General features: G+C 42.4%; 1 protein-coding gene across 2 annotated transcripts; it reads left to right on the top strand.

Annotated features, from left to right (window-relative positions):
* Window positions 1–28,894: 28,894 nt before the first annotated feature.
* Window positions 28,895–141,246, top strand: FLNB (filamin B). 2 transcript variants are annotated; one of them, XM_074957689.1, is made up of 46 exons: window positions 28,895–29,338; window positions 72,469–72,717; window positions 73,887–73,984; window positions 75,508–75,655; window positions 78,966–79,084; window positions 80,441–80,518; window positions 82,746–82,908; window positions 85,017–85,214; window positions 87,178–87,315; window positions 88,742–88,868; window positions 89,372–89,508; window positions 89,863–90,056; window positions 90,534–90,647; window positions 91,188–91,331; window positions 91,695–91,818; window positions 92,126–92,286; window positions 93,147–93,237; window positions 93,547–93,716; window positions 97,486–97,603; window positions 99,530–99,792; window positions 100,478–101,075; window positions 101,323–101,496; window positions 101,883–102,045; window positions 102,520–102,680; window positions 105,664–105,831; window positions 107,320–107,412; window positions 108,261–108,384; window positions 108,924–109,080; window positions 111,231–111,420; window positions 113,445–113,692; window positions 116,319–116,421; window positions 117,443–117,583; window positions 118,514–118,642; window positions 119,292–119,465; window positions 120,301–120,459; window positions 120,915–121,118; window positions 121,929–122,081; window positions 123,134–123,256; window positions 125,364–125,630; window positions 126,658–126,795; window positions 126,892–127,007; window positions 129,095–129,227; window positions 130,642–130,818; window positions 135,053–135,271; window positions 136,757–136,960; window positions 139,500–141,246. In XM_074957689.1, the coding sequence occupies exons 1-46, from the start codon at window positions 29,047–29,049 to the stop codon at window positions 139,685–139,687; spliced, it is 7,830 nt and encodes a 2,609-aa protein (XP_074813790.1). In that variant the 5' UTR covers window positions 28,895–29,046; the 3' UTR covers window positions 139,688–141,246. The 2 variants fall into 2 exon arrangements, with proteins under 2 accessions (XP_074813790.1, XP_074813789.1); XM_074957688.1 differs by lacking the exon at window positions 107,320–107,412 and having other exon boundaries at window positions 139,500–141,245.
* Window positions 141,247–144,179: the final 2,933 nt, after the last annotated feature.

Genomic DNA, 144,179 nt, shown 5'->3' with positions numbered 1-144,179 from the left:
AATTTCGTATTTATTTATTTTTTTTTTACTACAGCTCTCATCTGCTATTTTGTTACAAAATCAAACAAACAAACAAAAACCAACCAACCAAACAAAAATAATCCAATTTTTTTTCTATTCTCCAGATTTTGACTGCCCTGCTGCAGCCACAACTTAAAAACATTTTAAATTTTGTAAAGCATTGAGTTACCTTTTAAGGGTTAAATGCCAAATCCCAAAGCCAAACAGCACTAATTACCTGTGTCTAGCAAAAAGGTCTGTCAGTTTTGCAACTTTGAATTAAAGAGTCAAATGGATTTTTAGTGGCATTATTTAAAACAAAAACAAAACCAACTGGTCCTTAGAACTTTACATATTTACACACACACAGATAGATACATACACATTTTCTTTTCTTTAACATCCCTTCCACGTTGCTCTGTTTTTTTACATCTTACATTCCCTTTATACATTTGAGGCAGTTAAGTTCCAATAGAACCCCCTTATGTTCTTTTAGCAAATTTGACTAAATTGTCCAGTCAAATGATTTTAATCAGTTTCTTTTGCCTGGCTAATTTACAGACATTCCTTTGGAAAAGGGCCCATTTTTCCCTCAGAATGGCTGCAAAGAAACCAAGAATGCTCTTTCTCTAACACTTTTTTTTTCCTTTTTAACATTTTCACAAAGTTTAGCTGCTTAATTCCCTCCAGCCTCTGCAGAGTTAACTTTTTTTTTTTACTCTTTCTCTTTGTAATTATGCCTGGGGGTGCCATACATAGGACCTTCTCCCCCTTTACCTGCCTCCCTCCAGCCTCTGCAGAGTTAACTTTTTCACTCTTTTTGTATTCCTGGAGTGCCTCTTTCACTATTTTCAGCTGGCTTTGGGTATTTGTAGCCAGCACCTTCCAATTGTCTGCTCCCTTTTCCGTTTGTGCCTTTTCCTCTTTACATGAAGACAAGCGGAGGGAAGAATCCTTACATGCCTCCCACAACAACCAAATTGCTGCTGCATCTCTTTTGGCAGCACTAGAAGGTTTGTATATGAGGATATACTGAGCCAATCTATCCTCTAGGTCCAAAATAGTGCAGAGATCAGCTAGGGCTTGTTTAGTCCAAGGACTGTGCCCAAATTTTTGAAGGTTTTGTTTAAAAGGTGTAATTTCTTTAACAAAAGGTGAGGTTGGAGTTCCTTCTGACTCCATTCCTCCCTCTGGTACTGGCTTACCCTGTTTTCTTTTAAACATCTTAACATGGATATTTCAATCTCTTTGTCACTGCTGGTATTACTTAGCAAGTGACACAGCCTAGATTCTGAAATCATAGCTTAATCTATGCGTTTTTCCCCTGCTACCTTCCCGGAGGCCAGCAGGTCCCCTGCTACCTTCCCGGAGGCCAGCAGGTCTGGTTAACCTATTTCTCCCTGCTACCTTCTCGGAGGCCAGCCGGTCCGGTTAACCTGTTCTTCCCTGCTACCTTCTCGGAGGCCAGCAGGTCCCCTGCTACCTTCTCGGAGGCCAGCAGGTCTGGTTTAATCTGTTTTCCCTGCTACCTTCTCGGAGGCCAGCAGGTCTAGTTTAATCTGTTCTTCCCTGCTACCTTCTCGGAGGCCAGCAGGTCCCCTGCTACCTTCTCGGAGGCCAGCAGGTCTGGTTTAATCTGTTTTTCCTGCTACCTTCTCGGAGGCCAGCAGGTCCCCTGCTACCTTCTCGGAGGCCAGCAGGTCTGGTTTAATCTGTTTTTCCTGCTACCTTCTCGGAGGCCAGCAGGTCCCCTGCTACCTTCTCGGAGGCCAGCAGGTCTGGTTTAATCTGTTTTTCCTGCTACCTTCTCGGAGGCCAGCAGGTCCCCTGCTACCTTCTCGGAGGCCAGCAGGTCTGGTTTAATCTGTTTTTCCTGCTACCTTCTCGGAGGCCAGCAGGTCCCCTGCTACCTTCTCGGAGGCCAGCAGGTCTGGTTAACCTAATAGAAATGCCTAGCTCACTAGAGCTGGCGGTGTGCACACCAATATTTACAATAACTGAGGTTTTTTACCAATATTCCCCCTTTCGCAATTCTCCACCAAAATGTTGTACCAATAAATTAAAAACCAGCAGGATCTTATTAAAGGGAAAAAGGCAAAATACCACATTTATTGTGAATACAGAAAGAATCATAGTAAGCAGTTAGTTATAGCTATAACATTCCATTCAATCTCATCTTTATTCACTCATTCATTCATACAAACACACACACACACACACACAGGTTCTGCAAGGTTGTTATCATAGTAAGCAGTTAGTTATAGCTATAACATTCCATTCAATCTCATATTTATTCACACATTCACACACACACACACACACACACACACACACACACAGAGGTTCTGCAAGGTTGTCATCATAGTTACCAGCCTTAGAGTTGCTCATGCCAAGCCACTGGCCAGGTGGCCTGGACATGAGGAGGGAGCAGGGCCTTGTCAGATGCTCATCTGATGCTCCTGGAAGTTGGTTTGCAGAATCAGACCCCAAAGTTCTCACTTTTTAGAGTCTCTTTTTATAGGAATTTCTTCCTAGGCCAGTCTGTGGGAATTGCTTCATCATGCTGTTGCTGAATCAATCAGCAGATGGCACATTCCTGACGGCTCCGTGCTGCTAGATGTTATCTTGTTCTTTGGTTCTCCCATTCTTGAGGCTGTTGGGTGGATTCCAGTCTGCCCTCCGGGGGTCCTCTGGTTATTTCCACTTGACGCCTTCTTCAGCCGATGGACACTGGATTCTTAGGCTGGCACCTCCCTGATCATTCAGTTATTATCCACACCAAGCATCCATCCACATACATCCTCTATCTCTATTTTAATCACAATTGTTAATACAACAAAAGGGCGGGGAGTCTCTGGGTGCTGTTTCTGTTGTTAGAGTATTGCTTTGAGTCTCTGTGAATTGCTTTGAGAACAGACTCTGTCTTAGAATGTCCTAACGCAATTAGCAGCTTGCAAGTTTCACAGATAGAGGGAGAGAAACAGCACCAAAAACCAAGAGACCTCTTAATTAGTAATACCCTGGAATTTAAACTATGGGGAATCAAACTCATTTGTGATTTTAATACAGAACTTCTTTAATATGATCCAACAAAGAGACCCAACTGCCCTAAGCAAACATGTTCTGGGTGTTTGAATCTGGCAACAAACAGATCAATAAAGGGTGATTTAAACTTTCACAATTAAATTCTGAAACATGTTAAACTAGGGAATCCACTTTGTATGTGAAACTTCAGGAAAAATGTGTGTTATACGGCATGATATTTTGTTTCTTTAACAGAAGAAATTTGATGTTTTTCATTAAATGTGGTGTTTTGGGATGATTAAAAATAATTACATATTGGAAAATGTAGTGCTTCATTTGATTTGGAGAGAATAAGACAGAAAGACCATTATAAGGAAACTAATACAGCCCTTCTACAGGTTTTTAACTCTGTACTTTTGCAGAGCTTTTATCCACTAGGTTTCGGACTTTTGTTAACAAGTCAAGGTGGTTTATTGGTGTTAAATTAGAATGGATTCTGCTATGGTTTCCTGGAGGCAACTGATACACAGGACCTGAGCTGGCAAAGCTGTCAGAGCAAACGCAGAGTTATAAGCAGAGCAGTACCATGCTGAGTTACATCAAAAGTGGCAATATGTCTGGACTGGTGCTCCCCTGTTTCAAATAGATAAGGGTTTAAAGAACAGTTTGTTCCCTAGTGCAAACTATGACATGTGTGAGGAATTCCCACAGATGCTGAGGGCTGCACAATATCTTCCACACCAGTTGTGACTGTGCCCAGTGAGGGAAGCAGGCCCATAGCTAGGCGAACAAAAGTAGAAAGGCTGTCAGGAGGCTTGAAAATTGAAGTGGGGTCTAGGAGGCATCCTGCGCTTTCTGGCATTTTAAAATAATTTAGACAAAAACAAAAAAAAATTGAGGGGTGAGGGTGGACGCAAACTGCTGTTATCTGGGATTCAAAAACAAATGGCAAATTAAATACTGACAAATGTGCACCAAAACCCTGGGCTCCAAAGCACCAGCTGCCCGCCTCGTTAGACACAAAAGCAATGTTTTCAAAATAGGGTTGATGTTGGGTCGATAGGGCTGGGATTTTTTTTCACACAGAGCAGGTGATCCCCTTCTACTGTACTCAAGGGACCGATTCTGGGCTGCTGCTCCTTGAAGCAACATCCCCACTTATCCCAGCTCCCTGGATGGCTCCTGTCCCCTCATTGCTTGGGTGTCTATGTAATTGAGAGGGGAGCCCTTCTGACCCGGGGTGTCCCCTTCTGGAGGCTCAGCTAATCTATAGACTAGCCTATCATGTTCCCTGAGGCTCTCTCTGCCCTATGGGAGCAGGATGGGCAATCCAGTAATCTGCCTCAGTGAGCCTAGGTTGCTCAGCCAGGGCTCCCCTCCCCCTCACAGAGCTAGATGTGGAGGAGGCAGTGCCTCCTCTTGGTGCTGGGCTTACACGAAGGCAGGTGGAGTGGCTCATTATATAGAAGTGTCTCTATCCAGCAGTTCTCAAATGGTGGGTCGGGACCCCAAAGTGGGTCGTGACCCCGTTTTAATGGGGTCGCGAGGGCTGGTGTTAGACTTGCTGGGGTTCAGGGCCAACGACTGAACCCCACTGCCCGGGACCAAAGCCCCAGGGCTTCAGCCCTGTGTGGCGGGGATCGGGCTTCGGCTTCAGCCCTGGGTGGTGGGGCTCAGATTACAGCCCCCCACGCCCTGGGCTGAAACTGTTGAGGTTTGGTTTTGGTCTCCCCACCGGGGCGCCGGCAGGGCTCAGGCAGACTCAGGCTTCGGTCCCCCCTCCTGGGGTCTTGTAGTAATGTTTGTTGTCAGAAGGGCGTCACAGTGCTATGAAGTTTGAGAACCCCCTGCTCTATACCTACCCATGCCTACGGCCCCAGCTTCTGGAGTCATGGAATTACAGCAGAACCTCAACTTTCATGTTAACAACAGTAACTCTCTTGTCTCATGACTGTGAAGAAAATCCTGAAAATGTGACCTGAGAGTAACTGATGGGTGAATGTCTTCCTGAGTCTGCAGGGATCCTGAAACAATAGTTAAGAGCAGTGAACTGCCCCAGGCATTTCAATGGGTGTTAATTCCAAGACCCACTGCTTTGGAGGGCCCTGCCATTGCCACCTCAGCAAAGACCTCTGTGTGTGGCAAAAGAAGAGTGCAGCAGGTCTAGTCCACACCTAGGAGGAGAAGGTGACGTCATTATGTTACCCTGCCTTTCTGGAAGAGAAGTGGGAGGTCCCCTGCTACTACCACTGTACATGGCAGGGAGGGGTATTGAATGGAGCCATGGATACCCCTTATGTTGTATGCACAGGGTCCCAGATTGCCTTAATCCAGCCCTGCCTATGCATGCTGCTGTAGGAGTCTCCATGTGCACTACAAATGGTACCAAGGAGGCTAAGTGGATGGACAAGGAGAGAGGCCATATGATCCATGCTTATGTGACTTTAGTTATGTAGAACTGCATAGGGACATAGAGGTACTATAGCGGCTCTGGAGGGGGCCGCACTATAACCCCACAGCCTGCCTGCCCCGAGTTTGGGAGAATGGGGTTTGGTCCCCCAATCCCAGTGAGTTCTCTGCAGTCAGATTTCTCAGTCAGGCAGGGTGTGAATTCATTCTGGTAAATGCAAGTTTTCTGGCAACTCTGGCTTTTGTATGTGTGTGTTTTGATTCTTCTTCCTTTTACTGAAAGTAATTTTTCTACATTTAATATATAAACATCCCCATAAGGAGGATACTGATATCTGCCAACATTTTGCTAGGACAGTCCCAAGGGATCTGGCATTCTGGGACTGCTGGCTGGTCTGGAAACTTCCTGTTCCCTGAGAAATGATGCCGCTCGATCTCCTTCTCTTTCAGTTCAAAAGCTCAGCGACCTGGCTCACTTAGGGGAGCCGGTAATTGTTTCAATGGCAGTGAGGAGGAGCATAGCTTGGGTTGCTAGTTGTTACACTGAAGAACAGAGGGTTGCTGCTACAGACCAGAATCAGCGATTCTCACCCCACCTCAAACGAATCCCGCCAACCCCATTTAGCCCTCCAAACCTAAAAGAGCCCTTCCCCCAACTTCCCCAGACCATTTCCATCCACAGCAGGTGCCTGAGCTATGGCTATTTCACAAAATAGTCCCAGGAACGTATTTTCAAGTGCTGGCAAATAGGGATGCCTGTATGACTATAATCTTCTGTGCAATGCTAGGACATTTAAATTAGTACAACCCTTCCTAAGGACTAATATATGAGTTGGGGTAAAGGTTGTACAGCATTTGAACATGTAAAGCACCATGAATTGGAAACAATAGTCGCAGCAGCAAGTTAAAAAAAAAATCAATCTGCCACTTCCTCCTCCCCAGGACATGAATCCATTCCTGGTGAAGTGTATCCTGTTTTTGCCTGTATAAAAGAATCCACTTCCTCTGATGGTCTAAAGATAAATGTCTAGCCTGCATAATTAACCAATAAATAGGCAGGATAAGAGGCCGCTGGGGGAATTCCCATTTCCTAAAGATTTTTACAAGTGGCAAAATATTTTTCTTCTTCAGAAGCAGGTTGGTTTTAGCTGAGTAAATCCTCTTGGAAACCTGACTTCCTAGCTTCTTTAAATACAGTGGGCTTGAAACACTCATGTGAACAAAGGTACATCTACATGTACAGGAGGAGGGACTTGTACCCGAGGGGGTCTGACAGTGGTACTATTAATGCTACCTTGTGCCAGAGGACAAGAGCTTTAAACTTTCAGAAAGGGCTCCCAAGGAACCTCACTGGCCACTCCCTTGCCCTGTCCAACATGACATGAGGTCCTATTGACTTGCATAGAGTATCCATGGAATTTGTCATAATGAGTTTGCAAAATGCTGCCTTTCGTGTATTTCTTTCTCACCAATCAGGTATATTTCAGAATCATAAGCTGATATTGGGTGTGAACCTACAAGGTGCTGAGTAGCTTTAACTCCCATTGACTTTATAGTCAAGAGTAGTGATGTTGATGGTGATTAATGCCTTCTACAACTCATTGCTGTCAAGATTTTTTGATGATAGTACTATTTGAAATTGTTATTAAAATACTTTGCAACACCGATCCTGGATACTTGTAATAGTAATTATATGAGCTACCAAACCCCCAAATGCTTTTGTAAGTACTGCTGGAGAGTAAAGGAATGACACTCCCAAAATGCTGCTTATCTGGGTACTCTAACTGCTTATTAACATTAAAGACTGCAGTTAACTTTGAGACCCAATAACAGGCTATGAGAGCAAATGATACCCCTGTAACATTGTCAACAGCTGGAGATACTAGTCTGTAGTAGGAAGACAAGAGATGAGAACTGCTTCCAAGTGGCTGTCTCAGAAAAGGGGACCAGTAGACGAATTATACTAATTGAAGAGGTTGTGGGGTTAGGATAATATTTTGGTAATTACAAATAGACATCTGCAGTGGTTTCTCATGTGTGACCATTAGCCCCACCCAGTGTTATAAGAAACCTCAGTAGAATTGCAATCCAAAATTCATTAGCTAAAGGCTGAATGGTGATGGTATCACATTCGCTTTTCATTTTTGTGTGAGTGCATTGCCCTTGTTCTTAAACATGGTTGGCCACAGCTGATTCTGATTTTCCAATTTTAATATATTTTATTGTTTACTTATGGTTTACTGTAAAGTTTAGTTCTTCTTATTTATGAGTGACCATGAAGATATGGGATTTCATCCACTGGGTGATGACTCATTCATTGGGTTGGAATCTAACTCTTAATGCATGACATATTTTAGACTATCAGATGAAAAATGTGTATTTTAAAGCTCTAAATGAAACGCATGGAAATGGTTAGTTATTTGTTTTTCAAATCAGGTTTATAGCTGGGTTTTTCTGGCTTTGTGCTGGTTCCCTTCTATTCTATAGATGTGCCCATGTACAGTATGCGCCGTTATACACAAGATATGGGGTGTTAAAGAGAAATGTTTACCCAGCCCTGTCAAGAGTAACTTGGCCTCATTTCTCTCTTTTGAAGAGTACATATGGATCTCAGTGACATGTAATACTTTCTGTGAACTATAATGAAAGAAGCATTCTTCTGCTCTGAGCCAGGGAAGCAATGTTTTTTAAAAATCCGTAAGAAAAGAAGTAGCACTAATAAAAGATACTTCATCTTCTTTCTGCTGATAACAAAACTCCCCTGTTGGTAAGAGAAATTAAAATGGCGGGAAGCAGCAGTTTATAACAGTCTCCATAAATGCTATGGAGTCAGGGCAGTTTTTACCTTTGAATACAGGTGCACGACTGCCAGCGAAGTCAGTGGCAACTGTGCATGTAGACCTGACGATATTTGGCCTGTGTTCCTGACAGAGCTTAAGTACTAAACCCAGACTTGTTAAAACGTTACCTTAAACTTGACAACAGCTCCTGCCAGTGAAGCAGGTTCCCACGCCCTTCATTGTCATGTGAAAGGTCTCAATAGCCTATTGTTATGGTTTGCAGGTTTTCCGGTAATGAGTCCTATCAGCAGTATTTTGTGCCTTAACTTCAGCTGTAACAATACTTCCCACTATTTATTGAGAACAGTGTTGTGCTTTCTCATGTCAGAATGGCAATGAGGCAATTACAGGGTGTGTGGGTTACTTACTGTGACACAACTGCATTCCTATAGCATTAGACAATATTCCCCAATCTGGAACAGCACCACATTCCCTTTCCTGCCTTCGTACCTCAGATTAAAGCAGATTATGTTGGTCAGCACTAAGAGAGGATGTAAGCTCTTTCTTGCAGCAGGTTTAAGAGATGTTTTATTTTTCTGAAATTGTTGTTGGTTTGTGAGAGCTTGCGCCTAGTTACACTTCAGCGGATTTTACATTATGGTAATTCCATTATCTTCAGTGGAGTGACTCCTAGTGACGCAAAGGTAAGCATGATCAGAATCAGGTGTTGAGTTTGCCAGGGGCTGAGTATTTTTAAACTAGCATGAAGACACCCCAAATCACAATTTTTGCACTCTGTATTGCTAAACCCTCCCCTGTATATGCAGAATTTTAATCAGAATAAGTGGGTAGAGAAATAGGCACCAATTCGCCATTGCAAACCTCTGCAAACTGAGTAAGAGCAAATGAATAGCAGGCACACTCTGTACAGGTGCAAATAAGTACATAGGCACAAAGCACTGGAGAAGCAGATCAGGAGTTTAATCTCAGCATTTTACAATTTAACGGTGCCCTTGTTGGTCTTATTTGTTGGCAGTAGGTGGCAGCATTGTAAAATACTTGTGCCTCTGCTTTTAGCTTCTTATCTTGGATTAATACAGATATTTGTTAGCATAAATTCAATACGGTTCTTGTATACAGTTTAAGAGCCTGCTCCTTTTTCCATTGAAGTCAGTGGCAGAATAGTGGAAATAGAATCAGGGCCTGTCTGCACAGTCAGGTTTCTTGTTTGTTTACGCAAGTATGAGTGGGTAGGTTTTTTCTCCTCTTGAAGTTTGGTGGGAGAGGCTTGGTGCTTCCTGATAACCATCAGCCCTGCTAGTACAGTTACTAATAGCAAAGAAACCCCATTATTTTGTCCCTACAGATATTTTGTTATTGCTTTTAGCCATTCTGATTGGCAGTGTATGCCCTATATGAACTGTAAAGAAGCAAACTGTGCACTCAATCAAGCTGTTATTGGACGTGCTTAATTTGAATATCCCTTTATTCGCTAAGCTAGTAACTAACATATTTGTGTGCAAACTGTTGTTTCTAGGAGTTGGCAGATGGCAAGGAATGTGCCTCTGGGGCAGGTGGGAGCTACCTCAAACACTGCTCCACCTGCCGTGAAATCTTTAATTTAGAGCACCAATGATGGAATTTGATGCATTTCACAGTTGCATTTCAGCAGTTTGTAGACACCTATACACCACATTCTGCTGCTGGAAACTTGCCACTGCCATTCGGTCCCTAGTCTGTAGCGGTGCATGGGATAATAATGGCTGGAGTAATTAGCTTGAGGATTCTGCCAGAGGAGGACAGCTTTAAGCTGCTGCCTGGGGTGTCCCAATAGTAGAGATCGCCCAGGAAATGCACTGGGTCAGTACATTCCCGCCCAGGGCACACTCTTTTCCCGGCCAGCATCCCACTCTTTTGGAGCTGAGTTGGCCAGCCACAGACTCCTAGAAGAGGCTACAATCACCTCTGGGTAGTTCTCTTGTAGCCAGGCTCTCTGTGCCTTGGTGTCATGTCAGTAGTGGGCCAACTAGCCAGAGTTGAAGCCACAAAGGACCCATACCCAAGTGACGTTGGGAAAACACTCTTACTTAAAAGTAAAAAGCAAGAGACTCAACAGAAACATTGCCTCAGCTGGGTATGGGCTCTCTGAAAATGGGAGTAAGAGAAGGAGAATTATCTAGTCCTCCCCATCCTTCAGGGAGGCCTGGACAGAGACTCACATTCACAGAGTGAGGCTTCCCTTTTTCTATAGAAGTCCATTGTCCCACCAGCCAGCTGTAGTCTTAACCCTGTTTGCCCAGCTTCCTCCAGGGATATATACTGTATATCCCTGTGGTTAGGGCAGCTGTTCCTGAGGCCTGCCCTGTTTTTCTTCTGTTCACTTCTGATGATTAACTACAGCTGGAGGGCCTTGTCTTTAGACTTGACACTTCTGGTTGGGGCTGGTTTTTGTTCCTGTTCCAAAAGGCTGACCATTTCCCCCTTTCTTGTACACAGGACATACCTGGTGTAATTTCGGGTTAAACGTAGTCCTTTGTCTATGTCCCTGGCGCTCACTAGTGCTTAACAAATTGTAACTGATATCCTGATGTGTCCTGTGCAACTGCACATGACATAATGTGGCCTAAACTCACTTGGCAATCTTGTGGATGTCAGACCACACTTATCCTGGCAGTCTGGGAGATGTGCGCTCTATCAGCATGTCTTCTGTGGTACCACATGAGTAAGGGTAAGGAGGATATGGATGGGAAGGAAATTAGCATGTTATTCTGGAGGGAGCCCTTGAGCTGCTTCTACAAGTGGAGCCACAGAGTATTATTTTGCTGCATGGGAACTGTGTCTGTAACTTGGGTGTGACAGAGTCCGTGGCACTTCCTCAAGTGGCTTCCAGACATCCCCAACTACAGGTGCCTGCAGCCCTGAATCTCAGCACACCCTTCCGCCTAGATCTCAGCAGAGCACAGTGCTGATTCCTTACTTCACCATACTAATTTTAAAAAATTCTGGTGCAGCTGCCTGTGTGTGAATAAAAGCAGAATTTGTCACTTTATCAAATGTTTTGTCTACTCAATGCTGTTTTAAGAGTGGGTCCCAAACTTCTAGGGCAGTTTACTAGGTTAAGGGCCAGGCAGACCCAGCTTGTGTTCACCACTTCCATTCAGTGGTGTGCAAGGCTCCAGCCAGCAAAGGAGCTTGGGCTGCTCCAAACTCCTGTCCTTACTGCACAACTGAACAGGAGGTGGAGAGCTGTGGGGAGGGGACCCATCATTAAGACAGGGAGGGGAAACACAGTGAAATGCACCCTATGGACCACTGCTGACACATGAACCAGAGGTTGAGCGAACCACTGGTCTAATGAGATCAAAAACTTCCCTACTTGTGAATAGAGAAGATAATATAAATTATTATCTGCATTATCGCCACGCAGACAGGCCTCACTTGAGATCAGAGCTGACAAATACATAGTAAGAGACAGTCCTTACCCTGAAGAGTTTACAATCTAACTAGACAAGAGATAAAAAGAAAGTATGACTAGTCGCCCCGTTTTACAGATTGAGAACGGAGACTGAGCAGTTGAGAGCCAGGTTTTTGAAAGCTCTGCACTCAGCAGCTCCCATTGTTTGAGTTGAGGGGGGTGTCATCCTTACCAGGCTAGCTGTGCTACTATCTCTTCTTGGGGTCTCAGAATGCACTTCTCAAGGTGTCAGGCCTCAGGCCTTTACCGCTCCTGGGGTGGAATTCTGCAATTCACCCGTGCTCAGACCAGACCTGGTTAAATGCCGGGCACCAGCCATGACTACTTCAGCAGGTCCAATTGTGGTTTGGACTCTCCAGGAGTTTCCCTTTGGGAGCCGGTGACAGTATATGTTTGTAATGCAACAGAGCCAGGTTCTTCAAAACAAAGCATAATTTATTCATTCCTCACATGTACAAAGCATAACAGTAAAAGGCCTACTAGGGTTGCCAACTTTCTAATCACACAAAACCGAACACCCTTGTCCCGCCTCTTCTGTAAGACCCCACTTCTGCCCTACCACTTCTCCAAGTCCCTGCCCTCGCTCACTCCATCCCTCTCTCTCTGTTGCTTGGTCTTCCCCACCCTCACTCACTTTCACTGGGCTTGGACAGGGGGTTAGGGTGCGGGAGGGGGTAAGAGCTCTAGCTGGGGGTGAGGGCTCTAGGGTGGGGCCAGAGATGAAGGGTTTGGGGTGCACAAGGGGACTCTGGGCTGGGGCTGAGGGGTTGGGGTGTGGGACAGGGTGCGGGCTTCAGCTGGGTGTGTGAGCTCTAGGGTTGGGCTGGGAATGAGGGGTTTGGGGTTCAGGAGGGAGCTCAGGGCAGGGACGGGGGTTGGGGTGTGGGAGTGGGTGAGGTGTGTGGGCTCTGGGAGGCAGTTAGGCCGTGGGAGGGGGTTCCAGCCTGCGGTGGGGGGTGAGGGCATGGGCTCAGGCTGGGCAGTACTTACTTCAGGTGGCTCCTGGAAGGGGCTGGCCTGTCTGGCTCCTAGGAGGAGGGCCCAGGGGGTTCTGCATGTTGCCCACATCGGCAGGCACTGCCCCCGTACAGTCATCTAGTCCAACCCCCTGCTCAAAGCAGGACCAATCCCCAACTAAATCATCCTAGCCAGGGCTTTGTCAAGCCTGACCTTAAAATCCTCAAAGGAAGGAGATTCCACCACCTCCCTAGGTAACTCATTCCAGTGCTTCACCACCCTCCGGGTGAAAAAGTTTTTCCTAATATCCAACCTAAACCTCCCCCACTGCAACTTGAGACCATTACTCCTTGTTCTGTCATCTGCTTCTACTGAGAACAGTCTAGATCCAGCCTCTTTGGAACCCCCTTTCAGGTAGTTGAAAGCAGCTATCAAATCCCCCCCATTCTTCTCTTCTGCGGACTAAACAATGCCAGTTCTCTCAGCCTCTCCTCATAAATCATGTGTTCCAGTCCCCTAATCATTATTGTTGCCCTCTGCTGGACGCTTTCCAATTTTTCCACATCTTTTTTGTGGTGTGGGGCCCAAAACTGGACACAGCACTCTGGATGAGGCCTCACCAATATCGAATAGAGGGGAACGATCAGGTCCCTCGATCTGCTGGCAATGCTCCTACTTATACAGCCCAAAATGCTGTTAGCCTTCTTGGCAACAAGGGCACACTGTTGACTCATATCCAGCTTCTTGTCCACTGTAACCCCTACTTCCTTTTCTGCAGAACTGCTGCCTAGCCATTCGGTCCCTAGTCTGTAGTGGTGCATGGGATAACAACGACTGGAGTAATTTTAAGACAACAGCCAAGGATCACTCATGAGAAAGCCAGAGGGTTTTCCCAGGTTGGATTAATTTGAACTTCAGTCCCAGTATATCTTCTATATTTTCCAAGATATTTAGTCTTTTTGGACTCTTGCTGAGAAAAGAATATAATGAAGACATTAAATTTATAGCTTTTAAAATGTCTTTTGAAGAATCTGCAGCTTGTACTAGCACTAGTTGGAGTAGATGGCCTCTGCAGTGTGTATAGGAGAGATTAGGGTTACACTTTTCTCTGAGCAAAGCTTGTACTCCACCATGTCTTCCAAAGAAGTTTGCAGCTCCATCAAATGCACAAGCAGCCATCTGTTTGGGGTCCAACTGACAAGCATTTAACTCTTCTAAGATGTGGGTTGTCACAGATGCAGCCGATGTGTCTTCTATAACTTGAACATCTAGAAATGCATCTACTGGCCTATGATTGACATCAAGATAACATACACAATGACTTAATACTTGATGCCCATTTGCATCGGTGCATTCATCAGCCATGTATGAAAATTTTTGAATGTGGTAAGAGAGTTCTTCACTTTTTCAACTGTTGAGTCTTTCACTGTTACAGCCAGTCAGTTGAGTTTCTTGCAGAAAGATAGTGAGCATTTTCTGGTCTTGTTCAGAACCAGTGTTCAACTTCAGGATGAACAAGTAATGCACTTAACATTGGCCTCCAGTTTATAGTGTGTGGTATCTCTTGCTTAAATAGAAAGTATGATGCCACAGCCATGTTTGTTCGCATGAACTGTGTTGTGTCTCCAACATTCTTAACAACTTCATTAACACTCACTGGTGTTGTCCTTGGTCAGTGGAGACTCAGAGTTCAGAGCTGCTTTCACATGATTTCATCTCCCAGGTGGGGGGCAAGAAGGCACCTTGCTCATTCCTCCAGCTGCTCACTGTTCGCTCTGGCCACTGTTGTTCATTGTGCCACCGTTTACTCCATCGCTCTGTTGCCAATGGCCCTGCGCCACCTTCTGCTGCCACCTGCCACTGTGACCTCCGCAAGTTGGTCTCTTGAGGTTCCCCCCAGCTCTCAGTGATTTCAGCTGAGCTCTCAGTGGGGGAACCTCACTGCCGGTGCAGACTGGGTCGTCTCTTCCACAGATACACTGTCCCACAGCAGGCCTAAGCACTAAGACCTGATTATCAGTGACTTCAGCTGTAGTGGTCACTTAACAAAACAAAAGACTCTCTATGGAGCCTAATCAGCTCTGTCTTTAAACAGTGGAGAGGGGCAGGTCAAATAGTACTTGTGATTCAGGCAGACCATCAAGCAAAACACCTGTCCCCACCCTCTCTCTTGATGCCCTCAATCAGCACAGGCTAAGTACAGTTCTACTGCCCTTTACTCAGAAAATAAGAATAACAACATTTCATTACCTCCCTGCATTCAAGTGATTTCTAACCCAACCCCAGCCAAAATCTATCATTTGGGCAACACACCTCTGTTTGCTGGATACCTAGGTAGATTAGGTGTGAATGTAAATACGATCTGGTTCTGAAGCCTTTCCCCCCAGTCCCCAGCTCATCAGTAGCTGTCAGGGAGAGCTCATTTAGACTTCGCTTACAAATCATAATTTGAAATTATTAGGTTGGCCAACGTCACCAAAATGAATGCACTGACATTGTCATAAAAAACAACAGCTGTATAAGGAAGCTAGTCTATGTTCATACTTTTCAAATCTATTATACTTTTTCAGATACACATATTTTATCATACACTTTATATGCTTTTAAAGTGTGTACTAATGTTTCGGTTTCAATTCAAATTTCCAAACAATGACTAAATTGGCAACACTGCATGTAACTAGTTCACAAAACTGGGGGGGAGGGGTGTTGGGGAAATTCAGGGGGGGTGTAGGGAAATCCCTGGTCCCCCTTACATTCATCACAATAATACAGATAGCTCCCAGTTCATCAATGGGGAATTCTCTATTGTTCTGAATGGCAGCTGCTGGGTGCTGAGCTCTTTTGAAAATCTGGCCACAGCAAGAGAGATCAGAATCAAGCCCAATCAGTCTAGTCAGGTGTGCCAAGTCACACACTAGTCCTGACCTGTTTGTGGAAGGCGAGGCATAGGGAGGGGATAACCCCGAGTGCACTCCTCTAAGGCTCTCCAAGGCTGACCACGTGATTGCCATCCATCAGCTTTAAAGGTATATACACATTATGAGGATTCTTTGTATTTCTGGTTTGTATTTCTGGCTGTGCATTCAGAGTGAACTTAATTCACCCCTGTACAAAGGGCCAGTCCAAGACTTAAGTCTTACTGAAGCCCTCAAAATAGGGTATTAAGTGATGCACAGACTTTGTGCTGGAGTTGAATTTTGCTCTTAATGACTCTAAATTATAAGAGTTGGGCATTTTTCTTCTCTTCACAGCATGACTCCGCATGTTTTTACCCGCAGGAAATATATAGTACATATTATTTATGAAGACAGTGTTCCTAATGGGGAGCAAGGTACCAGATGGTGAATGTGAAACTCTCTGCCAATCAATCCACACTGCTGAGCTGAATTCACTTTGGATCCAATTGAAATGGGACTATTTTTTATTTTTTGCCTGTGTAAATCAGACGAAATGTGACATGGGTTATTCTCTGGATTATCCTACGTTGTTTCAGCTGTATGGGAGGCACACATTGAAATGGACAAATCTAGCATCTGCTTCCCATCTCACCTTGCCAATAACACCTGTATTCGCTTCTTCATTGCCTGATAGTATAGCTTATATAGATCCATAGAACCTCACAATGGTAGGTAAGCATTATTATCCCCATTTCATAGATTGGTAAACAGAGGCACAAGGAGATTGAGTCACTTTCCCAGTGTCACATTGTAAGACAATGGCTGAGCCAAGAACAGAACCAAGATCTCCTGATTCCCAATCTGGTGCCTAATTCACTAGCCCAGCGAAACTCCTCTCTTATTATGTGTGCCCTCTCTCTGGGAAACACACAGAGACGAAAATGAATCCCTTTAGGGCCTTGTGACAGGGTAGCCTGCCCCTAATGGGCAGTACTGCCTACTGGTCAGTCCATCCCACCACCTGATATAGCTCTGTCAGAGTGGAAAAGTTTGATTATAGATTCAAGGACCTGGATCATATTGGGAGAGAGGAAGCAGTCCCGGGAGTAGAAACTGGTAGAAACTAATAGAGGTAAGGAGAGGGATAATGACTGCTTGAACTACCCAGCTCCAGGAGGAGGGCTAGGGCTCCTACCATCAGGACAGACAAAGACAGAGACCTAACCCTTAGGGGACCAGAAACTGAGCTTAGCAGGCAGGCTTCAGAGGAACCTTGAAAGCCTGAAACAATGTTTGTTTGGGACTTTCTATCATGGATGAGGTTTTGTCATAAACAAGCCCCAAGGAGGGTATTACTAAGTCAAGCATCAAGAGTGCCTGAAGTAGAGTTACTGGCTTCTTGAGAAGGAAAAGTGAGGCAGGGAGTACATACTGAGCCACACTAACTACCTACCCTACAGGGCAGGAACACCCTACGACAGGCCTACCCAGCAGTCCATGTGCAACCAAATCTCATTGACTTCACACAGACTGTAGCACTGGGGATGACCATTGATCCTCCATCATTTGAGGAAGTACAAAAGGTCATCCAAAAGTTATGGAATGGACAAGCTGCTGGACCTGACGGCATTCCACCTGAGCTGCTCAAGGGTGCTTTGAAACCAGTGAGCATCAGCCTGCATCAACTGTTCTTAAAAGTGTGGCAAAGTACCAGCAGAACGGAAAGATGGTATCACGTTGTCCCTGAACAAGGGCAAGGGACCTCGCACTGACTGTGGCAACTATTGACCAATCTTATTGTTATCAGTCCCTGGAAGGTCTACATTCACATTCTGCTTGGTAGGATGCAGCCACTCCTTAACAGCCATTGTCATCCAGAGCAATGACACCAACTTGCTTGTAGAGAAGTCAGAGAATTCCAGCCCTGCCCTCCAAGGTATCCAAGATGCGGCCAGCACTATGGGCTGACTATCTCATGGCAGAAGTCCAAGGTCCAGAACTGCGGAGCTGGGTCACCAGAACCCCGCGCAGGTGGAATCGAGTACCGTGGAGAGCTTTGACAAGTTTATCTACCTAGGCTGCAGACAGAGTTCAAATGATCGTGCCAAAATGGATGTTCTTCAGCAAATAGGTTTTGCTGCCTCCTGTGTGAAGTCCACATCTCACTTATGGATGCAAAAATGTTGTTGTGCTGAGACTAAGTTCAGGATCTAGCAAACCTGTGTACTACCTGTATTGCTATATGGGTCAGAAACCTGGACCCTCCCACAGGCAGACCAGGAGCAGCTAGAGGTATTCCACATACACTGTCAGGACCAAATCCTGAGGATAAAGTGATTTGATTTTGTGCAAAATGTCACAGTCTCACAAAGATCTGGCTTCCCTTCAGTCACGCATCATATCCGAAAGCACCGTTAATGCTGTTAATGCTCTTTGCCAACGTCATCAGGATGGACAGAACGACTCAGCATGCCACGCTCTCAAACTTTCCATCAGCTTGCAAAGTTGTTCATGCCCTGACCCTACCTGGTGCCATGCACAGGGTCACCCCAGAAACTCATGGACTCATAGGACTGAGACAGACCTGGGAACTTTGCTAAGTGATGCCATCACCTGCGTTCATCCTGTTGGGCAAAACTGCCCTTAGCAGACTATGCGTATGTGTGTATTGGACCCTGAGTGTTTGATACTACACGGTGCTGAGCGCTCTGGACCCAGTCCAGCAAAGCATTTAAGCATGTGCTTAACTGTAAGCATTGAGTAGTCCCATTGACTTCAGTGGGACTGGAGAGCCACTGCACATGCCATTGTTTCTGTAGGCCAAACATGTTCCAGATACCAGGGACTCCTTGCATTCTTCAGTGCCCCCACCCCCGGCTCCATGTATGCCACTCTTCCATGTCCCTCTATTTCAGGGACTCCCTCCAACTCCCCCCCCAAGCCAGGGACTTTGCGTCCCTCACCCCATTATCCCCTTTTCCCCTGTGTCAAATACTCCATGTGTCCCCCTATTATCCCCTTCTCCCCCATGCCAGCAGCTTTGGGTATTCCCTCTTTCCCCTTTTGTCCCATCCCACGGTCATCTATTCTCACCACCTCATTCCAGGGGCTGTATGCAACCCCAAGATCACCTTCCCCATTTCCCTGTTCCATTCTAGACTAGGGTCCCCTCTTTTCCCCCCTTTCCCCACACATGATCATGCCCTGTTCTCTCCCCTTCCGCCAGGGGCTCTGTGTGTGAATCCCTATTCTCCCATCTCCCAGTTTTCTTTCTCGTGATGTCAGCATTTTTAAGCTGTGTGGGGAGGAAGAGTGGGGCTGGGATGAGGGGCAGTGTTATGCTGGAATGTGTTAATGGCTATCATCAACCAACAATACCAAACAGAGAAATGCCACCAAATTGACTGTAAGACCTCCCAAGCTGGGCCAACTACTTGTGTACCTAAAGGTGCATATTTTTAAGTGGCTGGTGGAGTCAAGAGCAGAGGGCTCAACACATTTCAGGACTGAGCCCTAGAACCGTATTTTAGAATTGTGTTTTTGATGCTACAGCCAAGGTTTATCAGCCGTCCTGGAGGTCCATATAATGTCTTTAAAAATGAGCTATAAGACTTTGACTTCTCGTGCAAGTTTTCCATCTGGGAAAAATTTGTTTTGTGAGAAAGCTAAAAAATAAAAGATTTGGCTCCTTTTGAGTTACAAGATTGCAAATGCATTTCAAATGATCGTTTTTATTTATTCAAGCACCATGAGAGCAATACAATGGAAGTGATAGTTATGAACAGTCAGCTGTGTCATGCCTTTCTTACTAAATAGCATGAATATGCTTACATGCAATCATTCCATCCATCTGCATTCTCCTCAAAACAGAAATCTGCATTCTAAAGCATGAGCTGCTAAGATAGCCTAATATTCTTTCCCTGTTGTTGCAGACTATTTATTTCATATAGAAGTCCTCTGGTTTTTGTTTTAAAAATGTATGATCTGTTCCACTGGAAGACATTCTCTTGTAAGGTTCATCCAGCTGTCCAGAGGAGGGGCTTGGCCAGCCCTCTGTACTCTAACACTATTCATTTCTGTCTCAGAGATCCACATGGCCCAGCAGAAGTAATATATTTTGTTCTGAAAATATCACTTAAACACAGACAGACACCTCTCAGGGACTGAATTTCAAAACCTAGAAAAGCCCAAGGTCACAGGCAAAAATGGGTGAGCAATTGTATTCCTAAACTACCAGCAGTTATTGTGACCGCACATGCAAGCTGGTGGTGCGTGTGCAACTAGCCACTGCGATGTCGAATGAAAACGGCACACACAAATAACTGATTTGAATATGCAGTCACGAGTAGGTGTACAATGTGCTGCTTTCCTGCATGGCCCTGGCTTCTCAAAGCTTGATGTCTGACCCTGAATTAAGTTCTTCAAATCAATGTATTTATTTTAATTATATTTAAATTAATATTTTAAAGTTTTTATTTTATGAAATTAAATTTCATTTAAACCCCCATGGCCATACCCACAGTGGCAGTTGTTGCAGTCAGTTCTCAATGGGATTTTTTCCTGAGAACCGACTGCAGGCTCAGGGCCTATATGTCTGAACTACCAGATACCCTCTATTCATGGAAAAGAGCATTTATTTATTTATTTTGATTTCTGAAACAAAAAGGTGTCTACTTTAAGTTATGAGTCCTCTGCCATCCCTTAAAAGCACATATAAAATTATGCAATGTAACGGAGCACCCCAATGAGCCGTACCCCAGTAAACCCCATTCCTCTTGAGATCCTCCCCAATTCCCCCTATACTGCTGCGCGCCCCAAAAAGCCCAGGAAAACAGATGGGTCTTGCAGCACGTTCTGAACAGCAACAAATTCATGCTATTTTGGATCAAGAAGTGGAGTGAATTCTGAAATTGAGAGGATCTCATGGTGAATGCCCTGCCAGCAGCTCCTCTCACAATGCTAGTGCCTCCACTGATCCCAACTATGGTCAGATGGCAGAGGGAGGGAGTTGTCTCAGAAGTAGGCAGGTCCCTCCCATGACATTTACAGCTTTTCAGGTAAACAAACCCCTTAAATTCCACCTGAAAGACTATCTGGAACCAGGGCAGATACCAGAGCAATAACAGCAACACAGGTTCACAGCAAAACATTCTGCTCTGCAAATGGGCAGCTACATTCTTTGCTACTTTCAGCTCCTGGATACATGTAAGGTGTAGATCCACATTGCAGTAGGCTAATCTTGAAGTGACAAAGGCAAGGATGGAGAGAGCAAGACCTCTGCATATGAAAGAAAAGGCTGTACTCTTCTGACCAAGAATAGATGAAAAAAACCACACTGGCCACAGCTGCTACTTGATCATCTGAAAACAGATGTTGGTCTAATTGCTCCCAGATTATGAATGTAAGTACCAAGGGCCACCACAATCTCCACAATAGCTTCTGGTTGTTTCTTCCAAACTACAGACACCACCTCCATCTTATCTGGATTGCCTGTCTCAACCACATCACTCCCACCCATGCTGCTGTCTCAGCCTGACACTGGGTAAAGGTCACAGAAGGCAAAGAAGTTGGATTAACCAGACTGGCCGCAACTCAGAACAAATCTGCTCAAAGTTTTGCAGCTGCTATTGCAGAGGCTAGAGGCAAAGAACTCCTTTGCCTCCTGTCTAGCTACTGCATAAAATATCTCAAAAATTCTTTATGATGCAATCAATCAGATTCAATGCCAATTAGCTGTCTTTCCTTTTGCTTCAGTTGGTGCAGGGCACAGGTGAATCATAGTGACCTGTGAGTACAAAGTTGTGGTAGTGAATGCTTAAGGGCCACTTCATCACAGTTTGTGTAGTGCTTTGACTGTGTTAAATACTAAATTTTATTTTGTGGCATTTGTTGTACATGTATTTTGGTTGTATCATACAACACAGTACTGTGTTTGTATAAGCCTAGTACGTGCTGAAGTCTTATAAATATTTTAAATCCACTGCTAATTTTCCAAAGAGAGCTGGGTCCCACAATCCTTGTCCCTTTTCGCTTTGTTTCAGAGTCATTGTCCTGACAATTCCCAAGCCTCTACAATAGTGGTTCTCAACCAGGTGTACGTGTACCCCGGGGGTACGCAGAGGTCTTCCAGGGGGGTACATCAACTCATCAAGATATTGGCCTCGTTTTATAACAGGTTACACGAAAAGCACTAGTGAAGTCAGTACAAACTAAAATTTCATACAGACAAAATGAGAATGTAAGCAATTTCTCAGTAACTGTGCTGCGGGACGTTTGTATTGTTATGTCTGATTTTATAAGCAAATAATTTTTAAGTGAGGTGAGACCTGGGGTACGCAAGACAAATCAGACTCCTGAAAGGGGTACACTAGTCTGGAAAGGTTGAGATCCACAGCTCTACAACACGGAGGTATGAAACCCTCATGGTATGTTGTGTTTGAAAGAGGGTTTTCTATAGAATATTGTTGGCTTTTCACAGCATATTGCTACTGAGAGGAGATACACCCTAGTTAAAGAATGTATGTACCTAGCCATATCACATGTACTCCTATTGAGACTAGTTAATCACTCCCTATATGAGTTAATACTAGAGAGATCTTTTACATTTACATTTTCTGCCTGTGATGTGATATACAAAGAATAGCGGGCAAGTGGTATTGCAACCATGTCAAAAAACAGAGAGCAATCTTTCCACCAACTGAAACAAAGTCCACTATATTTAGCTATAGTGACACCCACTTTCCCAAAACTCTGCATATAATCAATTAACATTTGATATTTTCATTCTTTCCTCTCCTAAAATCAAGGCAATCAGTTACTATTGAATGCAAAAAAGTTTTGTAATGAAAGTATGCACTGTATCCAAGATGTCTGGGATCTATTTCATAAGCAATATATGATTCTGAGTGATCCAAGAACACAATCACATGAAACTATGATAAAGTTGGTTATTATGAAGCAAAACTTAGACTGCATTAGTCATCCACAATCATGTGCTCTCAGTTTAATAATATCAATGAATGCTAGCAACAGTGTCTTTTCCACACCCTCCCTCTGATGGAAATGAAGTTTAAAAAGACCACACCTTAAAGAAACAAGGAGAGTTGAGAGCTGCTTTCCCTATCCCTAACACGAGTCTTCAGAAAAAACAAGCACAAGTATGTAACATAAAGTCCTTTTGCGGAGCTCTAGCTGGACAATTCTTTCTAGAAGGCATATGCCTTGTAATTTGGCGGTAATTTAAGGGATTCTGTGGGGAACGGAAGACTATATACAGCAATCTTTGCATGATGCACCCCAATCCCTAATTTGACCCCAATATTAATCAACACATATCTCCAAGATGTAATTTTCAGCTAGAACTCTTAAGTAGCACTTCATTTTAGTAGCTTAATGCTTTTGTCATGAGTGAGAACTCGGGATTCAGAAGCAAGTTGTACTCCTGTAGTTTGGGGTGTGAGGCATTATTTCCATTTTGTCAGATTTGGATTTGAAAGAGGATTTTCTAAAGGATAAAGTAGAATATCATTGGCTTTTCACAGCATATTGCTACTGAGAGGAGATACATTCTTACACTAGAGATATCTTTTACATTTACATTTTCTTTCTGTGATGAGATATACAAAGAATAGCAGGCAAGTGTTACTTTCCTCTACATATACACAGAGCTCAAGCGGTAGAGACAGAACTCAGATCCTCCTGCTCCAAGAATCCATCCTCTTCCAAAGGAGCTAAGAGAAAATTTCAGCTAATGAACAGCAGTATAGGTTCTCTGAATCTCTGCATTTCAGCACTTCTGATTCCATCAACCAGATGGCAGTGGCATAGGTATTAGCCAGTTCAGTACAGTATCAACATTTAAGGACACTTTGTTTTTGTGACATGTTTAGCACCATGCTATGTATATCATACATAATTTGTGATGAGGTTATTTTCTATCAATGGAACTTTAGGCAAAACTCCCACAAAGGTCACGGGGGTCAGACCCATTGTCAAGGCTGGCAGACCCAAAGTTTCTTGTACCTTTTTGGTTTTGTAATTCCTAGTTGCAAAGTAATTCCGTGTCAATCTGAATACTGGTATGTCACATTTTATTTCAAAACATAATTCAGTGTTGGTTTTTGTACACATAAATTAAATGTCAGTAGCCCAGAATTATAATACATTGCATTTCATGTGTTGTTATAGCACCTTTGATCCAAAATACTCTGAGCAGTCCCATAATAACAAACCAATGTGTGTACTGCAACGGAAGAACACTGTTTTTTAAATAAAGGAGCACATTTCATTTTCAGGCTTTCATTGAACTATTATAAACAAACAGTGATAAAAAATTATGGAAAAAAACTACTGAAGGAGAAAATAATAGTGATGAAGTTCTCCCCTCTACATAGATGTCTAATTGTGCAATAGAAGGGCTGGTGAGGAAACATCGTAACTCAATAATTGCCAAGTAGAACAAATAAAAGAAACAGGATCTACTCTTGACTATTGTGTTGCAATATCTATGTGTATATGTATATAGTCACATAAACACACATTTACTAGTACAAATATATAGGTAAGGTATTTCTTCAATGCAAACATTAATATACTTGCAATAATATAGAGGATAGAGAAGTAAGGGGAAGATGTATAAAATGCAAAACAGTTTTAATTAAAATCCCCTGTTTGCACATGCTCAAAATGTTATGAAACACTCATCTTTTGGGTTGACATTTTCTGTGCTAAAGGTGAACTTTTTTGGAAAGTTTGAGCAAAATCCCTTTCACAATTTTTAAGTTACAGAAGAATGAAAAATATAACATTTTTTTCCATTGTAACTTTTGACACCATACTTTTTTGAGCAGGACTACAGCAAAAATTGCTGAAGTTAAAATGTTATAAACAATTGATAAATCCTGCTGTTGAAAGGGTTGCTATATGGCAAAGGGAAAACCTCCCCCAACCTGTGCTAAGGTCGATACACAATTAGGAATACAAATTATACGATGAAGTGCAGAGTAGCCTTTATTGTTCTGTGCTATACAAGCTTGTGCCCATGGCACATGGGTAACTATGGGCATGCAAACTACCGTTTGGCATAGTTCTCCCACTGTTTAGTTTTTCACTTAAAACACGAAGGCCCAGAGCCTCAAAGGCATTTAGGTGTTTAACTCCCATTGATTTCAGTGGGAATTAGGCACCTGAATAGCTCAGAGGAGCTGGGCCTAAGTAAATATTAGGCTAGATCTGAACATTCTTACTCAGTGCTTAGTCAGTGTTTGAGCCAATCATATTTTTTTAAAAAAGGAAATAGGTGGTATACCATAAAATATGACTCACTGAGCTCAGTTCATTTTAATTTGTGTTACATATTGATTACCTGTTATCTAGATCTGTTTTAAACTGTTTGCTACTCTCTTACCAAAAAGAATTGGGTTCAAATATTAGTTAATATCACTTTTATCTTTGCTTTGGGTGGTCTAATTCTATTTCCTAGCAGATATGTTTATATCAGAGAAATGATATTGTTTGAAAAAAACCTTTAGATTTCTCTATAGATAATCCAGAATACCCTTGCACTTCATTATAATAAAGGTCTTGTCATTAAAAAACTTTTAAAGAAATAATTGAGAATTGGTAAATAATTTAATAATTGGTATTTAACTGGTATTTAATTTTATGTCCGGAAGGCAGGACAGTTTTATAAAATTATATTTATGATGTTTTAATAGATTTGTTTCCTATGACACATTCTAGCATCTTCAAAGTCAGAGTCATGTAACAGGTATGAGTTTGTGTTTTAAAGAAAATAGTGTGTTGATATACTTATAAAAACATATTAACAATGGGCCCGATGCTGCAAACACGTACAGATGTACTCAATTTGAAATCCGTGGAACTACTACTGTTAGTAAAGTTGAGTACATGTGTATATATTTGCAGGATCAGGGCTGTTGTTATCAAACTACTATACTTGGTAGATAAAGGTTTTTAATTAGGGGAGAAGGCTTATATAGAAAGCTGACTATACCCTTCAATGTCACATATTTGCAGTGAAAAATACCACTAAACTGGGGGAAATTATGATGTGACAACTCCAAATAAGGTAGTCCTATTGATTTTTTTATTGTCATCAAATGAGTCAGAAACAAATCACAAGTTGTGCTTTTGTGGAAGGGAGTGGTACGCCAATACATTAGTCAGAATAAATGGGTGAGAGCTCAAGCCCTGTTTGGTGTTTCTAAAAACACAGTCTTATCGTAGATGTCCTTTTAACAATTATTAATATTAGTAGTTGTCTGGTAGCACCTAGAAGTAACAAATGAAGATCAGGCCTCCATTGTGCTAAACACTGTATAATCACATAGTAGGACACAGTCCCTCTTGTAAAGAGTTTACAGTCCAAATAGATAAGATAGACCAAGAGGCTAGGGAGGAAGAAAGTACCATCAATTATCATCATATCCATTTTACATATGGAGAAACTGAGATACAAGGAAAGGAGTACTTGTGGCACCTTAGAGACTAACAAATTTATTTGAGCATAAGCTTTCGTGAGCTACAGCTCACTTCATCAGATGCATCCACTGAATGCATTTTGTGAGCTACAGCTCACTTCATCAGATGCATCCACTGAATGCATCTGATGAAGTGAGCTGTAGCTCACGAAAGCTTATGCTCAAATAAATTTGTTAGTCTCTAAGGTGCCACAAGTACTCCTTTTCTTTTTGCGAATACAGACTAACACGGCTGCTACTCTGAAACCTGAGATATAAGGATATGTCTACCCTGCAGTTGAACACCTGTGACTGGCCCATGTCAGCTAACTCAGGCTTGGGCTGTGGGACTATAAAACTGCAGTGTAGACATCCAGGGTCAACAGACTCAGACGTCTACACTGCAGGTTTATAGCCCCATAGCCCGAGCCCCATGAGTCTGAGTCAGCTGACACAAGGCAGCCATGTGTGTTTAAGTGCTGTGTAGACATACCCCTTGTGACATTGAGGCCCTGAGCCTGCTTAGCTTTAACTGAACTACATGAACAGTCTCACTGACGTAAACACCAGTGCGTGTTTGCGAGATTAGGGCCTACATGACTCGTCCATGATCACACAGGAAGTCTGTGGCAGATGCAGGAATTGAAAGTTGGTCTTTTGAGTCCCACCCTTGTGTATTAACCACAAAACCATCTGCCCTGTCTGCCAGGCTTTTAATATGCCACTTAAAAATCTATGGTATTTACACATTTTTTTCTTTATGGGGATTAGATTTGGTTTTATCCAATTTGAATATTTATATTAAGGTTCAGAGTTTATTAGGGTTTGAAATTTGCCTATTGGGGAAGGAATTCATGATCTGATTCAGGATTAGTTATAGGGATTTCACAAATTAAGGTTTCAATCATTATTTCTGAATGTACTGAGTATTACTGACACTGGAGGTGTAAAGTTATTTATTAATGATTATTTTTATTACAGTAGCTCTGGGAGGCCCCAGCTGAGATCGGGACCCCACTATGCTACACAGTGTAAAAACATAATAAAGGAGCCAGTCCCTGCCCCAAGTTAGAACTCCTATTCTTTAAATAGCACCATTGGGGTACATAGCGTTTTACAGACATATAAGAAAACAAATCTCAGCTCCAAAGAGTTTAAAGTTGGAGGCCTTGTCTGCATTGGGGATTTGCCTAGATGACCACCAGTGGCGGCCAGCCCTAGTATGGCTGCAATGCTACAAAACACTACTGTGGACAGCTAAAGCCTCTATTTTGACCTGCGGAGCTTACCCATGCTTGAAACTGGAGTAAACCGCATTATTGCAAATGATGGTTTGCAACACTTAAACCTGTCTACACTAAGGGTTTTGCAAAGGCACAGCTATATGAGGGATGGCCGCCAAAGGCTGAAATTGTGGCAAATCCTCAGTGTGCATGATTTGGAATCCTCATCCTGCATCTTGTTCTGCGCAGCTGGACATGTGCACCCACATGCACGGAGCTCATTGCAGAATCAATTCTATAAGCTATTGTCGCTGTTATGAGCACTGACACTCCCTTAAAAATAATGAAACAGCAATTGGGATGTACACAAAGGTATTGTACTCCTTACATCTACTGGATTTTAATGGCGAGGTTATTTTACCAAGGTTTATAACAAAGAATGTCACTGTTTTTAAGAATATAAGACAAGTAATCAAAACTTGCACCTATATGCTACTTTGTTTTTATTTACTGCTTCTCATGCAAAGATCACCAAGCACTTTAGAAACATCAAAGGCTCATCTACACACTGTGCTTGTACCAATTTAAGTCTTTATTTGGTTTACACCAGTATAAGTGCATCCACACTATTAGACGGTTACACTGAAAAAATCTGGTACAAAAACCACATGTAGGCCAGCCCTAACAAATGAAGGCCAACAACACTCCCGTGATGTACAGCACTGTTATCCTCATTTAATGCATGGGGAAACTGAGGAATAGAATGGGTAAGTCCCCAGGGGTCTTAACCACATGGGCTTTCACACCAATCTTGGCCCTGTATAACCGTATATCAAAGTTTCAGAGTAGCAGCCGTGTTAGTCTGTATTCGCAAAAATAAAAGGAGTACTTGTGGCACCTTAGAGACTAACCAATTTATTTGAGCATGAGCTTTGGTGAGCTACAGCTCACTTCATCGGCTTTGTCTCTAAGGTGCCACAAGTACTCCTTTTCTTTTTGGGTATATCAAAGTGTTTGCAAGCTATCCCCACTAGTTTAGCTACACACCCAACCTTTTCCCACGCCTCTTTAGATCACAAAATCCTGCACCACCCCTGGAGGGGCTGAGTTTATAGAACAATGCAGTAAAGTAATAATGCAAAGTGAGGGCGTTTCCCTCCTCGCTAGTTAGGAGATTTGGCACGAGCAGGTCTCTCATCTCAGTGCTAGATGGTAACGAAGCAGCAGACGTTCTTCACGCAGCTGAAGGGGACAAAGATCCTGCTCCGGCTAGGGCGAGGTAGGAGGCGTTGACGACCCCCGATTCCTAATGATATGATAAGGGGCTGCAATCACAGCCTGGGTGCTCTGACCTCGGCACAGCTGTGCTCACCCCTGGCCGCCTGCTGCTCCTCCCTCCGGGGCCCAAGCCCCGGACAGTATTTAAAGCCCGGGGAGCAGACAGGAGCCTTATCCAGCTCGGAGTACGTACAGGTGGAGCCCGGACCCTTCCTAGGGGGGGGATTGCTAACGCCGCTGCCCCTTTGCCCGCAGGTTTGTTGGCGTGCACTTGGCACTGAGCTCGCCGCCGCCGCCTAGGAGGAGGGAGCGCGCCCGGGCGGAGCCTGCTCGCTCATCCCCCGGAGAGGGCGGGGCGGCCGCCCCAGCATGAGCAGTACGCAGGCGCGGGGCCAGGGGGCTCGCGGCAGAGGCTGGAGCAGCAGCGGCAGCCCGCGGAGCCAGACCCTGCAGTTTCGGCGGCTAGAGCAGCAGCAGCAGCAGCCGCCCGCGGGCCGCAGCGAGGCGGAGCAGCAGGCAGACATGCCGGTGACCGAGAAGGACCTGGCGGAGGACGCGCCCTGGAAGCGCATCCAGCAGAACACGTTCACCCGCTGGTGCAACGAGCACCTCCGCTGCGTGAACAAGCGCATCGGCAACCTGCAGAGCGACCTGAGCGACGGGCTGCGGCTCATCGCGCTGCTGGAGGTGCTGAGCCAGAAGCGCATGTACCGCAAGTACCACCAGCGCCCCACCTTCCGCCAGATGCAGCTGGAGAACGTCTCGGTGGCGCTCGAGTTCCTGGAGCGGGAGAGCATCAAGCTGGTCTCCATCGGTGAGTCCGGCCGGCCGGGGCAGGGAGCCCGCCCCCGGCGTGGCGAGGGAAGAAGCCGGGCGACCGCGGGCTGGGTCGGCCGGGGGCTCGCCCACCCCGGGCGTGGGGTGTGTCGCTCGCCCTAGCCGGGCGGCCCGCACCTCTGCGGCGGCTGGCGCGGCTCTCGGGCCGCTCGCTAAGCCCTGCTGCGGGCTAGGGCCGTGGCGCTCACGGCCAGCAGAGGCCAGGGCGGTCGTGTGACCGCCGGGCTGTGGCCGGCCCCGGCCCCTGACCCTCGACCAGGCTCCCGCTGCCCGCAGGAGCCTGCACTGCTCCCCGGCGGGGGTGGGGAAGGGCGCTGGACGCGCCCTCCTTCCTGGGCTGCCCGGTGTTGGAGGTGACCCTGGGCAGGGGAAGGGCTCCCTCTGGGTCGGGAGCCCGTGCTGGGGTGTGGTGGAGCCTGTCCCCGGTGGCTGGGCGGGCCCCCCAAGGAGGAGCCGAGCTGACACTCCCAAGGCAGGTGTGTGGGGCTCGGCTGGTGGTTGCCAAACCAGCTCATCTGGCTGCTTTTTCCTAGTGCTGACTAGAGGCAGCTACCAAGGCAGGGGGCCTTTACCAGGGTCTCTAACAAATCTGTGCTGTGGCTCTTGGTGTGGGGGAGTTCTGGCTAAATCCCAGGGTGCTCTGGCCCAGTTGAGCTGCCTTGTGTGACTCCATGAGACCTAAACCCCAACTTTGCCTACCCTCAGGGCTCTGGCCTGGCTAGAGGTTGGCTAGGCCTATTCCTACCCATAGGGAGAGTGAAGACTGTCTGCCTTGTTCAGGAAGACAGGATTTGCTGTGCTGCCTCTGTCCCTGCAGGTAGAGGCACTCTCTCAGCTGCTGTGATTTGAGTGCTTTGTAGGGGTTATGCTGTTAATGAAGGTCCCACTGCTGATTCTGCTGAAAACAAGCTAAGGCCGTCACTGATATTTCATTTGCTTGCTATAGACAGTATTAACTGGCGAAACTACAGAGCAGAGCTTTGGCCCTTTTGAAGTGAAGGCAAATGGTAGCAAAGGAACAGCTAGCTGTTCTTGGGTTGGGACTACAGTTTGGATGGTATGCTCACCTCTATAACAAAGGGTGCCTGGATAGGCAGTGTTGCTCAAGACTTGGGGTTGTGTGGCCTTAACACTAAGATGTTATATTGAACAGCCTCGGAAGTACTCCCCCCTCCTCTCAAGGGCTTGATGGATGCTCCAGATGCCAAAGTTGATTAGGCCTTAGCCAGTGGTTACTCTACAGATGACACGGTTGTGGGCATGGAGTGCCTAATGGTTTTCCTTGCAGTTCAACACAAGAGTGGCCATATGGGGTCAGACCAGTGGTCCATCTAGCCCAGTGTGCGGTCTTTGATCGGTGGCCAATATCAGGTGCTTCAGAGGGAATGGAGGGGGGGCGGGAAGCAATCAAGTGATCTATCCCCTGTCATCCACTATCTGCTTCTGGCAATCTGAGGCTAGGGACTTCCAGAGCATGGGGTTGCATCCCGGACTGTCTTGGCTAATAGCCACTGATGGACCTATCCTTCCTGAAATTATCTGATTTGTTTTGAATGGTTATAGTTTTGGTCTTCACAACTTCCCCTGGCAAGGAGTTCCAAAAGTTGACTATGTGGAGAAGTACTTCCTTTTGTGTTAAACTTTCTGCCTATTTATTTAATTGGGTGACTCCTGGTTCTTGTTATGTGAAGGCATAAATAACACTGCCTTATTCATGTTCTCCACACCGTTCATGGTTTAATAGACCTCTTCATATCCCCTCTTTCCAAACTGAAGTCCAATTTTTTAAATTTTTCATGATATGGAATCTGTTCCATACCCTAAAGCACTTTTATTGTCCTTCTCTGTACCTCTTCCAGTTCTAATCTTTTTTGAGGTGGGGTGACCAGAACATGGGATATGTAGTATTAGGTTTATGTGGTGGCACTATTTTTCTCTGTCCCTTTCCTAACATTGTTAGCTTTTTTGACTACACATTGAGCATACATTTTCAGAGACCTATCCACAGTGACGCCAAGATGTTTTCCGGGTGGTAACAGGTAACTTGGATCCAAATCATTTTGTATGTTGATATTTTCCAATATGCATTACTTTGCATTTATCAACATTGAATTTTATCTGCCATTTTATTGTCCAGACACCCAGTTTTGAGATCCATTGTAACTTTGCAGCCTGCTTTGGACTTACAAAGTTACTCACCTCATTGTTTATACCTTTTTTGCAAATTGCTTGTATATTCAACAGTACTGGTCCCAGTACAGATATCTGGGGAAACCTTGCTATTTACATCTTCCCAGTCTGAAAAATGATCATTTATTCCTATCCTTTGTTTTGTGACTTTCAACCAGTTACTGATCCATGAGAGGACCTTCCCTCTTATCCTATGTCTGCTTACCTGGCTTAAGAGCCTCTGAGGGACCTTGATCATAGACTTTCTGGAAAGCCTTTGACACTAGATCTACTGGATCACCCTTGTCTGTGTATTGACTCTCAAAGAATTCTGATAGGCAAGGCATGATTTCGCTTTACAAAAACTGTGGTGCTTCCCTGACAAATGGTGCTCAGCTGTGTCTGATTCTGTTCTTTATAGTTTCAATCAGTTTGCCTGGTTCTGAAATTAAGCTTACTGGCCTGTAACTGCCAGGATGACCTCTGGAGACTAGAGGGGTGGGAGTTGACGGACCAGTGATCAGAAGGCTAAGTTTTATCAACTGCTCAGCTCTTGAAAGATAGAGGTCTCTTACCCTTGTGCACTATGGGTAGAGGACCTCTGTCTGGTGGTGGTCTGCCTGAATGGGGGCAGGGAAGAGTTCGGAAAGAGGGAAGGGCTGGAGGGGCAGGGTGAGGGAAGGAACCTTATTTGTCTCCACTGAGCCTATCCTAAAGAGAAGGAAACTCCTCTCAGTGAAGCTTATTATGAAGGAGGAATAGGTGAAAGTTGCTGTGGTTGACCACTCCCCCTCATTATAGACCTTAATCTTTTGAAATACTCAGTAGTTCTTTCTGGGGGCATAGCTGGAATCTTTCAAATGTGGCATAAAGCACATTTTTCTTAAACATCTTATGAGCTATACTTGGTGTCTAACTGCTGTAGAGTTAATCAGCAATGCTTGGGCAGGGTGATCCTTCACGAGGAACAAAGGTGACTTAAATGCGAATTCTAATGAATTAAGATCCTAAAGAAAACCACCATTTGCTTTCAGATGAGTTAGTGGTTGTTAATGGCTTTGTCACATGAAAGCAACTGCCTTGTCTTCTCTAGGATTTTAACTCTGCTTTTTTCCCTAGTGAAGACAAGGTCTTGAGTCTGACAGGTCTCAAGCTCACTAAATTGACAATGTTGCTTCAAAAGTAATCAAACCAGATAATCTAAAATATCAGGCTGACACTTTATGACCAACATAAATTCCTCAACTGAATGAACTTTGAAGTCTTAATTCACTGTTGTCTGGTAGTGATACTTCACTATCTTAAGTTGCAAATGAACAATGGAAAATTTCATGTTGCTAGCTATGGCATGGTAGATTAGACTTGACTTTTTTGGAACAATGTGCTTTTTTATTTAAAAGGCTTCGTAGTTGTGCATGACTTTTTTTATAGGAAATATTCTTCTCAAGACTCATGAGAGTAATGAACTCCATAACAAGGAACACAATGATAAGACAAAGGAAAGAAAGATTAATTACATGGGAGCTAGCATACACATTTGGTGACTCTGTAAAAATTATACAGCTTGCTTTAATTAGCATCATACTTGAGTGACTACATTATGAAGTGCCAGTTCATGGTCTAATATGTAGATTATACTGATGAAATCTGCATAGGATCTCAATTTGTTGGCATGCAACTAAAACATAACCCTTCAAGCAAGAGTGTAATACTCTTATGAAATGGGTAACTTCCAAATGGATAACAGTTCAGGCTTAGTCACAATACACTCACATCTGGAAACCAGTAGTTCATATGCCTATGATACTGCTGAAGATAGATGAATCTAAAAATCCCCCACCATGTTCCAGCTTCAATGAACTGTGGGTGAAGTAGGATGAATAAGGCATTTTGCACGAGGTAAAAAATGCTTCTATACCTTCTGTCTCTTAAAGGAGCAAGAAAATCTAACGACTTCTAAATATCAAACTCTCCTTGCACTTATGTAGTGTTTGGACTCAGTGCTGTTGCTCACTGTTCTAACAGGAAAGTCCATAGAACTAAAATTGAGCGTTAAAACTGGGTTGTATAGTGCCCTTATTATAAACTACTAGACAGTATAGAAAAATACTCAAGTCTAATGCCTGGTTGCATTTTTAATTGGAAACATAAGTGTTTTTATTTGGCACCATAGCTTACTAGGTAGGGGAAACAATTAAAGAAGCCATTAATTATTCACTCATGACTTTCTGGTAATTGTGCAAACCTAGCTGATGCTTGAACTTCACTTGTTGACAGATCATCTTTCCATCCTACTTTCCAGTGACGGAGGGTTAAGAAACCTTACTGCAAACGGAGTTTATTTTGGCTACTGGCCTCCTCTAAAACTAGGCAAGCTACTTCCCTTCCGTTTTGTAAATGTCATCCCTGTCCTATCAGTATTATACCTATATTGTTTTTGCCCATAGGCGCTCCCTTGAACTATGCTAGCTTGGAGCAGCAATGTTCCAGTGAACTGGCTAGTTTGCGCAGGCTCAGTTTTCATGTCTCCTTACTGATGGAGCACTGTGCTGCAGCAACACAATCCATACTGCAAGGTTCTACCATGTAGAGCATCCTGTGCAGCTTACGTAAAGACCTTAAGTCCCCAGAGCTGTCAAACTGTTCTACAGCTTAATGTTCTTAACAGATGAGACAAGGCAGTATATGCGTAAGTTCAGAAAATGAACTTGGGCTATGGACCCTCAATCCCTTTACCTGAACTTCATGGTCCATCCCCTTAAAGTAGTCTTCAGGCCAGACCTCACTTGTATAGAAGTGCTGCTGAACATTCTACCCTAGCTGAAGTGAGCAGCTTTGACTATACCCTCTCCTAAAGAGAAGAAAAGGCCTACTTGTGGCACCTTAGACTAACCAATTTGAGCATAAGCTTTTGTGAGCTACAGCTCGCTTCATCAGATGCATGCTGTAGCTCACAAAAGCTTATGCTCAAATTGGTTAGTCTTAGGTGCCACAAATACACCTTTTTGCAGATACAGACTAACACGGCTGCTGCTCTGAAACCTGAAGAGAAGGACACTCCAAGCAGACATTGTGAGGTCTAAAGCAACTGAGCTGACAAGCATAATGTTGTCTATTCTACAAAATTGGTAGCCAACAAACTAATACCTACTAACTGAAGTCACTTTACCTCTGATAAGTGTCAAACCTCAGACAACCTACTAGTTGCACTGAAGTGAAAACTGCACTCGGGCAAATATTGGCCTTAAATTGCAAGCACAGATCTATGTAAATAGACTTCCTAAAGAACTCCAGTGCTAAGATCTAAAGCACTGAGCTTGCAGAAATCAGATCAAGCTACTCAGGAAAACTACTGTGATATCTGCTACAAGCTGATCTCTGCCTGAGGATACTTTACCTAAGCTTTCTGACTAAACATTATCAGGAGGGTATCTGACATTTGTTTTCCAGACAACTCCTAAAACATGTCAGCAATTGTGTTGCTGAATATTCATTGTACCTCAGTAACACTAAGGCTGTGTTGCCTTGTTTTGCTTAGAGTGCAATTTTGAAGTTTGGGGTGCATTCTGGTATGTATTGGAGGTAGAAATGAAAGCCTGTTGGAGTAGTTGAGGGTGTATTGACTGGTATGGATAATTTTATGATTTTATCCTAAAGTTGCAGGAGGGTACAATCTGCCCAAAATATTAACCGCTACTAAATGTAGTGATGTGTACTATGCAGATGTAAGCAATTGTGCTGGGTGCCAATTACAAAATGCTGCATAGCAGGGACAAGGAGTGAGGGATTTCATTCGAGGCTTGATGAGAGATTAAATCTAATCAGCCTATGGGACCCAGAACTGCATTCAAACAAAAGCTTGAGCAAAAGTTTCTTGTGGGCCAGTCTGCTGGGACTGGGTTTGTCAGTAATGACTGTAGGAAGCCTTGGCAGCACAGCAATAGATGCTGACAGATCAAGTTTAGGAGAGGAAGACTCCATAAGTGAATTCCATTTAACAGGTTACATTAAAACTGATCAACTTGGTGTCAAGTTGCCAGGATTAGTGATGGTAACCGCACTAAACTGTCCAACAGACTGGAGTTTATGTACTAAAACTTAGGCTTTGTCTCACTGCTTAAAAAGGAGCCTCTATCACAGGATAAGGAACATGTATTCCCCAACCCAGTACATAATCTTACTGGAGACTTAGCTGAGAGGCATAGTTGCCTCAAAGTGTAAACTACAAGGAGGTGGCCTCCAAGATCTTACAGTGACTCCTTTACTTAAGAGGTTTTTACAGTGAAGACACAGGCTTGGTGAAACAAAGCCAATACAATTTGGTTTTTAACACTGAAGTACTCTACAGCTACTGATATATGCACTTTGTAGCAAAAGCTTCCCATATTGCCTTGTCACCAGTCTTCAACCCTAACCTGAAAGGTCCTCTAAAGTTTAAGGTGGCTTACTCTAGTGATTGTCAACTTTTTAGGGCTCAAGCCATTCCCCCCAACATAGAATATACACACTAAACAAGCACCCTGTGTGCCATAGTGGTGGTTCCTGTCCCACAAAACTGGCTGGGATCAGCTCCCTGCTTCCCATGTTGAGCTGCATGGAGTCACAGTACCACTCCAACTGGGCTTGGCTGGCTCCCCATCATGACAAAGGGCAGCTGGACCGAACACAAGCAGCACTGTGCACCAGTGTGCAGCACCTGGAGCAGGCAGCTGAGCCCAACCAGCCCCATGGGACCAGAACTGCAGGGGCTACGACTGCAGGATTAGTGAGGGGCAGGACACTTTGAAACACTTCAGTGACCCAATTTTAGGTCACACCCCATGGGTTGAGAAACCCTGGCTTAGTCTGTCCATGTAATCCCCTCCCTTGGGTAACACGTTTCCTTCTGAAAGACAGGCTACTGTGCAATCCTTTTCCTTGTAGAAAACTTTCTTTCCTCACCGTTAACTGACGGTCAATGGCAACCTCCATTTGCTCAATCTTGTATGTCCACCTGGTCTGGATGCTCCTCCTCAGTTCTTCATTTCAAACTTTTATGTTTTAGGGTCTATTGCTTGTCTCTGAATTATTTTCCCATCCCAAATAGACTTCACAAAGGTATACCATAGCTGGTTCCACACCCTATGGAAACTACTCTGAAGTGCACTGCTAGCCTGGGATCGAAGGAACTCACAGTGGGAGGGAGAATCTCTGCTACTTGGCCCACAAATAAACTAAGCAGACACAGTGAACACTCAAATTTGATTATTAGCTTGTGTATTTGTAGCATTATGGAGTCTTTGTTAGCCATGACTAAGTGGCCATGCACTTGTGTTGGAGGACATGTTTGTCCCATGCATGGAATGCTTCCCACTGTATGGTTACCTGTGACTTCTCAGTTTGTGAGATGGTGGGTTTACAGAAGTGCCATCTATGCACTGACAACAGGGCCCTCAAATCTGAGTTGCTTTTAAGGTACTTGAACAGAACAATCAGTGGACTTGTACAATTGAACTCCAGACTGACACCAGATATGGGTCAGCTAGAGTTCAGTGCCAGTAGACATAGAAAAAATCTGTTTCATTTTCTGGTTACCTTACCAGGAGTCATGGGTACAGCAAGTTTAACCCTGTAGATGCAACAGTCACTGACATTTAAAGACCCCTCTTGGGCACAAGGAGAAGAGTAATACTTCTCGGCTTGTTGCCTGAGTGGTGTCAATCCCATTTCCTAGGGATGGGCTACAGCAAGGGTGGGAGGGGGGTGGAACTGGGACTGCAGACAAAACTGCTTATGTTCCTTTTATGGCTTCAAGCATTCCCATAGCTAGCCATGCAGTAGGTAAAAGTGGGGATGAGTCCTTGCTACTTCATATCCTCTTCCTATAAACACAACTGGTTAGATTTCTTCAGGACAGAATATCTGATGGTACAAAGCCAAATGTGGGATCTTGTTACATTACACTAAAATGTTTCAAATCTTTTATGGGGGGGGAAAGCTGTCTAGATGAGCTTTGCTTACTGGATTGGAGGACTACTGTCTTCCAGTATAGAAGGAGCTGAGCTTCTTTCCCTCTACTTGTGACCATGGGGTTCTGGAGTGCTTTCCTGGGAGCAGTGTCCTCAGGCTGAAAGCTGTGACAAGACCTTCTCTTAAAGGAGAGTTCACATTTAGGGCACCATTACTTTGTTAAGCCTGCAAATCTGAAGTGAATCAAGACACTGAAAAGTTTTCATGTACATAAAGTTTAAAGGAAACATCTTGCACCAATAGAAAATCTAGTAGCATTGAGTTGCTAGTTAAGCACCTGTTTCTTGTCACAGTGAACAAGGCTGTCAATTACAACACAGTGGCTATTTAGTCATAGAAATGCTGGACTGGAAGGGACCTTGATAGATCTAGTCCAGTTCACTGCTGTGAAGCAGGACTGAATATTACCTAGATAGCCTCTGACAAGCTTGCCTAACCTGTTCTTAAACATCCAGTGACATTGCCCAGCTTCCCTAGGTAATGTGTTCTCCTTAACTACTGAAGACCAGATACATAGTAATGGACTTAAATTGCAGCAAGGGAGACTTAGGTTAGATGTTAGGAAAAATTTCCTAGCTGAAAGGGTAGCTAAACATAGGAACAACTTGTCACCCTTCTTGTAACAACCTTTTAATGTACTTGAAGACTTATGTCCCACCTCAGTCTTCTCTTCAGACTAAACAAATCCCATTCTTTTGATCTTTTCTCATAGGTCACATTTTCTAGACCTTGAATTTTTTGTTGCTCCAATATGTCCATCTTTACCAAAGTGTGGTGCCCAGAGCAGGACACAGTACTCCAGTTTTGAGGCCTGATAAATACAGTGGAATTATTTGCATCTTGCTTACAATACTGCTGCTAATACATCCCAGAACGTTTGCTTTTTTGCAGCACTATTACACTCACACATTTAGTGTGATCCACTCTATTCCCCAGAGCCTTTTCTGCTTTACCTTTTCTTCCTAGTTAGGCAGTCATTTCCCACTTTGAATTTGTGCAATTGATTATTCCAAAAATATAGTGCTTTGTATGTGATCTCAGTGAATTGTCACTTCAATCATCTTGTAACACAGTGCTTAGACTAGGTCAGCAGGCAAGTCTTGCTTCAGGTGAAATCTAATGGTTGCCATCAACTAAGAACTTGTCTCATTTAAAACTGCAACTCTAGGATTAGTATTATGAATCAAGACTAACAGCTATGCTAGAGTAAGTCTCTCAAGCCTTGCTTGTATTGCTAGGATTTAATATGGGGACTTTTATAATGTCTACACTTGGTTCCTTCACAAGCAAAAAATAGAGGACACTTCTCCACTCTTCCTGGCTTCTTACAAGCAAGAGCAGTTCCTGAAATCTACATACAAACCTCTTGGCATTACCCCTAGGGCTTAGGATACTTGAATGGGATTTTTGCATCTGCCACATTGTCCAGAAGGATTCCTAGTGGCTGGCTGGGCAATGCTGTCATAGCCTAATGGCACTCTAAGTTTTGACACCAAGGTCAACTATTTAGACCTGGAGAATTGTTGCAGTTTCTCAACATCTACCAAACATGTAGGAATCTCCTCTCTTATAGTGCAGGAACTCTTATACAGAGAATTGCTCTTCTGACCACTATTTCTGATTCTACCTCTATTAGAGTAAGTGTACATATACAGTATATAATGAAGACTAACATGCTAGTTACTTAAATGCATGAATTGTTCATCTTGGCCAACTTATACATGCCAATATTGACTTCCAGTAGTCTCACATGCACAAGCACTGTCTCTAAATCTCCTAACTTGCTTTGGGAATGCAGATGTCTGCTTACTAGCAGACAAATTTTACTTGGTAAAATGTATTGTACTAAACATTGCTGAGGAGCCCTGACCCCTTTTGAACAGCCCAGCAGGTATAGAGACTAGTACAAAGCTGATGCAGAGACTTTCTCACCATAACACTACCTTTGGGGATCAAATGCTAACAATCCTATTGCAGGGCTCTCAGGTCTCCATGTAAATGTAGCAGTTGAGGAAAGATTTAAGGTACGATGCAGTCCCACTTCAGTATTGTATCAAATCCTTTTGAAGACACCAGGGGATTAAAGAATATTCCTCCTCAGTCTTCTAGGGGTGGTAGAGGAAGCAAGATAATTTTCCTGTACATGCAGAATCTGAATTTGCTATGGGCAGGCCTCCTCTACAAACTTGGAGCTGCACTGCTGTAGTGCATCTGGTGAAGGCTCTTTAAGCTGATAGTTCTTCCATTGGCTTCTTTCCAGCTCCACTAGAGATTAGCTATGTCACTAGCAGAAGCTGTCCCACTGATGTAGTGCTGCCTACACAGGGGGTTAAGGTTGGTATAACTGTCACTCAGGGGTATGAAAAATCACACCCAAGTGACCTAGTATGTAGTCTAGACCAGGGGTGGCCAACCTGAGCCCGAGAAGGAGGCAGAATTTACCCATGTACATTGCCAAAGAGCCACAGTAATGTTCTCAGCCTCCCACCCACCAGCAGCCCTACTGATCAGCACCTCCTAATCAGCTGTTTTGTGGTGTGCAGGAGGCTCAGGTGGGGGGAGGGAGGAGCAAGTGCATGGCAGGCTCAGGGAAAGGGGTGAAGTGGGGGCAGGGCCTGGGGCAGAGCCAGGGTTTGAGCAGCAAGCACCCCAGCACACAAAGTTGGCACTTGTAGCTCCAGCTGTGGAGTTAACTTCTGAAGAGCCACATGTGGCTCTGGAGCCACAGGTTGGCCACACTGGTCTAGACCAGTGGCGCTCAAACATTTTTTACTGGTGACCCCTTTCACATAGCAAGCCACTGAGCACCCCCCCATATAAATTAAACACCTTTTTATATATTAGCACCATTATAAATGCTGGAGGCAAAGCAGGGTTTGGGGTGGAGGCTGACAGCTCACACACCCCATGTAATAAACTTGCAACCCGCTAAGGGGTCCTGACCCCCAGTTTGAGAACCCCTGGTCTAGACCAAGCATAAGTATCCAACAGCTCCTAATGAGAAGGAATTGATCTCTGTATAGAGCACTAGATTAAAATTCAAACCGGGCTAGTGATGAACAGTAAATTTCATTACCTGAAGTAATTGAAGAACCATTTCTTATCCAAGGAACTGCAAAGCTAAAACAACTTTTGCTGCATAACTTTATGGCTCAGTGGAGGTGGTAACAGGTTGGAGTGATTAAAGCAGGAAACTGACTTATACTCAATCTCTTTAAGAAGATTTAACTTGGTTCTACTTTTTGCTAACTGGGGGTATACACTGGAGTTTTAAGTTCACCTTGCTACATTGCTCCAGGGTATAAAATTTACATCCCTGAGAGCTAGTGAAGCTGGCCTAATGCCTGGTATAAACATGGCTAGGTTGATGGAAGAATTCTTCTTCTTAACTTACACTATGGCTGCTATTAAGGTGCCTGGGTTGGTGACTGGCATTGTTACATTGCACAAACAGGGCTTAGTTATTTTAGCTTAAATATGCTGGCTTCTAAACTTGTGTAATGTCTTGCATTTAATGCTTTAAGTCTAAACTATACTTAGTGACCAGAACTGTTTCTGGTCAGTGTCCTTCAAGATTTGAGAACCAGTAGTTCTCATTCTGACATCTAGTTTCTAATCCAAATTGGCAGTGGAAAATTGGTTTCTCTACTTTGAATGAAGAAGCTATTAAACTTGAATAATCAGAAATGAGAAATATCTATGCTAGGGCTGTCAAAGGCTGGCTTCGTGCTAACACTTCAGACTGGTTCCACATGCTTAGCCAGTGACTGACACCAGCTCAGTTGGACTTTACTGCTGGGATTTTGTATATCCTGCTTGAGTGTTTTAATTTAAACAACTTTAATAGATCAGGCCTTAATGCAGGTTGTCAATTCATAATTTACATTGTTATGGTATTTAAAATTATGTAAAATAAATGTTTAACCACCCAGAATGGCAGTCCTTAAGGAACTCTTGACAACTGAGATCCTGGTGCACATATGGGCTACAAAGGTCTCACTATAGTTATGGCACTCTCAGTGAACCATGGAGCTTCTAAGGGAAGCAGTGTAAATCCAGTTCTGTACTGAGAGCCTGTGTGACCTGGAGGTAGGGGGCAAGCTGGCTATCCCAGGTAATTAGCTCTACCTATTTCTTCACTTTCCTTTAGAAGTAGAACTAGGAAGCAAAAGCAGCTGGCTCTTAGCCCTCAGCTTCTGGGGACCATGGCTTGTTCACTTATAGCAGTCAGCTCTGATGTCTAATAGTGGTTTTTGTTGCTCCAAGGATGTTCCCAACTGCCTTTCAGCTGCATGCTGATTAGATGAGTGCCATTTAGACTGTCTGTAGGAGCTAACAACTCTAGCTGTTTCTAGACCTCTACTGCCTTGTCTGTTTTTCCAGTATACAGCAGACAAGTAGAGCTCCTGTTGCCATGGGTGGATTACTTCTAAAAACCACTTCCTGTCATGTCCTTTGTCATTGAATAAACTGACTCAGTTGTGCCAAGAATGCACTGATAAGCTGCATTCCAGCATACACCTCCTGTGAACAAATAGAACAAATTCATCTAGGGCTGTAACTTTTGAGCTATATTTGGAAGCCGCTTCTAACATGTAACAGTTACACCCGATCAGTGGCATACTATTGCGGACTGCATGTGTGTGGGGTGGGGTGTTTGTGGTTTACCACAGACTGTCAGAACAGCTTCCAGCTCTCTCATTGCAGTAAAAAAACCTCAAACTGTTCTGTTGAACCTGGGTGGAGTGGGAACACTTACTATTTAACTTTCGGGCTTTTTATATGCTATTTCTATAGCTGACAATGAAGCCACCCTCTTTGCTAATTTGTGACAAACATGTTTACACCCCATTTTATATATACTGAGTTAGGTAGATAAGGGTTAAATTAATTACCATCTACTCAGTGATTTGAGGTTCAAATATCAATCCATCTTAAGACCTTTTGTGCCATGCATACATGGCACAAGCACTGACATTAGCAACTTAAATATGAAATTAACTTGACCAATTGGAAGCCTCAAAGTTAAGCTAAGGTAGAAGATAACCTACTGCCAGTGAAGCTGGGACAGGATACACTGAGGGGTGTGTCTAGACTGCAGACAGAACCCTGCGGTGGTCTCTGCCAGCTCAGGCTAAGGGGCTATTTAATTGAGATGTAGACACTTGGGCTCAGGCTAGACCCTGTATTATGGGACCCTCCCACCTCACAGGGTCCTAGAGCTCAGGCCAAACATTTTGGCCTGAGCTCAAACATTTTCCATGCAATTAAACATCTGTTTTAGCCTAAGCCCAAGTGGGCTAGCACTGATTTTTAATTGCAATGTAGATATACCTTGAGTGGCACAGGGTGTAGTATCTTGCTGTTTGTACTCTAGCACCCATGTTAAGAGCCCTAGTCAGACAACTTCAGATTAACCAGAACACTCCATCAGCTGCTCTTGCTTTGTAGCCTACTCCTAAAGGGACACCTAATGCTAGTGTTTCTAAGGCTATTTTTAAAGGGCACTGTCATGCTGTAAACCAGGCTCAAGCTAATCTGATAGTGATGGAAACGGGTACAAAATCAAACCAACCACTTATCTTCAGGATAAAAATCAGTAACCTGAGTTATTTCAAGTAACTTTTCTGGGAGAATAGGCTTGTGGGAAAGTAGCACCTAGCACACAGAACTTGGTTTTGTATGGCTGGCTATCCCATAGAAAGTAGTAGAAGCCAGGGAGCTCATGGAGTTGTGCTGCCATTTGAGAAGTAGTTGACATGATCAAAACTCCCATCACCACAGCACTTCTGGACTTAGTCCTTCTCTCCCTTCTGTGCCTGATCCTAAGCCAAACTCCTCATAAATTGCAAACTCTGCTAGCTATAGACTAAACCTCTTCTAGGGAGAGGCAGTGGCAATTGCCAGTCTTCATAAATATCACTTCTTGCCCTTTGACCAAACCTAGAGAGATCTAAAATGGAATGCCATATGGCTGGTACTAGTAGTCTTAAGGTGGGCACAAGGATAAGCTATTACCAACAGGAGAGTGGGTTTGTGGGGGGGTGGGGAGAAGGCCCAACTTGATTATCATACACATTGTAAGGAGAGTGATCACTTTAGATAAGCTATTACCAGCAGGAGAGTGGGATGTGGGGGGAAAGAGAACCTTTTGTAGTAGTAAACACCAATTTTTTCATGGTTTGTGTGTATAAAATCTTCTGTACTTTCCACAGTATGCATCCGATGAAGTGAGCTGTAGCTCACGAAAGCTTATGCTCAAATAAATTGGTTAGTCTAAGGTGCCACAAGGACTCCTTGTCTTTTTGGGAAGACTCTGGAGCCCTACATTATCCGATGATTGATGGTCTAGCCAGCTCCTCTTCTGTAACTCTGCATCATAACTGGGTGCAGAGGAAACTCCATCAAACCTGTTAAGTTGATGAAATGGGGAAATCACAGCTATAGTTGCTCTGTGCTGATGAAATCTTAATGAACAGTAACTTAAAACATCATAACATGATGGCTTGAAAGTAAGCAAGGGAGTGCCAGCACAAGCCATTACTTTATGGCCTGCAGACACTTATCTCTAGAACTGGAATAGCTTGTACACATTACTTTACAGCAAAGCTTCAGGGCATCTGTTGCAATATACAAATCTGGGTATGGACCATGTCCACTTTAGCTTATAAAGATATTGACTCCTTGCTTCTTGAAGGCAGGCAGCTGCAATAAACCTACCCTCTAAATGCTTTTATGGTCTAGCCTATTCTGCTATTTGCACAGGGGAAGATACTAACTTAAATCCCTGTTTCTGTTCACTCCCCCAACCTTTAGTGTATAGTAGTGGACAAACCTGACCTTGGTGCTGTCTTAACTAGATTAGTGTTACACAGGCATTACTAAAGCTAATGACCTGCAGACATCTGCCATTCCACAGACAGGAGCACATGTGCCTCCTGAACTAGGATAGTCTCTGCTACCGCTTCTTATTCACTTAGTGTGCCGAACACACAATATGCAAGCTGAGGGAGATCCTGTTAAGACCACTGAGCAGGGTCCAGAGTTGCTTAGAAGCTACTGGCACAGTGGCTTAGCACAGCAAATGAATGCCTAGGCTTTCAAGGCATTTTGGGAAGCTCATACATAAGTTTCCCTTTCATATGCCTCGTCAGAGGGTGGTGTGGTTTTTTTAAGCACACTTCCCTCTCTGGCCCCACTTCCTTTTGAACTAATAATCAGTGGAATAAACTTCTCAGTTGCTACAGATTAGGTTAGACAAAGCACTTAATGCTTCAAGAGGCTGGACACATGGGTCCTTCAGAGCTTTTAGCAGAGTGTGAATACAAACCATCCACCTTATCCAGTTTAAATTGTCTGGACTGTACCTTAGCTAAGCTCTTAAGTACAATAAATGCAGACCAACAAACCCTTCAGGTTTGTTATTCCTGAATAAGGGATCAACAGATGCTGCTAGTGAGCAGCCAGCCCTGCTGCCATCACACTATACCAAATATGGAATAAAATGGAGGACTTTTAAAAGGGGAGACTCCAACCTGGGTAATTAGGTGCTCCTAAAATGGAATGATGGCCCATGATATTGGATGGGATGTCTCCAGACTACTGCTATGGCTTTTACCTCTAGAGAAGATGGCTCAGGCACTGATCAAATCCATGCACTGACTCTGGGATCTGTCTTCTGTGATACACCTGTTGCTTGCTTCCTAGTCATGGTCTGTAGATGAGGAGCAAACTGTAGCTGCTAGTAAGTAATCTATGCTGAAGGTGGCTTTAGAAATTATCTGCATTGCATGTGCTCTGACAAGAAATGTGGTAAATTCAGTTCAGCAGGTCCCACAGATGGAAGGGTAAGTTGGCAGCTGGTATATTCTAGCACTTGTAAGCACCTGATAGCATCTGTACAACAGAACCAACTAATGAATGATTTAACTTGCACTGGACTTTAATGCTAGTCAACTTATTATGCAGTTCTGGACTCATTAAATTTTTCCTAAGAACTTGGAGAACAGGAGTTGCTCTTCAGAAACATTATGGGGGTTCAATGTTTCAAATGTGCTCAGTTAATAGAGCAGAAAAAATTGTCTGTCAGCCCTGCAAACTAAACATTTACTCAGTTGCAGGTCACATTCTCTTCTTGTATGCCTCAGATTCTTGGAGGATAGGATAAACTATCCCCTTGGTGATACCTGGCAACCCTACTATCTACCATAATAGAGGCTGAACAGGGTAATTAGCCCTGGAACATAAAGATTTTGGTATATAAGAGGGAATAAGAACCAGCTTGCTTTTAGAAAAGGCGTACTTGTGGCACCTTAGACTAACCAATTTGAGCATAAGCTTTCGTGAGCTACAGCCACTGTAGCTCACAAAAGCTTATGCTCAAATTGGTTAGCCTCTAAGGTGCCACAAGTAAGTCTGTATTTGCAAAAAGAAAAGGCAAACACGGCTGCTACTCTAAAACCAGCTTGCTTTTGTCATTATAGGTCCCACAGTGAGTTTAAACTTGAAGTTGGCAGACATGAATCAAGCAGCAGAACTGAGTTGGAAGCAGTGGTTTTTATTGTAATCTTAGCATTGCTTTCAGTCTTCATTGAGATGCTCATACATGCACCTGTATGCTATTTATAGCAGTCTCACTAAATAGTGTGGCATGAAATGTTAATTAGGCGAAGATTGTAATGGCTTTGCATAACATTGCACTACCATAGTATTGGCAAGCTGGGAGCTCAACATCTTAAAATAAAAGGAACACTTTCTGAGTTGTGGTGCAGAAAGTTATAACTGAGCCTGAATTACACTATCAAAAGATGTTTTAAATGTGTGGGGTGTAGGGAAACTATTTAATTTAAACTTCCACAGTATTTGCTGAAAATACATTACCTGGAGTGGGGAGAAGCTTAAATTTAATTTTAATTAACCAGTTTATTACACAAATATAGGCTTTAACAAGCTATGGTACTTTTCATACTGGAGCTGTAGAGAAATCACAAGCTTCTGAAGCTTACAATTAGACAAAGAAAGTATTCAGACTGAAACATATACCTAAGGCTAAAACAGACCACCCTGTTCATCAGCTAAAGAATATTTGCACCATATGTGGATAGTGTCTCCACCTAGCTAAATCTGCATGGCATGTGCAGGCAACAGTGGTGTTTTGTCTGAATGCTTTCAAAAGTGTAGTCTCTTAAATTCTTTGTCAAAGTGGAGTAATTAATCTTCACTTAACTGAGATGAACTTTTAAAGTCTTTTCCAGCATGAGAGATGTACAGTCAAAGCTGGAACTTGTGGACTCCAAGGAAGTAGATTTGCCTGTGCAGACCAACACTACTTTGTTCGTTCTTATGGGATTATGTAAAATTGCTTCTCCTGGGAGAAGCATTCAAACCCTTAAACCAAATCTGCATTGATACAGTGGTTAAATAACATGGATCCTTAGACAAATGCAAATTCCAGGGGCTAGATTTGAGTAAAACTCAGCTGAATTAAATGCATTATAAATGTGCATGACCATCCTTGAAATTCAGACTTAGTCTAGGAACACTCCTCATATGTACACTCAATCTTTGAAGTTCTGAACCACCTTCCTTCCCTTTCATGATGAAACTTGCTGATGCAGAGCTGGATCACAAGTCATGTTAGGACCTTCATTCCTGTAAGAGAACATTTTAAAACTTGAAATAGTATCCTACATCTATGCAACAAAGCATTGTACCAACTTAGCTAGCTTCCAAACTAAACAATGGCTCCTTGAGTTACTGTACTGTTGAGTTCTCATCCTTACTTGAATACAACAGCAAACAAAATCTATGAAACTGGCATACAGGCCAGTGGTTTTCAACCAGGGGTCCTGGGCCCCTTGGGGGCCTATGAGCAAGTTTCAGGGGGTCCTCCAAGCATGGTGAGCATTCAGCTTGCTGGGGCCCAGGGCATAAAGCTGAAGCCTCACCACCTGGGGCCCTGAGCCCAGTCACCCAGGGCTAAAGCCTGAGCAGTGTAACTTCATGGGGGGGCCCCCAGGCAGTTTCCCTGCTTGTTACCCCCAATGCTGGCCCTGGCTTTTATATGCCAAAAACCAGTTATTGTGGCACATGTGGGCTATGGAGCTTTTATAGCATGTTGGGGGGAGGGGCCCTCAAAAGTTGAGAACCCAATATAGGCTACCTGCTCGTTATTTTAAGGTGCCAAAATGAGCAGAGGAATACATAACTATAAAATACATGCTTTGTGTAAAAGTAAACAGTCTGCTTGTCTGCAGCTGAGATCTAGTCTGACTGCAATGTCTAGTGAATTGTTGGCTGTAATGAATTGCATCCTAATCTTCTTTTAATAAATGCTGTAATACTAGATCTTAGATTGGAGAAAGCAACTTGCTCAAATTCTAAGTACCGCACAAATGCAATAGTCCAGCCTCTAGTGCTGGAAGAATAGAGTCTTTGATCCTGTCATGTGCTGGAGGGTGAAGGTGGCATTGCCTCTGGATTAATTCTAAATGTTTAGCTGTTGAATCCCCGTTCCACACTGGAGCAGGGCAACTCCCTGATCTCACTGTCCCTGAACAGTCACCATTAAGAGGCTCTTCAGCTGATTACTTAATTTGTGGTAATGAGGCAGAAGACAGACTGGCAGAGGAATGGCTTCTGAACACTAGACAGAATGCTCTGAAGGAAGAGTGAAAGTTTGGCAAGACTAACAAATGCAGAAAAACTTCTGATCAAAATAAAATGGGCTACCTACTGTATGGGCAAAAACAAACCTAATGTAGCTGTCTAAAAATATTAACAAATGGAGTTGCTCACTGGCAGCTAGAGCTGGATGAGACTAATTTTATCAAGTTTTTGCAAAAGTCACCTTTGAACCAGTTCTCCCCAGCTTTTTTTAGAACTAGCTTAAGTTCACCATGTGCTTGATAAGAGATTTTTCTCTAGCAATGTAAAATCCTATATGTAATAGAAACTCATGTCTAAACTAAAATATATTCTGTGGCCATTTATCCTGCACATAAGCATTAAACAGCAGTGGCTCATGTGCCCAGAGTTATAATAATCCCATATGGCCCTCCTTAAGGTGCTGGGAGACCACCCATGCAGAATGTATTCTGTACAGATTCATCACTGCTATCCTTGTTTTTGGAAGCTTCTCAAAAGGGGATTCTGACAGTGGCCACCATGATCAGACAAGTTATCTGGGCTTCAAGCCAACATTCTTATTCCTTATGTTAGCAACTTCTAGTTGAAATTACGTAAACATAAGTGTCATATGCAGTATGCTAAATATACAGATCTTAAATCTCAACTGTGCAATGGAGAATACCTGTATTTAACTTGGTGGGCTGATGGAAGTACTGCTGCTTCCTCTGGTCTGCTTGCCCCAGTTATAGTGTCAAGTGTACAGAACTATGCTTAAAATGACTTCAAGTCTAGTGGTGGAGGGGGAAATTTCTTTATACCTAAAGAGCTGGAGAACACTTGTGGTTGAGCCTTAATGAGGCAGAACACCTTAAAGGATGTGATACTAGAAGCTATTTTCTCAGTGACAGTTAGGATTATCAGTGTTCTGGGGGAAACTCTCTCTAAACTGAATACTAGTTGGCTCAAACACAGGAAGTACCAAAGTCATAGGAGAAATAAACAACTGTCTAAGATTTGCAAAGAAGTTTGCACTCTGTTTAAAGTGAGAAATAGAAAGGAAGACCGGACAAAGACTTTGTGGGCTTGGTTCACCAGCCATGGAGTCAGCAGTATGACTTTGATCTGTTAGACATATGAGGTGTGCATTTTGCCTGCATCCAACTCACTTGGATGCTGTGCAGCTGGTCTGAATATTTATTTGGAGGAGGGAGGGTTTATGCAAATTGGGCATATCTCAATGACTGGAGTGGATGCAGCTATGGTGTGACTGACTAGCTTCTACTTAAACTCTACTGCAGTACTATCTTCTAGACCATGCGTTGCCTACCCAGATCAGAAACCCAGCATTATAGTAGATTACACTAGAATAGGGAGTTCAACTGCTGTTACAGGATCAACTAAACCAACACCACTATTAGCATTTGTCGGCTTTGCCTGACAAGAGCAACTCTAGTTGCAGTATGCATGCCCAAAGTTGACTAGGATCCTGCCATATCAAAAGGTTAGGGGGAATTCTCTACTCCGTTGCTCAAATGAGTAGCACTACAGACATGAACTTCACAAAGCAACTAAAATGTTTACTTGCAGTATAAAACCTACTGTCTGCTTGCCTCCTATCCCTCTGCCCAAGGAAATCAGGGATAGCTGAATTTCCATTAAATTGTTTTAAAACTGTAGGCTATTGATGTGACAACTTCACATTACATGAAACTTAAGTGTGTGTGTAGGATGTCTGTCTCCATTAAATATTGCCACTTGGCATCATACTAACTATACAAATTGCAGTATAAATCTATGAAGACCACAGTAGAAATTTGCTTAGGAATTCATGCATATATCTTAAGATAAAACATCAAGATCTTGGGTCTTTTCAGAATCCCTCAGATCGTTCACATGCACTTGAAGTCTTTAAAATAGCTAACTGGTAACATGAAGATTTGATCATGCCAGATTACAAACACCAAAAGCTTTTTATCTCAAACTCATCTTGCTTCAAAACCTACTTCAGTATATAGAGCTTGGTTGAACTGTGTACTGCTGCATGAATGGGGATTTCTTCCTGCCCATCCTGTTAGTACAGTGACTCCAAATGGAAAAACTGAATCAAAGTGAACATTGTAGCCAAGGATTTCCCCAAACAGTAATCACTGATTATTTCCAATGTGTTGGTTTTGGCTTCAAAAATTCCATCCACTCTGGCTTTAGTATTTGGCATCTGCTGCAGAGAAGACATCAGACAGAACCATATCTGAATAGGCTCATTTATCTCAGCAGTCGACTACTTGCTGCCTCAGAACTATCTTGACCTACACGTAGTGTGAGTAAACACTCCTTATTAAGCAATGTAGAGGTCACTCTGGCATCTGGGAACCTTTTAGCTTATTTGTTGCCATTTGGCATTCCTAATTCTTAGCTGAGGCATCATGCTGCAAGAGTGACGTTCTCAGGGGAAACAACCAGTCACTAAGTTACCCTTGAACTTTAAAGTGGGAAAACTGTAAAATGGGGATGTAACTTACTCTGTTCAAACTTTTCCAAGGAAGCCATGAAACAGCTGTTTCCTGTGCTGGTCTATTGTAGCTCTATAGGGAAGAGGCTACCCTGAAGTGCTGGGGACTGCTTCAGTTAATAGTCCACTCAACTGAGGCCTCTTGTGTTCCCTAGGGGTACTTTAAAGCCTCTTTGGCCCAAGGTATCTAGCTGCCCCTTCTGGGAGGGGGAGAACACTTGCAGTCAGGCATACTTCTAGTTAAGGGATTCTAACTTTACTATCTCTACTTCAATTTTAGGGGGTCCTGTCTCTTTTGAAACTTAAGGCAAAGTTGTTAAAACTAACATACTACATCACACGACTGACTTATTCAACATCAGGTTATATATTTAGAAATTGGATTACCATTGCCTACCTAGTTGGAGGGCTCCCCAGTCAGCAAGCCAGAATCTTTAATCCTTTTACAGCATCAAAAAGGGTGGGGGAGGACAAGCAGCAAATTGAGATTCCACTCTGAGCTAATATGGGAATAGACTCCTCTCCCCACTCAGACCCTTCAGTTAAACATTATACCTTATCTAGAACTAGGGGAAGAAACACACATTGAGTTTCTCATCACACAGTGCTTCTAACATTCCACTGGAAATGGTGCCCTGCAATAAGAATCCTAATACCTGACAACTAGCACTAATCCTATGGTTGCCAACCCTTCAGGATTGTCCTGGAGTCGCCAGGAATTAAAGCACATCTTTTAATTAAAATTATGCCCTGTGATGAAGCCTCCAGAAATACATCAAGCCAAAATTGACAACCCTAACTAATCTTGAAGTCTCCAGTTTTCTGGATCTGTACTATCTTCCTGTAAAGAGATTCTTAAACTCCTGTTGGCACATTAAGCATGCTCCATTCACAAACTTGCATCTTTTGTAATCTTTAAACCTACACAAAGCAAAACCTGAGCATTGTTGAATATCTTGCTAATGAGGTTCTTATCAGTAACTACCTCTAAATATAAACAAGGCATAAATTGCAAAGCAGCATACTCTTTAATTTAAACTAGAATCACTTTTGCCTCAGTTTCATCTGAGTTTCAGGCTTCTAGGACCACTAGTATCTCACTAAACTTTGTCCAATATACAGCTGTCTTTAAGCTAAGGTTTTATTGTCTATTCTTAAAGTTGCTACAGGTAGGCGAACTAGATCGAAAAGTTGCTGACTCAGAATATTCCCAGCCCAATCTGCCAGCATCAAAATCTATAAGATTTTTTTCCACTACAAACATTCTGCCCTGCTACAGCAGGTCAGGGAGAGGGTGTGCATTACCTCATGTACATATGCCAGAATTCCAGTGTTAGGGGACCCAGAGAAGTGGAACTCTGTCATAAATGCTTTCTGGGAGGCTTTCTTGCCACCCACTTTCCAGTCATATTCACCACTGTTGCTCCAAGTTTGACTCTAAGATCGCCTGGGCAGGAGGCTTTGAGTGGAAGCAAAGTGGGGGGGGGGGGGGGGGGTTGTCAATGACCAGTGGATGTTCCAATTTTTCTTTAGCTGAGCGTCCTTTTGGACTCATTGCATAGCATCTCTATTGGAGAAATACTCCAGTGTAAACTTGAGTTACAAGGGTGAACTGATTCAACCAATAAGCAACTCAAGCAGAGCGTTTAGAGGGACATGGTGGGTGCAGTAATACCGTTTTATTGGACCAACTTCTATTGAGAGATAGCTTTCAAGGTGTCAGACCTTGAGGTTCTTAAGGGACCTTTTAAAGTTACTTTATACTTAAAACACAAACCTGGTTTTGTGCCCTCTTGATAAAAGCTTGTTGTACTGACTTTAAAAAAAAAAAAGTGGAGCGCTACTGGAATTCTGATGTGAACTCCTGCACCTTTAACAAGAAGTCTGTCTCAAATGATCACTGGTCAATGAGGCCTTGTCACAAATCTGAAGTTTTAGTCATCATCCCTTCTCCCATAATCCAGTTTACAGCTTTTCACATCATGCTTATCTCAATATCACTAGTGTTCCAGGTTAGATAGGACCTCAATTTTAAATCTAGAAAAGCTTTTTTGGCAAAAGCTTTGTCTAGTAAACCCAAAGGACACAAGCCCAGTCCTGCCTCTGCCTATCGCCTTATATTCAGACTCCAAGTAGGACTTAATGTCACATGCAAGAAGCATTTTTACCAAGTAGTACAGAAATTAGTCAATGTGAAAAGGCATTGGAGTAATATGCCATTACTCTTCAAGCATCATGAGGAAATTGGATACAGAATGAATGGATGTTATGAAAGCTACCTTGTGTATTAGTGCATAGTGGTAAAGTTACCAAGAAAATTTTGCAGGAATAAAGCTTGCAGTGTCCATGTAGGAAGTGTATCCAAAGCACTGTTTCAGTCAGGGCCTGTCCCATGCAGGAAAAAATTGTGATCTCATCTTCCACTTCTGGGGGCTCTTAACACAGGAGCAAAGGTGACTTCACTAAACAGGAATGTACTTTAAGTATGAGGGGCCTGTGCTCATGGGGCCTATTGTCAGAATAAGCAGTTTGTCAATGATGTCATTTACCAAAGCATGCTGCAGCAGGCCTCAAAGACACAAGAAGGGGTCTGAAAGCTAGTTTCTTGATTAGTAATAAACAAATGTAGAGTTTCACAGGTGGGGTGTGGAGGAATTTATTGAACAGGAAGCATTACTGTGTGCCTCCTGTTTCAGGCACAACTGCCAGACTAGCTTACAGTTTAACAACTAGAAGTTTCTAGTTCAAAATGTAGTGGTGGCGAACTTACTCGTATTGGCAGACTGCCCTGCAAAACTGGCAAGGGACAAAGTATCACTAACAAAGCAGCACTTATGAAAGCTTACTGGCATATAAAGATTGAACATTCAAACTTCCTTTAAAGAAGGATCATGGATATACATGTGACTAAACTAATTGGGGGCTGGATATCTGCCTCCTAGCAGTACAGCTGCAAGAAGACTTGTTTGCTGCCAGATGGATGATTCTTAAATGGTTAACTTGTATGGAGGCCATCAATTCAGGTTCAGTACAACATTGCTGCTTTCTGTGACTGGTGAAACTGGATAAGCAGTATTAAACTATCTGGCCTTCTGAAAGATTCTTGATGCCCTCCTTGTACTTCTAGCACACTTCAATACCAAGGAGCATCTACATGGTACATGGCTTTTCTAATCTAATCTTCAGGTGCTCTACCAAATGATGGTGGGATATTATGCCATCATTTAAAGGTAGTTTTTTTTTTTTAATTCTAGTACTCTTCCCTACCAGGTTGTATAGCCTTGTCTGTCAACTACCTAATTTTGCATTTATCTGGACCCCTGCTCTTGTTCACCCAGCCACCCTTATGGAAGCAATTTGTGGTTCAATGGGTTAGTTTTAACCCACTTCTGTAGAAAGTGTGGTACTCTAGCATCTCCCCACATGTTGAGGGGAGGAAGTTTCTTCCTGCTGCCTGTCTTGCTCAGGTGAGTGTAGGGATTCCTGTCTTTGAGGTCCATGCCCTGTATCACAAGAACTTGGTGTATGGGTGTGGTGGTGTCATTAAAAGCACTACTAAGTCTGAATGGATTCAGATTTCATCTTTCAGTTTTTTTTGCTGAAACTACTCAGGGCCTCAAATCCCTTTAAGACCCAGGGCAAAATCTGAAACTGAGGGCCCACCCAGCCACCCCAAAAAATTACCACAGAGGGGGACCTGGGAGCAGTGGTGTTATACCAATAAAGTAAAAACTAGCAGGATCTTATTAAAAGGGGAAAAGGCAAAATGCCACATTTATTGTGAATACAGAGAATCCTAGTAAGCAGTTATAGCTATAACATTCCATTCAATTTCATATTTACACACACATTCTGCAAGGTTGTTACCATAGTTACCAGCCTTAGAGTTGCTCATGCCAAGCCACTGGACATGTGGAGGGAGCAGGGCCTTGTCTGATGCTCCTGGAAGTTAATTTGCAGAATCAGACCCCAAAGTTCTCACTTTCTAGAGTCCATTTTTATAGGAATTTCTTCCTATGCCAGTCTGAGAATTGCTTCATCATGCTGTTGCTGAATCAATCAGCAGATAGCACATTCCTGACAGCTCCACGCTGCCAGATGTTATCTTGTTCTTTGGTTCTCCCATTCTTGAGGCTGTTGGGTGGATTCCAGTCTGCCCTCTGGGGGTCCTCTGGTTATTTCCACTTGACGCCTTCTTCAGCCAATGGACACTGGATTCTTAGGCTGGCACCTCCCTGATCATTCAGTTATTATCCACACCAAGCATCCATCCACATACATCCCCTCTCTATCTTAATCACAATTTATAACAAAGCGAGATGAATACAACAAAAGGGCGGAGAGTCTCTGGGTGCTGTTTCTGTGGCTTTGAGTCTCTGAGTAGTTTACAAAGAATTGCTTTGAGAACACTGTCTTAGAATGTACTAACAATTAGCAGCTTGCAAGTTTCACAGAGGGAGAGAAACAGTACCAAAAGCCAAGAGACCTCTTAATTAGTAATACCATGGAATTTAAACTATGGGGAATCGAACACATTTGTCATTTTAATACAGAACTTCTTTAATATGATCCAACAGTTGGAGAGCAAACCTATCCTGTAGTAGTGGCTTCTGTCACATGGGGACTGGACCCTGCTCCAGGTGTCACAACATGGCACACTAGGTTGCAGCCCTACTCAGGTTTGGCCTCCATGATGGGGCTGCCAGGCCAAACCTGACTAGGGCTGCAACCTAGTGTGCCAGATTGCAACTTCACTTGATTGGGGGGCCAGGGTGGTGGTCCCTCTTGCTCCTCCTGGGTGGCCCCAAATCTAAACAGCAGGTTCTTACCAGACAGAAAACTATCACGAAAGCTGCAAAATGCATTTGACTCCTCACACAGTAGAAATCTCATCCTAAAGGTACCCTTCCCAGTGTGCACTGTATGTACAGCTGTGTGAAATCTTTTTGGCCAAAACTTCTTGCCAAAAAAGCCACTTGAGAATGACTGAACCATTTAGTGAATTCAGGTTGAATTTGCTGAATTAATTTTTTTTGGAATTTGAAACCATTTCATTTTAATATCTTTGAGACCATGTCAATTTTTGACTCAACATGCTGTTTTTGTTACAGTCTTAAAGGTTAAACCTAGAAAAGTCACTTGACCTGGATGTTTTGTTCAGCCACTGAACAAAAAAGTAATGGGCACAGATAATGCCAAATGCACATCAGCACTCCAATAAAACTGCTTCTGTAGATTGGCAGGCCAAAAAAGCAAGCACAACTCCATCATTCCTGGCAGTACTCACTTGAATGCTCTCCCAAGTTTCTAGTCTGACAGCTTAGCCAGCCTCTCTTCAAATCAGCCACTTTTTCAAAAATCCACACCTTTGCAGTGAACAGCATACATCAGAATACCTCAATTACCCCTCAAAATATAGGTGAACCCCCTGCGTTCACTTGTTTAAGCTACTAGCTATCTGTGTAATGGTCACTCTTTTTTGTGTAACATTTTTTGACCCATAAAGAAATTAAGCTTAGACCTTGGGACCCATTGGTCACAAGACTTCAGTTTCTGAACAAACTGTAAATAGCACTGAAGCTGGGGACAGACTAGTCTGTCACAGACCTGTGGAGCTTGTTGGCATCATATGCTTATGAATCTAAAACTTTTGGGATCACTGTAGAAGCAGACAACAGGCTGTTTCTTCCAGGCCCAGAAAAGTTGCTAGGTAGGTCTAGACTGAAGAGCTATTGGAGGAAATAGTGGAAGTATGTTCTCAAGGCACACAGGAACCTGTCTAATTGATTTAGACACATTATCCCCATAGAGGATGTTGCTAATGGCTCTACCAGGCACAATAAGCTTATGGAATGAATGTACACAGTGCACTTCAGCAAAATTTCCTTTCCCAATTCACTCAACTTAGTGAGTCTCATCTGCATGCTCACATGTGCAAAATCCTCATTTTAGAGGACTTAAATCGGAGATTGAGCTGCTGGGGACAGTTGAAGTCTTGCTGCCTTCTCATAGTATTGTACTTCAGTGGGCAAAATATCCATATCCAGTGTTATGGCTATGGATGGAAAGAACCTTTTTCCTGAACGCATGAGCCCTTCAGACACCACTCTCCTATCTAAATGCCTGGGATGTTACAGTGGGGCTGGCAAATGCCTTTGTAGTTGGACTGACAAGTATAATGAAGCAACCTCTATCTGAGCCCTGCCAGCGTAGGTTAAATACACAACATCCTGCGTTAGTGAATAATGGGCAATACAAGTGTGGCTGGGAGACAAGCATGAATGTAGGTTTTAGAGTGGTAGCCATGTTAGTCTGTATCAGCAAAAAATAAAAAATGAGTCCTTGTGGCACCTTAGACTAATCTATTTGGGCATAAGCTTTTGTGGGTTAGAACCCACTTCATCAGATGCATGGAGTGAAAATACAGGAGTAGGTATAAATGAAAGGATGGGGGTTGCTTTACCAAGTGTGAGGGCAGTCTAACAAGATAAATAACAGCAGGATACCAAGGGAGGGAATAAATCTCTTTTGAAGTGGTAAGGGTGGCCCATTACAGACAGTTGACAAGGTGTGACTAACAGTAGGGAGAAATTAGTATTGGGGATATTAAGTTTGTTTTGTAATGACCCAACTATAAATGTAGCTGCTTTCTTTTTTCCTTCAGATTGTGGTTTAGTGGCTGTTCTGACCAGAGGTGGAAATATTTCAGTAGAGCTTTATAACACCTTCATACAGTGCTTTGGGAGGGAAAGTGGTCTTGTAAACAAGATTACTTTTAATACAGCAGAGCAAAATACTTAACTATGTTAATGTACAGGTTGGATTGACGTGCAGCTTGGCTGCTATTAACTTGGCTGTTTGATGGCCTAGTCCAGTCTTCAACAAATGGAGGCCTTAGCATGTTAGTTGGAATTAACAGGCAAATGGCTTTTGCCCATCTGCAGCACAAGATCTCTATGGTAGTAAGAGTGTCAACTGATATCAGGAGATACATTAGCTACATCTTTGATTATTCTGTGGATGGAGTTAAACTTGCTCTCATCACACTTAAATGGATAACTAAAAGCTAATGTAGTATACAAAATGCCTGAGTACCCATGGGTGTGCTTCCTGAGTGTTAAACTAGTGGTGGTCAGTAAGTTATACTGGATCCTAAACATGAAAGATGCTATTAATGACTTGAGAACAGCCAGGCACAAAGTCAACATCCCTGTATATATTAAGGAAATACAAAGGAACATGGGGCAGTGTTGAAGGAATGGGGTGGGTGGGGGAAAGAGGGGACTCCTCTGCTTGGTGTGGTCACAATGCAAAGCAGTGCTCTTTTTGCTATATATTACTTGATTTACTTATGATGAATCAAACTGCAAAGAACTTGCAGTACGGAATTTGAGATTTTTTGCAAATTTAGGGTGACACTATTTAAGATATGTTCATCCTTCAAGATCTTCTTTCCTATAAGTGGAAGAACTGAAAATCCAGCCATTGGTCTTAAAGGGTTGGATGCCCAAAGTAAATCTTGTCTGGTTTACAGCAGCACCTCTACCTTTGGAGAGGGGGTGCTGAACAAACAAAGGGTAACTCTTAATGATCTCTTTAGAGGGCAGACTAAATCTTCATGGCAAGTTTCAGTTAGTTGACAGACTGAAAAAAGCAGATACTTCAATGTTTTTTCCAAAAGTGAATAATTAGCATTATTGGCCTCCCTACAACTCAAAGGTATAGACCACAGCTGGTCTTCACAGGTTAGCTGGCATAATAAAATGGAGTTAGTCAAAGCAGTATTACATCAAGAACTCTCTGTGGGCAAAGTGAAGCAATGCAAGCAACTGATTGCTATAAATGAACAATACAGTTTGTACTGGGAAGCAAACTTAGGAGGAAAAAAAAAGCTGAACACTGCAGTACAAGAGGAACTTGTGGGCTCCTTAATTGGAAGGAATGCTAGGCTCTTGTACATTGAGTTAGTGTAGTAACACTGTTCTTTAACTATTTAGTAAAACCAAATTGAAAGAGGGGGCTGAAGTAGAGTCTAAATCTGATCTTGATTGTCTGAGGTGCTCCTAAGAACCTAGGTTGGAAACTCAGTTTGTACAAACCTTCTGGAGCCTCTAATGTGCATATGCTTCAAAAATCTTCTGTACTCATGATCTTGTCCCCTTCAGTTGTTTCACAGGGCCAAACAGTAAAATGTAAAGTTGCTGTGTTTAACAATGAAGCTGACTCAAGGTCTGCTGCAATATCTCATCTTGCTTCCACAAATGGTCCAATACTGCAGAGCAAAATTCAAGAAGTATATTTGATGCACTTTGTCTAACACTAGTTCTTTCAGTGTTTCTTCTCTATCTGAAGAATAACTTTAAACCATCATGAACAAAAGATGCTATAACTTAGTTTCTGTGAATTACATCCTTGGGTTGCTGTGGGATTCATGTTCCACACCCAGCTAATCTTACTGAAACTTCTTATTCTCTAGAGTCTTTATCTTTTTTTAAAGAAAAGCTGTAGCCACAACTACTATGCATGGAAACCAAAAGCCAAGTGAATACAAGTTTAGCTGTCGCTATCTGGGTAGTACATACTTCCTGTAAAATAAATCCATTAGGAATGCCTTGAAGCTCCAGCTTGGAGTCCTGTGACTATGAATTGGCTTTAACTGAAAGCTAGAAACTTTTTTGTGGCAGCAGGAAAGCCTGAAAACATGGCCTAAGTCAGGGGTTCTCAAACTCAGGGTTGTGACCCCTGAGGGGGCTGCAAGGTTACTACTAGTGGGAGGTTGCAAGCCATCTGCCTCCACCCCCCCAGCCCCACTTTTCCCCAACATTGAAATGGTTTTTAAATTTATAAGGGGGTTTGCACTCAAAGGCTTGCTGTGTGAAAAGGGTCAGTGCAAAAGTTTGAGAACCCAAAAGGCTCAAAGGCAGAATTTGATCTTGTGACTCTTATTTGAGCCTAGCATGGTCCTTTGACCCTGAGATATCTAGCCAAGAGGGGCCAGACTGGCAATTGCACAAACCAATCCTCCAATATGACCTAAACTGATGGAGAGGTTAAGGCTCCAGGCTCAAAATCCATGGCCAGCTTTCAAAATTCTGGCATGCATCCCCTACCTTGACAGGCACAAATCTGAAATGCAGAGCCCTGCATGACCATGTGAACTTAACTCACCACCTACCTTGCTGCAGGTTGGTGACAGACCTGTTACAGCATGCAATAAAAATACTTGTTTCCCCATCTTACTCTAAGGGCTTGTCTACACTTACTGTATGATCAATGCATTGGCAGATTTAGCAGGTCTAGTGAAGACCTGCTAAATCAATGCCAATCCATCTTCCATTGACTCCTGTACTCGACCTGATCAAGAAGAGTAAGGGGAGTCAACAGAAGAGCATCTCTCGTTGACCTCATGTAGTGTGGACCCCACACTAAGTAGATCTAAGCTAAGTCTATTTGAGTTATGCTATTAACTCAAATGGAGTTGCTTAGATCAACTTTCCCTTTAGCATAGACTAGGCCTAGGTCAAGCTAAAGACTCCAATGGGAGCCAAAACACTCTGCCTATAACTAGAATAGCACTACTAAGTTCCTGTAGACTCTGCAGTGTCCCCCCAATAGGGTAACCATCTTCAACAGGCAATCAAATAAAGCAAAAATTATCAATTGGCTTAGTTCAAACATGGTTCCTGTTTGAGACTTTAAAATGGTGTATATTGCATGCTTTGACACTCCATAATCCATTGTTTTGGCGATTGTTTTACTTCTGTGCTGCTGCTGGCAGTGGTGCTGCCTTCAGAGCTGTGCCTGGCCAGCAGCTGCCACTCTCCAGGCCCCCTACTCTGAAGGCAGCAGAGAAGTAAGGGTGGCAATACCATGCCATCCTTACTTCTGCACTGCTGCTGGTGGCAGTGCTGCCTGAAGAGCTGGGCACCTGGCCGGCAGCCAACATTTGTCCACCCAGCTTGAAGTAAGGGTGGCAATATCACGAATCCCATATAACTTTGCAACCGCCCTGAAGCCACCTTTGGGTTAAGACCCCCACAGTTACAATACAATGAAATTTCAGATTTAAAGATATGAAATCATGACACAATTTTTCAAATCCTAGAACTGAAATTGACCAAAAATGGACTGAATTTGGTAGGGCACTAAAGGTGGTGCCACTAGGTAACCTACCACTACTTATATTGAAGCTGACTTGCATGTCCTAGTCTGTATGTAACTGAGGTACAGACTAAACAATTATAGTTCAGGAGCAAAGGTTGCTAATAGAAATCCTAAACTGCATGACTTATGCTTGCTTAAATTCCACTCCTTGCTTGTGTTGTGTGTTCTCCCTATCTGTGACTCCTACCACATTGGGCTATTGGTCAGTTTGTGTATTAGACCAGGGGTTCAGAGGTCTTCTGGGGGTACATCAACTCATAAAACTAAACAAATATATAACAGGTTAAATAAAAAGTACTATTGGAAGTCCATATGGTCTAAAAATTCATACAGGCAAAATGAGAATAAGCAGTTTTTCAGTAATCGTGTTGTGGCACTTCTGTATTTTTCTGATTTTGTAAGCAAGTAATTTGTCAGGTGAAACTTGGAGTATACAAGACAAATCAGACTCCTGAAAGGGGTTCAGTAGTCTGGAAAGATGGAGAACCACTGTATTAAACTGAGGTCCCCAAGGGGCCACAGGTACCTGACTAGTTGCATACAAATCCCACTGAAGTCCATTGGATATGCAACTGACAGGATGAGTAAGACCAGAAAAATTATTCTTGGAAATGCAAAATGGCAAATTCTAGTTATAGTTAGAACCTAGTCTGCTAGGGGCGTGTCTACATGGTCCTGCAGTTCAGGCTACAGGAATGTGACTCTGCAATCACAGACTAAAAGGTACCTAATCAAGATTAAGTAGTCCACTAGGTAACTTCTAGTTCATGCTCATAAGGTCTAAATATAGCAGTTGCAGTGCAGCATGTGGATCGCAGTTCTTGGCTCCTTGTCGGGACATCCTGCTTTCCGCTCTGGCAGCTTACCTCAGTAACTGGCTAAGAGGCTGGCAGTAGAGCACTGATGCTCTACTGAGTGCCACATAGCACATTGCCCAAGAGCTCGTGGGTCACTAATCCACTCCAATAAAATGCCCCTCCTGGAAGAATCAGTCATGTGGCAATTTCCCAGTATCTGCTTACCTACAAAGCTGACACTTCCTGAGTAAGTGTTCACAATGGGTACAATTCTTGAGGGGATGGTATAGTGACAGATATTGCATTTTCCTGCAATATCCACAAGGAACCTTATTGCATTAAAGTATCTTAAGAGTCTGTATTAAAAATGGGTTTCAGAGTAACAGCCATGTTAGTCTCTATTCACAAAAAGAGTACTGTAGAGACTAACCAATTTATTTGAGCATAAGCTACAGCTCACGAAAGCTTATGCTCAAATAAAATTGGTTAGTCTCTAAGGTGCCACAAGTACTCCTTTTCTTTTTGTATTAAAAATGCAAATGTTTGTACTGTGGGATTGTATGTAGTCAGATCCCCCCAATGTTAATCTAAATCTAGTGAAGTGTCATGGATTTCAAAGGACTATTTGAACCAATATGCTAGACAAGAAGGAACTTCTGGGACAAACTAAGTTGTGGGTTTCTCAAACTCTAGAGGGAGGTATGTGCAAGTATGTCTTTGTAGCTGTAAATCTGTCTGATCACCTGTTACATGTAGACAAGATCGGAGGCCAAAACAGTATAAAGTAGCAACTTGTTGATGCATGTGCTTGTTTTGAGCTAACAACTATTGTGACCACAGGAAAAAACCATTTGGGAAAGGACTGATCTGCCAGAGCCCTTGTTTCAGTTTGAGGTGATCCCTGGTAAACTGCTTAGCATCGTTGGAGGTTCTTTTTGTGGTCCTCTTAGCTGTAGTAGTTTCAGTTTAATGGGCTTGCTGAGAGTACACTGTGGTGACTAAAACTGTGGGCAATTACAATGCTTTCTCTCCAGAGGACTATAAACAAAGTAGGCTGGCTAGGGAACAAAACTTGTGGGGAACTCAAGATAGGCAGGGAACTCTGCAGCCTGGAAATAATACCTTGATCAGGAGCAGGGGAGAGATGCTGGCTTCTCTCAAGCAGAAATGGCTGCTTTGGAGCTGGGAGCCTAGACATAGTGCCCTTGCTGGACTATTGGAGAGCAGATAAACATGCAGTTGTCCCGAACTGTGAAAAGTAGATTTCTGAGCTGTGATTTGATAAATGAGTGTCTCTTGGCACACCAGTGACACTTGAAGCTGTTAACTTGTGCAGTGATTTAAATGTAAGAGGGCACATGCTGACTTTAAAAGTGAACAATACACAACTCCTGAGTTTCAATTATATGGAAAGTCACATTCAAGCTGCCTGGGCTAATAGAGCCAAAACAACCTTCAGTCACTTATCTCCTGACAAATCTTCTCTCAGCTTGCAAACATAAGGACAAATGTGTTAGCTGTTGACCTGGGACTATGGAGCTTGCAAGTTGTCATGCAAGAGATGAATATACAGGGGTGGGGAAACAGCTAATGGGATACAAACATCAGGCTTACTGCTAGAGTGCTGCTCCTCTAGGGGCTTCTCTCTGTCTGTGGTCTGGGTTTGTAGAATGAACACCACTCATTCCCTTCTGGCTTCTGTATGTTTTATTCAAAGCCATCTTGTTTAGCGTTTCCTGTGGCTTCCCTGCAACATTTCCTTCAGGCTCTTGCAATAGGAGCAACATAGATACAGCAAGAGCCAAAAGTAAAGCTGACAATTCCTCTTGCTTTTACTTCAGGGCCCATTCTGCCCATGGTAACTTACTCATTTCCCACTGACAGTTATTTGAATAAGGATGCTGAAAGCTTGAAAAGTACTTTTAACTAGGCTTCCATGTCTTGTACTTGGCCAGCTGGCTGAGTATGATGAACTTTCAATGTGTCTGTTGCTAACGATGGATTAGACAGTCTGGGTCTCCAGCATTGAAACATAAAGGAAACATATAAAGTCTCATTAGGCATATTCATAATTACCAACAAGCAGTTTAATCCTTTCCAAAACTTGTCTTGAACTTTTGTGCAGAACTAAAAGTGCGCCACTTGTGTTGGCATATCCCAGAATAAGCTGTCAACAGGTTGAACTCAAAGCATCATGTTGATTGCTAATAGAAATGCAAGTTAAGCATTACAGTACAATTGCATGCCCAACTTGAAATAACATCTAAAGCAGGGGTGGGCGAACTTTCACCCGAGGGCCACGTCTGGGAATATAAATTGTATGGCAGGCCATGAATGCACCCAAAATTGGGGTGCAGGAGGGGGTGAGGGCTCTGGTTGGTGATGTGGGCTCCAGGGTGGGGCCTGAAATGCAGAGTTGAGTATGCAGGAGGGGACTCGGGGATGAGGGCTCCAGCTGGGGTGCAGGCTCTGGGGTGGGATGGGGATGAGTTTGGGGTGTAGGAAGGTGCTCCAAGCTGAGACTGAGGGGTTCAGAGGGAAAGGGGGGCTTTGGAGAAGAGGGGGGATCAGGGCTGGGGCAGGGGGTTACAGTGTGGGGAGAGGCAATGGGATGCAGGCTCTGGGCAGAGTTTACCACAAGCAGTTCCCAGAAGCAGCATGTCCCTTCTCTGGTTCATATGCAGAGGCACAGCCAGGTGGTTCTGCATGCTGCCCTGTCTGCAGGCATCACCCCAGCAGCTCCCATTGGCTGCAGTTCCTGGCCAATGGGAGCTGTGGGGGCAGCACTTGGGGCAGGTGCAGTGTACAGAGCAGACCCCCCTGGCTGCCCCTACATGTAGGAACCAGAGGGGGACCATGCAGTTACTTATGGTAGCTGTGTGGAGCACTGCCCCCGCCAAGCCTGCTCCCTGGCTGTAGTGCCAGACTGGGGCAAGCCCTAGACCCTGCTCCCCAGTGGGAGCTCAATGGCTGGCAGGCCAGATGCAGGCTGTAGTTTGCTCACCCCAATCTCGAGCAACAACTGTATACAAATCTAAACTGACTCTAAGATCTAGAAAGACTTAGCTTGGAAGGCTTCATCAACACAATTCTGCATATCCCCAAATATCAGACCACATGTCCTGGATAGTAGGTAAGGCAAAAGGAACATGCCTATTCTTCCTAGATGGGAACTCTAATTGTGTCAGGCTCTGGTGCTTGTTTGGCCCTAGCTGTGGTAACACACTTAAGCATTTCCTCCCAAGCAAGAGGTTATATAGCTAACAAGCATTTTGTCATCTCAGTTTTTGAAGTGACTTGGGTTTTTGGGACATCTTGGCCTGGGAATAGCCTTAGGGGGCCTAGACACTCAAGTTTTGCTATTTGGATTAATTATCATGGAGTGATACATAATCAGCATCTGGTCATTATGCAGTGATTACAAGAAGATACCAGCTCATCTTGCTGGTATTTGTATTAAAGCAATTGAGACTGGAGAACTGGTCAAGGCAGCAAAATAGACTGCTAAACTGTCATGTTAAAAAGGAACAGTAGTATAGTAAGTTTTAACTTGTGCTGGACACTTTCATTAGAGCTGGATGGAGAGTTTAAAAACTAATTTGCATGTTTTCTGGAACTTTTGATCAGTTCTATTAAACTTTTTTCCTCATTCACCAACAAGACTGAGCTAATCAGTGTAGCAATATGGCTTGATGTAAGCTGGATAAGTCTGTATATTTAAAGACCAATCAACCATGTTGAAACCAAAATGGAGATTGCAGAGATTGGTGAATGTTCTTAAAGGGATAGAAACTAGCACAAGAGGCTGTTTATGGAACAAAACCTCTCACTGATGCCCTGTCAAGCTTTAACAGCCTTGTTTTCCTATTTTATTTCTCACAACTTCCTGTAAAAGACCCACAAATGGGGCCAACTTTCAAATGCACAAGTAAAATTGGAAATTGTAATCTCCAAAGTTACCTTGGTGCAACAACAGTTAAGGCTACAATTCTTTCATGGAGGTTGCAGAAGTCACGGAATCCATGACTTCAGCCCACATGGCAGGCCCCCTGTTGCCCCCAAGCTGCATAGCTGCTGGGGGCAGTATGGGGACCTGTAGCTGAGCTCCCTATTTTGTCCCAAATTTTCAGTAAAAGTCAGGTCATGGGCTTCTGAGGTTTTTTCTTGCCAGTGACCAGTCTGACTTTTCCTAAAAATATTCATGACACAAATTGTAGCCTTAACCATAGTTTAAAAGTAGATGTGACTGTCGAATTGACAGTTTCTAGTATTTGTGCCAAATATACCCCCACCTGATAACTTGATTCAGTTTTAATGCTGGTCATAGTATCTGAATGTCCTGTGGCTTTGCTTGGGTTAGGGGGGGCTCTATTATAGACAGCTTTGGCTATGACCAGATAAGTTACCGCTGCCTAGTAGTGCTCAAGTGAGCAAATTGAGTTGATAGAGGATATCTCTTTAATCTGGCCCAAATTGCAAAGAGGGAGATTGGTCCTGTTCATACCAGACTTTCTTCCAGATCAGTGTCTATTGAAGTCTCCTCAGTTGTCTTGTCTGTCTATATATCAGTCAGTTTGCATTCTTTTAAATTGCCTTTTGTTTTTGTCAGGGACTGTTGCTGAGCCCCACCCAAGGAAATGGTGGGGATCAAGCACTACAGGAAGATGATTCAGGCCACTAAACTCTGTTGCTGCTTGCTGCAGTCAATGATCAGTCTTAAAATCTCTGTAGATTTGCAGTTATGGCACAACTGCAAAATAGATGTTTTTAGTGATGTGCTTCAACTTGGGGAAGCCACACCTTGTCATAGCTGAGCAGTATTTCACATACAACAACTTGATTAGTGTGAATTGATCTGACTGGTTAATCTGCCTGGTAATGTTGCATGGGTATTTCTGACTCAAACTTAAATCATTGCTATTTTTAAAAAAAAAATTAAACTAGTCCTAACTAGAACATAAGTCATTGCTTTGCCTGTTTACCAAATCAAGGGTAATACTAAAATGCCAATGGCCAGTACGAATTCTGAAACCAAAACACTGAGAAACTTCTGGCTTAAGGCATGGCTACACTGGAAACTTCAAAGCGCTGTTGCAGGAGCACTCCCACAGCAGTGCTTTGAAGTGCGAGGTGTGGTCACACACGAGTGCTGGGGGAGAGCTCTCCCAGTGCTCCTCATAATCCACCTCCACGAGGGGATTAGCTCACAATGCTAGGAGCCATGCTCCCAGCACTCAGCCCGTGTACACTGGTGCTTTAAAGCATGCTGACTTGCTGTGCTCAGGGTGGTGACTTTTCACACCCCCTGAACCAGCAAGTTAGAGCGCTATAAAAAAAAGTGTAGCCAAGCCCTGAGTGATGTTATAGCTGGGTTCCCAGTTATTACAACATAATTCACACCATGAAATGGTAGGATCTTGGTCTGATACATGAATGCTCGCTCACTCATAAAGCAGCAGTGCAAAATACAAAATGAGGAAGCATGATAGAATAGCTTCCAAAATAGGAAGCAGATAGTTAAATTGAAGATAATCTGCCATTTCCTAAACTCAGTACATTCTAGTTTCCAGTCTTTGATATAAGCTTCCTAGTTGGTGTTTCCTTGAAGCCATAAGTAAGACTCTGGTGATCATACAAATCCTACTTCAGGGCAGGGGTGCTCTGATAGGCTCCAAGTTCTCCCTCTCATGAATATTCCCTACTTAAGTGAAACTAGGGTAAAGAACCTGGTTGAATACATGATCAGTATAAAGGACTGGCTGTTCAATTGGTGCTAGAATACAAAACAACTTGCATTGTGTGAACTTTCTCTTGAAGCTCCCACAGAAGAAGTGCCAACAGCCGGCAGTCTGGTTTTATTAACAGTACTTCACGCCAAAGCAGACATATCTTCTATATGTATTTAAACAGTCTCAACTCAGCTAGGTATTGCTGAACCTGGCTTCCAAGAACAATCTGACCAAACTAGCTTCCTAGAATGAGTGATAGACAAATTGGGATGATATTCAGTTCTGTACAGAACATACGGTTGTCAAAATGTGTATTTACATACCTCTGCTGTACATTAACTTGCAGCTAACATTCTTATATTGTAATTGCATACAGTGAGCTATAATCTTAAACTTGGCTGTTTTTTAACTCTATTTTGGTAATAGGCCAAAAGGAGCCAAAATGAAAGCTCTTGACACTGGTGTCAGGTTACTGCAGTGTAGAAATGTGTGTAAGGGGACTGTTGCCCCCTTACTAACATTCGGTGGGTGTTTTGGTTGGCTAGCTCCCAGTACTAAAAGGGGAAGGATCTATTGGAAACCAGGACCCTGAGACTGATAGTCCCCAGGAACAATAGGGAGAGGCCAATGCTCCAGGTCAGCCTGAATGACAGGGCGGGCAGGCTAATTAGGGAGTCAGGAGGCCAGGGAGGTCCTGTCCTCTGTGAGCTGGATTTGCCTGGGTCAGACAGAGTGGGGCCAAGCTAAGGAGAAAGCAGGGGCTTGAGCTGAGCTGGGGAGCAGAGCTGTGCCAGATGCAGAGGGGCCAGAAAAGCAGCCCAGAGAGCAGACTTGCCCTGAGAGGAGAGCTGCAGCAACCAGAGCCAGAGGGGCCAGAAAGGCAGCCCAGGAAGCAGGTCCATGCTGGGAGCAGTCACAGAAGCAGCCTGCAGAGCAGACCTGCCCTGGGAGTAGAGCTGCAGCAACCAGAGCCAGAGGGGCCAAAGAAGCAGCCCAGGGAGCTGGAGGCAGAGCAGCAGCAGTGCAGAGACAGTGGTGGAGCTGGGGCTGGTGCAGTGAGCAGCTGGGAAGACCGAGGGGGATCCTGGGCAGCAGGCCCAGCACAGGGAGACATCTCAGCCAAGGGGCTCTGCAGGCCAGGCTTGGATCATAACCCCAACAGGGCAGGGGTGACACTGGGAAGAAGGGTTCTACCACTTAGAGCCTGAGAGCATGTGGCCACCACCAGAGCAAGTGTCCAACCTGCAGCAAAGCCAGGGCCTGAGAAGGCCTGGGACTTACAAGGAACAGACTGTGAACTGCCCAGACATTCCAGAGACACTGTGATGTTCCCTGCCACAGAACAGGGTGATGTTTCCTTTAACCTTTCCCATTTTCCCTTATTCTTTTTAGAATTAATTGTTGATTAAATAACTTTAACTTGTATGTAATGGTCAGTGCCCAGTGCAGAGTACCCTGGAGTGGGGACACCCTAGCCTGTCCTAGGTGACCACAGCAGGGTTGGGGGTCAAGCCCCCCAGGAATCCTGGGCCCAGCCTTGCTGGGGTTACAAGGACTCTGCCAGACAGAGTGGAAGAGTCCTCCTCAAGGGCAGGGAGGCCACTGGGTAAAGGAAGTGGGAGCAAGGACTCAGATCCTTTCTCTAGCCCACTTCACCAGGGTAGTGCAGAAGCCAGGAAAGTTTCCTGCAATAGCAGGACTATTCCCCCTGTTTACATGTGCCTAGCAGTAACTGGGCATCAAGAGGTGGGACTTGGAGGACTTTCAGTCCTCCATGTCCTGGTCTCCAAGCCAGCACTCACTTTAGAGGGCAGAACCACATGGGTTATGTTTTTTTGAGCTGTCAACCTGCCAGCTAAGAGTTGCTAAGACCATTGTGTACAAAGCTGCCATAGTAGCAAAATGACTGTCAAGCAGGCTTTCAAAGATAGTGCAAGAGTCTCCAAGACCCTTACCTTCTCTCTTCTAGGCTTCTATATTTTACTTGAGACCAAGATAAATGAGAACCAGAAATGTCTGCAGTATAAGTCTTAGTAGACTTGAAGCATCTGGGTATGTTAAAAGGATAGTTGTCAAATACACTGTATTATAGGGATCCCTCATGCATGTCTGAGCTTCAGCAAAAGAAATTAGAATACTGGTTGGCGAAACAATCCGCATAGCAATTGCAGACAGTTAAAAGGCAGGTACCAAGTCATCTTCTGGTGACTCTTTAAAACCAAAGCGCATTGCAAGGGTTGTCAACGTATTGAAATCTAAGATGTCAGTAGTAGCCTTATTTCTCAGTGGTAGTTTGGCCTAACGGGAATGTGCCTGAAAGAGGGTAATCTTAATGCACTGGTGATGGTCACAAATTAAGTTTGTAATCTGATACAGGTATTTCAACTTCTGTGACTGAATGGAGTAATGGTTGAGAGCTGGGCAAAACTTTTGGCAGTTTTTGTTGACCCAAAACTATTCATTCACAAAATAGCTTTGATCAAAATGTCAAAACCCTTCATCTTGATATTTGGGTTTTGGCAAAAACCAAGGACTAGATCAGTGGTTCTAAACTGGAGTACACGTACCCCTGGGCAGATACACAGAGGTCTTCAGGGGGTAGGTGCATCAAGTTATCTAGATATATAGCCTGTTGTACAACCAGGCTATATAAGAAGCACTAGCAAAGTCAATACAAACTCTAAAATCATACAATTTACTTGTTTATAGTGCAATTTGTACTATACACTGAAATAGAAATACAGTATTTATATTCTAATCAATTTGTTATGGTAAAAATGAGAAAGTAAGCAATTTGTCAGTGTGCTTTGACACTGTCTGTGTTAAACTTGCTTACAGAAATCATCCTTAAGTGAGATGCAACTTGGGGTATGCAAGACAAATTCAGACTCTTGAAAGCCATAGAGTAGCCTGGAAAGGCTGAGAACCTTTGGACTAATTAACAAAACAGCAGTGGCCTCCATCTTCCTTTGCCCTCCTTTAACCCAGTGGATAGGTAACTAACCTAAAGTGTGGGGACCCAGGTTCAGTTCCCCTCCAGCAGGTTGTGGAGAAGAGATTTGAATTCAGCTCTTGTACATGGCAGAGTGCCCTTGCTGCTGGCCTATGGAACATTCTGGTATGGTGTTTATCTCTCCTGTCAAAGCTGTTCCACTTAAGATCAATATTTAACAGTTATTGGAGCAGGGAATTGAACTGATGGTCTGCTAACCACCATTGCTTGTTCTGGATCATAACAGCCATTGGGCCAGGGAAAGAGTGAGGGTCCTGATTTGTCAGTTTGGTTCAACTAGAAATAGTCTCACCTTCCCTCCCCAGGATTCCCAATAAACAAAAATCCATTATTAGACCAGCTGTAGTCTTACTCTCTGGGCTACCACATGAGGCCAACTCATTTGGCAAAAAGTCATTCACAGTATCACATGTCAGGATTTTAACATGCTGGCCTGAGACCTAGAGGAAAGGGGAGGATGAACTGTTTTAAAGAACTTTAAAACATCTTATCAAGAAGTGGCCTCTGTTACCTAGCACTCCATTTTCTCTACCAGTTTTAGTTAAGGCTAGCTTTGAGCATTTAACATCTGCAGAACTGGGTTCAAATTCTTAAATCAGTTGATGTTGGTGACAAAGTGACTTAGGTTCAAGACCACTAGACTGGGGTTTGGAAAACCTGCCTCCTATTTCTGGTTCTGACAGTCTTCCTGTATTATCTTGCACAGTCACTTAAACTGTTACTGGTGAGACAGAACTTCATGCTGTGGGGATCAACCCCATGTTGGGAATGCTTGCCCACTACAGCTGTGGGAGTCCCTAACCTGTATAGAATTGGTCCTTGCAGGGAGTAGCTGCCCCTTCCCTACTTCTGATAAAGACAGAGCTCCAAGCCTTGGGTTCAGCAACCTGGTAACTTTGCCAGACTGACCAGATTGCTCCAAGGAGCTGTTGGCCATTTGGCATCAGATGCCAGCTCTGCCATAGGCTCCTGTAGAAGTATTTCATGGCTGGGCCATGCAGAGTACAGAGGATCCACTGAGACTCTGCTTTGCTTGTTTCCTGGATTTAAAATTGGTCCTACATGTAATTAGTAATCCACTTCCTACACTCTTCAGTTTCACTATTCTACTTGGTCAAGTGGCATATCCAGCCATCAGGCATGCAGTGTCTGAGCTTGGGAGACGATGCAGGGTGGGCAGGCATGGTTTCATACTGCATATCAAACTGTTGCTTTGGTGTGCACTGGAATGTCCTACATTTGCTTCTCCTATACTTGCCTTCTGAAACCTGGTTTTGGGTGTGCATTCTCAAAAGACAAATGTCTCTCAACATGGCTTCCACAGCAGTTCTCCTCTAAACTGAACCTAAATGAGTCTTTAAACTGAGTTGCAGAGCTTGGGCTCTAGCATGAGCCCAGGCATCTATGTTGATATTTTATAGCCTCATGGCCTGAACCCTCATGAGCCTAAGCTGGGCAACACAGCCCCAGCAAGGGTGTCTTACTGCAATACAGACCCACCCTAAGGCTTTCAAATGCTGTCTTAGAAACAGGGGGAGTCTTCCCTATTGGAACTCTAGTCAACAGACTTGTTCTGCAGGGAATTTCTTACCTTGCAGGACAAGTGGCATTCTAAAATGGCAGGGCCCCAAATCAGCAGCTCCTTAAACATCTGTAAAAGGGGACCTTAAACAACTTAGAGACAGCACACCTTAAATTAAGGAAAAGGAATACTCTGAAGCAATAAATATTGTGTGAGACTTGCTGCCCAAAGAGAATTGAGGCCAAGAGCTTAGCCTGAGTCAAAAGGTTATCCACTCTCAGGGATCATGAAACATCTGTTTTCTAGAAAATGTGCTCCAGGTCATAAACCCTTTTACTTATGGGGCTTGAATGTTCACCACCCTTCTGAGCAGACTGTTCCAAAACTGCTTTCAGGAGTGCTGCTTGCTTCTCTGAACCAGTAGGTACTGGGCAGAGGATCAGATGGGGACACTGGACCACTGGAATCAGTCCGGTAATTCCTGTGCTTGCTTGATTAAAAGTGTGTGGTGAGCTCTTTCATTTACCAATTTAATAAGACTTAACCAGATTTCTCTTGTCTTGCAGATAGCAAAGCAATTGTTGATGGGAACTTAAAACTGATCCTTGGCTTAGTATGGACCCTTATCCTCCATTATTCTATCTCAATGCCAGTATGGGAGGATGAAGGAGATGACGATGCCAAGAAACAGACCCCTAAGCAGAGACTGCTGGGTTGGATTCAGAACAAAATTCCTTACTTGCCAATCACAAACTTCAATCAAAACTGGCAGGATGGCAAAGCACTGGGTGCCCTGGTTGATAGCTGTGCTCCAGGTAAGCGTTCTCTTTGCAGATCAATGTCTTTCCTCCCTCTTTTGTTCCTTGTGGCAGTGTTGAGCTAATGGTCTAAATTTAGCAATAAGATTAGACATCTAATGCCCCTCTAGATGAGACTACAGGTTGTTTTATAAAACAGCCTACAAAACAGTTGTGGAAGCAAGCTTTAAATGACTTGGCTAAAGGTCCAGGCCTTGCTGGAAATATCAGCATAAAGATGAAAATCTAGTTTGGTTTACTACAGCCCCCACTACAGTTGTCTGTCCTAACCTGCTGGATCAACACAAGGTATGAAGGAGCAAACATTGGCTCCTAAACTGAAAAGAACTTGTTGTTTGGGCCAAACATGACCATCTTTCATTTTAAGATCATAGCAGGAGGTTCTGCATGAAGGCTTTTAAAACACTTACACTGGGCACAGAATGCAGGAGTTACAGGAAGCTGTACACCTCCAAAACTCTAAATCTTCACCTTTATTTGTGTATTTCTCTACTAGAGCAAGAATAACATGAAGGGGAGAGCAGCACAAGTACCTTTTCTTGCCATGAAATGATGGTGTGGTAAACATAATTACTTGAGCTAATCTAGTGCAATTCTGGCTGTGCAGCATTAGGAGAAACTGTCAGCTCTGCACAAGATTCCACAGAGCATCAGGACTCTGTCATTTAAATCTTTTGGACTTAAAGCACAATAAAAGACCTCATTCCTCAGGCTAAATCTAAAACCTCCCAATCAAATGACTGAGTGGGAGTCTTTCCTGACTGGCATATTGGTTCATAGGCTAGCTTGGAAGTACTTGGTGTCACTGAAGACTGCTCTGTATCCTGCAGCGTGCACACCCTTGGCAGTCATAAGTGACACACATCCTACTTCATGCCACCTTCCTTGGAAGTATGGTGGCTGCACCCAATAAGTGCAGTTCTAGAACTGTGGGGAAGCTAGCCTTCTACCATAGTGTTTTGCTTTCAGATTAGAACTTCCTATTTAGATATCCTTCCCTGAGAGCCAGTTGCTTTTTGGACGCTAAAAGCAGTCGTATGCACAGATTTGGAAAGTCATTACCCAGAATAAGCACTGTTGCATGCGATGGTCTCAGTTTAAAAAAAAACCACCTCTAGCAAATAGTCAATGTGAAAGTTCTGAATGCCTAACTTGCTTATTCTTAGGTCTGTGCCCTGACTGGGAGACCTGGGACCCTAAGAAACCAGTTGACAATGCTCGTGAAGCCATGCAGCAAGCTGATGACTGGCTGGGTGTGCCTCAGGTAAGGCAGACAAAGCAAAAATGCCTGGAGCAGAGAGGACACTGAGTCAATGCTATTATCACTAACTTAATTCTGACAGCCAAGTCCTGTTAAATTTATGTGAGCTTCTCTTCAATAGTAGCCCTTCAGACATCTTTAGGGTGTGGAGCTAGATATCTGCAGTCTGTCTTCAGTAACTTGAATCCCTGCTTTGACTCTAAGGGCCTGTCTACACTTAAAGCAGCTGTAGCGCTTAGTGCAGAAGCTACCTTTGCTGACCAGATTGCTTCTCTCATTGGCATATCTACTCCACTTTCCAGAAGCCCTCCTGTCAACATCATGCAGTGTACAATGGAGGTGTGGTTGATGTAACTGCAGCAGGTGTAGGGGTGTGTTAAATGGGCATGAGTTTGTAGTGTAGACCAGGGCTTACATGCTAGCTCTATGGCGGAGAGCACAGCTCTTATGCAAGAGGAAGCTAGTGTGCACCAACTAATGGTTTAAAAGGGGAAATGCTTCAAGGCCAGGATGACTTTCCTGTTCTAACCTTGAGACTCTTTTTATTTCTGGTTATTTGCCCACTTGCAGCTTCTTTCTGTTGGATGAGAGAATAGTTGAAGTGACTCAGGCCCTTAAAATTGCTCTGTCTTAATCAGAAGCAGTTTTATCAAGTCTTTAAGTAGATTTGACTTCAACAGCAGTGCACACCCAGAGCTCTGCTATACAATCTTCTCCTTTCAAAATAAAACTAACCTTTGTTATAAAGATATGGCTGGGTATTGGAACACATCATTCTCTTTTGAGTGGGGGTGGACAGGGGAGAACTCTCCATTCTTCATTACTAAATGTACTTGCTTGAACAGGGCCCTTGGGGTTAACCTGTTCATTTAGTTTGCCACCTGAAGTCTTAAGTACTTCTGTAAGAAAGTAGCTTTCTTTTGCATTAATGATCTCACTTGAACAGGAGCCCATGGATCTTCAAACCAGATTTTCATGCTCATAGTATAACAAGCAATATGTTAAATCTGTAAAGCTCTGAGCAGTAACTATGCTCATGGCATTGAACAGAGATGGACATGACAGCATCACAGCTGCCAGTGTGTATTTCTGTTTCACTTTTGCTGCTGTTCATCTACCATCCTTCACTGAAGGAATATCCCCAAGTTGCTTTCCCAGAAGGGTAACTCGAATGGTCTCTGGTTCGAAAATAATGCACTTCTGTTGAATTCTTTAGTTATTGAAGCAAACAGGCAGTGGTGGTCTCCATCTTTGTTTCCTAAAACTGCATAAGTAGACTATAGCTTTACAAACTTCCTAATGCAGACTTCTTTACTACTAACTCAACCCATGATACGGCATTAAATACTTTCAAACTGAATTGCATATTGTAAATCCTTCCAGTTAACCCTAGGAAACTACGTAAGGGGAGCTAATGGAATGTATAGAATTCCCATGTACCTGAATTGTACTGCTCTTGAAGTCTAATGTTGGTTGATGGTAGGCTAAATACATGTATCAAACACTGTAACCTGTGTATGTTCCAGGTGATTACTCCCGAAGAAATTATTCACCCTAGTGTGGATGAACACTCGGTAATGACTTACCTGTCGCAGTTTCCCAAAGCCAAGCTTAAACCAGGAGCTCCTCTAAAACCCAAACTGAATCCAAAGAAGGCAAGGGCCTATGGCAGAGGTAAGGAAGAACACTTAGGTTGACTCTTCAGAAAAACAAGTTGCTGTTTGATTGTGTTGTCCACAGTAGGCCTGGAGTCCAAGCTGGATTTGTGTACTTCTCTTGTGGTGCTTTGGCTCAAATATGTGGAGACAGTCCAAAAACCATTCCTATTTCTAAAATGCAACCCCCCCCACAAAAAAACCACCCCTTCTGAGCACGTTTGGGAAGCCTGCTGCCTTGCACATGTGTAACAACCCACCACTGGGAAAAGTGGGATGGCAGACAAGGAAACCTTCTAACAAAATGTACAGGATCAATGCCTCAAAGAATACTCAGTGTGCACCACCCCATTTGCATATTACCATATAGCATGCACTCTTTTAAAAAAGCCCAGAAACCAAAGTGCAGCTAAGAAGTAAGTGAAAGATGGATTGCATGTAGGCAGATATTCCTGCCCTAGAAGACTAGCTGCCTCTGCAGGGGGTGGGTGGGTCAATACATGACACTAGAACAGTCATAGTGAAACTTACTGAGATTCCAAGTTATTCATCTACAATAACATGAGGCTCACAGTTGCTGCCCAGAATAGCCAAACTATTAATCAGGAATCAACAATGCAGGGTTTTCATTGCAGCCCATACACTGTCTTGTTAGTTCAGTTTAGTGCAAACATGGACAGTGCTTAGTGGTGAGAAGCCATGTGGGCTTTCTGGCAGAGGAGACCCTCTATTGGATGAGGGTAACTAGCTGGTAACCATCTTGGTCCAAATCTTAAACTTTCTGGGAGTTGTGGCTTTGAAAAAAGTCCAACAGGAGGTTTACCAGCAACCTAAAGTTGAATACTAGGAAAATCTCTTGTTACCATGTCCATTCATGGTGTGTGCATGTAAGTAAAACAAGATGGTATCTTATTGTATTCCAAGCTAACACAACCTTTCTTTACTGGAAGGACAGCTGTTCTCAATTGAGAGGATGCAGTTACAGTTTGTGTATAGAACTGCACTAATGACTCCCTGAAGAGTGTTTGCAGTAACCTTTATCATAGGCAAAATAAGGCCCTTTAGGGGCAGCATGATCTGGAGGGCAACAGGATTGAGAAGTGGTAAGTTCTGACTTCAGCTCTGCCTTCAAGAAAGTAGCTTTATCTCATTGTCTTGCTTTCCCTGCCCAAGGGAAGGGGAAACAACCTTCTGAGGTGCTGCCTCAATGCTGGTACAGTGCCTGAACATTAACAGCTTATGTGCAAAACATGCATTTCACTCTTGATGACTTTGATGCATTTAACACCTAATGTGTGACTAGGAATATGTCCTCATGTTACTGTTGCATTTCTCTAGAGATAAATTGGTTCAGAAATTCTGCTGTTCACAGCCACTTTTTGGATAAGCAATCAGACACTGCATTTTCTACTAACTGTACAAATGGCTGTGGAGAAGCCAAGATTTAATAAAACTAGAGGCACTGGCTCATGAGAAGCAGTTTCTTGGACATATGATATATAATATATATGCTTGGACTAGCATAGAACAAGAAACTTTGGGAAACTCCTCCACCCACTCAGTTAACAGCATGACAGGTGTATAGCTCAAGGCTAAGTGTAAAAAAGATCAAGTAACTAAGTTGCAGTAAATGCATGCTGTGACAAGTCTTGTGAAAAGGCTCTGTACTTATCTTAGCACTTCAGGGGGGCGGGAACTTAGTTAGGCTAAAAGTCCAGAGTCTTGCAGGGCACAGACCTTCACTTAAGCTATGGCTGGTGTATATTAGCTGTGTAAGCTTAGTTTTTGGCAAGATGTTTTGAATGACTTGCATGGGAGAAATTAGAGAGGGATGTGGATGTTCACCAGCAGATAAACCACAATAGTGTCAGTTTCATGTAGTGAAAGTAGAATGCCTATGAAAACTACAAAAAAATACTGACTGGCTAATCTTTTTACAAATATCTTATCGAATTGCTGTTCAGAACTTCTCTACCACTTTAACATTGTCGCTTCTCTGTAATACTTTCAACATTCCCAATTTTATGAACTAACTACTAAGTAAGTAACACCAACATAGTTCTTGTAACTAGAATGAAACAATCCTTGCTACCCTATGGAAGCTGGGTCATGGGACACTGCTTCTAACTTTTTTGGTGGCTCTTCTGAACAGTCCTAACTCCGTTTCGGAGAATCTGGCAGCCTATCCTGAGACTTAAAGCCAAGTGGCATTCAGAATTCCTGACTTCATTCTGGGATCAGCCTGCTGTGACCTTGTGTTAACCATTAAAACGCTTAAAGGTGCCTGTATTGTAGGAAGTGCAGGTTGTGACACTATATCCTGAACAAAACTTATTGAATAAGTATCTTAATTCCATAAAGTTCAACATTAGTAACTCGCATACACTGCCACAACTGCATTTATAGTACAATGTACCCAATAGGGATTGAATGTGCCTTTTCTAGTGGGGAGGGGGATGCTAATGGACTTCTGTCGTCAACCTTTGAAGCCACCCCCAGGGGAGAAACTCATAGACTAGTTCAAATTGGATTTTTTCCAGAGACCAAGAGAAGACTTCTGGGTAAAAGCCTGAGTTTTTTAAACTGACTCAGGGCCTTCTTCCTGATCCAGCAAATGGACAAGACCATTGGTACATGGAGGGCCCAAATCCCTATAGCAGGATCAGAGGGATTTGGTCTACTGAGGTCCCATAAGATGGAGTGCTTGTTCTGAGATGAAATTGTGGTAATTGGGTAACCACAAGGAATCCCCCCTTGGGTGGGGGCATTCAATGACTTATCCTGCTAGAATCCATGTTCAGATTGGGCTTCCTGATAAGCTTATTGGCATGTGTGAGATGTAGATTTTCATTGGGTTTTGCTAATGCTTTGTGCCTTTAAGAATAAGGTAGGCTTGCCTCAACCTGTGGTAATTACCTGACAATCACTATTAACAGTCTCTGAAGAGACCCCAAGCAGGTCCTTTGGGCACCCTGTCTGAGCTGGCATAAAGGCTGGGAACTGTGCCGTTGGGAATACCCCAGTTAGAAGGGAGAGAGATGCAGGTCTTCATCCCAGAGGCAACAGCTGAAGAGCTGGAAGCCTCAGTGGGTGCCCTTGCTGGAGCAATAAGGGGAAAGACAGGTGTAGCTACCCTGAGTTGTGATGCCAGTTGTCTAACACCACTGGTCTTTTGGTAAGCAAGCAGGCCTGAGAAACTGTTAGAACTTAGTCTCACTACTGGGGCCATATCAGAACTAGTATTAGGTGGCTTGTGTGATTGTCATAAACAACCTTAGTTTTGAAACAACCACCTAAATGTGCCATTTTGTGTCCTATCCCCTTAACAGGAGTTGAGCCTCATGGAAACATGGTGAAGCAACCTGCCATCTTTACAGTAGATACTATCAGTGCTGGGCAGGGAGATGTAATGGTCTTCATAGAAGATCCAGAGGGCAACAGAGAAGAGGTCTGTATGCTAAACATATTTTGCATGAAAATTGGTAGGGAAAAATAGCTTAAATGATTACTAACTACTGTACCTCAGTGTAATAAACTGTATTTAATGCACAATACTTAAGTAGTTTCTCTGATCTTAAATAGAATATATGAATATTTTAAAATTCCAAAAATAACTGACAACAGTTTGCTAAGAATTAGTGTACATGGTTCTTAAGTAATAGAAAACTTTCAATTACAACTGATCAGGTGGGACATGAGCATGTTTTATTTGTCAAGTTGTCCTATTAAGCAGTTTTGCTTTCTAGCATGAACATTGAAAACTATCGTCACACTCTGGACTTGAATCTGAAGTGGTATTCAGCACCTTGACATTGCCATGGAGAGAGTGTTCCTGAGACTCTTTTCTAGGCTCTTACACAAATCATAAACAAGCCAGCTAGAAAAAGGTGTTCCTTAGCTAGGATCCAGTGGCACAATTACCATGCGCAATGTGACTGCGGAAGCAACTCTGAAATCTTTCCCTAGCTGGTTTTCCCTAAGCAATGTTCTAGTAGTGAAGAAAACACTTTAAAATAGTCTCCTGATCATTGTACCTACCAGACTCAAAGCCCTACTGTCTTCAAGCCCTCCTGATTGTTCACCACTTGAAAGAGTGTGATTTATCAATTAACTTGACCAATTAAAACCAACACAGTTCAAATGTTGAATCACTAGAAGTAAATTCTTGCAGTGAACTGTACTTGACCAATCGAAGGAAAAAATCAAATGACAGTACATTGTTACCAGATAGAACTAAATCATGATAGCCCTGCTCACTCTGCAAGAGCAATGACTAAAGTTGTAGAATATCTGCTGCTAATTACTTAGTACTTGGTACATTAGAACAACCTTGGGAGTATAACAAATGCTGGTTTGGTTAGAGGAATTCCATTAATGTGTTAAAGGTTGGTTACTTTAATCAAGTGAGAATTTGAATTAAGACAGTCCAGACAAGTCCAATTATACACTGTAGTTGATACTGATTAACCATGTTGGTCAGCCTCCAGTTTAGTTGTTGTTGTTAGTAAAGGAACAGAATGGTCACCCAGTTTATACTAAGTGGGTTCATGTGTTCCTGGAAATGTCAGTGGCTTTTGCACAAATATTGGGGAACAGATAGCTAGCAAGTATACTTGCTGCCATGGCAACTATATCTAAAGCATTGCTGTGGGTCCTAAAGAGATGATTGTTCTCCTCTTTTGACTAGTTTCAGCATCAAAGTCTACCAACTAAAGATTTAATGTCACTTGTGAAAAATCCTAATTTAGCAGATAGTCAAGTGTAGACTCAGTTTCTGGGACAAATGCTTTGCCTTCCTTTCTAGGCAAAAGTGACACCTGACAACGACAAGAACAAAACCTACTCTGTGCAGTATGTGCCAAAAGTTACTGGACCTCACAAGGTGAGATTTTTTTGGTGTTCAGGATGCTCAACGTGCTTAAGTTAGTATTGCACTATTCATGGGCATGTTAACCTTGCATGTTTACTGGTGATATAACTACCCAGAAACCCTGGTGTAAATAACCTGTTTCCATTTTCTGTTCAAGTCTCCACAGTTTGGGGCCAATGGACTATTCTTTCCCTTCCCCTAAGAGATGGGTGTGTTCATCCCTTTCTCCAGGTTGAGAGAATATGGTCCTGTGGTCTGTACTTCTATTTGATGTGATGTGCAAGGATAACACGACCTGCTGATCAAAAGGATGTCTGTCCTCTCCAAAAGGGGTTGGGGGAAGTATTCACTCTGTGCCACTGGGCTCATCCTCTGCTGTTTTCTTCACACTGGTGTCAAAGACTCAGAGCATGAGCAGAGCCTTTTGGTCTCCATGAGCTTTTAGTACCAGGAGTAAGGCCTGTGACTCAGCCTGATTTGGGGGCCCACCAGGAGGGTAACTACAGTGGATCACCTACCACACTCAAGAAGAGGCTGGCAAGAATGAATTGGGGGATGGGCTCCATTCAGCTCCTCCTGCCTCAGTGCTGCAGTTTATCTCAAGTTTTATTCCCCTCTAAGCCACAGGGTTGAAAGGGCTTCGCTACAATACATCATTCTCCAGTACCCTCTACTTCCCAAGCTCAAGCATTAGGAAAAACTAGCAGCCTTCTAGGGTGGTTCTAAAATGCTGGTCCTGGACTCCTAGAATCTTTCTTTACGCAGACAACTTTGCGGTGGGGAGGGCCCAAAGTAAATGCACTAGAGTGGTCAGGCCAGTCCTTTGCACTGCCCCAGTTAGATCTAGTGGGGAAACTATGACTAAGCCAAACCCCTGGATCATTCTGTTAGTCTTCACACCTGCCCCATACCTGGAGAACTTCCTTTCCAAACTCTCCCCTAGCTGTACAGCTGGGTACACTTTAGCCCCCTATATTCTAGATTGCTAGCTTAGTGGTTCCACCAGGCAAGGTATGAAAGCTGACCCTTGCAGAGAGTCTCTACATTTCTCTTCAGTTGTTCCAGCTCTGCAGTCTGTCCCCTTGGCTAGCTCTCCTTTCAATCTCCAGCAGGTCCTCATCCTATGCCTGCAAGTTCTGCTGGAGGAACTAGACCTAGAATCTATCTCCAATAGCTCTAAACTTTGTTCCAATCTTGTTCTCCTTGCCACCACTGTGACTGGCAACCAACTAGGGCCTGTTCCAGAGCCAATGACAATGAGTTCAGTCCTCAAAGTGTCATTTTTCTCTGGATATACTGGGAGTGAAGCATGTAGGAGGGACAGTGAGAAGCAAACATCTCTACCTTAGCTGCCTTGAGTCACATTGCTTCATTGTAACGGAGTATCCATGGCCAAAGCAGTCAGGGACTTTATGTAACTAGTGTGCCATATCTGCTTGCTTGATCTGTGTATTTTTCAGGCACACTAGGTGAAGTGGCCCTTGGATTTTGTCTTTAGAGCTGTATTCAGCTCCATAGTCCAAGATGTGTACTTAATCCTCATAACTAGCTATTGTCCTTGGTGGACAAACTGATTGCTAGTTTGAGTCCATTAATTCTGATCCAGGGAAGACAAAGATGCATTTCTGTAGGGCAAAAAATAAGCAGAAACTAGTAAAATGGTGGTACAGGCTCACTGCCCAAGTAAATGTGTTCTCCAAAGGGTGCCACATCCTGGCCTAATGAGTCTAAATGCCAAAAGCATGATGGAGCACAACTTCACAATGGACAGGCTTTCAGTTTAGCTGATCAAACCCCCTTCCCTCCAAATCTTGAAAATTAATGAGCTTGTTCACTTATACTCTTCCCTCCCCACACCCTCAGTCTTGTCTGCCTACAACTGTCTGTACAGTGCAAAGTACAATGGGGCCCCATCCTCTGTCCCTGTGCACTGGTATAATTGTTGCAAGTAGCAGTTATCTTCTGGAAACATTAAGACTTAAATCTAATTGAGGGCCAGTGTTTCCCATGTCTTTCTAAGTGTGGTAAGCAGCTATGGTACCTCCAGTTGCCTCAAAGTGAGGGAGTTAACATTAGTTTGTCCACAGGACCTCTTAACTTAGCATGAACCTTAAGAGTTCAAGCACTTAATCTTGTGATTTCAAAGAGTAAGTTCTGCCAGGCCTGAACATAATTGCAAGGTGGCCTCTAAATTCTAAACTTACTTCCACAGTGCTAATGTCTGATTTGATTTTTTTAGGTTACAGTTTTATTTGCTGGACAGCATATTTCTAAGAGTCCATTTGATGTAAATGTTGACAAAGCCCAGGGTGATGCCAGCAAAGTAACAGCAAAAGGACCAGGCTTGGAGGCAATCGGAAACATTGCCAATAAACCTACCTACTTTGAAATTTACACAGCAGGTAAGCATGCTTAAATGAATGTTATAGATCCCTAGTAAAGCAGTTACACAACTATATACCCTACAGTAGCTCTTGCAGCTTGACTTGTTTTTGGTCAGTACTAACCTGTCTTCCCTCCACTACTTGCTAAAATGGGGCATGATATATCTGCCTCCTAGAGAAACTGAAGATTAACTGTAAACATAAACACTCCAAATGCTTAACATATTCTGTATCTAACTTCAGCAAAAGAATCCATCCAGTTACTATTTGAGTTCTGTCTTAAGTGATGAACCAGAGTCAGTCTAATAAAATGACTAGTGAGCTTGTAAGTTACCATTTCTTCATAGACCATTTACTTCACAGCATTTTGTGGCCATAATACTATATTACACAACAATGTGTGTGTTTAAGGTATTGCAAATGCTGATGCAGAACTTCACTGTAAAAGAGAATGGGGCAATTACTTAAAGTATTTAAACACTTTAACCCAGTGTTTAGTGTATTAAACTGCTTTCTGCCTGAGGCTCCTAAAATCTTGGCTGCAGCTGTCTGATTTAGGGGACTTGCCACACTACTCTAGCAAAACACTGTTTCTAATTGGGAGATATAGTAATCTGCTTCATGTAAAGACATGTCTGGACTAAAAGTCATGGATGTTGAAGAAGCACCTTGATTGCTTATTCAGCAATACAAGATGGTTGAATAACAGGTGTCTTCAGTGGTGGTGAAGAAAAGAACAAACTTAAACACCCTTGTCTAGAGTAGGATGTTGGCTTAGAATAGGGGTTCTCAAACTGGGGGTCAGGACCCCTCAGGGTCCTGAAGTTGTTATGGGGGGAAGAAAGGGGGTCATGAGCTGCCAGCCTCCACCCCAAATCCTGCTTTGCCTACAGCATTTATAATGGTGTTAAATGGATAGCTGTTAATTTATAAAAGGGGTCGCCCTCAGAGGCTTGCTATGTGAAAGAGGTCACCAGTACAAAAGTTTGAGAACCACTGGCGTAGAAGCTCTAATCTTAAATTTTAATTTTATATTCTTTAGAACTAGTTTTCCCCTGAGTTGTTCCAGTTTGCCATTTTGGAATCTCTAAGTCCTGGTTAATGTCCGGGAATGCCTTACTTTGTATTGGCAACTTTATCAAATCCTCTCAAACTTTCAAATAGAGCATCTTCTGCTGGGGGCTGTGGAGTCCTATTTGTGTGTGTGTGTGTGTGTGTGGAGCACAGGTTTGTCCTCTACCAACTCCCTGAAAATTGAGTGGCATTTCAACTTGTGTATCAGGTTGGAACACCTCACTTATGTTTGGCCCACCTTCCCCTGCATGAAGGTGGGCCAAACTTGAATGTTGTAGGAACCCTGCAAGTCAGGTCACAATGACCCTCACTCAGACTTGACCCAGTTGTCCCTCTGTCATAAGATAGCATTGCAACCTAGCACATGGGGGTGTGGCCAAAAAGCAGTTGAGTTGGGTGCATACCCCCTCACCCCAAACTCCATAGCCTATGGCTTCTGCAACTGCATGCACACAGACTGAATTGTGAAAGGGTTTTGTGGGGAGGAAAAGCCAAACAGTATAGTTTGTCTAAAGAGCTGCCTATGTAGTGCCAAGAGTGATGAATAATCCTTGTTGTGAAACCATTCTGGAGGCAGTGACAGATTCCCTGCCGCTGCTGCTCCCTCACCTTAGGGAGCTGCCAGCCTTCACTTACTAGCGAACAGGATCTGGCCCTTTTTGCCATAAGACTGCAAACCAGGGGGGGGCAAGAAGGTGAAAGTAAACACTGAGGTGGTGGTTAATTATTCTGCTACTCAGGTGTCTCCTGAACGGAAGTGGTGTAAGGACAGATGGGTCTAATGCTTTGAGTAGAGGCTGCTATCAGTATTCCAGACCACCTTAATGTGTCAGTTATGCCCTTACAGTAGTGGTGGCTGGGCCATAGCAAAACATTCCAAAGTTGGCTTCCTCAGGGCTGATCCCTTCACACTGTTTGTTGGCCAACCCAAAACAGTACCTTAATCTTGGACCTTAGCAGAGTCAGACTTGGAAGCGTCTTGCTTCCAGCAAAGTGCAAACTTGCAATGTCTGAGTTCAAAGGCTGAACTAAACTTGTTTTCATGTGGGTAGGTGCTGGTGTGGGTGATGTTAATGTGGAAGTGGAGGATCCTCAAGGAAAGAATATAGTGGAGCTTATGACAGAAGACAGAGGGAGCCAAGTCTACCGTTGCACCTACAAACCTACTCAAGCTGGTCCTCATACTGTCAGAGTGACATTTGCTGGAGAGACTATTCCAAAAAGTCCTTGCATTGTTTCTGTTGGAGAAGGTATGTACTGGGATGATGGCTGCACCAAAGTATTTCTGTAAATATGGACTGTTTTCATCCATATTGATGGAGATTACAGGATATGTACATCCTTACCTTGTGTATGACAATCTTTTCCTTTAAACCATTCATTTGCTTTAATATTTGATCTTGCATATCCACTTAATTCAATATTTGTAATATGGCTCTAGGTGCTAGTCTCCTGTCAATGGGCTATAACTTGAGCTTGCCCTTTCTCTTGGAAGAGGCTGTCTTAAATTCCATTTCAGTGTCTAACCTTTCTTCAGCTCTGATTCAGTCTACTATATTTATTTACTTTCTCAGTTTTTCCTCCTTAACTGATGCTTGGCTTTCTGTTCCATCCTCACCTGCCTCTACGCTCTCAACCTCTGCTCACCTCTCCTGAGCTACCCTCCACTTGTGGAATTTTGGACTTCACTGCTAATGGCTTCCTAGTTGAGCAAGCTATGTCGGTAAGAAGTGCAGGGTGACACTTTCTTCATGGTTTGCTGTCTTTCAGCTTCTAGCCTGCAGGTTGTTTGACTATCAACAGCTTTCCCCCTTGCTTCCTTGGCAGAACAAAAGGTGCAAACAGAATACAAAGCACTTGCCAATTAGGGCAACAAGATTTGCCTTGCAATAAGTCAAGTTGGTATAACTACTTAACCACAAATTAATTGCTTAACTGACTTGCATAAGGGCATGTGGATTTTTCCTACTTGAACTTAGCTTTGCTGTGAGCTCTCCAAAGCTAGTAGGTAGCATGTGATTTAAAACTTTGATCTTGTTTATACAGCCTGGATTAGGAGTTGGATTTACTAGATGACAATTGAAACAACTATCTCCAAGCTATTGGTATGACAAGCAGAATGAACTGCTTGTCAGACTCTCCACAGATACTGTACACTACGCTTCTACTATAAACAATGCACATGCATAATATAAAAATGCATGCTGGGATTAAACTGGGAACCTATGAGTGATTTATGTCTCTAGAATGTTACTGGACTGAAGGCTACCTGATAGCTGGAATTACATTTATGTAAGGCCAGTTATTCAGAATTACCCAATAGCTTATTTTGTAGAAATAGTTGGTACTTAAACTTTGCCCAGGGATGGGAAAACACTTTGCTGTGGACAGCTACACTTATGCAAAGTCTCAAGTTTAAGAATCTGCCACCTACTCTGCTTCTGTAGCCTATTACTCTGATCTGACTAACTGTACAATAAGAAAAGGAGTACTTGTGGCACCTTAGACTAACCAATTTATTTGAGCATGAGCTTTCGTGAGCTACAGCTGTGGCATTGCTCAGTCTCTGCATGTGTCAATGCTGAGCATAGCTCAATGCTCAGCATATCTTGCATTATTCTATGAACCTGCAGCAAAGCAAGAGTTTCCATTTCCAGTCTTCCAAGGTACTAGTTGTCTGAAGCCAGTTATGGTAACTTTAGATATTACCACTGCTGCCCTACTCCTGAAGGAGTAGCCCATAGATTACTATGGCACACTCATAAAGTGAAACTTTATACACTGCATGCAGTTTGCTTTTCTCAAGGTCATTTTTACATTAGAGCCAAAGTTATACTGGGAATGGTGGGCTTACTTTTACTATAGTAACATGCTCCAGTTAATGTTTGGTATTAAAGTTCTACATAGCAATTGGTCTTCACTATGTAAATGTCAAAAGCTTTTTAGTCTGTCTGTAAGAACAGCTGATGTAAATGTACATGACTCAGAACACTTGGGAAATAACTTAGTACTACCGCCTAAAGGCCATATGTAGAATGGCTAGATTCCATACTGATCCCCTTGAGACTAGTGTGATTCAGATTTTTCATTTTCAAAAGCTAAAATATTCTCCCCTGAGTCAACATGCTAAGTAAAAGATGGGTGTAAGCTGCCTTGGCTTGAGAATCTACTTGAGAATCAAAGGCTATACTGATGTCTAAAATGCATTTGCAGCATGCAGTCCAAGTGCTTGTCGTGCAAGTGGTAGAGGCCTACAACCTAAAGGAGTCCGGATCCGAGAGACTGCAGACTTCAAGGTTGACACTAAAGCAGCAGGGAGTGGGGATATCAATGTGTCCATAAAAGGACCAAGTAAGTGTTAATGCTTTGAAGTTGTCTGCAGTACTGTATTGTGGGGAAAAGGAGAGAAGCCTCGAATGTGGACTAGTAAAGGAATTGCAACTTTGAGTGATATCCACAGTATGGGGCTTCAGTATTTTGATAGGGGAGGAAAAATAATTAAGATGGCTCTTTATGTTCATTTTACATATGAAAAAGTATATTCATGGGTGTAGTGATGAAGCCAGCCACTCTTCAGTTGTTTCATATCATGGCTTGGTGTCTTTTTTTATAGCCTGTCCTCTGAAATGACTTCCACTCTGCTTCTACTGTAGTGGGCTGGGAAACTTCAACTCTAATCCACATCTACTTTATAGTCAGATGCTACAATAGTTGTCTTAAGTGATGCACAGGATCATCGTAGCTACTGAAGAATGTTAGACAAGAATACTTTAATCATAGCATTGGTTATTGAGCCTCCAGCAGCAAGACTCCAGGGGTTCAATGCCTGGTGTCCACCATGAACTTCCATTGTCTATGAAATATTGGGCTAGATACTAAAGTTTCTGCATGATTAACTTAAAATTGAGTGTGTGTACACAATGTGCCAGTTGAACACTGAATGCTAGAGGTTGGAGTCTTTTTTTTCCAATTTAATCAGTTAAATTCAAAATTGGGAAAGCTTTCATGTCTAATCTCTACAGCTATGAAATTAGAAATGCTGTGAAGCTACTCAAAGGAAGTAAACACTGTAGAGCATTCTAGAGCTTAAGTTGAGTGCCTGGGTGTGGCTTAACTGCTTCATTCAGTTATGTAACTTCAGCCTGAAACTCAAGTTTGCTTCTCCCATCACCCACTTCTAAACTCCTTTCCTTTAATGTCAGTTTGTGTGAAGACTTGGATAAGCAACTAGCCTATTCAACCACACAAGTGCTTTGGGAGTGGCTGGCTTGTCTTCACCTGTCTTAATTTGGCAGGGCTGACCAGTGGTGCCCGCTCTTGTTCTTTAACTGTTCCTAGTTTGAAGTAAACCCTCAAGGAAATATCCAAGTATCCTGCACACCCTTAATGTTTCATGAGAAAGTGGTATTCCAGCTGGCTGTGGCTTGATGTAGTATGGAGAGAAGTGATGGACTTTAATCAGTGTAAATTTCATTATACTAAGCTGTTCTTGAAATGTATCTTGCAGAAAACTAAAAGTAGGTATTCCTTAAATATTTGTAGTCAAAACCTGACAAACATGTCCTCTTAAAACAAAAAAGTTTAGGACAAAACATAAGGGAACCTGTTAGGTCTGGTGACTTGAAACATTCTCTCATTTATACCCTCTATCTAACCACTTTCTGGTGGGAAACTTTATTCTCAAGAAGCTAAGTAAAATCTAGAAAACGAACTTGCCTGAATAACTTAAGGTGTTGGCTGGAAGCAGTTGAGTAATGCTGACTTGATCTCCCAACAGAGGGCTTGGATGAGCTTGTGAAACAAAAGGACTCTGTGGATGGCATATATGCATTTGAATACTACCCAGTTAGCCCAGGGAAATACATTGTCACTATTTCATGGGGTGGACACAATATCCCCAAGAGGTGAGTTGCATTTTTAGTAGATCATGTGGGTAGGAACCAATGCTAACAGGAATCTACTGGGCTGAACTTGCTTTCTAAGCTGCTCTGGCAAGAATTGTTTTAATTGCGCTAACTTGTATATTCATTCCTGCTCCTGGGCCAGCATAGCTTGCCTTGGAAGGTTTGTAAAAGGAGGCCAGCATAGGTCTCTTTCCAGTCTCTCCAATCTGCCTCTTGTGATCCACAGCTTGTATTAAACTGCATGGCCATGGGGGAGGACTTTCATTGAGCTTTTAGTAGGGTCCATGAAATCTCATTGTGGAGGAGTCCAGCAGACACTAAGTCTAGTTAATTGACTTATTCATTGTTTCAGTGGCATGACTGATCTAGATGACATAGGCTGGTGGGCTGGGCTCTTCAATGCACATTGTATAATGTCACTTATTAATGAAGCTACAGACAGGAGTGGGTGCTATTTCTGCTGTTCCTAATACTGAATTTTGACCTATTTCCCCATTTAATAGCCCCTTTGAAGTTCAAGTAGGTCCTGAAGCAGGTCCTCAGACAGTGAGAGCTTGGGGACCAGGACTTCATGAAGGGATTGCTGGTAAATCTGCTGACTTCGTTGTAGAATCCATTGGCACAGAAGTTGGCTCTCTTGGTAAGTCAGCCTGGTTGTCCTGGTTAGGATTTTCAGGTGCTTTAATGTTGAGCTGCTTGATGACAATAGTCTTTCTGACAAGTATGGTGATCCCATCAGACTCACCCAGTCACTAACTAAACATTAAGCTTACATAAATCTGACTACACTTGCATAGGAAATGATTTTCTAGCTTTCTAGAATGTGGGATATATTGGGTCTGAGGGGAGACAACACCATTGAGTACCTACTCCATAGGAAAGGTGTAGTAGAGCAGTGAACAAGGAAAAGGTCCAGCAACTGGGAGGCAGGCTTGAGCAAGCCTTTAAAACCCACCATGCCCACTTTGGGAGACAAGATGTTTGTTTCCTTTAGGCTTTGCCATTGAAGGCCCATCTCAAGCAAAAATAGAATGTGATGATCAGAATGATGGCTCGTGTGATGTGAAGTATTGGCCCAAAGAACCTGGTGAATATGCTGTTCACATTATGTGTGATGATGAAGACATAAAAGATAGTCCATACATGGCTTTCATCCAACCAGCTTCTGGAGACTTCAACCCAGATAAGGCAAGATAGCTGAATTCTTCTTCTGTATATCAATAGCCTTTGATATGGCTGTTTTAAAAGCTACTTGTAAAACACTTACTAACATGTAATTTCTTTCATTTTCATGCATGTTCTACAATCTATAGCCATGAATTGGTTGGCAGGCACATGCTGGTCCTTTTTCTTAAATGCTTCTAAATGAAGCTAATGCTTGGCCCCTACTATATTGAGCATAAGAGCTGTTGCAAGAATGTGACTAGAGTGTCCTTTCAGGTAACATGGCAGGGTACTACTCAAGAGGCCAAAATTCTAAACTCAAGCCTCTTTAGGCTTGGCCTTCATGAAGTTGTTTTTAACACATGATCTCCTCAGTCCACAAATATGAAGGCCTGTGCTAGGGTTTTGGGTCACCTTTTAGAAATACTAGCTTTTAGCTATGAGCTTTGCTTTCTTTTGCTGTAGAATCCATGTAAAACTTATGCACTTTACCTTTTTTAGGTAAAGACTTATGGTCCAGGGTTGGAGAAAACTGGCTGCATTGTAAACAACCCTGCTGAGTTTACAGTTGAGACCAAGCAAGCTGGGAATGCACCTTTGAAGATATATGCACAGGTAAAAACCTACATTAACTATCTGGAACTACTATCAATAGTCACAGGTCTCTCCTTTGAAACAGGTACCTAGCACATTCTGGCTAATTAGTTAGCCACTCTAAGTATATCCATGTAGATTCTGAGCATCCTGTTCTAAGTCTGTCTGCGGCTGTGAGACTTGATCTGCATCTTGGTCCTTCATTGCATTTCTGCATAGTAATCCTTTAATCTAAAAGATGTTTGGGATTATGCAAGCCTAACTTCAGTACAGATTTAAAGCCCTTTTTATTAAGGCCTGTGACTAGTCCCTGGTCTTGCATCTATTGAGACTTCTTGAAGTGGTCTCCCATAAATTGTCCTGTTAGTCTACTAGACTTCTACAGTTTGGTATGTGTGGCCAAGGAGAGATTGTTAAAATTTCTTAATTCCAAGCAGCTCTGCTGTAGCTGCTGCTCTTGAGATCACTAACTTTTTTGATAGTCCCACATCTTGTACCTTGTCTCTGCACACCTTTGTATGTAGTCAGTCATCTAATTCTCAGTTAAACACTTTGTTTCAGGATGCAGAAGGAAGCCCTATTGATATCCAAGTGAAGAGCAATCCTGATGGAATCTGTGCCTGTTCTTATATGCCAGTTAAACCAATCAAACATACTATTGCTGTTGTCTGGGGAGGAGTTAATGTACCCAATAGTCCATATAGGGTAAGTACAAACACCTACAAAATCCCTTTGCGGGGACTGGTGGTACATCTTGTAAAACAAGAAAACATTAGGATAGTTTGTTTGTCCTTGCTAATGCTAGTGAGTACAAGTCAATAGAGCTACTCATGAGTAAACGCTTGCTGCATCAATCTCGCTGAAGGTTGCCTGTCCCATTCTGCAGGCTAGCATGTCAAAGGGCTCTGAAACCAGTGAGCACAGCATAAACATAGGGAAATCAGGAACTCTATTTTCTGTTCTTTAAGCAAGAACAATAGTTAAGAAGTCAGGGCATTTTGTCAGGTGCTAAACTTAATAAATCAATGTGACCCAAGTATAGGGTAACTCTGAACACTTTTGGTCTAGGTTCTCATAGGACAAGGCAGTCATCCACAGAAAGTGAAAGTGGTTGGACCTGGGGTGGAGAGAGCTGGTCTGAAAGCTAATGAGCCTACTCACTTCACAGTTGACTGCACAGAAGCAGGAGAAGGTAAAAGCAGATCGTAAATAATGTATTGCTATCTTGTATCAAAACTAATTCTATAAACACTCCCTGTTTGAACAGGAATCTGATCTCCTCAATTCATAAACTCTTGATTCAAGCTTTTTGCTTCACAAGGGAAATCTGAAGCTAAAATCCTCTTACAAAGATTACATGGAGTGATTCATACAAGTACTTGACAAACTATCATATCCAAGGACTTAAAAGCAAGATGTGACTTGTTTCGTTGCTTAGTACTATAGCTACTTGGATACTAAACCAATTCCTGATCTTGTGGCACACTGTTTCCTCCTAGGTGATGTCAGTGTTGGCATTAAATGTGATGCTCATGTTATAAGTGAGGAAGAGGAAGACATAGCTTTTGACATCATACACAATGCTAACGATACATTTACAGTGAAGTATGCACCACCTGCAGCTGGGCGTTACACTATCAAAGTGCTTTTTGCAGGAGAGGTTTGTATCTTTTTTTTATTTGCAACTAGAAATGTTAGCAACAAGAAAAGGAGTACTTGTGGCACCTTGGAGACTAACAAATTTATTTGAGCATCAGCTTTCATGAGCTACAGCTCACTTCATCAGATGTATTTGATGAAGTGAGCTGTAGCTCACGAAAGCTTATGCTCAAATTTGTTAGTCTCAAGTGCCACAAGTATGTGGTTTGCAAATACGGACTAACACGGCTGCTACTCTGAAACCTGTTAGAAATGTTAGCTATGCAGAAGGCTTTGAATCCTAATGTAAATTACTATTCAATGTGCATTACTCAAAAGGGGTCATTGTTAAGTTTGTAAAAGTTCTTCATAGTTTGGGCCAAACTCCAAGAAAGAAATGTTTCCGTAATCTTTCTTCAGAGTCTCTCTCCATTGTAACACCAAAAGTACCCGTGCAGCAAATGTTATGCTGGTATTTGAAAAGGCGAAGGCTAGTTGACTTCACTTTGTCCAAGCTGCAAAATGTAAAGTTAACTGAAATGTTCTAGAACAGTACTGACATTGGGAGGAGGGGGCTTTTAATGTGACTATGCATTTTAGTAGTTTCAGTGGAATTCAGAGGGAAGGCAAAAATACATACAGAAGATTGTTAGCTGTTCCTGTGCAAAGCTGAAGTAATCATATGGGATGCATTAGAATAGATTTATTTGGCAGGGTACAACTTTCAGGAAAGCTGTGCCTATCTTATCTGAGACAGTGCCTTATTTCAAACTTAAACAGTAGTCCTGTCACTGGAAGGCAGATGCTAGGTCAAGCTCAGCAGACAAAGCTTACAACTGGGTATAACTCTGTCCTATTAAAATAGCATGTTTTATATTGAAGGAAATTCCTGCCAGCCCTTTCAGAGTTAAAGTGGACCCATCGCATGATGCCACCAAGGTGAAAGCTGAAGGACCTGGACTAAGCAAAACTGGTGAGAATCCTTTTGTTTATGCCAAGTGATATATTGACATGAGCATGGGGTAGTTTGAGAGCATAAACTCATGATGTAGGCAAACAGCCATGTCCCAACTTTCCCACTAGGGATTTGGAATGGGATTACTCTATACCAAACATCAAATCTGGGGGCATCAAGATTAAAAATACAGTATCTCTGTATTGTCTTTGAACTTACTTGACCAAGTTGAAACTGCTCAATTTTCATATGGACTATGAACTTAAACATACAGCATAGATAGAATATGCTTGTTTCTTGTGCAACTTTCAAATTTACTTTGTTAAGGTATGGAAAATGGCAAACCAACACACTTCACTGTGTTCACCAAGGGTGCTGGGAAAGCACCACTGGATGTGCAGTTCAGTGGACCTGTGCCAGGAGATGCTGTGAAAGACTTCGATGTTATTGACAACTGTGACTATTCCCACACTGTTAAATACACTCCAGTACAGCAGGTAGGTCTCCCACTTCTGAAGAAATGGGAGTGTTATGCTCCTTGAAATGACAATTAACAGCAGAAATAAAACGGAAAATGTTGTGAGTGAATTAACGTGAAGTCTTGTGTCTGACTGAACTTTTCTGATCAAAGGAAAACCATGGCAATGGAATGCTTTCTTCCCAAGAGCTGCCCAAAAGCAGACAGTAAGGGGTCATGAGTGTCTACAATCACTAGTACAAATAAAGCTGTAGGCTACATGTTGGGAATGGCCTGTCCAGAGATCAATTTAAACAAAGATGCATAGAAAATCTGACTGGAGAATGAGTGCAGATTTTGGTGGTGGCATGAGAACTAGTCACTGAAACAGTAACAAACTGATCCTGCTGTACTAAGTGTAACTTTGTCAGTCTATTAACTGATGAAGGCAGGCAGAAGCAAGTGCACCCTACAGGTGCCCAAACAGAGGCCCTACCCCTGCACTGCCTCCCTCCCTCACCAAGCTCCTGCTTGTTCTTCTCCACCCACCCCCCATTGCTCACACTTAAGGTGGGTACAAAGTCAGAGGGCATAGCCTTCCTGCTTTTAAAAGTGATTGGGGTCATGGCCCCCTGCCTTCCCCTCCTGCCACCTTGTTCCAGCACCCCCACTGGGTAACAAACTAGCAACAGACAGTTTACTAGCTAATCTGAATGGACCTGGTCCAGATGTTTAGGACTTCCAAATCACCCCAGATATTTGCAAGCTGTAGTTTTCTATGGCTGGGCTGCAGGTAGTGAAACTGAATTGTCCTCAGTCGAACAAGCTGTAGTGTTAACAGGAGTGTAGACCATAGCTAGAGCCCTGCATGGATACAAAATTTGTATATGCAGATTTGTAGTGCTCAAACAATAGTGCACAACTCCTATTTCATGGTGAAATGCATTTCCAGAGTAACTCTTCAGCTAGCTTGTTTGCTTTTAGGACCCAACGCACAATTTATGCAGAATATAAACAGTATTTTCAGTTGAGATCAGTTTTTTTGCACGATGGCTTAGGTGTTGCTTAACGTTTGCCTATAGGAGGGAGGAAGGAACGAACCCAGATAGGGAACTTTCATGTTAATAGTGGATGCAGCTTTCCTAGTTTACAACAGGGAAGAGCTGGAAGTGGTTACTTACAGAGAGAGCATATTTTCTCTTTTTGTCTGCAGCTTTTTGTGTACTTCTGAATGTGCATAATACCCCAGATTTCTATTAATTGTCATGGCAAAGTAATGTCCCCTTAAGAGCTGCAGTAGCTTCTTGGATACCAAGTTGCCTAGACCATATAGAGTAACAAGACAAGAACAGTAATGGAAGGAGTTAAAAGCAAGTCATGTGTTTTTTAAGGGGACTTTCCCAGTAAGCTTGCTTATATTGCCATAGTCAGGAATGACTCCCATTTTTAAGGAATCTAGTACTATCAAACTGAAATGGTCTGACAAACTTCAGTTATCACTTAAGATCTAACTGGTCTGACTTTGATCTACCATAAAATTGGCATGCACTTGGGACATGGCAAGTTCATGACCAAAGAATGTCAGTAGCTTCAACTAATATCTTTGGAGTGGTATTACTGATCTCAGAGCTTGGCTGCTTTGTATATCAATGGGACTGGATTTTAGTTCTGGCTCATCTGTTTCCTGGAGTGTCTTAAGCAGTAAGGAACACTGCTTACTTATAGTATGCTTATAGCTCTCTGATAGTTGTACATCCTCTTTCTAGCACTGTTAAAAGTATACCTCTAAGGTTCCTAATCTGTCTTTGCTGTTGCATGTAAAAGTGGCAGCAAAACCAACCAAAGATTGCCACCTCCAAATAGCACAAACAGATTCTTGGCTTCTCCGAAAGACTGGGTAACACCACATCTGCTTTCTTAACTGAGTCTGCCAGACTTAGGAAACCCCCCTTGCATAGGGTGTACTCAGAATCGCTGCTACTGCCAAACCCATAACCTTCCTGGCAGCCAGTGTTGTCATTAGGGTGGAGAAATTTACCCAATAAATGGGTTTTGGATTTTAGTAACTAGAAGACCTGGCTAGTCTTCAAAGCTTTCCCAGGTATGTATAATAGGGTGGTTGCTAATGCTAGTGGGATGTCTAACACGGTTTGTTTATAGGCTATCAATCTACCTTGCCCTGAAGGCTTCCAGCTAGATAAAGGAAGCTGAATAATTCACTATAGGTAAAGGAGAGCACGGTGCCAGCTGTCAGACATAAAAATACAGTGGGTGGTGTAACTCGTTTGACCAGTGCAGCATACGTTAGCCTGTGGAAAAACAGAGGAACATACAAAGACTAGGAGGGAAGGAAAAGGACAGTCTAAAAGCTTTCGCAGGAGAAATTGACACATCTGTAAATACAGCAATGACTAATGCCACTTACCAAACATTTCCCAGCCCTGTAAACATACTACATTCTCAAACCTATTCAAAGGATTAAACCAACTGGATTCTCCCTAATCAGCTGAACCTCTAGTATTTAGAGTCTTTAATTATGTGACTTGGAAAGTATCCAGTCCCATGCTATCCTTTTACTGCTTCTGAGGTTTCTAGAAGCTCCGTAGAGAACACAAGAGGCTGGCAATATTCATCTTGTACCCATTCTTCAGCACTGTAGAGAACTGAATGATAGCTACTGAGCAATAAACATTCAGGTCTTGGCACCCAAGTAAGCTGCTGTACAAAAGCTAGGGGAAATTATACGTGTACAAACAGTGGTGATCATGAGGTTTCAAGCTGCATCTGGGAGAATGACTTGGGGGGCAGGGGCAGCTGTGAAGTAACAAGACCCACTCAACAGGAGCAAAACAGTGTACATATGGGAGGAGTGGAGGAAACTGCCAGCCTGGCGGAAAAGGGAAAACATTGTGGCTATTGGGCATTGATTTTTTTTTTTTAAAGTAGTGGCCATATTTTGGCCTCTGTGCAGTAGCTTGTCTCCATGCAGAGCTCACTGGAGTGTGTAGATTCTATAAAATCTTCACAGGGATGAGGGACTTACTAGGCAGTTAAATTCCTAAGGGACAGCATGAACAGAAATCTCAGTATAATACTGTTAACCAGATATAGATAAGGTTGAGTAATTGTCAACTGAATAACCTACAGTTAGCCTTCCTGATTTCACCCAGTGCTGCTATAGCTGTTTGCTGGCTTATGTGAAACATTCATGGATATTTCACTTGGGAGCTGAGCCAGCCAAGAATGAAAAGTAAGCAAACAGTGATTATAGCTGAAATATGGACTGTGGTAGGAGAGCATAAAAGGAGCACACATCTTGGGCTGAATCTGGCCATGACTCTGGCATTCCAGCCAAAGCACACAGGAGCATTAATCTGTTTCTGATTTATACATCTTAACTTTGGTATTTCAAATGCTATTAAAAAAATATAACCCCTTTGTGGGCCTGGACTTGGCATGCTGTCTGTACGGTGGAATAGGATACCTGGTCTCAAGTTGGGTCATTCATTCAGCTGTCATGCCTGAGCTCTGGGAGGGTGGGAATCAACCTGGGGCCTGAATTTCTTCCAGGCAATCAAAATAGTACTGCAGTGTTGGCAGGAGAGCAAGCTTTCTCCCTCTGTCAAATGAAAAGGGTTCAAAACTCAAAGGCTGGAGTGGGAAGTTGGGGCAGGGAGCTCACACAACACTTGGAGCCTGGTCACTGTCTGCCATTATACCTTGAGTCAAACTAGTATATAGTGTCCAACTAGTAAAGCACAAGCATGAAATGGCTGAAGACCTAACTTACAATATTAACCTTTTGGCAGGGTCCCATGAAGGTTTCTGTAACCTATGGTGGTGATCCTATCCCCAAAAGCCCTTTCACTGTGGGGGTTGCTGCTCCACTGGATCTCAGCAAAATTAAAGTCAATGGACTTGAAAACAGTAAGTACACTTGCAAATGAGCTATGCAGTGCGTAGTCTAGTTTGCTGTACATTTTTTTAAGGTCTGATCACGGAGTAACTTGGCTAGAATGAGTGAAAACCAATACAAAAACTCCCTTTCTGCTGTTTTTTACCATAACTTGGTATTCTAGCCCAAACACTGTAATTTTGTAACCGTAACCCACTTGAATATAAGCGACTACTCTTAGAAGTTTGTTTCAATCTGATAATTTAAGGCTGTGCAGCCATCTGAACATCTAGTACTACTACCAACAGGATTATGGCGTAGGTGTAGCTTGTGAAGTATACTGAAGGATAGCAAACTTTAAAATGAGTTGCTTAATTAAAATCTTATTCCTGGTCATAAATACAGGCAGTTCACGTTCTCTGCTCCAGTTAGATTAGAAGTTGGTTCTGAATCCAGTTTGCATCTAACTTCAGGTTTTTGATTTTGTAGTAAATATTGTGGCATCTCTACCCTTTAAAGGTAACTTTTTATTGCTAGGAGGTAACACTTCATAGAAGTTGCACTGAAAGAATCGTTTTAAGGCTAAATTGCACCACAAATACCTGGAAATGGACATGAGTCTACCACTTCAGACTCCAATGTCATTTGTCAGTGGACACTAATCCAGTGAGAGACCCAGTTAATTATTGAATCAATGTGCCCAGCTTTAAACCTGAGCTGGGTGCCCAACAGGCTTCCAATAAGGATTAACGAGGTTTTGTCCTCTAAACCTCTGTTCTACTTAAATCCCATGGATTAGTCTCCTATATAGTTATGGCAATACAAGCTTCCCTCCACGGTCTGTTTCCTATTGTGCTCCCACAAGAACAAGATTGTAAAGTAGCTTGCTTTGTATGCTCATTCAGACCTTTGAGACTGCTCTCAGATAGAGCTGTGGACACTATATTTTTATTGGCTGACTTCTAGAAACTGGGTTATGCCAATGACTGGGCAGTGCCTGACTGAAATGAAATAACCCAGGGGCCAGACTTTTTTATAGGCTGGTGGGCAATTCAAGGAGCAGGTAAGTACTTAAGTGTTCAGTGGGATTCAAGTGCTTAGCTCCCACTTTAATGCAGTTAGGAGTCTAACTCCCGTTGGATACATTTAAAACTCTGGCTCTGGAGTTGGAAACATTGCTAGAATAACCTGAACAGCCATGGAACAGTTGTGTGCTGGACATTAAACATTCAAAATTTAAACTTTTTAGTATGCCTTGTTGCAGAGATGCTGGTGTGATGTGGGTGGGTCTAGAAAACCTTCATGTTAAAACATCCTAGATGAAAGATCCAGACACTTTGTTAGCTCCAAATGCTGTACTTTGACACACATACCATAAACTAGCTCTCAAAAGATCTTTTTTTTTCTATGAAGTGCCTTGCTGGACAACGGCTTCTAGCGAAAGTGGAGGATGGTGGCACTCCTCCATCCCACTACTTCTGAGCTGCTGCTTCTTCACAAGGCTCAGCTGCAGTAACCTAGTGGAGTACTGTTCTGCAAGCCTCATTTACCAACAAAAAATTGAGCAAATATACAAAATTATTGAAAGGGCTTAAATTGCATATTATCTTCTATCTGTAAATTGGCAGGGAGGTGGGACACAGAAGGCTGCAACATAGTGGTAAACTCCTGGATGAGCATTATGTATTTCAGATGTGTTGAGAGGCTGTGTAAACAAGTCAAAGCAATCTTGCTTGCCTTTGACCCTTTGCAGTTTCCAATTAACGCATTGTCTCTACTTCTGCTTGTCATGACAGGCTTCTGCAGCTAACAAAATGTTTTTAGTTGATAAAAATCCTTGTAAAACATTCTCTCAATGCTCTGTAGCTGAGGTATTTCTGAGTATGTCCAACTATAGGATTTAAGAAATCTAACCAGACCATTAATCCTGAAATACTAATGTGGGCTTTCTCTTTAAGGAGTGGAAGTAGGGAAGGATCAGGAATTCATAATTGACACACGAGGAGCTGGTGGGCAGGGTAAACTGGACATTAGTATTTCCAGCCCTACAAGGAAAGCTGTGCCATGTGTGGTGGAGCCAGCTCTTGGCAAAGAGTGCAGCACTGCAAAGTATATCCCAAGAGAAGAAGGACTTTACATGGTTGATGTAAGTTATGATGGCAATCCAATTCCAGGAAGTCCTTATACTGTGGAAGCCACTCTACCTCCAGATCCTACCAAGGTAAATGCATAGAAATGCTTCAGCTGTTGACATTCAGGAAATATTTGCTAGCCACAAACTGAATTACACTCCCATAAGAGCATAAACTTTCACATCTTGTTTGACCTGTTATGATTATGGCGCAAGTACATTAATTTAATTAAGAGCTACTTAAAGATTAGATTGTTTGCTTCACAATCATAACTAATGACTTTATTCTTCAAACAGCAGCTTTGAAAAGCTCAATACTGAAAACGAACTCTAGGTATTTTAAGCAATATGAAGTGAAGTGTGACTCCATATTAATCTAATGAGACTCACTTGAGGTTTCACCCTCGAAGAATGTATGCTGTAATACAGTTGGCTAATAACACCAGATAAACACTGCTTAATGTTGCTACCTTTTAGTTTAACGGGTGTACAAAGACAGCCAAGCTTAAGTCTGTAAGCATGGAAACTTTTTAGCAGACTTCATATTGTGTCTAATGTAACTTGACATTAAGATTTTCTTCCATCAAAGGAAAGAAGCCTATTCCTTGCTGTAATGTGTCTATGTAATTTGAGTTTTTAGCAGACTTTAACAAGACTTACCAAATGAATTAGTCTGAAATTCTTTGTGGAACTGCTTTATTTTACTTTGCCAGGCAACTGCCAGATGAGAATTTGTGTAAACGTAATGGCGTCTAACTGAATATTTTTATCCTAGGTAAAAGCCCATGGTCCAGGCCTTCAAGGAGGTCTTGTTGGAAGACCAGCAGAATTTACAATAGATACCAAAGGAGCAGGAACTGGAGGTTTAGGTTTGACAGTAGAGGGCCCATGTGAAGCTAAAATTGAATGCTCAGACAATGGTGATGGGACATGCTCAGTCTCTTACCTGCCTACTAAACCTGGAGAGTACTACGTAAATATTCTGTTTGAAGAGGTTCACATTCCTGGTTCTCCATTTAAAGCAGATATTGAAATGCCATTTGATGTATCTAAAGTGATTGCTACAGGCCCAGGTCTTGAACATGGTAAAGTGGGTGAAGCAGGATTGCTCAATGTTGACTGTTCAGAAGCTGGACCTGGGGAACTGGGTGTAGAAGCTGTATCAGATTCTGGCTCTAAAGCTGAAGTCAAAGTTCACAATAACAAAGATGGAACTTATGCAGTTACATATATGCCACTCTCTGCTGGAACGTATACACTTATGTTGAAATATGGAGGAGAGCAAGTGCCAAAATTTCCTGCCCATGTCAAAGTAGATCCAGCTGTGGACACAAGCAAAATTCAAGTGTTTGGACCAGGAATAGAAGGGAAAGGTAAGCAGACTTAAGCATATAAGTTGCCTCTGCCTGTTCAAGCACAGAATATTTTAAGGAGCAGAAAGGCTATAGGGATATGTCTACATACAGTATTACAACTAGTGATTTTTGCAAGAGAATATCTTCGACACCTTTATCAGTCATTCATAGTTGTCATAAATGTCTAAGAATAATCAAGGATTTTTCATAGACTAAAATATTAGGCCCATCTAAATAAAATGGCTTCTCAAATTGTGTTCTGCAGATGTCTTCCGTGAAGCTACAACAGATTTCACTGTAAATGCCCAGCCCTTAACGAAGACTGGAGGAGACCATATCCAAGCACAAATCACAAATCCCTCAGGAGCTTCCACAGACTGCCTCATCAAAGACCATGCTGATGGAACATATGCAGTAGAGTTTACACCATTTGAAAAAGGTAACCTGTTGTCTGACTACCCTGTGTGGGAAGGGGAAGACTAACTAAATACCCTGTTAATGGGCTTGTCAGTAGTAATGCTAGCATTTAAACATTAGCATCCAGGTACAAGATTCTTTGACTGAAGAGCGATTTCTGTAGGAGATAAATAGCATAGGGTTATATGTACTATATGTTCATCATCTCTTTTTAAGTATAGCTTCAGCAGAACAGGCTATTTTAAAGAACCTAGAATTAAAGGGTAATTCTGAGGCCATGCCAAACTACATTTTTGAGTAGATGAGGAGCACTGCCTTTTGTAGTCAGTCTCCAGTATCTTGAATGAAATGGCTCCTTGAAGGTGGTGGTTAATCATTTTAATCTAAAGATGGGTTTTCACTTAACAGGTCCACACACAGTTGAAGTGACTTATGATGATGTACCTGTTCCAAACAGTCCTTTTCAAGTGGATGTCACTGAAGGCTGCCATCCATCACGTGTAAAAGCCCAAGGAGCTGGACTCAAGGAAGCATTCACCAATAAGCCAAATGAATTTACTGTTGTCACAAGGTAACCAAGTCACATGATCAGTGGAAGACAACATAGCAAGTAATTCAGGACAACTTGACATAGGATGCTAAATCCAATAATACTACAAGGGTTGAACTTCAGTAATCTAATGTCTTGAGTCACATAGGTTGTTACTTCCATCAAATTAAGTGCACCTTTGGTAATGTTCCTCCAGAAAGTAGTTATCACAAACCTGTTTTGGTGGTCTTGTATCAAATCCCTTGTGCAACTAAAGTTCACACCCAATCCATACCTGGCATTTCAAAGCATTTTCACAAACTGTTCCTGAACTGTTTGATTCACAACTGAAATGTAGCCACCTCTGGGGTAAAATGCAGCAAAGCTACACTATCCACGCTAGCATTACTACACACTCTGAAATGCAAGTGGGACATCAGATGTTTGCTGTACATCATTCACAAAAAAATGAAAGCATACTAATGTGCTGCGGTTTTTTGGGGTTTTTTTGCGCAGAGGGGCAGGAATTGGTGGACTTGGAATAACCGTTGAAGGACCTTCTGAATCAAAGATAAGCTGTAAAGATAACAAAGATGGCAGCTGCAGTGCTGAATATATCCCTTATGCTACAGGAGATTATGATGTCAACATCACATATGGGGGAGAACACATACCTGGTAAGAATTCTTCCATTAGAAGATGCCCTAAAACTAATAATGGGTTGAAAGTAAGATTGTAAAATCAGTTTTACCATCCAAGTAGAAGGTCTTCAGATATTGTAGCTAAATAGTGGCTGAGGTGATGCTAAGAATGCAGTCTTCCTGGTTTAGAGATTTGTAGAGCTTCCTCAGAAAGAGCTTGCAGACAATCTTGCAGTTCCCTACTTGTAGACACTCTGCTGCTTGAGCTAATATTTGGGAGCATTGGGCAGGCTTTTGAAATTACTCAGGATTTTTAGAAATAAACTCAGTTTAAACATCAACTTGCAAAATAACTGAAGCCAGACCACTCTTAACCTTAGCTGCTATTGCAAGCTAGTATGAAGCGATGGATAGGTGCCCAATACAAACAAATAAAATGTAAAGGCCTTTTTGTATTCACTCTGGGTACTTCTGAGAATGGTTTTCAGTTTTCTCTGATAAGACGTAGCAATCCGTCTTGGTGCATAGTCTGCTCTTGCATCATGAGGTGGTATTAGCATCTTATCTAAATCTAGCCCAATGGAATGGGGAATGGACATGACATAAACCAAGTAGACTAGTGTGGGAACTTGCTTTCTAAAAGTGCAGTCTGCCAGTTTAGGAAACAAATTGCACAATGATGTTTGACAGGGCCAGACTAAGACAGCCCTTCCAGGGTGCGAACGTTAAAACCATGGCTTGCAGTAAAATGATGCAATGATAATGTGGTCTTCTGGGATTATATCATGCACTGCAAACTTTTTTGTCACTTGAAAAAGCATTTTAGTGCTACCATTTCCATGAAAACGAACAGGCGCCTGTTTATCTCAAAGGTGCACTGGCTCTCCAGCTGACAGTGTAGTAACACATGAATGGTGTTCCAAGTGTTTGGCAGCAACTAACTTGCATTTTAGCTAAGGTGGTTTTGCATTTTACCAAGGATTAAATGTCTTAATTTCTGCTGAAATAGTTCTGAACATTTAGCCTTGACTTCTGTGTGTAGAACAATGTGCATTTTCTAGGACTTCATGGAACTGACTCTACCCCCACCAATCCCATTTATCAATGTACTGTAACTTGGCAATTTACCAAGGAACTGGATGCTTGCATGCTCCTTCATTTGGGCTTCTGCCTTGTCCTCTGCCTGTACTCTGTTCCTTCCTCATTGTGACAAGCAAATGGTTCACAGCTAAACATCCAGCGAACAGGAGCAGGGTGCTGGCAGGTCACTTTCAACAGTGAAACTTGTATTTTTTAGCTAGCACTCTGGGTCCAGCCAGTTATGGCATATAGCCCAGATATTTCCAGTTGCTGTCTGCAGGGCCTTCAAATGTTTCTTTGGTTCTTTATCCCCCCTCCTTTTTTTTAAAGCAACAAGACTTTATTTCCTGCAGTTAAATCTACATAGTGTAGCCTTCTCTCTTGATTTACTGCTTAATACATCTCTGCTTTTGGAACACTCTACTTCTGCACAGCTTGATAGCATTTTGCTAACACATGGTCAAACTTGTGAAAACACAGCATGGAAATTCAAAGGGAATACTGACGTGTAATTTAACTTATTCTATCTGGATACTGCATGTTTTATACTGCACAACAGGCGTAAAAGTGTAATAGCCTACAGAATTGGATCTGTGTGAAGCCCTTAATTTATGAGCAAATAAACAATTAAGCTGTCACTTTCAGCTGCCATAAATGAGCAGGATACTAGCAGGGTAAAATGAACAGTGACACTCATTTTCTTGCCCCATACAGAAAGCTAGGTAAGTAACTAGAACTATCCACCTAGTAGCGGAGTCTCAGTGGATGGGCACAACAATTAGGCTTGATAGCTGGCTCTCACGGAAGTACAAAAGACTCAGTGAGTGAGGCAACTAACTTCACTAGGCTTTTAAAAGTGCCCCTCCCCTTAAAGGTTGAGGAATAGTAAGGTAACACCAGGAAGCCTGTACTGTACCTGTGGTGTGAAAAATCGAGCATATAGTTTTCAGCATTACTAGGAACACACGAAAGGAGAAGGCTAAAACTTTCCTGTGGCTGTAACTAGAAGCTTTAGTGACTTCAAGTGCTTATTTATTCCTGTCCATAACACCACATACTTTTGGACAGGTTGCTATCTGGTTGGAGGTGGGAACCACTAATGTAAAACATTGAATGCTGCAAAAGCACAAAGCCAATGTCCTAAATCTTAAACTAGGCTATTCACTGCTGTGGCTGGCAATGTTGGAAGACTCACTGCCTCTGTAGTGGGGAGTAGATAACTTGCTTCAAACATTTTTCTTACTGATACAGACTTTGAAAGAAATCAAGGTACAAAAGTGAACTGGCTTCCATTGAAACTAACATGTTAAGTTAGCCTCTCAAATATTAGACTTCTAATTCTCTTTTGAGGTGTTAAGCATCCTTAGCTTATATTAACTTTCTCAAGTGGAAACTGTACCCAATGGTCTTAGAAACAACCTCTCAATTATAGAGCCTTGAAACCTGACTTAATCACCTTTTTAAAAGACTTTTTGGAGCACTTGACCTAAATATTTGCTTGATCAAAAGTGACCAGAACTTCAAAATGCTCCACCCCAAATCTGATTATCCTCCAATTCAGAACTGGTTTCAAAGATAGTTCCCTTATCATAGTCACAGATGCACAGCAATGTAGGGAAGGTGAAAGGTCTATTATTCCAGCCCCTGTGCTTAGGCAGGACCACATAAACCTAGACCATCATTGACAGATTTGTCCAGTCTGTTCTTAACCTCTAATGATGGCGGCAATTCCACAACAGCCCTTGAAAGCCTTTGTCAAACTGAAGTGCATATTGCTTTTTATTTTCAGGTGTAGCAAAAAACCTCTACCCTTAATATTAGAAGGAAATACTGTAGTTTACAGGGGGTGCAAAAGATGGTGGTGGCAGGAGGCTACAGTGAGCTTGCATTTACTACTTAAACCCTTAAACTGCCAATTTTCTACACTTCTGTTTTACAGGCAGTCCATTTAAAGTTCCTGTGAAAGATGTTGTTGACCCAAGCAAGGTAAAGGTTGCAGGTCCAGGTCTAGGAACAGCAGTTCGAGCCAAAATCCCACAGTCCTTTACTGTGGACACCAGTAAGGCTGGAATAGCACCTCTTGAAGTTATGGTGGCAGGACCCAGAGGTAAGGACCTTAGAATTATCCTACTTTGATATGCCTACTTTTCTAGCTTGCAGGCAGTACTGAATTAAAGAATTGTGGGGCCTTGTTCATTATGGGGGGGTGGAGGGGTGGGACGGTGCCTGCACTCAAATTTGGCCTGGCTGCTGTTAGAGGGAGTGTCAGGCCAAACCTGAACAGTGCTGTGACCTGCTCTAGCTCTGTTCCAGCTGCTGCTAGCCCTATGCAGCATAAATGGGAGCTACTCAGCAAAGCACTTCTACCCCATGGATACTCCACCAGCCTCATTTATCCTGACAGCACTGCTGGGATGTGCATGGGGGTGCAGACATCCTGCTTGCCCAGGGCCTTCCTAGTTACTTGCCAATGTCCCCAGCTCACCACTCCTATCACCCACCCTGCTTTTGTGTGGCACAAGCCAAATTTTGAGTGAGTAGCATTGCTGCACCTCAGTGCTGCACAGATTTGGCCTGCCACAACACCACTCGCCCAAATCTGGGGGGAGCTTGAGATGGGGGTGCTGTGAAAGTGCAGAGTACACATTGGTTAATCTGGCCCTATGAGTAATGACTAGCCCCATTGACAGACTAGTTCCATAAATACTAGAATTGTGCTCTCCTGGGTAACTTTAGCAGTACATTAGCTTTTAAATAGATCTCAGTCTTAAACTTTGGAAGAAACTGAGGGGCTACAATGAACAGGGGCTTCCTCTTGGAAGAGTTGACATTTCAAGAGGTAAATAAGAAGGGGGTGAGATTCAGACCTATTTAAAAAAAAAGCAGTGCATCAATCTTCCCCGCCTTTGAGGGGTGAGACATGCATCTTTGTCCCCATAAAGCCCCAACCTAAGTTGTACTGCACATTAGCTTCATGAAAGATACTAATCAGTGCCCTGATCTATGTAACATTAGGACTGTATTTTCTTGTTGCCTTTACTAGTCAAATCCAGTCTGCCAAATAAGTCCACAGACAGAACACACATGCCACTTCAACTGAAGATAAAAGCTCTGTCTTGAACTATGCAATCTCAAATACCAGTAGCTAAATCTAAGGGGTGGTAGTTCATTTCTCCCACCCTGTAGGATTACTCCTCTTTGGTCAAAAAGACAAGCATGCTGGGCATACCAAACTCCCCTTTTTAAAATGGAAGGTGGCTCTTTCAGTAGGAAGCTTCCTGAAGTCTGCAGAGTACATTATTTGAAGGCCTGCACAACTTGACTAGGTACAGCTATGACCCACATGTTAGTAATAGTGTCTGCTTTTCAGTAACTCATAGAGCTTAAGTCAAATGTATCCATATACAGGATTCATGGTGCAAAGACAGGCAACAAACTAAGTGCTAGAAGAATTTGACTGGGGGGGCTATTTTGTTTGACCTCTGGCCTGATCTCTGCTGACCACACAAGCCTCTAATCTCCTGTTTCATAAGGAAAGATGAGCCATAATTCTGTAAACATGAGTGCCCTTCAAATAACCATTATCTAATTCTAGCTGATGAAACGGATTCCCAGTCATGGCGCAGTCCCCTGAAAGCGATTTCAGAGTTCTTTAAAGGTGACCCAAAGGGGGAAGCTAATAAGACAGGTTTGCGTTTTTCACTAACTGCTGACAGCATATGTGCACCAATCCATCTGCCAAGAGCAAAAATCAGTTGTAAATATAACTTGCTTCATAGGCTTTGCATGGCAACTAAACTTCTCTAATAGCTGCTGAATTACTAAATTTACATTAAAGCATTACTGCAATTATAAATATAGCTTGTCTTGAAATGTGTGATTTGAACTGATTAACTGCATGCTAAGAAATTTGCTGTAACTGCAGTAGAAATCTTAAGATTTCCTGTAGCTTAAAAAGAAGCTGCTTCAGATCACCTGGTTTCCTTAAACATTTTGTTTTACTGTAACTGATCTCTGTTGGGCAGTAAAACTTTTTCCAGATACGCTGAGGGAGCATGAGACTAAAATCACTGTCTTGTACTAACATGCTTTAGAGCTGAACTCTGCTTGCACTGTATTGCAGTGATCGTGTGTAATCTTATCAACAACTGACAATTGAGACAGCTATCACCTTTCCCTTTTCGTAAAGCTCTTCAGATACACTTGAGTAATGTGGTCTAATTGCCCTTAGCCTGCCTTTCAAGACCATTCCGGCTTTCTCTAGAAGTGGACTATTGCCAGTTTAGTCAGCAAAAAGCCTAAAGGGCTGGTGGTGATGGATGCTGCTTATCTCTGATCTATGGCTCATAAACATAAGTGGAAACTATCCCCTAATACCTGCACAGTGCACTCATTCTCAGAGGCTTATATGTGAGATCTATTGTAAGGCTTTAAATCAACAGCACTTGAAGCAACAAAACTGCTAATGCAATTCTGCTGTTCGAATAGGATGGGTTTGACTAGTGCTGTTGAACAAATAGCCTGTTTCTGTTTTAGGAATGGTGGAGCCTGTTAATGTAGTCAACAATGGAGATGGCACTCATACAGTAACATACACACCTACGCAGGAGGGCCCATGTGCAATCTCCGTCAAATATGGAGATGAAGAGATTCCTCGCAGGTAAGCTAACAGCCTCCATTTTTCCAGAACAAGCTACCAACCTAAATAGCACTTCACCTCAGAGTCCATGTTCTGAATAGTCACAGCCTTTGTAACGTTGACTGCTTTCAATGCCTGTTTCCTCCTAAGTCAGTGTAGTTAAAAATGGGGTTTTCTGGATGTTGATCCCAAGAGCCAGTCTGCATTTTTAAACTTTAGTGTTGGACTTGAGAAGTGATGTCTACTTCCCAGACTATAACACAGCAATGTTCTGAGGTGGCCTCTGGATTCCTCTTGTCTCCTACTACTTGAGAGAAATGGAAAGGAAGATTATGCAGTGGCTTGTGAATGCCAAGATAAAAGTGAACCCTTAAACTACAGCATCTCCATTTAATGTTTACCTTCAAACTAGTATCTAGATTAGCCTTGGTTCCCAATTCAGGAAAGTATATTGGTTAGTGGGATTTAAGCACATGCTTAAGTGTTGTCCTGAATAGTGATAGTACCTACTATAAAGCCTGACAAATGACTTAACACCACATTTGTTCCCCTGTAACAAGTCCTTTCAAGGTAAAAGTGCTTCCTACATATGATGCCAGTAAAGTGACTGCAAGTGGACCAGGTCTCAGCTCATATGGAGTTCCAGCCAGTTTACCTGTGGCATTTGCTGTTGATGCTAAAGATGCAGGAGAGGGGCTTCTGTCCATACAGATAACGGTAAATTGTTCGTTTTTTTATTTATCCAAACACACTCTCTGTTCCTGAGTGGGAGTAGGTTTAAAATCTGTTCAAATCTTATCAGTTGCCACACCCTGAAATACCTGGAGTCTTTGAAGGGTGTGCTCTGGCTAAAACACAAACTCAAATTCAGATATTGCTTGGGAAGATATACTTCAGGGTGTTAATCCCTAAACATCAAACAACTGAAACGTAAGGCTGGTCAAGCACTAAATGACCAGTTGTGTTGTCCAAACTTCTAGATTTTCTGATTTTTCTCCAAAGATCAAACATGCTGATACTGAAGGGGGGATCAAGCTTCCTGTTGGAGACTATAATTTTTAAAACTTAATACCTTTCTACTTACCTGATCCAGCAAGGCCACAGTCTTATACTTCTGCTGTTGCAGTTACGTTGGAGGATAAACTAATCAAATGATCCTCTCTCCAGGCTGCTAAATTTACAAGCTCTTTAACTGATACAACTGGATCTTGTTGTTGCTATAAATACTTTGTTCCCCCAAATATCTGATAAGGTAGGGGAGGGGTTGTGGCAAGACTACTGTGGCTTGGGCAAAATTGCCCCTTGTGCAGTGAGCTAGTAAAGCTTGCTGATCCAGACTCAAGTTAATAGTTTTCGAAACAGGGTAGTTTTTTCTCCCTTTTTTGCATTCTCTACCCCTATCCTCCATGGCCTTTGCAGGATTCAGGCATCCAGAAGTCATATTACGTAATGAAGTTGCTTGGTTTGCAATTCTGCTTTTAACAGTATCAGTAACGTAGTAAATACGTAACCTCCCGATTTGCAGTAACCTGCCAGATAAAATTCTCTAGCCTATGCAATGTCAGCAACACTTAACGGTTAGTCTTATAGAAGGTGGTTGTGTACTCAGTTACTCTTCTCATAAACCTCCTTTGAACACTCTCCAATTATGACTTTTGGGGGTTGTACTTCCATTTGCTCCCCCGATACAGACTAAAGGAGCAAGGCGTAACTCCTTGTACCTAGAAGATGTCAGAGTGCATTAAAATATGAACCGTTTAAGTCACAAACTTAGATGAGATCTGCAACTTTAGTATGAAGGGGTCCAGGTGGACTTTTTTGGAAGCTCACTTCATGCTTTGTAGCTGTTTGGAACTGTTACAGAACACCTTTGTTAGAAGCAATCTTGTGCAGTGTTGACCTTGGTATTAGATGTGAAACTTAAGCATGCCTCAGCTTCAATACTATTCTGACCAGCAAGTCCAAGCAGCTCCTCAGTTCTTGTAACGCTTTTTGAATATCCATTGTAGTAATGGCAGTTGGACTAGACTAATGTAAACTTTTCGGTTTTCCCCATGCCCAGCTCAAACATTAAGTAGGCTCAATGCTTTTGCCTGACATTGCTAATCTTTCAGTAGGCAACTGGCAGCAAAACTTGTGTAACAAAAGTATGTGTAAATTTATTTGAACTCTGCCCATCTTCAGACCTACAGAAATGGATATTGAGAAGTCAGACTACATTAACCATTGTCTAGACAGATGCTGGAAATGAGATGCTTCCTGAAGTATCTGGTTGAATTACATTGCAATTTGCATTAATATATCCTTGTGTCTTGTAACCATAAGGTGATATGCTGAGTGTATAAGCATTTTGAAAATAAGATGTTGCAGAACTGGTTTTCACAACATTTGAATTGACTCCCTTTTTGTATGTAGGGGGTAATGTGTTAAGATTATCATGGTATGCTGAAAAATCTGGAAAGGACCTGAAGGGGTGTATTGGAAATTGCTTTGGGTGGGGCTGGATTAGGAGTTGGAGTGCTGGATGCTACTAACAGGTGTTGGCAAATACTTGTCTGCAAATAAAGACAAAGTTGTGCAGTGTAGCTTCTGATACCTGTTTAATTTTTCCACTTAAAATGGCATGTTTTAGTGCTAGTCCTTGTTTGATCTGTATAATCAGTTTAGGTAATAACTCTTCCAGAGTTTAAGAACATGCAGTCATATTTCTAAATGTAGCTGACAAGATTTACTATCCTGTTAGATGTGTGATCAGGCCACAAATTTTACAAGACTAAACGCTTCTATCCATCTTCCAAAGAGAACCTTACGTTAAATGTGTAACTAGTGAGAGGACACTTTCTTAATATTTCACTTGTGCCCCTCAGGACCAAGAAGGCAAACCAAAGAGAGCTGATGTTCATGACAACAAGGATGGCACTTATGCAGTAACATATGTCCCAGACAAGACAGGCCGTTATATGATTGGTGTTAAATATGGTGGGGATGACATCCCATCTTCCCCTTACCGAATCCGTGCGTCGCCAGCAGGGGATGCAAGCAAGTGTTTGGCCACAGGTATGTGGCCAGTCTGCTGTTTTCTGAAATACTTGGTGTATTCCTACCCTTTTTTCACATGAGTATTTCTAGCTAAGCTACAAAAGGCTTTTTCTGTGACCTTGCCTGAAAAGACTGCAAAAGTAAAAATGAAGTAACTGCCTTCATAGTAGGTGCAGTTACCTGCAGGTCCCAAAATAGCTTCTCATAGAACAGCATTCTAACAGAATTGACTTCCCTAAGATCATCTTTTAGGGATGATTCCTTTTTGTGGGTTAAGAAGAAACTCTTGCCAGGATAAGCCAGATATCTTCAACTGCAGCCCTTCTTTGACTGTAGAAAAGTCAGACAGTTGAAGTTTGAAACTTGCATTGGCATAGATGAGTCTCACTGAACTTAAACATCCTATGCAGGGTAAGAGGGTGTGATTAAAACATCACTTCTGCACATGCTAACTCAGCATGCAAGTTCTAGCAGAGCCAAATGTACAGAAACCAGCTTCAGTCGAAGTGAGAAGACAACTTGTACTATTAGGTAACAGCTGTGACCCCCGCCCCTGCCATGTATTACAGTAATGCCCAAAGCTGCTCATGTTAGGTCCTGGACAGAGATGTAGTCCTTTCCCTCAATTCAATCTGTAGAACTGAATGTAATGATTGGAGGCATCCAAACATCCAGTTTATAGGACTTAAATTCCTGTAGTCAACATGCACAGCAGAGCTCTACTCCAGGTTTTGATGACAGTTACAGGAAAAGCATAGAATCTTGAACTTGGATGTTGGCTGGTAAGTAAAAACTGACTTCATCTCTGAATTTAATGTAAATCTAACCTACATCTACACACCCATAAGGACTTTTAGATAATTTCACTTAGACTGGCACTAACTGAAAGTTTTTATGAAGTATAACTGTCACTTTCTAAAGTTAGTATTTTTGACAGTTGAGATGTTTTCAAGCTTCTAAAATAACTATCTTCTCATCACAAATGAAGAAATAGCACCGCAGTGATCTTAAATCAACATTAGGGAGAGAACATTTGGCTTAAAGTCCTCATACTACTTTCTGATCCAGTGAAAATTATTCAGCATTGTTGAGAGCAGCACTAACTGCTGAAGCCTTGAATTGGAAGTTTCTCAAGTTCCTTGTCCGCTTAAATCACTGTCCTTAAAATAAGCTATTAAAATTTTGTTGCTTATCTGTGGCATCCATAGAAACACTCAGATGCTGCTGATCTATATTAAATGACCAAAGCTGTGAGCCTTTTGGTACTTAAATGTGAACAAATTGCTTTCTTCAGTGATGAATGCCATTGTTTTCATTCCAAAGCAGATGTCCTAAATGTACTGTAAATCTTACACTTGATTTTTAAGTCCGTGATGAGAAATATGATGTCTTTAAAACTGGGTTGTGCTTGATTGCTATGTATTCATGGGGGTTTCTCAAACAGATGCAACTAATACAGAAGGTTTCAATATACCTTTTAAGAGGCACTTCTTGGCAGAGTCAGAAGGGGAAACATGGTCAATTGTCATGGCTAGAATATCTTGCCTTAGCCCATACCAAGGAACTGAATCTTATTTCGCTCAGGGCATCTAGTTAAGTGACTAGGTTAGGTAGTACAAAGAGGCAAAGTGCCAGTTGGCTCCATATGTGAAGCAGTCTCCTGATAAAGGATTAAAAGTGATAGGTTGCTTTCTTAAATGTAAGCGTCCATCAGCTTTCTCCCTCAGAAGCTTTATTTTATTTTATCCTCGCCCAGCCTACTTGACTGAGCTGCAGAAGAATAAGATTAAAAACTGGCTCTTGCAGCTGAAAAATTCCTGAACACATGAATATGTAAGCAAAAAAACATTTGTACCAGAACCACAACTTGTACCACACCATAAACCTGGTCCTGTGACCATGTTACTGTTTCTCATATAGCCTTAATGTCTTCACAGGGGGCATGTCTGTTTAGTTATGATTAAAGCAAATCATCCTCTCGGGGTGAGGGGGGGGAAATGACTGGTAAAACCTAACAATCTGTAACCAAAACTGCTTTCTAGGTCCTGGAATTGCATCCACTGTGAAGACTGGTGAGGAAGTTGGGTTTGTAGTAGATGCTAAATCTGCAGGGAAAGGTAAAGTGACATGCACAGTCCTGACTCCAGATGGGACAGAAGCTGAGGCAGATGTTGTTGAAAATGAGGATGGGACTTATGACATCTTCTACACTGCTGCTAAACCAGGAACTTATGTGATTTATGTCCGCTTTGGTGGAGTGGATATTCCAAACAGCCCCTTCACTGTAATGGTAAGGTTTGTTTGTTTTTTTTATAACTTCCCTCTGTCATACTTCAGATTTTATTTGGTAGTTCTCTAATAGTCTGGCAGAAAAATTTGGACACTCATTGCTTGTGCATATACAAATATTTACATTTTGCAGTACAATTGGGTGCATGATACCATGGTGATGGACATGGTACAAGGATGGTCTTTTGGACAAAGATTTTTATCTTCACTTTCAGAGCTTTCATCTCTGCTTTAGATGTTAAGAATTCATCAGTGGCCATAACCTCTAGTTTAAAAGTCCCCATTACCTTAGCTGTGCACTTAGCTACGTGTGCATCATGTCTGACTTGTCAGTAATTTGTAACTTCGTCCCAAATCCTAAAGATCCTTTTAAATAACCTGGAGTAGAACATACTGTGCTTACTCTTCCAAACACACTTTGCAGAACTGCCTGCTAAATGACTTCTCTAATCTGAAGTCACTCTTTTCTGGCAACTACCCATTTATACATGAGCATGCTATGCCTTATTTTGCCTGTTATGTAAGGAGGTCTCAGACACACTTGAGAGAGGCCTTGAGTTGTAATTACCCAAAGAAGCCCTTGGCAGTAGATTAAACAACAAATGCTGAGTACAAAGCTTGGCTTGATAAAACAGCTCTGCACGCAGCATGATCTTACGTCCGCTTAACCAATCTAAAGACAAGGTGAGGTGAAGGTTCTTTACTACACTAAAGTATCAGAGGGGCAGCTGTGTTAGTCTGTATCTACAAAAATGAGGAGTCCGGTGGCACCTTAAAGACTAACAGATGTATTTGGGCATAAGCTTTCATGGTAAAAAAAACCCACTTCAGATGCCTAACTATGCTATTTTTGAGTGCCTAAATACTGGTGGTGTGGTGTTCCTATACTGTAGAACAGAACATGTCTCAACACTACTTCCCAATCTTATGAAAAACAAGTCTTGTTACAGCAACGTATGTTGTCAGACTCCCCTTATCACTAAACAACTCCGTGGTATTGGGCTAAAAGGCTTAGAAAACTCCAATAGTGATTGTACCTATAGCCAGCCATTTTTAACCCAGTTGCATCCCTGTGTGTCTTGACTTCACAGCATGATTTACTGGTGTTGCCCTTTGGTGATTTATACTAGCTAGCTCTCGGCAGATAGTTACTGTAGCCCCAGAAGACACTTCCTTGAAGTGACTCCCTTCACAGCCACGCAAAAATTGCACCAGAAGCATCTCTTGAGGTCAATGAGCCTGTTCCAATGGCAGTCAGTTTGCTACTTCCTAACGTACTGATGCATTTGAGTCTGGGGGGGTTTTGGTGTTCTCAGTACAAAAGAGCAGTGGCTGTTTCTCTAAACAGACCTTTGTTTCAGTGTAAATTCCCAGTGCATTGCTTCACTTAAGGGATCTGCAATGAAGTAAACAGGCAAAGCAAGAGCGGTGGCATAACAGCAACTGAAGTGTTGTGGCCTAATGTCACACTCTGGATTTCTGTTGCTTCAAGTAGGAATGACTTGAGTCTGCCAGTCATCCTGTCTGCATGTGTGGGAAGGGAGACTTCTGTGGAAAAGAACCAGATTGGGTGTCATGAATGTGCATCAGGAGAATCCATTAAGCAGCTATCATTAGTCAAGGATGCTCAGTTAGTTCCTGCAGTTGAATGTGTCTGTCCTGGTGAAGCGCCACTAGAGAACTGGGAGGAAATTTTTAGGGTGGGAAATGCTTATAAAGTGAAACCCCTTAAGTGTTATGTACTCTCTAAAAGTATTAATTCCTCCACACTTGATATCCAATTAACCTGCGTTTGCCACTAACCAGGCTACGGATGCAGACGAAGTTGCAGTAATGTCGCAGGAGCCAGTAAGCGCATGTCCCCCTGGATTCCATCCCTGGGTACACAATTTTTTACTCTTCCTTCACATTCTATTTCAGAAATGACAGCCTGCTGCTTGGGACTGCTTGGTCTTTCTGGTCATTTGTTCACCGCTTTCCAGCTGATCAAATGTATTTTGGGATTCAGACTTCATGTGCAGATCTGTTTTCTTTGCTGCTTAAAGGGACTCTCCAAACTCTCAAACATGAAGAGGAACAGTGTCCATTTATTGCTTCTATTTCTGTAACTTAACAAATTCAACCTTGCAGTATAACTTTAAGCAAAGTTTTTCCCAGTAAAATGGCAAACAGTGTTTAAAACTGCATTGTGAAACTTGAATTTCTTCAGGCAAAAATTTGCTGCTGCTTACACTGCAATCATTCTACCATTCTGAAAAAAAACTTTGTTTCAGGCCTTGAGCAACTAAAACTCTCTCAGATGGAGCCATTCATCTTGTGTGTGCTAAATTTTTTCTTTCATTTTCTTCACTTGTGTTCAATTTTTATCTTAAGTGTGCTGAAAATCTTATTTTTGACTATTTGGCAGTTGGGTCAATATTAAGCTAATGGACATCAAGGGATGTTTAACTGGGCAGCTGTCTAGTTGGGCAAAATTCTGTAGTTGATCTCCACAGTACTTAGTGCAAACTTTGTGGACTGCACAAAACTGCACACAGATCAAATTCTCGTCTTTGTACTCTAAGCAAACACCAGCTGTTCTATACTTGCTCTGTCCCCATAAAATGACAGCTCTTTGTTTCCTTTAGGTCACAGAAGAACCTTATGTTCCTGTTGGTGACATGAATGGTGTGGGATTTAAGCCCTTTGATCTCGTTATTCCTTGGGCTGTAAGAAAGGGAGAAATAACAGGTAACCACTTCATAGTATGACAAGCTGCATGGAGCTGCCTTGCTTTTGACAGCACACTTAAGCATTTATAACTGTAAATGCAGTATGGAAAATGGCATTGACTATCTTGACATATTAAGTACTATGTAACTTAACAGTTTTTTACTTGCATACAGGAGGCATAAGCAACATAATAAAATAAGCACATGTGAAATGTGTTAAATTCAAAAAGGCAACTCCTGGCACTGCCACCAATCCCCTTAGTCCTAAATGGAGACATTCCAGAGCCCCTGAATGGGATAGGTATGCTTCTTTCTGGAGCACCTGTATATTGCTCCTGAAACTATAATGCAATTTATCAAGTGAACTCCTCCAGCATAGATACTGCAGATTATCCTAGTCCATAGCTACTTACTCTTCTTCCAGACCTTGTGTACAGCCTCAGTAGCTGACATCCTATTAGCTGCTAGAAGTGACACCAAGCCACATCCTCAAACCCATAATTTAAGGGGGCTGCCACAAACTAGAAGATTTTCTACTGGGATGGTGGCTAAAGTAATATGAAGTGCCCCATCTCACTGTTCCCCACCCCAAATGCACTGTAAGCCAGGTATCTGCATTTATTAGAATTGGGTTTTCTTCAAGAACATAACTAGTTGTCCTTCAGCTTAGTATTTGCCTGTTGCCCACGTGGGTTCCTTTACGGTGCTCATAATCACTTTTAAAGGATTGGGGGGAACCCCTTACAGAGGTGAGGTGCAACTAATCAATGATCATACATCCTACTAACCTTTCATTTTGGCAATATAATCTTGTGCTACATTGCCAGGCTGTTCACCATATGTCTGCTATACACATACAATATAGAAGCAAGAGTAGAAATATTTGGGATTCTCATTAGTCTGTTTGTACTTGTGGACAAGTAACTTAACCATCTGAAATGCTGGGGTTTAAAAATGTCTGCTTGACTATTCAAAGGAGTGTGGGTGGGGGAGAGAACACATCCACTATTCCAGTTTAACTCTTAAACTGCCTTCTGTAGGCGAAGTTCATATGCCCTCAGGGAAAACTGCTACACCCGATATTGTGGATAACAAAGATGGTACAGTAACGGTTGGCTATTCTCCTACTGAGGTTGGGCTGCATGAAATGCACATAAAATACATTGGAAACCATATTCCAGGTGAGTGTCCAGCTGAGCCTTTTTTGCATTGGGACACAAATTGTCAGTGTAAAACTGGGGATGTTCTGTTTGCTCCCAAATACGTTTGGCAATTTGTAACTGGCAGGTTGCATAACTCAGATTAACAGGTATTCACAGATACTAAGGTCAGAAGGGACCATTATGATCATCTCATCCGACCTCCTGTACAATGCAGGCCACAGAATCTCACCCACCCACTCCTGCAAAAAACCTCTCACCTATGTCTGAGCTATTGAAGTCCTCAAATCGTGGTTTAAAGACTTCAAGGTGCAGAGAATCCTCCACCAAGTGACCTGTGCCCCGTACTACAGAGGAAGGCGAAAAACCTCCAGGGCCTCTTCCAATCTGCCCTTCGGGAAAATTCCTTCCCGACCCCAAATATGGCAATCAGCTGAACCCTGAGCGTATGGGCAAGATTCACCAGCCAGATAGCTAGGAAAGAATTCTCATTCACTTCATGATTGGAGTAGAAATTCCCTGAAAAACATTTACTATTCAAATGGCTTTGCTCGTTTCAATAGACAAGGAAACGAGAGTGGAGGCAAGGGAGCTTCCAGTGCAGTTCAGCAGCACAAGACTGACTTAATGGATTTGGTTTTTGGGAACTAGATCTTGTGGCATTTGTGACTTGCTAACAAGTCTCCCATCTTGGCCCAGAATGAGCTGAGCAATATGTTTAAGGAGCTGGGAAGACTGGCATGTTTGTTGCAATTCCTTCGTTTTTAGAAGAATCTCAGATATTTATGTAATGGTGAAAGGAAGGTTCCAAGGAATTATGTATGCCAAACATAACACTAGAAAGGCTAAGATCTTTTAAACCATTGAATAAACATCCAATGCTTCTAACCCCCCAATGTGATTTTTTGTGCATATTTTCATTGTCTGGTTTAACTCTTAAATCCTTCATAGAGAGCCCACTACAGTTCTATGTAAACTATCCAAACAGTGGAAATGTGTCTGCCTATGGACCTGGTCTCATTTATGGTATAGCAAACAAACCAGCGACTTTTACCATTGTCACAGAAGATGCTGGAGAGGGTGAGTTCTTCTAAGGGGGATGGTAAATATTATTTTAACCAAACTTTAATTCTATACAAACAAGCCTAAAGCAATTTCAAACTTCAGATGTAATCTGTATGTGTAGTTGAACTTAAGAAATAAACTAATAGTGATCTAACTTACTGGAAATAACCTTTGAATAACCTTTTTCTTTAGTTTTCCCTTATAGAATCCCAGCTAACAAGTTAAAGTTAAATGCTGACATGAGTAGACTGTCAGACTCCTTTTTTCTGAATTTTAACTTGCGTGCACACAGCAGAGTAAAAACTCTAACATTTCCTGTACACAGTAGTATTTCAGACTTTGTTTCCTGGAATAATAAACTTGGCTTAATTGTGGGGGGGCGGGGGAATTCATTAGTCAGTAAATTGACTCTGAAAAGTCCGTGTTCCATGAATCAAATGTAGTAGGTTGAATCCTGCTCTGTCAAGGCCTTCTTGGCACACTTCTAGCTGGCTGAAGCAAATGGCTCTCCTGCTAAAATTCTTTTTCTGAAAGGATAAAACTGAACAGTAAACATCAAACTTGAACACTGGGCAATAAATCTATTAGTAACTGATGCCTTCCTTACAGCTAGCTTGCCTCTTTAAATTTTGTTACTCAATTAGAATACTACTTTCTATAACAGGTGGACTGGACTTGGCTATTGAAGGACCTTCAAAAGCAGAAATTAGCTGCATTGATAACAAAGATGGCACTTGCACAGTCACTTACTTGCCAACCCTACCTGGAGATTACAGCATACTGGTGAAGTACAATGACAAACACATCCCAGGCAGCCCATTCACTGCCAAGATCACAGGTATGAAGAAGACTGTTTTGACCAATAACTAACTGTTCTAATCAACAGATGGTCAGATTCCAGAGTGTAAGCTGACCAATTGTCTCTTCAGTGTATAACTGTAAAATTGGGAAGTTACTTTCTGGCCTGCAGTCTGGGTGAGGCAGCCAACTTTGTTTAGTCAGTGAAGTCTACACATTAGCCTTGTGAATTAACCTGTAAGGCTAGTAACTTAATCTCATACATTACTAAATATAGCAAAACTGCCATTCTTGTGCTAGCTAAACTGCTGTAATGGTAAGTGCATGGGATGAGAGGAGGGCCTGGAGGTCATCCATCTAGCCTCACACTGGCTCAGAATGCCTTTGGATGAGGTCTGCAGCTGTTCTAAGTGGAAACAGAGCTCTGTGTTTCCAGGCACAGCAAGCTTGTGACTCTTAAGTGGGCTGGTCAGTGTTACCAAGCTGGACTGAAAGAATAATGCTGAAGTGTCTTCCTAACATGATCTTGTTCCATATTTATCCTTTCATGGGATAAGATCTGGAATTCTATCAGAGACCACCATAGTAGGACACGATAAATCTACTAGAATGTAGGAGCCATAGAACTGAAGCTCTTCTGGACCAGTTACTTCACTAGACCCATATAAATAGACACACCAGATATCCCCTGATAATACACAGCTGATTTCAAAACGCACTGAAGTGCGTTATCAGTTGATAAAGCAAACAAGGCAGAGTTGGCTCAGACTGACCATCTGACAGAGCTAGGAACAGGATGTGGGCCTCCCAGCTCAGCCTGCATTATAAAGCTAGTCATGCATAATTCTAACTGGAATCTGCTCTTATTTTTGTAGATGATGGCAGAAGAAGATCCCAAGTTAAGCTTGGTTCTGCTGCTGACTTCTTGCTGGACATTAACGAGTCTGATCTCAGCCTCTTAACAGCCAGTATTAGAGCCCCATCTGGTCGTGATGAGCCTTGTCTTCTGAAAAGATTACCCAATAACCACATTGGTAAGCTCAGCCTCTTCCCAAGAAAGGAAACTAAAATGCTGTCTTGCAGTTGTTACTAGCTGGTCATTCACTAGCTTGTGGAACAGTTGACCTCTTTCCAGTGTCCTCCAATCCTCACCTGGCAAGAGTGTTGGCCAGGAACAGAATGGGTATGGAGACTGAATGCTTGGCTTGCCCTTGATGTAATACTCCATGCTGGGGTTGAGGCACATGTCTAGGTGCTCTGGTGCTGCTACCCAGGATGAATCAACTTGGATTAACAATTTTCTAGAGCCTGGTATTCCCTACTGGCCCCTTAAACGAGTACTGCATATATACAGCAAAATTAAAAGGCTTAATTGCTTTGTCAGTGCAGTGCTTCATGATTCATGTGACAAGGGTTTTAATCCGGGCAGCATGTATGCAAACCTATAAGCCAGCCTGTCTTATTCCTGCTGTGATTGTCTGCCCTGTAGGTATCTCATTCATTCCACGAGAAGTAGGCGAACACCTTGTCAGCATTAAGAAAAATGGAAGTCATGTGCCAAACAGCCCAGTATCTATCATGGTGGTTCAGTCAGAGATTGGAGATGCCAGCAGAGCAAAAGTTTCAGGCCGCGGCTTGATAGAAGGACGCACGTTTGAGATGTGTGATTTCATTGTAGATACAAGAGATGCAGGTTAGTGCTTATGGGAAGGCTCCATTTTGGAACAGTGCTTCAGCGCTTTTTTTTTCTGAAGGAGGCCTGCGTTATGTTGTCTAGTGCAAAGTGTGAATTAGTTGCTGGCCCCAAACATTCTTACATACTAAGTATTCGTGCTATACATTTTAATGCTATTCAAGTTGTTTGCAAGTGTAAAGCCTTTCAGAGACTCTCTGCCTGTTAGCTTAGTCTTAGGTGTTACTTCTAACAGATTCAAGAAGCCTATTTGATATTTTGTGTATAGTAGCTTTCCTGGGTTTTTGTTTTTTCCCATTATATATAATTTTTTTTTCTTTATGGGCCTCTCTGGCAACAGGGGAAGGTGCACTTACACAATCAGGAAAATGTGGGTATAAAACTGCCAGTTTCAGACAAGGCATCTAAGGATAGTACCTGAAACTTCTTCCCCTGTCTGAAACTAATTGAGTACTGACAACATAACAATCTAAGTGTAAAAACAGGTTATACCTGACTGTGTGGGTGGGTTTTTAAGCTCAAAGGCTTCTCTCACCAACAGATGTTGGTCCAATAAAAGATATTACCTCACCTACCTTGTCTCTGGTTATACAATAGTAGCCAGAACGTACTGCAATAAAAATAGCATTAGACTATCTTTATTCAAGGCTTCATGTGACCAGTTCATCCATACACTGAAATGACTGGCTTACTTGCTTCAAAATCAGTTGCTAAGCTTGCGTTCGAACCATGTTTGACTTCAAATCATTTGTTCGTAACTTAATTTTTTTTACTGTATGTGGGGCTAAACTAACATGTTGCAACTTGTAGGTTATGGTGGGATCTCACTGGCAGTTGAAGGACCTAGCAAGGTAGATATTCAAACAGAAGACCTAGAAGATGGAACCTGTTTAGTATCCTATTTTCCAACTGTACCTGGTGTGTACATAGTGTCCACTAAATTTGCAGATGAGCATGTTCCAGGTAAGAAGGAATGGCTTACAGCTTGCTGTACCTGACTCAGGGAGTTAATACCTCCTAGCTGCTGTACTGGATCCATTGTTTTATATTTGCTTTGGCTGTGACCTGTTTGATGCTGATGTTAAGATGTGCTTGTTTTGAAAAGAGCAGGTCTTTAAGGGAGCACTGAGGTAACATCAAGGGAAGATGTGTACTGCATCTCTAATACCAGTCTATTAGCCAAATTAAGTGATGCTCAAAAGATAAAATGGTGGTATGAATGCGTGGGGGGGGGGGCGCAGGTGTTTAGTGGGTTACATGCTCTAGTTTACCTCTCCCAGAGTAACTGCTTTAGGGAGGGAGAAGACCAAGAATATTGGCAGGACCATGCCTCAGATTGAGTAGGGGGAAAGGATACTAGAAGGCCCTAATTTCTGAACTAATCTCTCTCTCCACTGCTGAATTCACACTGCATACCAATGCAGGAGAGGAAAGGAATCTAAAATCCTGACTTGCGTGATACTTTCTGCAGGTGCACAGACACCAGGATTAGTCATCCCCTTCTGCAAGCATGTTCAGAGCAGGGGGAGCCCAGTACCATAACTTGGGTGTGGGAGGAGAGTGGATTTCTCCCTTCAGTGTCTGCGCGCGCGCACATTCTCTGAAGAAATGTGCAGTAGTGGTGGCCTTTATTGGAGAGGCATCAAAAAGGTACTTAAAGAGAGTAGCTGGTCCATTAATCTTGCTAGTTCTTCAGTTGCTGCATGGGATTATGCATAGTCCATAGGCTGTACACAAGGTCTGGAAGAAGTCAGTAGCTATGGACTATCTGCTGCATGGGAAATGGTACCAATATCAGACTCGTGAAAAACCCAAAGGTTCAATACTCATCACTAGGAAAGTGTTCCAAATTTCTTAGCTGTGTAGATTGTATCTATTTACTGTCTCTGGCTAGGTATTGATTGTCTTCTGTTTCTCATCACTAATTAGAAAAAACTGTAGGATTTTTCATTAAAGATGGAAACACTTCACTAGCTTTCAGATATTTCCGAGCTGAAGTGTTGTGCTTCTTACAGGTAGTCCATTTACTGTGAAAATAAGTGGTGAAGGAAGAGTGAAGGAGAGTATCACACGTGCAAGAGGAGCTCCCTCTGTTGCAACAGTTGGAAGCATGTGTGACCTTAACTTGAAAATTCCAGGTAACACTTCCTGACTGGCTATTACACTGAACAAGGTTTAACTTGTTTTACATCCATGCCTCACTTCCCACAGAAAACCTAGTGGGAACATGGAACCTGCAAATGATTGCTTGTTTAGCATGCTGTTAGCTAAAATGCGAAGTGTTTTAATGAGACCTGAAACTTATTTAGAGTGCATTTATATTTTAATTCAGATGCATTGGTTAAGCTGTTAAAAAGTAGCATGTAACAATGTTTAACAAATGGAGGAATAACTTGCTGAATAAAAAATAAAATCAAACCACATCTAGTGAAGCGGAAAGTAGAGCTATACAACAGTTACTGTATTAACTTAACCTAGAGACCCCTTCTGTGGAACTCTTGTTTGTATTTCTACTTGGCAAACTTGAGAGAAAACATAGGCTTTTGAACAATATAACCTTCTTTAAATCCACTATCACTTCCTTAGTGTGGTGTAAATATTTCAAAATGCTTATGAAAAATTTTCAGTGAAGTTTTTTTTCATTCAGCAAATGGTATTTAGATGTTCATAACATAAACTAGTTATCTATATATCCTAAGGTGAGAACTTATGTAAACCAGATATAGTGCCTGAGCCACTTACTGTTTCTAGTGGAAGAATTTTATAGCTGTATTTTGACAATATTTCTCAACTTCTATTACAATGACTGTCCCAGCTATTCTTGCATCTTCCCCTCCCTTACTGCCTTCTTAATGACTCTGTTCCAAATGGCTGTCTCTCTGTAGGAACTCCCTCATTTCTCTTGTTAATTTAATCACTTTTTTTGTCTGCTGAGCTGAAGGACAATCGCCAGACTCAGTTGAGAGAACCTGTCATATTTTCATGGCTGGATGAGCTATTGTCAAGAGCCAGACTTTCCAGTCTGCCTTTTGGGTCCACAGCAGTGCAAAGTGCTCAGTGGAGGCTATGGAGGGTGCATTTTTAGCACCAGGCACATGGAGTCTGAGAGTGGCAGTGTGCTCACATTCAATTACCCAGCCTGACTTGCATAAAATCACATTCTTACTGAGCATGGTGTTAAAAAGTGAATATCTATGGGCAGAAATTTAGTGCATTAAGGGAGGGAATTTTAAAGAATTAAGTGAAGTTCAATAAGCAAGCAAATCTCATATTAGCCCCCTTAAAAACAATCAGAAAAGTGACTTCTAGCTACTTCCATAATGTAGAGGTGTGAGTCTTAACTATTCTGAAGTGGTGACATACCCAATCTGAAAGACTCTTAACCACCATATTTATTGCTTTCTGGATTAGGTAAATTACCTTATCATGGTGAAGAAATACCTTTATTTTCAAGAATACTGCTGAGTTAAACCACAATATTCTGAAACTATTTCCATGATATTGGTGACTGTTTTTATAAATGTCACCATCAGTATGCTCCTTTATATCTTGAATAATTGTGCAGGCATTTCATGCTTTAATGGCTGGCTGATATTTCACCTTTTTCCTAGGAAACTACCTGGATATTGCTGGCTAGGGTAAATGACTCCACTGTGAAGACAGTGGAAATCCATGCATACTAGTTCTTGAACATCTTCTATTAACCATGTCCATGGTGCTCTGCAAGCATGATCATAAATCCATAACATTTTGTCACTTAGAACAAGAAAGAATAGACCAACTAAACAAGCAACAGACCATATATGGGTCTTGCTCAGCCATGCCAGGCAGTCAGATGTACATTCTCGGGCTTAATGTCTTCCATACTAGGAGGGTAGAACTACAGAAATGGTGTATTCTGCCCTTGTGGCAGGGCACTTTGGATTGCCCTATTGGACTTGGAAGTAGTTTTGATAGACACTAAAACTCCTTGCCCAGAGACTCGGTTACCATGACAGATAAACGATTTGGGTCTGGGATAGCCTTGGCAGGACCAAGCATGGATGCACAGATTTATTTAAAAATTAAGTGAAAAAGCTAAATTCATTATTTAATCTAGCCCATAATAGATTTGCTCATGTCTGTTTAGGTGGGATATTTTTACAAGTACCTAAGGGAGTTGGCCCTACAAAGCCCATTGTCTCAAATCTCAACCTTAATCATTTTGTTCCATTAGTGACTGCTAACCTCTCACTTTCTGTCCAGAAATTGATAGTGGTGATATGACAGCCCAGGTAACTAGCCCCTCTGGAAGAACAGCAGATGCAGAAATAAATGAAGCTGGAAAAAACACATACTGTGTCCGCTTTGTGCCACAAGAAATGGGGGTCCACACTGTGGATGTCAAATACAGAGGACAGCATGTCCCAGGCAGTCCTTTCCAATTCACTGTGGGGCCACTTGGTGAAGGCGGGGCTAATAAAGTAAGAGCTGGAGGTCCAGGACTTGAGAGAGCAGAAGCCGGCATCCCAGGTGAGAATTCCTTGACTTCACTACCAGACTCCTGTAGCTTGGAATACAATACACCAGACCCTCACTAGAACGCAGGATTTGGGATCCATGCATGGTACTGCGTTAAAATGAATTGTAATTAAATTTGGGATCCATGGCTGTGACCACATCATATGCAAATTCGCGCTATATAGATGCACGTTCTAGCGAGGTTCCGGTGTACTACGTGTTTGTCTTTAGAGCAGCAAGTCAGGCAGTACACTACAGTCAACTGCTGTAAACAGGACTCTGTACAGCTTGGTGGCTCGGCTAGAGCTTAGTTGTAATGGTGCATCACTTCAAGCTGTGTAGTGTGCTGTTGAAATGCAGGCCAAGAAAAATAACATACAGCTGCATTGAATGGGTGGTGAAGGTCTTGTATAACAATCTTCTGCTTTTTAAATTCAAGTGTCCAATGACCTGCTATATTGATAGGACCATGGTAACCCTAGATTGTCTTGACAGGTGTCGGTTCCTAGTCTAGTTTTGTAGCTAAAGAGCACAAACCCCTAGTAGGCACTGCAAAACACTCATGCAACTTGCCTGGGTCTACCTTAGCCTAATGCCAGTGCAGCACATCTACACTAAGGATTTGCATCTGTGTTGCTAAATCAGTGCAAGAAGTGTAGATGGGGCCTAAAATGTAACTTCTAATGTTTGTTCTGACTTAATAGAGAACTCTCACCAGGTTGGGCGTTAAGACTCAGACAACTGTAGTAAAACTGAACAATACAATGAATACAGGCAGAATTATATGTTGAAGGCGCATGTACCTTCAGCCTGTCAGTGGCCAGTAACAGTACCTGAGAATGAATTAACCGTTACTATTTTTTCTAAATCTAAATGGTAAAACTGTTAGTCTTTGTCGATGGCTTTCACATGGTAGAAGTCATCACCATGGTATCAGTATTCAACCATTGCATAGGGAATATACTTCTTGACGAGAAGGACTCAATCTTCACTAGCAGTTGTCTCCAGTGAGAACAATGCCTGTATGCTTTGTCAACAGCTGAATTCAGTATATGGACAAGAGAAGCTGGAGCTGGAGGGCTTTCTATTGCAGTAGAAGGCCCAAGTAAAGCAGAAATTGCCTTTGAAGACCATAAAGATGGCTCTTGTGGTGTATCCTACATTGCTCAAGAACCTGGTATGTAGTGAAACCAAATACTACTGAAATAACTACAGAAATTTCCAGTGCAGTCATTTTTGGAGCTTTCTTATGAACTATTTCCTTGTCTTTCAGGTAACTATGAGGTGTCCATAAAGTTCAACGATGAGCATATTCCAGAAAGCCCCTACCTAGTTCCTGTCATCGAACCTTCAGATGATGCTCGTAGACTCACTGTTACTAGCCTTCAGGTGAGACATAAGGAAGCATCTTCATAATTTACCACATGCTGACTGATTTTTGTCCTTGTTCTCAAAGAAGCTGGAGTAATTCTGTTAGGTGATCAGTTTTAAATAGATTCATATGTCCACATCCAAATGAAACTTTTAGCAAGAAAAAACTTTAAGCAACTGAAAGCCCTTTGGCAATCAAGGGAGATAACTAGTCTAGAGGAGATTCTTAAAGGTCAACCTCTAAACAACCCGTATTTAAAACACATTCGCCATGCTTCAGTTGCTAACACTAGGAGATTTGGGAATTCAAATAAGAAAGAGGGGGGAACAGTGGTCTTGTAAAACTTGGGATTGCTCCAACTAGCTGGCAGAGTTGCCTAGTTGAATGAACCTATAGCTTCTAAATGTAGCCTAGAGCTCCTTAGCCCTGAAACCTCTCTTGTAATGTGAACAGTCACTGTGTTTACTTAAGTAATGCTGAGTTGACTTGTAAGGGTGCACTTTTTTTAGCCACAGCTTTAAGCCCAAACAAAACAGTGTACACTAATGTAATCAAGCATTTACTTCAGACTTGTTCTGGGAATCCATGTGGGCAAATAGATGAATACAAGGCAGTAATTCACTTATGTGCCAAAGTCCTAAAACCACAGACTTGAACCCTTTGAGTTGATAAACAGCAGCAAATGTGAGTGAATTCCAGCTTTCTACTCATTCTGGACTCCTCTGTTACACTTAACCACAAAAAATCATGAGTTGCTTCTTGTATTTTAATATAAGTAGCATTAAAAGTGTGGCTTAAACCTAAAAAGTCACTGGAAATGAAACTGAGAACCCAGTGTAAGTTAGTATGTTGTGCCTAGATCTTGCCGCACTTGAACCATTCAAGTGGCTCTTGCTAGAGTTCTTGTTCTAGGTTGGTGAGATCACTCTCTCTCTTCCTCATCTTTAACACAACCTGATTTAAACAGAGATAGAATTTTAATTTTTTCAGTTTAAAAGTAAAGTTGACATTTAACATGGGAGTAATTCTTTTGAGAGCCTAAACAAGGAGTTGCATGGACCTTAATTAGTCACTGTGGTATTGATGATTTTCTTGTGTTTCATTTAAAGACTTTTGACAGGATTGCTCTTAACTAATTTCTCTGCAGAGGGAGATAAAGCTGAATATTCTGTATGACCTGTCCAAAAACCTGCACCATCAGTTAAATTTTTTTATAGGTGCATTTTAATCTAACTTAAATTCTACTCAGTTACATTTATTTCCCTCTTCAGGATATAGGTGCAAATGGGATCAGGTAAAGTATGTTCCTATTACAAAGGATTATAGTCAACATGGCTAAAGCATAACCAAATGTAACCATTCCTCTGTGATAAGGACCCTATCAATTGCATGAATAACTATGAAATACACTTGTTGGGACTGATTACTTGTTGAAGTCAAATGCAAAACATTGATCTCTTTACATAGCATAGCAACATCTGTTTTCATGTTAATCTTTAGTTTGTCATTTGTCCGTTGTGATGACACTAAATATAGCATGTTGCAGGAAATGTAAAATGCGTTTAGAGCCTCTGACAGCTGCATTGATAGACTTGTCTGTCTTCTGAATTAACGTTGGAATGAATCAGCAGACTGGAAGCAGAACTATAGCTAATATGTAACTAAAATCTCAAACCTCTGAAAACTGAGTCCCCCTGCACTGATAGTGGGTGACCAATATTGAACATTATTGGTGATTGCATCATGACAGAGTAGGAGTATGAAACTATTGATGGAATGTCCAATTCCTAGCCATAAGTAAACAAGCCTTGTTGGGTAGCTGTAGAAAGTGTAATAATCCCAGTTAATCATTGACTGACAAAGCCACTGTTTAATGTCTACTGGACACAAGTCTGCCATTTTTAAAACAGCAAACAATGAAGATAATGCAGAGAGCTTATGGTCAGGATAACTTAACTCTCAAATACTCAACTATGCCTTTGTTTCCTAGCACAGATTTTTTTGGTAACTAAACCTAGTGTCCTTGTAAATATTCTGTTAACAATGTCTGTCTGAAACCACTGCAAAAACTAAATTTGGCAATTTAAATATATTGCTTTCTTAGGAATCTGGATTAAAAGTTAACCAGCCAGCATCTTTTGCTATAAGGCTTAATGGAGCTAAGGGCAAGATTGATGCTAAAGTTCATAGCCCCTCTGGAGCTGTAGAAGAATGTCATGTTTCTGAACTGGAGCCTGGTAAGAACTTGTATGAATTAAAGTCTACTGTATTTCAAACACAGCACAGATTTCCATATCTTAAATATAAATAGTTGATAACTTTGTAAGTACAGTGGTTGAATATCATGTTCACACTAGCTGACTGTTATCTTTGCACCACCAATGTAGCTGGCAACTCAAATCATTCTGACTTACTCATAACAAACCAGAAAAGTGAGCAACTAGTGTGGAAACCTGCCTTTTGGAACTCTTCCAACTAGAATTGTCCAATCAGATTGTGGTGCATTTTCTTGCCCAGTCTCTCAAATCAACTCAGTGTAAACTTTTTCTAAAAATTAGAGGGAAAATGTTTGATCATTTGAATAATACCTTACTTCAGGAGGCTAGAATTACGTCGTTACCTGTCTTGCTCAGTATAAATTCATGAGTTCCAAGTACCCCCTATTCACTGATAGTGCTGTTACTGAAGCTTTTCATTCTGGGTGCTGCAAAGTACTTGTTCTGTAACAGTCAGTACAGAAGCTGATTCTTCCAAAAGGTCAATATGCTTTATTCAAAGCTACATTTTCAATTGGTGGTGGTTGGCTGACATGGATTTTTTAGATTGCTACAGAAATAAAAACCATAAATGTGTCTACTCTTTCTTGTGTAAAGAGTCAATTTCCCATTTCAATTACTGTTTTCCTTTTACAGACTTCAGTACAGCAGTTCATTTCAAAGTCTAAATGACTGGGAAAGACTTGCTGTTGGACTTCAAAAGCAGTTAGCACAGTTCTGCCATTAATGTTGGGTATGCTGTTTGCCTCTGGCACAGTGTTTCTGATGCCTGAAAACAGAACTTAAGTGAAATTCAGACTCTGAAGTCAATGGGACTTTCCCACAAATGTCAGTGGGAGTTGCTCAAAGACTCAGTCTTTTTCTTTGGGTTAATGTGTGAAGCCAAAAATGCTAAACACTACTATATGGTCAAGTGACTCTCAAATGAGGAACCCCAAGTGATGTAGCAATCATCCCAGAGTTGCATATTCCCCTTTCTATTTTGAGAGGGGATTTGGCTTGGCTTGATCCATATACTGAATGGATAACAGGTTGTGCTTTAAGGTATAATAATGAGCCCAAGGACAGCAGAGCTTTCCTCTAAGTCTCTCAAATGTAGCTGGTGATCTTAACTGATGCATGAGGCAAATGGCTCTATTAGCAGATCTATCTAAAGTTATACTGGTTTTTCGGTACAGTTAAGATCACTCGTTACTAAACAAGATGGGAAAGGGAAGAGTTTGTCAAAGTCCTACTTCAGATTGAAAGCAGGACAACTTGTGCAACCCAACTTGCCTATTCTGGGTCCTCAAAGTTTACTGCATGTTAGGGAGTTTGAGTTTTTACATCCTCACTGGCAATATTACTGAAATATTTCACTGTGCTTGTCTTACAGATAAGTATGCTGTTCGTTTCATCCCACATGAAAATGGTATTCACTCCATTGATGTGAAGTTTAATGGTAGCCATGTGGTAGGCAGCCCATTTAAAGTCAGAGTCGGGGAACCAGGGCAGGCAGGCAATCCAGCACTTGTTACTGCATATGGACCTGGCCTAGAGAGTGGTATCACAGGTAACTTCCCTCTTAAAATTCTGAAATCAGACTGAAAATACTGTTTAGCCCAATGGAAATTCCCCTCTCTAATGCTTCCAAAGAGCTGTTTTTCAGACTGATTTTTATACAACTGTAAATGTTTACTTTCTCCTTGCCAAGGCAACTAAACTAACAAGCGTTTGTTCTTCCGCCTTTATTTTCTTGTACACATTCTTATCCTGCCTTGTTATAAAGCTTACTAGGGTTGTAAAACCAGCAGCTTGCAGGATTAAAGACTGCAAATTCTGGTGGCTGAAACAAAGATTTCACTTGTATTGGTGAAAAACTTGGCTAAGCAAATCGGTGTCAGTCAGCTCAACTCAACTTAGGTGGTCCCTTGGAGCTCGGGAAATACTTTGGCTTTATTCCCACATGGGAAGCTCTAACACATGAGGTATGCAGAAGAAGGAGGTATTTTTTAAATAAAGGCATTTTAAACTCCTTGTCCAAAGAGCTTTGGATCAGAATTGATAGTGCAGCTTGAAAATTATTCAAGCCCAGATCCACAAAGGGACTTGGGTGTTGCAATGCTGAGCATCATGGGGGACTAACTTTTAGGTGCCTAGAAGATCAAACACACAGAATACTGCAGTCAAAGGTTGAGTGAGGTGCCTAATGAATGTGGGAGAGAAGCGCCTTGGAATGCAATCCAGAAAAGCCAGGACACTAGGCAGGGAGCTGCCTAAACTGACCAATGGGAGATGCTGACAGGGAGGGATGGAGCCAAGGGATGCACCCCTCCTTGAGAGAGGTCACTGTGTCTGCTTAGTGATCCACAAACAGGAACCAGTCTCTTGGAGTCAGGCGGTTTAGGTGCCTAAGTATCTTGTGTGAGAGTTAGATGCCTGCCTTGCTCCACATAACCACTTTTAGCTCACTTGCCTGATATGTGAGAGATGGAGGTTTTGATTTCCCCTGCCTAGCAGAAGGGGAGAAAGGTGGGAGACTCCCAAGAGGATTGGAACAGGAGTGCTCTGACCACTGAGCTGTAGGGTATTCTGAGCCTCACTGACTCTCCGTTGAAGCTGTTCTGCTGTGGATAATGAGGGTTTGGAGCAGGGGCACTGGAGTCTCTGGGTCTCACTTTGCAGGTGGGTGACCTAACTACTGGACTAAGTTCCACTCTGGTCCAGTGACTTGAAGATTATCCACTGTGGATAAATATTAACAGATTGATAGAGCTCCACATCACAATATCACATACCCAGTGCTTAGAGCACTTTGAGAGGTAGGAGACCCCTGTTCAGTACTAGTTTCTCTCTGGCAAAGGGGGGGAAATGGAACCTGGGTCTCCCACATCCCAAGTGAGCAATGCAACCTCGTGGTTAGAAGTTAAGGTTGGAGGCACCTTTGAGGTGTGTGTTTTGTTTTTTTTTAATGGACCCAATCTGGTAGGTGACCTCTGACCACACCTACTAGATATTCGTCCACCTATCTTGCCCAGTTTGTGAATTGCTCTGGGCCTTGGGGTGGGAAATAAGTTTCGGCACTTAGAGGACAGCGCTGTGTGTGTACATACCACCACCACCACCACCACCCCCCCCCCCGGGGGGGGCAGAACTTAGGTGCTGAGTGAGTTTAGGCACCTACAGGGTTCACCAGGAGTTCTGTGGAGCTCATACCTGGGACTTACGCTCCTAAGTACCTTTGTGGATTGGGGTCTCCGCAAGCAAAGGTGCAGATCTTCTCTAAATTTCCCAACTTAAATTATATTGCTATATAACACTTGAAAGCTGACTAGATACTTGTTACTTCTTGTTAGCACTTAGCAATTTTAGAAGTTTAAGGGGGTCTTTAAATGGCAGCCAAAGCTTAAATTGAAAGAGAAATTGCATCTCTTGATTGTGTATTAGGAACTGTGTAGAGAAAGTTGGTTTAAAATCTTGCTTAAATATTGCTCTTGTTGGAAGTCTGGAATCTCCATTATTTCAGCTCTCCTGCCTGCAAATAGTCTGCCAGTTTCTTTAAACATTCAAACAAATGAAGATAACTTAATTTTACCCTTTGTAATCAGATACAAAGACATTCTTGTGCTCATATTATGGACAGTTTAAATTATGCCAAACACTGTAGCCAACTAAAACTTAAGCTCTCACATTTTGATATGTAGTGATGTCACCCACAGCTAGCATGGTTTCCCTGCTTTGTTTCCTTTTCCCCTGCTGAGGACTCTTTGCAGCACTTCCATTCTCAAAAGGTAGAATGTAGATCCCTAGCAATCCCTGTGTAAAGCTGTTCCTGGCAGTGTAACCAGTGGGGTGCAGAAAAGCAGTGATGGATATAAAATATCCCCACCCTTTTTTTACCCGAGGGAAATGAAAGTCCCCACTGACACATTTCCAATTGAATCTTCTAAATCCATAAAACATGTTGCTCAGTAATTTTGCACTGAAAGACACCAGTATTAACTCCCATAAGGGACCACTGACCACATTCTGTAACTAAGAGTTCATGTTAATGTGGGAACTGCTGGAGGCAACATGGCAGGACTCCTGAACAGTAGACCAGTCTGAAGGACTCTAGGTTTTGGTAGCCAATAGCTAGGAACACTTGAAACCATCTTTCCCTCCTAGTCCCTTAAATCTGCAGAAAAGGGCAGTTGATTGTAAACACACTGGTGGAAGTCACTGCTATGGGAGGTAAAGTTGAACATTAACACACTCAGAGGGTATGTCTACACATGAATAAACCACAGCTGACCACGGTCAGCTAGCTCAGGCTTGGGCTCCAGCTCTGGGGACTGAAAAATTGCTGTGTAGATGTTTGGGCTAAGGTTGGAACGCAAGCTCTGGGATCCTGCAAGAGTGGAGGGTCCCAGAGCTCAGGCTGCATTCAGAGCCCAAATGCAGCCTGGGCCAGCCAGGGATGTGCCACAGGTCTCTTGTCCCTGTGTAGTCATACCCATAGCTGCATAAGCAGAGAAAGGGAATAGATTCCTATGCTGCATGGTGTAAACTGATCACTTACAGAGGTAAGGAAAGAATGCTCTTCCAATAAACAAATTGAGTTGGAGTAAAAGAGAATCTCCTTCCCAAAGACCCTGAGTACTGGCTAATGCTAGAGAAGATGCCATATTATGTGGATTCCATAGTCTGATACAGGATTGCACATCTATATTCCTCCATTCCCCATGGTAGCAGGCATTCTACTAAACAGTTCCTGCTTTCCACTGGTGAGAAAACAGGAATTAGCAGCTTCTGTTCCATCTGATACCACATTTAAAGACTTAAACTAGACTAGGAATAATAAACCTTGGAAAGGGAATGTTAAATTAAGCTTAATTGTAGTGTTTGGTCATCTGTGCACAGCTGACCTGCTTCAAGATATCTGACAGACTGAGACTGAAAGCCTTGCTTAAAGCTTTCTTTGTAATGTTGATAGCATTGTGCTGTTACTGCTAACACAAATCAGTACTTACTGATTCTATAACTGAAACAAAGCTTTGTTTCTACTCCAGCAGAATGCTTGGAGTGCTACCCAAGGCGATCTGAATAACTTTTGCAAGAGCTCTAGCCAAAGATTTATCCTGGCCAAGTGTTGCTGGTGTGATCTATTGACAACTCTTAAGGGGGCCTTCAGTGATTGAATGGCTATAATCCTGCAGGGAGATGGGGATCTTACCTGGGTTTAGGATTGGAGAAGACCTGCATCAGTGTAGGCTGCAAAGGGGACTGAAAGGTTTATCTTAAGAGTTTAATTGCCTTTAAATTAGCCTCTCATGCATAAAAGATCCTCCCCAATTCCTGTTAAACTCCTGAAGGGCTTTTCTCCTCTGTTTCTGATGCCCAAGAAATGGGTAAAAGCATTTGATTAGGAATAGCTAATAATGGCTTCATATAGGTAAAACATGCATACTAGAGGCAAAATTCTGCTTTTATACAAGTGTAAAGCTGAAGTAACCCCACTGAAATCACTAGTTTCATTGGCATGAAGCCAGAATAAGTGAGCAGAACTGGGCCACAGAGCTTGACCTACTGTATCTAATTATCTGTTTCAAAGCATCAACATCGCTTAGACTACTCAGGGTTGTCTTGCTGTTCCATACACTGTAAAGGTGACCAAGCTTTTAAGTACCATATTCTTGCCTTACTTTACTAACTGAATTGCACATTGATCTTGTGTAACAGTACATGCTGGTGATTGCATACATAGGTAAGCATTACTACTTTTCCTACACCCTTGGTTTTTATTCTTATGCTAAACCTCTTTCCAGGATTGCAATCAGAGTTTCACATAAACACAACCAAAGCTGGTCCAGGAACACTCTCCGTTACAATTGAAGGGCCCTCAAAGGTGAAAATGGACTGCCAGGAAACTCCTGAGGGTTATGATGTCATGTATACACCAATGGCTCCAGGAAACTATCTTATTGGAATTAAATATGGTGGACCTACCCATATAGTGGGCAGCCCTTTCAAGGCAAAAGTCACAGGTAAAAATACTAACCAGTGATGGCATAAACTAAAGACTACTAATTTAGTTCTCTGTAGCATATCTCTGTGCAGTACCACAAAGGGATTTATTGGCAGCAACGTTGAAGACTATGAAGGGCAGAGCATTCCCCCCACCTCATATCTTCTAGATAATGAGATCCTATTTCAGAACTAGTTGAGACAAGCACCACTGAGGTGCCTGCTATTGAAAGCTTGTCCGTGGCTGAACAAAAACTTCCCTAGGACATACTGAAAATTCAGCAGCTCCAGCACACTGCATTAGGGGTGAAACATAGCTCACTTTGCCCAGTGACAACTACAAAACTTGTCTCTTGCCATGATATAAAAGGCAAATTTACTGGATGCAGTCTAGTCTCTCTTTTTTCCTTAGAGGTTCCCTTCCTTTAAGGACAAGGACATGCGTATCGACAGATAATGGTACCTTCTGAACAGCTTTCTTAAGAAAATACAGGAAAACTCAGTGGACTTTCACTGTCTGCTAATACTGTGCTCAAAGCATGGAATGGAGTTCAGTTTCTAAAACTGCCAGTGGCCTTGATGTGCTAAAGATCACACGACACAATTTGTCTTAGCTGTCCCATCTGTAAAATGCCACCACACTCGTGCAAAGTCCTGGGCAGACTGTTTTCAGAGTTTTCTACAAAGTTGCACCCACTCTGTTCTGCCAACTCAAGTGTAAAGTCTCACTGGCCTTTAGCAACTCGAGCACAATTCTCCTTTCTCTCAGCCAGTTTGTTTCACTTCATGAAATCTGAAGTCCCTGTTGGCTTTCAAGCACTGCAGCTGTCTTGCTGTTGGCTTAAAAGCACTGGGGTTGCTATTGCTTCCAGAAATAACGCATGTTCATTCAAATCCTCTATCCTAGTAGGAGCCAATCTGCAAAAGCATGATGAACAAATCCATCTTTAAATATTGCCCAACACTTAATCATGGTTCACGTACTACTCTTAAACTGTTTGCAAGCATAACCAGCACCTGGTTTGTAAATCAAAATGTTCAAGAAATAGAAAAATCTTGATTACTTGCTCTGAAGTCTGCAGTGTGCCTATTACCATGCTAGATACAAACTGAATACTTTGTGTTAGCCTCTGTATTGCTGAAGCGAAAATCCAGCTTGAGTGGAAGAGTGCTAGTACTGTTCTATAACCTCTTTATACCTATCACAGTCCTGGGAGTGCATTTCTTCCTGATGAGAAATCAGGTTTACCACAAACTTAGAGTGGGCAGTGAACATGAGAGAACAGAATTACCAGAAGTCTGTTTTCTAGAGCATGGATGTGCCATGTTTGTGTAGGGTCAGTATTAAATCCTTGTTCCTGACAGAACCTCCAGGTGCTACTGCAGGGAAGTGATTAAGATCAGAATATTAGCCCAGCCTATTGACATAACTTTCTGACTTTTCCAGAATTCCTTCTAAATGTACTGAGAACCCTGCCTATTGCAAATCTGCTTTCCTTTTCTAGGCCAGCGACTGGTTAGCCCAGGCAGCGCAAATGAAATGAGCTCAATCATGGTGGAATCGGTGACGCGGTCATCAACAGAAACTTGCTACAGTGCCATTCCCAAGTCTACATCTGATGCCAGCAGAGTGACCTCTAGAGGTGCAGGACTCTCAAAGGCTTTTGTGGGTCAAAAAAGCAGCTTTACTGTAGACTGCAGCAAAGCAGGTATGGGTTTAAGGATTTGATCTCAAAGCAATACATATATATGCAACTGTTTAATTTATGGCCTTAAGGGTCCAGTGGGAGACCAGGATGAAAAACTTAAGCTCTTGGATCCCAGGGAGGTAAACTGCCAGCTAACTGAATTCATCTCTGGAGTACAGGAATGTGACTGTGCTTTTGAGCTGCCTATTGTTAGCCATTAATCAGAACTGAATGAGTGGCACTTGACTGATTCATCAGTCATAAACTAGCATAATGATAGGAAGGGGAAAAATCAGTTGTGTTGAAATCCATGCAGTGAAAGGAGAGGTTTGTCTTGCAACTGTTCCATTTGTTCTAATGGAAGATTGTGCATAGCACCATGCATGTGAGGCCAAATAAACTAGTGATTGAGTAGATAACAGACCCTGCCTGAACTCTGAGCCAGGGACTCTACAAAGTAAATCTAAGGGCAGGTCTTCACTTCCCGCCAGATCAGCAGGTAGTGATTGATCTATTGGGGATAGGTTTATTACATCTCGTCTAGATGTAATAAATCGATCCCCGAATGCGCTCCCTGTCAATGGCAGAGCAGCAGTGGTTGACTCGCTGCTGTCCTCATGGCCTGGTAAGTCGGCCTCAGATACGCTGACTTCAACTATGCTATTCGTGTAGCTGAAGTTGTGTATCTTAGGTCGACTCCTCCCAGCCCCCAGTGTGGAGCAGGGTTAACAGATGCAAGTGAAGTATTCAGGGTAATCGGCAGTCACTATTAATCTTTTAATGACACCCTGTAAATCCCAACAATTAATGAGCCAACTTTCATAGGTGTCACACAGGATTTTTTTATAGTGGAAAAGATAGCACAGCCTTACTCCAAACTGTTATAACCTACAAATACCTTAAAGCAAAAATTGTACACTTTTTTGCAGTACTTGGCCCTCTTGTGCTGTAAGTTCTGGTTGCTCTGTCCTTATTTTCAATTTATGGTTAACATTGATAACCAAATTTAAAAAATGAATTCTGTAAAAGCATTGACCCCTTGAGGGTTAACTAACAAAGTTAAGCATGCCAGATGATGGCTACTGCCCAAAGAGTGTGTCAGCTTTGCAACCTTGAATTCAAGATTTGGATGGACGGAATTTTTTAAAAGCCAATTTATTTTACATGTTCTACTTTAAGAGGTATTTTTAAAATTTTGCAGCCCCTTGCTAAGTTGTAAACAGTTATGCAAGACCAAATAAATATTTTAAACTCGTTTGGCATAGCTAAGCCCTTTTGAACTTTTCCTAAAATGGCTTTACACTCTAGAAGTTTCTTTTGTAAACTGCAAGTTACAAGCAGATAACACATTTAAGTTGCTTTTTTACTATTTTAATTTGCCTTTTATGACTTTTACAGTCCTCCCTCAAGGTGGCACATTTTGTTAGTGTTAGCTATCAAAAATAATCTTTGTGAAACTGCTGCTTTGATTTGGGTTCCCTTTGCCTTAAGGATAACTAGATATTGTCTTTTTCCATTGCTGCCAAGGGGTTCTATTCTTTGAAAATTTCAGTGGCATTTAACAGACCTTCACTGTGCTTTGCCAAGCACTTTTCTCCAATACCTTGCTCTGGAGTTTCTTTTGCACCCAGTCCCACTTTCCCTCTAGTTCTCTGGGGAATTCATTGGGTCCACCCTTCTATTTGACCCACTTCTCCAGTGTGGTACAAACTTCCTCAGATTTAAGCCCTTACAAAGGCTTGTGATCCTTGACCTACAAGTGTAATAAGCTATACCGTTACCTGCTCCAGATGAATGGAATGAGTCAGGGCACCACTATGTGGGGGGGCACCCCAAAAACCCATTCGACTCCAGTCTTCTCCCTCAAGTTCCTTTTTATTTGGCACACATCAAAGCTGTGCTAGTTGATCAGATGGAAGCATAGGGGGTGGATATAGGGTGTACCATACATCCAAAATTACACCGCAAACTTGTACGTTGTTGCATTTACTATACATTGCATCATGTGTTTTGGGATTGTCTTGGTCCCTTTATAGGAAAGTCCCTGTATCAGTCATTGTCCATGCATGACTTAGTTTTTCTCTTACATAATATTCCAGGGTTATCTTGTCCTCTGTAAAATGGTTCCTTGGGTATTCCTCCTCATTTTAGCTAGTACAGACATTGTTTCCAGCCTGCTGATCCATTTACCTCTCTAATCCTGTCTCCCAAGACATAAGGCCCCACCCATGTCCACTTACTCATGTCAACCCAGGCCAATGATGGTAGCAACATCTTGTATGCAGGTCAGACACCATACATGCAGATTAAATGTTAGCTTAATGAGGGGGGTACTTCCAAAGATGTAAATACAAAATCATTCTAGGTTCTAAAATGGCTTAACCAAGCCTCAGACTATTACTAGATAAACAAATCACTACAGTAATGGCCCAAAACACACAACAAGATGGTAAGCGCTTTGGGTTGGGAGACCATTTTTGGGGTGGTACAGCAACAGACTTAAGTCACTGGTTACCTAGTCATAATTATAAAAGCTAATGGTCTTTCATTTGTACCACAGGTTCAAATATGCTGTTAGTTGGTGTCCATGGACCCACAACACCATGTGAAGAAGTTTCTGTGAAACACTTGGGAAACCACCAATACAATGTAACTTATGTGGTCAAAGAGAAGGGTGACTATACTCTGGCAGTGAAGTGGGGCGAAACGCACATTCCTGGAAGTCCATTCCATGTCACTGTTCCTTAAGTTCTTCTACGATCTATAATCTTTGCATCTGCAATTCAGATTTTTAAAACTGTTTGCAGTTCTGTTGTGACTATATATACATGCAGCTCACATTTCAATACATCCAAAAGTAAATTCTATAACTGTTTTTAGAAGTGTTCCAACTTTTTACCTAAATAGAATACTATGTAATGTAAATCTATTTAATATCCTTTTTAAAATTGTAACTTTACTGTCAGTGGGTAACTATCAACATTAATTGTGGATAACTAAGACACTAATTTCCTTTGTGGATGTTAAAGACTTAAGGTATTAATTGAGAACTGGAATTTGTCTTTTGTAATTGGGTATCTTAAACTACTGATTTGTTTTTTTGACTAGAGACTTTAAGTTGTGGAATATGACTTGGGCTGTCCCCAGTTCAGATTTTTTTCTGTAAAGAAGTGAGGTAAAACTGGTACTAAATACGTGCCTTTGTGTACTTGACCAATTTTAATACTTAACATTATGAAAAGCTATTCAAGTGGCACTACCACTCAAGAGAATATTTTACAAAATGCTTTGCTAATTGTTTACACTTAAGAAAAGAGTGCTTAGTTTTGCTATAGCAACCCTTAAGCTACCAGGAAGTAACTTTCAGTCTGCTTTCAGCCCTTCTGCATTTAATGCCTTGTAAAAATATATTAGCTTTTTTCCATGATGCTTGTAATGGTGGCTTTAATTAGCTTGGGCTTCTAGTGAAACTTACTATAGATGCTTGCTCCACAGATTGCCAGTGTGTGATCAATCATTACTTTGGTCATAACTTCCCAAAAGTCTTTGCTTCTAAGCACAAACTCCAGTCACTAGGTTTAAATCAAGTTATCCAAGCCAGGTGTGACTCTATACAGCTCAGAAGCCTCTCATAAAAGGAAAAGATCAAAAGGTTAGCTTCACATTTGGGGTATTCACCTGCTCCAAACTTTTAACTTTGAAAACTAGCTCTGCACAGTAGCATGTCTAATAGTGCTCTGAATCCACAAGGTAACCGTAGTAGGCACAAGCTGCTTGATCACATCCTAATCCTTTTATGAGAACTGCAATCCAAAGACTTCAGTAAAGCACCTTCATCTCCTGAAATCGCTTTCATGCTGCAAAGTTTCTAAAATGCACAAGGGCTCATCCATCCTTCTTATGAGTAAGGAATGAATGTTTAGTTCTAACTTTCATGATTGTGACATTTTCCTCCATAACAAATACATTCCAAATGCTGAACTGAAGTTTACTGCCAACTGCTGTTTGAGCACAAGTTTTGGCTAAATAGTTTTAACTTTGTGTGATTAGGAAGGATTTGTTGGAAATATGTTGATGCTTACCTCCTATCCCTAGTGAGAGGTTCCCACATACAGCTATTCTGTAGGAGTTGTATGTCAATGCACTACTTTTTGAGCACAGTTTCTTGGGGAAATTGACTTTTTTTACTGTGCTTTGTGCCTTAATGTGAAATGCTTACTACATTGTAAACTAGGACGTAAAAACAAATAAAACTGGAATAAAATGCAGGATTGTAAAATTGTATCTTAACTTATTAAAACAATGTTGGCTTCATTAAAATGTGCATGTTAAAACCACCTCAGATTGTCTTCTATTTGAAGAAACGGTAGTTTTAGCTTGGTTAATATAATATCACGCTTGTGGCTTCATGTCTAACTTCCAGCCACATGTACTGTTACTGTGTACATCTACCGGCCCTAAAACTAGTCACCAACAATAATCCTTAAAACAGTCATGTTTGACCCTACTTTAGACTTGACAAGTGTTCTCATAATGAAACTATTTGGCCATGTCTAAAACATTCCTGACTCTCTTGCTGCTAAAACGACTGGGCAGTACATATTAAATCTAGGCAAAACAATCATACTGCACTGAGAAGCTTCAGAGTGAACTAGCAGCGCTATGTGGTCTGCCTTTTGATACAGTTTTGAAGACAAATAGTGACTTACAGATACACAGTAGAAATGAATAAGGCGCATACACTATACTGTCTCCACTCAATTACTATCCTCCTCACCACTGGTATTGCTAATGTTCAGTTCATGCTCAACCACACCTGCTTCACTTAAATTAGCTGTTTATAAGCTGCAATTTTGTGGCCGATGTGTAGTAAACATCGGACTGTGCTTGGCTCAAAAGATGAGGCACTTGATAAATGTTTGGTTTACCAACTCCAAAGGCAGTAGGTGGACTGAACAGCTTGCAGATGGGTAAAAAGATGGAGGCTGTGAGTCCCATCTGTGTTGGGTCTCTAGTAATGAACATTTGGATGTTCGGTGAGGTTTTTGTTTAAAGGAGTTGAAGGCTTCAGTCCAGTTCCCAGGAGAGTAGTGTCCAGGCCTGGCCCAGCACCTTGCTGGTGGTCTCAACCAAGGACTGCATGTGGCAACTGAAGTGTGTTCTGCATGAAGCACAGGCTTTCAAAGCTGCTACTGTTCCTGCTGGATCTGTTGTGCTTCAGTCTGGATGGCTAATACATCAGCACTTTATTTGGTCAGTCATTAAATTCATTAGTTTTGATGGTCCAAAACTCCCTTCTAGGCTAGGATAACTGAAAGGCAGAACCTGCATTTACGAAATCAGAAAAGGTGGGTGGCTTCCACCTGCTTATTACACCCTTATCTCCTTAGGTTTAACTCAGCAATATGTTGCTGTAGAAACAAGCAGATGTTTCTCTAAACAAGCACTCCCACTCCAAATAATAGCTGGGAAACCAGAAACTGTTTGCAGGCTACTGCTGCCAAGGAGGTTCCGGTATTGCATTTATCTGTCTTTCCTAGTTACAATTGACCTAGCACAAAGCTAATGAAGCCAGGGAAAGGCTGACCTCTTCATTAATGTGAAACTATCCCACCCATTGCAGCAAACAGGAGTTAAGAAAATGGGTGTGCCTGTCGTGCTAACTCACACTACCAAAGGGTTGCATACTGTGCTCTGGCAGAAGTTTCTCTTTGCCTGCTACCATTTAATCCTTCTCTGCCTTATCCTGTAGCTGACCCAAAGAATTGTCCTCTCAGTCCTTTCATCCAGATTACTTTTATGCAAGACTCTGAATGCTGATTCTGTGCCACATTGCTATTTATGCTATAGAATGTAGGCAATTCTACTGGTGTATACAAGGGCTGGTGTGACTTAGTATAAAAATCCAAGTGACTTATCCACAAAATTGAACTACCTAAACGTATTGCTACCAAATGCTGGATTTAGTGTAAATAACCCTAAAGTTTCATGTAACCTTTATCACTCTGGCTGTGTTTTTGTCTCTGCTCTGGGAGCAGTTTGCCCTATTGGAATCAAAACTTCAGCACTACAACCATAAAGCTTGAATTTTAGACACATTAGAATAATTTAACTCTGCGTTCCCTTCTCTGCTACACAAACCCGTTACCCACTATAGTTCCAGTAACAGTAGTGGGATTGCACACAAGGCTCTTTTAATGGGTCTCAATCCATATCTTGGAATATGGCCACCACTAGAATTTTACAAATAAAGATTATGCATAAATGTGGCTACTTGGCTAACTTCCCAAAAATCCTTTGTGGATAGTGCCTCATTTATTTCTGAACTGGGGGAAGGGTGAGGATGAAGGAGCTGAGACCATTCAGATTTGAAATACCAGCTTTTTGAAAGCCACCCTCCAAAAGCTAGCTGTTCCTTCGACACTTGCATCAGCTGGGAGCCATGTCCTTTCAGACTTCTGTGAAAACAGTTCAAAAGACTACTTTTATAATCTCACATATGCCTTACCTTTTTTTACTTTTGGAGTAAGGAACAGAAGCAGCTGAATGAGTACTAACTTGCTCACTAGTGGTCATCTGCTGAGCCAGACAGAAGGTGGCTGGCTGGCTTCACTTGCAGATGACCACTTGCAATACTGCTGACTTTGGGAGGCAAAATTGTGTGTGCGTGTTAGGAGGGAGAGGCAAAATGTTGGGGAGGGGAATGTTTTGGGAGGGCAATTTATGTTGATCTGAGCAGTTCCTGGGGAAGCAAATGATGATCTCAAATAGTACTCATGAGAACTTGGGTGTGAGGGGAATTGAACTCTTTTGGCTCTGAGGGTAAGTGGCTTAATTATCTTCATTTTGTGGTGAGTACCTAGAATATTGGACAGGTGCTGTGCTTTGGTATAAATTCAAAACAATGGCTTCATCCTAGTGACTTTCTCAAAATGCACCCACAACTACTCACCTGATAAGACAACTAGGTGTGGTTCTTAATCATATGAGACCAGGTGAGTACAAACATACTGAAAGCTAACCCAACCTCATGCTAGGCCCTTGCACGCTCACTATGGAAACAAGCATTACAAGGTGGGGAATCTACTTGAAGAAAAATGTTCTAATCTGAGTTCCATTTGGTTTTTAATGCTGTTTGGGGGCATGCACCCCAAACGTGGCCATCCAAGATGTAACCAATGGTCTACACAGAGAAAAGTCAAGTATTCTGTGATGTTGCACTCCATATAATTTTATGAAA

Source organism: Natator depressus, chromosome 7, assembly GCF_965152275.1.
Source record: "Natator depressus isolate rNatDep1 chromosome 7, rNatDep2.hap1, whole genome shotgun sequence".
Lineage (NCBI taxonomy): Eukaryota > Metazoa > Chordata > Testudines > Cheloniidae > Natator > Natator depressus.
This window is presented reverse-complemented; position numbering and strand designations above follow the sequence as displayed.

Bases quoted from the DNA above. Each gene is read 5' to 3' on its own strand.
- FLNB (XM_074957689.1), top strand. From the start codon at position 29,047: ATGCCGGTGACCGAGAAGGACCTGGCGGAGGACGCGCCCTGGAAGCGC. The intron at 109,081-111,230 runs GTAAATTGTTCG...TGTGCCCCTCAG, and splicing joins TTCTGTCCATACAGATAACG to GACCAAGAAGGCAAACCAAA. The intron at 129,228-130,641 runs GTAAGAACTTGT...CTTGTCTTACAG, and splicing joins TGTTTCTGAACTGGAGCCTG to ATAAGTATGCTGTTCGTTTC.